Consider the following 140,807-nt stretch of genomic DNA (forward strand, 5'->3'; position numbering starts at 1 on the left):
GCACCTGAGTGCTTGGCAGAGTCAGTACCCTAAGAATGTTTGGGGCCTGCATTGGATACCACTGGTCTAATGTGTGGCCTTAGGAAATCAGTGAGTATCTGTCCCAAGATCTCATATTCTCGTGGTCAAAAAGAACTGGGCTTGTTAAACACCTAAAGTTAAACGGCTGGGATTCTGTGACTTTGCTTTGCAATTACTGTTATAATTCAGCCAATCTGGAAATAACTCAAAATTTCTAATTTCCTTGCCCAGGGTTGTCAGTTCAGCTAATAAAAGTCAGAAATCACCAACTCCTTGGAGTGCTTGGCGCCTGGAAGGCCGTCTGTACTGGAAAGCCATTGCTGGGTAGTAAGCACTCAAGTGTGTGTGCTTGTTAGGAAGAAATGGAACAGAGGGGTCGTCACTCATTGTCGGCAAAGACCTGACAACGTGGGGCCTGCGTGTCCCATTCAAATACCAACACATTCGTTACTGAGGCAGAGGCGTCCAGTAGGACCTCCAGGTTCACCAGAACCTGCCATTCTGAGTGGCCTCCGGCATCCCGTGGGAAGGCTGGAGCCTTTCTCCTTGGACTTTAAGATGCCCACATGCTGGGCAGTTGTTTCCATGCTGACACCCACGACATGGTGCTTGGTATTGAGGCAGCTCCTCACACCCCTTGCCACCCTTCTGCTCAGCATCCCTGTCTTCTGGTCTAGACCCTTCCCTAGCCACCCAGGACCCTCTGCTCCCTGTCACTCCAATCTCTGCCCTGTCCAGCTTTGCCTTTGTCTGGTCATGGTATCTTTGATTGACAGATTTTTAAAAAAAATTAATTAAATGTTTCTATTTTTTCTTTTATGGTTTATTTTTTGTTCCTACTCCCTGTAATAATCTGAGGAAGGGATCCAATTTACGTTCCATATGGAAGTCAAATTTCCCAGCACATTAATAATCAATTCTTTCCTTAGAGTTAGTCAACTTTCTTGGCTGAATAAAAAGGAAACTTAGACAACTTTGCTTCATTTGTGATTTTAAAAGAATGTTTTTTAATGCTTTAACATCAAATAGATGTTTATATAGACTTTAAAATTTATTTATTTTTTATCAAATTAAGCAAATTACTATCTAGTTCTGGAGAGCTATGCATTTTTATCATGAATGTTAATGTCTTTTTCTGACATTAATGAGATGCTTATATTTTTCTCTAAGCTCTTATAATAGTGAAACTATCAATAATTTACTGTTAATAAACCATCATCATATTTCTAGACAACCCAATTTGATGATGAGGTATTATTATTTATAGGTATCCATAGATGCATATTTTTGTTGTCCTGTTAGGATTTTTGGATGCATTCCTATAAGAGATGCTAGCCCCTGGCTTCTCTTTTCTGTACTGTCTTTACCTGGTTTTATTATCAAGATTATACTAGCTTCACAAAATGGTCTTGTCTTTTCTATTCTCTGGAAAAATTTATGTAAGATTGTCAGGGCTGCAAATCTTAATACAGTATTCAAAGAAGGTACTGTCTACATCCCTTAATTTAAGAAATATTTATTGGTACTTAACAGGTGCTAGATATGAGAATTACAAGGGAGAACTAAATAGACAATTGTTTCCTTTTATTGAGTTTATATTCTAGTGGGGAGACAAGGGACACATAAGTAAATGATCAAATAAATAAACAGTATAGCCAATGATAAAGGATATCAATAGGCACTTCGACAGAGATATCAGGGAAGCTGGTATTAAATAGGTTGTTTGGGGAAGACCCTTGGAAAGGGCAGCCTTGAAGATGGACCTGGAATCTGGGAGGAAGCCATTGGATCAGAGCACCATTTTGAAAGGAGGCATCCACTTCTTGGCTTTCCCATGAGGCTCTGAGCTCCCTGAGGAAAGACACCTTGAACATGCCAGTGTCCCCAGCAAGGCACCAGGCTGGCATGTCAGCGAGGTCCACCGACTGTGTGTTTCACTGGTAGGTAGAAAAAAATCAACAGGGTTGAAAAATGCTTGAAAATTAATTATATGGAAGAATCAAAGATTATAATGCAATCAGTGGATGTCTACTTAGCAAATACAAATGGTGCCTAGCATTGGGCTTGCAGGGAGACCCCACCCTTGAGGTGTTACAACCCAGCGTGGGAGTCAGTCGAGGCCCCAGGCAGCGCTGGCACACAGAGGTGATGTGTGGGAGGGCCCAGCCTGGAGTGCCGTGCCCTTGGTGCCCTCAGATGGAAAGGTGGGTGATGTGAGGGCGGCTGTGGATCCTTTCTGGCCCAGGTCTTTGGAGAGGGGTTCAAATAGTGACCAAAATCCACTGGAGGGTCAGCTCCCAGGGCTGCTTGCTGGGTTGAGGGCAGGCCAGGAGCCAACGCTGCCAAGACAGCCACAGCAAAGGTTGCCGGGCATCCCGACGCTCTCTCCAGCTCCTTCAGAGAGGATCGGAGCCAGGTGTCCCCGCCTCCGTCTGCAGCCGTTTAAGTTGCGTGAGCCCTTGCTCCCTTGCTTACAGCATCGGACAGCACTAACTGGCTGTCCCACACCCCGCGAGGGAGGGTGTCCTCTGAGATGTGTCATCAAAACGGTGACAGCGATTGAAACGGACTGGGCAGGTCCACGTTTCTTCATTGCCTAGCCGTGTCCCAGTGACGTTCCCTGCCTTTGCCTCACGCAGCCTTCCTCGGTCAGATGATCAGCGTGCATTTACGTACAGGGGCATCTGCACAGCAAGACTAATGCTTGGCGAGGGAGGCTGGCCCCGCGTGGGTTGGAAAAACAAACTTTCTAAGTACAGTAAGTAGTCACAACGCCTTGTTTTGATATTTATGTGTACTTTGTCAGTAGGAGTTTCCAAGACCTCAGAACTTGCTAATGGCCTCCAGATTCCACTCTCAGGAAGGACTGCATGTTCAGTCCTCTGTGCCTTCACGACAGGGGTACATTCTGACAACTGCATCGTTGGGTGATTGTGCATCTTTCGGGGAGCGTCACAGAGTGTGCTCACATGAACTAAGGTGGCTATGATGTCACCAGGCCATCTGATCTTACAAGGCCACTGTTGTCTACACGGCTTGTCATCGACTGAATTATCATTATGAGGCTCATGACTATATTCAAAATAAAGTTCTCCTCTACTAAAACAAAAAAATTAAAAAGGAACCTTCATCTGCTGCACACTGCTTGCTGTGGGGCTGAGGGATCCGTTGTTGCTGACTGTAGGTAACCCCCTCCTCCTGCGCAGGCTGCCTGTGTCTCGGCTTTTCTTACTGGGATGAAGCTTTTGTGTTTTCTCCTGAGATAATAAATTGTGGGATTAAATGGACCCGTGATTTGGGAAATGGTAAGATTATGTGGAAGCACTAGAGAAGGTTTAAACGATGCCAACACCTTCCAAACCAAGGAAGCACTAGCAGACGCTTGATAAACAACTGTGCAGCGCACAAATGAAAATGTCAAATCCTTAACTGTGGGGCAGGAAAAATGATCGCGCCGCAGCTGACGCTTTTCATTCTCTGTTTTAGCCTGTTCTTCCTTTAAGAAAAGCGCAGAAGACCGTGTTAATTTTTAATATCTAGGAACCTCCAAGTTTCAGCCCGAGGCTAACTAGAAAGGTTAGTGACTCTGGGGAGATTTGGCAAAAGGACAGGAAGAACACATGGGAATGGCTTCCGCCTAAGGGTCTGCAGGGAAATCCCAAGATGCTGAGATGCCATCCATGATGACTTCGAGACTTTTCTCCTTAGTTCATTCTCAGAGATAGTGTTTCCTTCTTTATCTTCTCATCCTGGGGCTCAGAGACTCATTATTTTCCTATTTTCTGGGTTCCATTCAGTCTCCTTGGAATTAAACTGCATAGGACACACTGTTCCTGGCTGTGAACTAAAACCTAGAGGACAAAAAGGAAGCCTGAGAGCCAGTGAGGGGAAGGGACAGGAGGGGGTGCCCTCTGCCTGCCCACCCTGTGCCCGGCCGGGCCACTTCCATCTCTCTAGCCTCAGCCCAACCCAATGTTGGAGCAGCAGTGGAAGCAGGCTCCTGGCCTGGTCTCTGTGCTGGCCATGAGCCCTGGTGACCGTGCATCACACAGACTTTCCAGCATGCCCCAACGCTGGGAGGATAGCTACTTCAGTTTCCTTGCTCAGTAGACCAGCTCCACCTGGGCCTGAGACCCGTCTGAGCTGCAATATTCTGGGCTAGAACTTGGCCCTGCAGGCCTCCCTCCTGCCCAGGCAAAGTGGCCTTGCTGGAAGAATGCATAACTGAATCATTTTCCAAAGTTCCTTGGGTTGCAGCAAGCTGGTCTGGGGTCCTGTGTTGCCTGTGCATCTCAAGTCCGAGCCTGCTGTCTGTGCCTAGTGCAGGCCTGTGCCCACAGGCTGTCGGTCCCCCCACCCATCCCTGACCTGCTCTCTGTCCTATTCTGGGCAAGCAGCACTGCCTTCCCCAGCCAGGGAAGAGATCTGCCACTCTTCTCTCCTCTGGAAGGGCCTCAGGGGAGGCAGGCGCTCAGCATGAGATGGGTTTCTCATAGTGATTCCATGGCTTTTGGGGTTCTGAGAAGAGAACGCATTGGAGCACTTGGCTTTGAGTTCTGGCCCTGCTGTTCCTGCATGCGTGTGAGATTCTAGCCTCTTGGGAGCTCAGGTGCACACTGTGCACCGTGGCTGCTGATCACCTGCCTCTCCAGGCTGCTGTGAGGGCAGGAAGCCCTGGGTGGGAGCAGCTGGGGCCCCCGATCCTTCTGCATCCAGGCTGAGCTCCCCAACAGCAGAGCTGCACCCCTACTGCTTAGTGGCTCTTAGGTTCCACTTTGGAGACCAGGAATAACTTGTTGTAGAAGAACAGGAACCAAGGAACTTGGCACATTTCTCAGGGGTCTTTTCCAGGGCAAGTCTGTCTCCTTCCCTTACTGTCCCTGAGGTACAGGCCTGGACCCCACCATGAGGGTCTGTTTCTGACTGATAAATGGAGCAGACGTAAGTGGAGGGGAAACAGTCCTAAAGGATGGGGTGCTTCTGGAAGCCTCTCAGGAGGATTTGTGGGGGAATCTAAGTTGCAGCGAGAATCGTAATGGGAAAGCCCTCTGCTACATTAATCACCCTCTCAGAGGCCAGAGAGCGGCTTCCCAGGAAGCTTTTAACATCCTGCATTATGGCCCAGCCGGCTCAGCTCTGCATGGAGAGGGATGAAGCTGGTCAATTATGCATGGCTCATGCAGGCGGCCGAGTCAGCGCTGCCAGAGGCTCCGCACTGGCAGGGGGCTCCGACCCGAGCCCCTGGGGGAGGGAGGGAGGGCATGTGGCTCATCTCCTAGGCTGCCACTTGGCAGCCACCTCCCTGCTGGCTGTGCCTCCCCCAGGAGTTACTTGGGAGTGACAGAAAGGTTAAAGGGAAAGCGCACTGTGGCTGGGAGACGGATGTGGCACAGGAAGAGCCCTGAGGCTTCCGGAGCCTGTGCTGGACCCTGGAGGGGCACGGAGGGCTCATGTGCAAGAGCCTCGCAGAGCTTCGAATTCTCACCCTGGACTTACAATGAGGATGTGCAGAGGGGAAGGTAACCCACCCAGGGTCATTCGCAGGGTGGCGTGGAGGCTGTTTCTGTCGCACGGAAGTGGGGGGCGGGTGGAGGACGGTGACCTGCGCAGGCTGGGGACCAGGCCTGCTCGTAGCACCCAGAGCTCTCACCCACTCAGGAGCTCACTCCATCATCTTCTTCCCCCAGAAGAGGAAGGCCAGGCCTGGAGACTGCAGTGAACTAACCAGTCAGAGGGTGCTTGGTGGCCGGCCAGGACTCAGGGCCAGTCCTCCATCCCAAGTCTTTCTCTGGGAACCCCAGGCTGAGCTGGGAGCCTGGGCTGAGGCCTGACACTCTACCGTCTCCTCGGTCTTCTGTCACCACAATGACCCTCGGTTCTGTCAACTACCCCTGGTATTATAAGGGTCAGAGACTCTGCAGCCCCACCAAATGCAAGGGATGAGGGGGTGGCTATCCTCTGCATGGCCACGGGGCCCACGAGGCCTGTGTGTGTGAGGGCTTTGGAGGGCCAGAGCTGGGCTTCTTGCTACTTTGGAGAGGAAGATGGTGGGGAGGAGGTGGGCACTGGGGTTGCTCTGGCCAGAGGACTCAGCCTTCCAGAAGGAATGTGTCACCTGGTCATTTGAACAAGCCACTCTCCTGCCTTCCTCAGCGTGACCTGGGCTGCCTGTAGAGCTGCCGGGCCTGGAGCCCCATCTTCACTCACACCCATGGCCCTGCCCAGCCTTCAGTGCCTGTCCTACTGCCACCTTCCAGTGCCTCTTGAGTTGTGTTGGATGTATCCTGCGTGCCCCCACCTGACATGCTGCAGCTTTCTGGGGTTGGGGACAGAGCTCAGCAAAGGAGCACCCCAACTCAGAGGAGGAGCCCATGGGCTCCAGACCCCTCCCCTTCACCATGGTGCTCTCAGCCCTCCATGAGGTCAGTGTCCAGCCTGCCTCCTGAGGGTCAGGGAGGCCATGGATTCTCCAAGCTCTCAGCTGGCCCAGATCGCAGCCGGGGCTCCAGTCCACAGAGCCCTGCAGGCGGGGGGCCAGGAACAGTGGCTGCAGTCCTGGCCTCCAGATTATCTTCTAGACCCTGAGCAAGGACGGGGACACAGTGGGGCCGGGGCTATAGGTTCTTAGAGGAGTGAGGGCTGAGCAGCTGTCTGTAGAATCTTTCAGTATGCCCAGGGCGGAGACACGAGGACAGATGCCATTCCAGGAGAGAGCAGCTGGTGCCACAGTGGTGGGGCGATGGTGGTGGTTTGGTGGGGTGGGGTGTGTCCAAACGCAGGGCCCTCTGGGCTGTTGGAACAGATCGCGGATCGGATAACTGATTGAAAGCCTGGCATTGATGTGTGCAGGCACCGCGCCACCCTCCTCCGGCTCCAGCTCTGCTGCCGAATGCGCCGCCTGGCCTGGTGGCAAGCAGGCTGGAGCGAGGCAAGCCCACTGCCCGCCGCCCCGCCACAGGGACTGCACTTACTTCAGAGGGAGCCCTCCTGGCCGCGGCTTATGCAAGGACACTTGTGTTCCCCAGGGCCAGGCTGCCTTGGCTTCTCAGCCAGGGCTGGTGATGAAACAGGAGGCCCAGTCAACCTTTGGCCAGCAGGAGGGACTTCTCAGAAGGGAGTGACCAGTAAGATAAAAGGACCCTGTGTGTGGAAGTCCAGGCTGTGAATTTCCTTCAAAGTTGGTCTCATGTTCCAGAGGACACATCACACAGGCCAGGACGGAGGACTCTCTGTGAAAGACCAGGGTTCAGGGTTCAGGAGAGGAGCCCCTATCAGCTACATAGATCCAGCAGGTGACTTCTACTGGCAGAGTTCAGAGGAGGGGCAGAGGTCTCCATAAAGCAACCCCAAACTCGCAGTGACAAAAATAAACATTTGGGGGGAAAAAAGCGACCTTAACTTCTCACTGCCACCAGGCAGGGATGGCGTCAGGAGATGTGCTGCCCCCACAGCTGCCCGGGTCTCCATCTGGCATGCAAGCTGTCTGTTTTAATGCTGTCTCCCTAGTTGATCACGACGTGTATGCCACCTGGCAGGCCTCCTGGGAGGGGGGTGGTGGCCAGCGTGCCTGTCGTTCTCCCACAGTGGGGTATAAGGTTCAAGGGCTCCAGGACCAGATGACCAGGTTTGGTACAGAAAGCCTCAGATCCTTTAGAATAGAAGGAAAATGGAAGTCTCTGGAAGCAGGACCTCCAGAGACAGCTGCAGAGTTTGCCTGTGCATGAGGTGAGGGTGAGGGAAGGCATCCTCTGGCAGGCTGGGTGGCCTTTGACCTTCTAGCAGGACCACCGAGCTATAGGAAGGGGAAGTTGGTCCCAGCTCTGCCCCCTGCCACCGGGTATGAACGGAATGCTCGTGTCCCCTCCATATTCACATACTGAAGCCCTGTCTCCTGTTGCGGTGATGTTTGGAGATGGGGCCACTGGAAGGTGATTAGGCTTAGAGGAGGTTGTGAGGGTGGGGCCCTGTGGTGGGATTAGTGCCCTTGTAACCTGAGACACCAGAGACTTACCAAGAAACGCCATCTGCAAGTCAGGATTAGTTCTAACCAGAATCCTGCAAGCTGCCACCCTGATCTTGGACTTCTATCCTCCAAAACTGTGACCAATGAATACCCGCTGTGTAAGCCACTCAGTCTTGATGTTTAGTTATTGCAGCCCAAGCCAAGAAACAGACCAGTTGTCTGACCTTTGTCGATCTCTGAACGTCCCTGAATCTTAGGTGACCTATTTTAGAAAGGAAAATACCTTGCACTTCTATATTTGGTTCTGCTGAGAACAGAGACTGTACCCCTTTCTCTTGGGGAATGCCTTCTCCAAGTACATGGTTGAGGGTACAGTTGATTCTCTATAGCACAATGTCACCATAGAGAAGTTCCTTGGAAAACAGAGAAAATACTAGCAGAGAATTGTTCTTCTCTGTCCATCACTCCCCCTCCCTCCACCACTGCAAGAGGCCCCAGGAGGCAGGGAGCTCAAGGTCACATTTTCCTACACTCAAGGAGGTTCTCAGTAGATCCTGGATGGATGGGAAGGTGGTGGTGGGGAGAGCTTCCACGTCCAGTCTTAGCTTTGCATTCAACCTTTCCTCACAGGCTGCCTTGGGCCTGCAGTTTCTTGTCCTGCACCAGAGGGTTCACCTAGAATATCTTATAGGCTCCTTTCACAGGCGCTAAGCCTCCTGGAGAGGTATCTGTTGCCCTCCCAGAAGGCGTGGCTGGGTGTATGCACAGGTGCTTGGCGAGTGTCCTTCGGAACCTTGGCTGGAAGTCCTGGCCCGTGGGCGTTGTGGGGTCCCAGTCAGGAGGGCCAGTTCACTCTGGGGAAAGACGACTGCTGGCTGCTTCTTCACCGACACGTCTCCAAGCTCTAGTCCTCTGGACATGCTCATTTCCGTGGTCAAAAGAAGACGAGGGCTCTGTAGCTTGGAGGTCACACAGCTCAACTCATAATGAGAATAGATTTGGTGTCTGGCAAGAATATCATGCTGAGGGGTAATTTTTTTCCTGTTATAAATCCATTAGGACATTAAAATCTCAGCTACAACTTTAAAATATGGAATGGAATTTTCTTCAGAGCCCCCTAGGTAAATTTTGTTCCATGGTAAATGCAGAAATCTAATGAATCTGAGCCCGCACACGAGGGCTTCTCCCAGCGGCGCCTACTGAGCTAGAGCAGCTCACCAACTTGCAGTCAGATTGTTCTTCCAGAAAAAGCTCCCATGAGCCCTGGCGGGGCTTGCCTCGGGCTGGAAGTGAGAGCTGCAGCTCACAGCCATTAAGAAATACCTACTGCGTGCTGCAGGCCACTGGGGGCTGATGTGCTAGACTGTACACACGAACAGTCTTCACCAGGGAGGGCTGTGGTCCCCAGGATCAGCCAGTGTGCAACATGAGCATGCTCCAGTGCTTCACCAATCCAGAAATCAGCCTTTGGCAAACCTGGACCTGGAGCTCACGGGAGAGCTGGGCCTGGGTGCTGGGAAGGAAGGCTCCGGGAAGCCCAGCACCCTCTTGGGGAGAAGAGCAGCCCTGGGTCCTTCCTCAACAGCTGTGCTTCTCTGTAGGCAGAAGCACAGTCGTCACCTCAGGCTGAACCACCAGACAGCAGCCAGAGGAGTCAGGGAGAGACCCACAGCCAGGCCTGCAGGCTGGGGCCAGGATAGTGGCCCTGCTCAGGGGAGCCTCAGCTCTGTGCTAGAGGAGGGGCTGACCTGTACGGTGGGCTTGTAAGTGGGGAAGACATAAGCTCGTGAGCATTCTGTTCTGACCCCAGAGTCAGATCACAAGTTTCCTCAAAATGCTTCTGTGTGACTTGCTGCGTCTAAGCCCCATCCACGGAAGGACGCTTCCACAGACATCCCACAGTGCCTCGGAGGCTTAAGATGTTGCCAGGAACATGTGGCTGTGGATCCTGACGGGACCTTTGTCTTATCATCCTGGGTGAGCTCAGGGCGCCCGGCTGCCCAGCAAGCTCTGTGTGTGATTTCAGCCATGAGCCAAAGCTGGGGAGTGGTCCGGTCAGATAACCTAGCTCCTTCAACAAACAAGGCCCCGATTTTCAGTGGTTCAGCGCAATCTGAGCTTATTCTCACGCTTGCAACCACCCACGCGAATGTTCCCCAGCAGCCAAACCCCAGGTGATGCCCGGGTCACCCTGGCTCCTCTGTCTTCTCTCCTCTTCGATGCCATCTTCGGTCATTTCCATGGTCTCATTGAGGTCATCTCCGTTCTCAGGAGCGACAGCTGGGAAGATGCTGGTGGAAGGTTCGGATGGACCAGGCAGGAAGTAGCGCACTTCACTGCCACTCACTTCCTCTGACAGGAACTTTGTATGCTGTAACTTTGATGCAAATACCTTCTAAGTCTCTTCAGCAGCAAAGACCCTCAATGTTCGTCCCTTTGGGTGCCCCAGCCAAAGTGGGAACAGCTGTGTGGAGCTGGTTTCTTCTACCTCACATTCGAGCTCTGCTCCAGCCCAGATGGTGTCTCCCGAGCAAGGGCTGGGTCCCGCTCACGCTCTTCCTGTTCCCAAAGCACCCAGTACACGAAGTGGCACAGATTATGGGCTCACGTGTCACTGGAGTGAATGGCTCGAACACATGACTTTCTAAAACTCCTTGACCCTAGGGAAGAAGGCAGAGGCCTGGTGTCTGCAGCAGCAGGTCCCATTCCGGCTCCAGCTCACGCCGTGAGCTTCTCCCCGGCCTGGTTTCAGAAAGCTCGGGCAGTAACAGGACCTTAAGGCTGCTGCAAGGATTAAGGAGATCGTGGTGATGACGTGCTGAGCGCCGCATCTGGGCCAGTGATTGGCTGTCTGCCTTTGCGTGGGCTCAGCCATGGGGACAAAGCCCCAGCAGGAGTCCTGTTCGCAGCCAGCAACCAGTGGGACCAACACAGATCCAATCATATTGTCTCCGCAAAAGGCCTGGAAATTTGGCACCATGGAAAACCATATCTAGAATGTTCAGTGCTTTATCTAGGGGTCCAGTGAATCTCCTGAAGTCCAGCAGGATGAGGACAATGCAACTGTCATTTGAATTTTTTACACTTGTATTGTACTTTGGGGCACCTCTGGAGTTCAGTGGCCCTCGTAGATAGTTTCAGCTTTGCAGGCTGTTTAGTCTCTGTCACTGCACAACACTGCTGGTTTCACGAAGAAGCGGCCACAGACAGCATGCCATGAGCGGCTGTGGCCTTGCTCCTCTCAGTCACTTACAAAGGCAGGTGGCAGGTCTGGCCTGGTCTGTTCACAAGTCCACTGAAGTGCAAACTTAGTCGCTGGGTATCATGTGATTCTTGCTGCAGCTGTTGGACCAGGGCTGACAGAACACTTTGGCCAGTAGCCAATCAAATTCTTTCCCTTGAGCATTGGAAATACAAAACCAGCACATGAGGGTCAAGCTGCGGCCTCTCCCTGTACCCTGCGTGCTCTCCCAGTGGCACCTGATAGATGCTCAGCAGACAGAGCCCTGGATGTGGCAATTGGGGGAACAGGTGTGGAGACTGCAGGACCAGACGGCTGCAGCAGATCAAAGGACCAGAGAGGGATGTGTGCTCTGGAGAGAAGCGAGATGGAGACGTAGAGACAAAGAGAGATACACAGAGACAGAGGGACAAAGAGAGAGAGAGACTGAGAGACAGAAATAGAAAGATAAACAGAAACAAGACAGGGACACAGAGAAACAGAGACACCCAGAGATAAAGACAGAGAGACAGAGGTTGAGTCCTAGTGATGTCCCACCTCCACCTGGGTTCTCTCCCCTCTTCGGAGCTCTTCCCACCAAGGCAATGTGTGGTGAGGATCAGTGCGCAGGCCTCCTGAGCCTGGCCCCAGGGCTGGTTCTGCCAGTCAGCAGTTCTTAGCCTTGCCTCCGGCTCCACCAGGGGCCATATCCAAACCCCGCCCGGGCTCCTCCATGCTGGAGACCAAAGTCGGCTTTTCTGCAGGGGGTTCTTCAGCCCCGGCTCCTGTGCCTTCTGCAGTGACCTAAACACCCGTGTCTCAGAGGACACCTCCCACCTGGGTGCTGTGTCCTCCACTGGGAGAACTGGGTATGGGGAAGCACCTGGCCACAATGGCTGGGTCCGTCCCCATGGATGGAAGGAACTCATTCCACACACACAACATATGTGCCACACACACACACACACACACACACACACACCCCTTAGATACCACATTCTCCCCATGCTTCCTTTGAACACAATTACACACCAACACATCTGCACATACACCATGCACAACCACACCACACAACACACGCACACCACACACATACCACCCCTGCCTTGCACAGTGCCCCCCACCATTTCCTGTTGTCCTCCACTGCGCAGCCACCGCCCCCGTCTCCGCCTCTCGATGCCACCAGCATCCTAAGTGCAGGCTTCGGAACAATTCAGCAATTTTCAGGCTGCGTTCCCAGCTCCCCTCATTTCCTCCTATTGTTCGAGGGGACATGTTTGCAGCCTCTGTGTCTAAGGAGGAAGTGCTGCAGGGTGGCCTGCGCTTGCCAGGTTTGTCAGGGACTGGGAAGGTGGCTTCCCATTCTGGTTCCTGGTTGGAAACAGGAGGGGGGATCCCAGGTCCTCTCTTCCGGGCCCTTTCTGCACACATTGCCTACACCCACTGTGCCTGTGAGAGAGAGCGAAGGAGAGTAAGAGGGATGCACCCCAAGTCCAGGAGGCCCTAAGAGTGGCCAGCGGGGTGCAGGGAGGACTCGCAAGTGTCTGGTGCTGACTGTGCGGGAGACCATGTAACTGGGCCCTACCTCCCTGTGCCCGGAGAGGGCTCCTTTTTATTCCCATCTTAGTGATGAGGAGGCGGAGCCCCTGACAGCAGGTGTACGACTATCAAGTGAAAGAGCCCGCGTGTGAGCCCACCACCAGATGTTAGCTGCTGCACAGAAGGCCTGGGGGACAGCCAGGAATGGAGACCAGGGTCCAGGGAGGTGGCCTCCCTCTGCAAGGGAGCCCAGGCACCCAACAGGTGCCTAATCCAACAGGTGGCTCCAGAAAAGGTCCCTGCCCAGGGTCAGTGGGCTGAGCAGAGCCACAAACCCAGCTCTGGCTGGAGGCTTTCCTTCCTGGCCTGGAGGGGCTGTGACCCCTGACCCAGCACAGGCTCCCCTCCCTTCTCCCCTCCCACCTCCCTGGAGCAAAGTTGGCAGGTGGGCGCGGTGCCCGCCTGGCAGTGTCTGGAAGGAGCTCACACTCCAGCCCATTTCCTTAGAAGATGGCTCACTTACAACCTGCCCAGGGGCGCTGCCTATCTCAACTTTACGAAGCTGGTCTTAGTGCCGTCCAATGAGAGGCGGGATGGCTCTGTGCCATCCGGCCACCTTGACAGGAAAGTAGAAGGACACATGCAGGTGGATCCCTAGCAGGAGACACTGCTGAGTTCCACAGAGGAGGCTGGAGGTGGCCCCTGCAGGGTACCTCAGAGTGCCCTGTCGGATCTCGCCAGTTCTGCATAACAGCCAGCCTGGCCCGGGCACTGTGGGAGCTGGGGCCCACAGTGAGCTTGCCTCCAGACCTGGACAAAGCCCTTTCTCCTCTTGGCCTCAGTTTCCCCTCAGTTCAGTGAGATAGTTGGATAAGATAGCGGCTGCACAGTAGACTCACTGGGGTGCTTGAAACAGACAGCTGAGGCTCAGCTCTAACCCCATTTCTGACTTCTCTTGTTTGGGGTGGAACCCAGCCCTTAAAAATGTCCCTGCTGCTTCTAACTGCAGCCAGGTGGGGAACCCCAGGGCTGGACAGCTGCTCCCATTCTCTTCTAGGGCTCACGATGCAGGGCAAGGCCTTGGTTTTGGAAGGAGAAAACAAGTGTTTGAAAGTCAGAATTGCTGTTATTCCTCGGCTGCTCAGAGTTTGCAGGTGAGTTCACCCAACTGTTGGCTAGTGCTTTTGTGGAATTCTGGGGCACCTGACCTGGAGGGCTCTGGCAGCTGGAGTTGTACCACCTAGGACCACGATCTCAAGCCACGTGTGACTATTCAGAGTCAGATATAAATAAAATAAAAAATCCAGTTCCTCAAGTGTTCCATGCCAACATGTGGCTAGGAACCACTGACTGCATCACAGGGACAGGGCACCCCTTCAGCACAGGGACAGGGCACCCCTTCAGCACAGGGACAGGGCACCCCTTCAGCACTGGATGGTGCTGACCTCAACTATAGTCTAGTCCACACTCTTCATCTTATAGATGGGGAAACTGAGACTCAAAGAGACTAAGTGGCTTCCTTGTGGCCTCAGAGCTTGGTGTTAGAATCCTGGAATCCTGACATTCCCTGTTGCAATCCTTGCTTTGGTAGTGGGGAGACTGGGGTCTCTTAAGTTTGGACTTTCCCTGGGCACGTGCATTACCTTTCTCCCCATCTGCACCCCAACTCCAGTGTAAACTCAATGTCTGGTCACCTCCGTCAGCGCCCAGCACACGACAGGAGCTTAAATACATGTTGACTTGGAGGAGCGGGAAGCTGGGTGGGATCTTGCAGGGGTGTGCGTGGAGGAACGGAGAGGCTGTGAGCGGATCGTCAGACAGCAGGGGAGGCAGGACAGGATGAGAAGCCATGACTGGAACAGTGGGCGCAGGCCAGGGTGGAGAGGGAGGTGGCCAGGTGGAGAGGAGCCACCGAGAGGCCCACACAAGGACCACGGGTGTGTGGGGCCTTGGGGGGCCTTGGTGGCCTCAGGACTGAGGGCCGGTGGGGCCACGGTCCTGCTTGTTCAGTCCCTGGGTCAGAGTGGGACTTCGTTTCTGTCCTTCTGGAGCCTGCATTCCAGCTGTACCCCGAAGGACTCTCACAACAATGCCCGGGCCCTGATTCAGTGGAGGACAGCAGTACCGTGCCAACTCTTAGAAGGGCTCTTTCCCCTCATCTCTGCCACTGTTGAGTTGGGGGTCCCAGGAGGGGAAAGAGTCACGGCCTCTGAGTCAGCCCTCTCGGGCCTGATGTTTTGAGAGCTGTTTCTGAAGGCCACCAGGGACATAGAGGAAAATGGACCTTCCCGCGTAGTCCCTCGGCGCTCAGCCACAGAGCGCTCTGGAGCATCTTTACAAAAGGGCTGATTCTATAAGGTGTGGATCAGAGCCCAGTCTGTCGTCTGCAGAGAGGAGTGGCTGTCACCCACTCCGGGTCACCTGGGCAACGTTCTCCTGAGCAGCTTCCTCCAGCTGCAGGTGTGACCCAGCCCTCTTTGTCTTCAGGTTGAAACGAAATCTCAAAATGCTTTTTGTAAAAAGGGAAAAAAGTATGATTTCATTTTCATTTTTCAAATTCTCAGTGGAATGTAAGACTACTAGGATTTCTTTTCCTTTAGTATTCAGGGGGCTGATCGAGGGGCAATCAAAGCAGTCTCTTTAAGATTCCACCTCAGCAGCTGGTGTGGTGGCGCACCAGAAAACGGGGAGACTGAGGCAGGAGAATTGCAAGTTCCAGGCCAGCTGTGGCAACTGAGGAAGACCCTGTCCCCAAAATGTAAAAATAAATAAAAGGGCTGGGGCCATAGCTTAGTGGTAGAGCACCCCTGCGTTCAATCCCCAGTACCTTCCCCCCAAAAATTCCCCTTCAGTACTTGGTCTGGAAGTGATGCGCTGGAGGCAGTGGAATTATCAATTCCAGCAGGATCCCCAAGACACTTTGCTGGGGTGTGCTCTGTCTGCCAGGTGGGACCAAAACATTGCAGAGGCAGGAAGTTGCCTCGCCCTGAAAGCACAGGAGCGGCTCCAGGGAACCGTGCGGGGATGCTGTTTGGCACTTCCCTGGCAGTGGGCGGGGAGGGGTCAGGACGTCCCTCAGAGAAGTGAGCCAGCTCTGTCGTGAACAGGAGCTCCGCTAGGCTTGGTGCATGGAGTGAGGGTTGCTGATGTCGAGTATTAGTCGGAGTGACTCAAGCAGGGTCGCTTGGCTAGGACAGGTGAGACGAGGACAGGAGCCTGGGCTCGTGCGTTGGCATCGCTGGGGCTTCTCTTCCCCACGCGTCCGGCTTAGTCTACTGGGATCCTTCCTCTTTGCCAAGCTCATCTTTCCTATCGGTAAGATGGGTCTGTTGGGTGGGCCACGTGAGAGGTTTGTAAACAGGATCACCTGGAAGCAGGTGGTGTCCTCACCGAGGAAGGGGTACTGGGTAGTAGTCAAGAGCCTGCACTGGGGTCAGGCTGCCTGGGCACACAGTTAGCTGGGAATCCTTTTTGTAACTGGGAGCAAATTCTAACCTCCCTGCCCAGGCCACAAGCACTATGCAGAATGTGGAATGGGTGATGGCTTCCTCTCTCTCTGAGACTTGGAATGAAGGAGGGTCACCAGGCACGGGGGTTCCCACTGTGCCCCTAGAACAGTGCGCAGCAGTTGTAAACAGTGTGTGATCCCTGCTGCCCTCCTTGTCTCCTGATAGGTGAGTGGATTTGATAAGTGCCCTGAAGTGTCTTCTCCTGAGGACCCGAGGAACCTGCAGGACAGGAACTGCCCACCTGAGCTCTCTGAGTTGTTGAGGTCACTTATGGTCCCCATGGCAGGCTCAGCAGGGCTTGAGTGAAGCTGGCATCTGAATGGCCACCCTCAATTGCTTGTATTTCAACCATCCATAGACCACGAGGAGACTCTGCACCTGGGTCCTGCGCCTCCCCACCAGGCCCTGCCCATTCCTCCCCGGGGAGAGGACTCCCTGGACTGTCATGACAGACACCGCCTCTCCCCATATCCAGCCTCCCTCCGTAGTTCATGCTTCCTTGGCAAATCGAGACCCTCCTAGCCTTCTCTGCATCCAGTGAGATCAACCCTCAGGCTCCAGACCCCATCTTCGCTCACTCCATTCTAGCAATTTCCACTTTTTTCTGCTGAATTGAGGTTTCCTTTCTCTACAGGTTCACACCCATCAACATCCAAGCATGCTGTGCTTTCTACTTGTCAAACTCCCCTGCGACTCCACTTCCCTTCCATCCACACCATCCACTCAGCTCCTTCCGGTCACAGCTGAACTTCTTGAGGACATTGTCTACACTCACTGTCTTTCATTTTTCTCCTTCCAACGGTTATTTCATCCTTCCCTGATTTATTGTTCTGTCAAACACTTGTTACTAGTATGCTACTCATTTTACAGTTGTTCCTCAGTATCCACGGGACATTGGTTCCAGGACCCCTCATATACCCAAATCCGTGGACACACAAGTGCCTTACACAAAGTAGTATCATACCTGCATAAACCTACACATACCCTCTCACACGCCTTAAGTCATCTCTAGATTACTCACCGTAACAAATGCAACGTAAACGCTGTGTGACTAGTAGGTCCGTGGTGATGTTTGGGAACAGTGACAAGAAAAATAAGTCTATATATGGCAGCACAGACGCAATTATTTTTTCCAAATATTTTGGATTTGTGGTTGGTTGAGTCCTTGGATGAAGAACTGTGAAGATGGAGGGCTGAGTGTACTTATTTATCTTACTAGCACCTGCCTTCCTACTAGAAGCTAATCTCTAAAGGCTGGGATTCCATCTGGTGTATTCACAGCCCTAACCTTAGGACTTAGACCAGTGCTGGTGTAGATGGGGGCTAAACAAATATCTTTTAAACAAATGTACATACATTCATAGCTTACAAAATGCCCTCATATGCATCTGCAGGTTATTTCACTGGATTTTCACAATGGAGGTGGGTCTTGGTTGATCTTATTTTGCAGACAACAGGATGGAGGCCCAGGAGGAAGGTTAATGTCCTCAGGGTCACTGGGTCAGGTCAGCGTGGCTCCCTTCTCTTAGTCTCTGGACACCTGTCCTTCCACCAACAGCTGCCTCAGCAAAGGACCCCCACTTCTGTTTCTCTAGGTCCCTGAAGGGAGGAGCTCAGTGTTCACCAACTTTGTTTATGGATCAAGAATGACTAAGAACAAAACCAAGATGTGTCTGCCAGCTTTTCATCACTGTGACCAAAACACCTTACAAGAACAATTTAGAGGAGGAAAAGTTTATTTTGAGGTCACAGTTTGAGGTTCAGTTCTTGGATGACTACTCCATTGCTCTGAGCCTGGGCAGAACATCATGGTGGAAAAGCTGCTCAGATCGTGGCAGACTGGTAACAGAGAGAGATGAGTCAGGACAAGATATATAATCCCCAAGATATATAATCCTCCCAGGGACATACTTCCTCCAGCCACACCCCATCTGCTACAGTTTTCACCCAGTAATCCATTCAAATTATTAATCCATCCAATGGATTAGTCCACTGACTAGCTTACAGTTCTCATATCTCATCATTTCACCTCTCAACATTCCCTCATTGTCTATCACTTGAGCTTATCAGGGACACTTCATATCCACAACGTAATACAAGACTCAGTGGGAGGCGACCTGCATTAACCTCATCACCCAGTGCTTTAGTGTTCCACCCAGGGCTGACCTTCTGTTGCCTTCTGAACCACCATCATTGGGCAAAGCATCGATTGCATGCATGATGGTTTGGTTAAGATATTACATTTGGGGGTGTAATTAATTCAAAGGCAATTAGGTATTCAATATTTCTCATCCTGAGTGCCAGTAGGAATTAATAGAAAACCTTTCAATCAGCAACAACTCCAAAACAATTTCTGGCCCCAAAGATAATCAATATCACCCAGCAGAGCATTCTTCTCTCTTCAGCAGGCTATTCATTTCTGGTACTTTCAAAACTGAGAAGATCATCCATTTCCATCTTCATCAGGAGCCCCTGCCTGCACCCTTTCATGCAGTCTTTAAAAAGGCACAGTAATCTGTGTGGCTTCTCTGTCCATCTGCAGGTGGTGTTCCAGGTGCCAGAAGCACTCATAGAAAACTTTACCCAGGAGGACAGAGGTGAGTGATGGTCACACTTAGGGATGTTAGTCACTGCCTTCCCGAGCTTCCCCGAGCCTGTGGAGGCACCCTAAGAATACGAGACCCTTCATCTTGCCACTGGGTTGATGTCCCGAAGTTCCCCAGAGCCAATGGACCTGGCATCCTCCGATGAACTCCTCCAAACCGTTGGTGGCCACTCCCTTCCCCTCTGCTAAGCAGGCCAAGCCCCAGGGTTAGCCTTTGCCTCAGTTTCCCTCCACTTCAGGACTGGAGTCCTGCCTGGCTGGCAAGGTCCCTGACGTCCTCTCCAGCTCTTTCCAGTCACCTCCTGGGTGGGAGTTATGAGGGGGCATGTAGAACGGGGTTTCTGTTGGATCCCAGCCTCTCCATCCCCTCTCCTCTCCTTCCGCCCCATCTTTCTGTGTTCACACTATCTTCAGTGGAGTTGTGGGGAGATGTGGAGAGCATTCAGGACAAAGATATCTTTTGCACAGACTTCTTGAATGCGAGGACCCCCTGGAACCAATGTCATTTCTGTACTTTCAGACTTTACCATCTGCTTGTGGAAACTCCACAGAGTGAGTGTGCACCCAATACCTTGGGCCACATCGGCTGCTGTGTAGGAAGGGTCTGTTCTGGGAGTCCTGAGAGCTGGTGGAAAAGCTGCTGCCCAGGCACCTCTCTGAGGGGCGTCTCTCTGGGGAGCACTCTCTGAGGGAGCACCTCCCAGCCTCACCCAGCCATGTGAAGGGGAGGAATGTGCGAGCCTCAGAGGTCTAGGTAGGATGTAGATGGTGAGGGCGTCTCGTTGGCCAGCTGACCAGGAGAAGCAGGTGACATTGGAGGAAGCCTGTGATGCCATTGAGCACTAACATTTGGGGCTAAAATAAAAGCAGATTCAGGAGGTGCCATGGAGCCTGGGCCAACCTGAGTGTCTCCTTGGACTTTTCCAATTGAGTGTCATCTGCAGATGCTGGAGAAATAACCTCTCTAAGAAGAACCGCAGGCACAGTAGCTTGCCTGTGAAGAGGGTTCATCTTAGGAAGCTACATGCCTTGTGGAAAAGCGTTCATTCCTTGTTAACATGGTTGGGGAAACTGAGGTGCAGAGAAGTAAAGGGACTGTCTGAAAGTTCTCTAGTCAGGAGGTGACACCCAAGTGACGACTCAGGTCTGAGTGGCTCTGTGCACCCTCCCAAATGGGCCTCCCAAGGGATTTTAGAAGTTCTGCAAGTGCTCTGAGCATCCGGTGGTTCCTTTACCAAACTTCTGAATGGGCATTCAAGACACATTAGGAGGCCACCTCAGTCAGCACGTGGGGGCTAAATGCCCTAACTCTGAGATCTGTTGTTTTCCTAAGTCCCCACATGGACAACCCCTGGGCTCCAGGTCTGACATCTCCTGCTTTGTCTACTGGTGAGGGGAACGAGGAGCTGATGACTGACTTCATTCACCATGCTTCCTGATGACTGTGTGTCAACCCAGGCAGATGTGTTGGTCTCTGGGGTTGGACAGGCAATGCGTGTCACGCCTCTGGGTAGTCATTACCTACATCAGCACAGCAACATGGGTGGGATCCCTGTTGCAGGGATGTCTGATGTCTTTCTAGGTCATAGCACAGTCTCTGTGGCTAGGTGGGTGGGTGCTTCATGGGTGGTTTCCCTATACCTGGGGAAGGTTCTTTGGTCCCAGCTCCTACCTGTTTCTAATTCTTCCTGCCTCTGTCTCTCAAAACCTCCTTCTGATGAGCCCATCTCCTCTACAGAAACCCTGTGCTTCTAACTGGGCAGTAGCCATTCATCCATTCATCTGTCCATCCGTCCATCTGTCCATTCATCCATCCACCTACCAGCATTCGCTATCTACTCTCCACTCCCTCCAGAGTAAGGTCCAGACTTCTGGTATTATCACTCAGGATGATCTGCTTTCAGCAGTAGGGGGCCTCAAATCATTTGGGTTTAGGCCATAAAGACATTTGTCATCTCAGGGTCCAGAAGTGCGGAGCAGGCAACCTACAGCCAGCGTGGTAGGGCTCGGACTCAGCCCCCGCCCATCCTATCACTCTGCCTGATCCTGTTCACAGGCTTCCTCCTTAAGTCGGAGACACCATGGCCAGAGACAGACACAGCACTGTCCCAAAGAAGCGGGACCTTCTCTTCCCTCGCCTCCTTCTTTCAGATGGTGGGGTGGCACACGGGCTTTGGTTGTGCATTTTTTAGTTCCCGGAGCAATAAGTAGTACCTAGCCCCCTGGGAGGGTTCCATGAGACAAAGTGTGTGTGAAGTGCTCAGCAGTAGTTAGGAAGTGACAGATCACAACAATGATGGCCAAGTTCCCCCTTTTGGGGATCACAGGGTGCTATAGAAGCACAAGTTGGCACCTGAGTTCATTGGGGGCCACTGGAGGGGTGCCCGGGTGGGCCAGTCTGGGGGTAGGATCTCTACTGCAGTCACTAACACCCTCACCTCACAGGGTGACACATACAATCTCCTTGTTTCTGCTGTTGACCCAACATCTTGGGGTCCTTCTTGCAGGTCTTGCTGATTGAGTCTTCTGGGGTCCTGGGGTCTGCCAGCTCATCTGTATTGGGAGAGGAGACAACCCTGCCAGCCAGTTCCTCCCACCCGCCCTCCCATGCTTCAGCCAGAAACACTCGCCATTCTACCTGACCCAGTCCCTTGCCTGGGACTCAGCACGCGACCCGTCTCACTGGAAGGGTGGCTGGGAGAGGCAGGAGGGCAGAGGTGTGGGTACTCTGAGCGATGGACATGGCTGCACAGGGTAGGGCAGGGGGTCTTATGGAGGGTGTCTGGGAAGCTGAGAGCAGCTGAAGGAGCCTGCAGTGCAGACAGCAGGAAGCACAGGCTGGATGGTGGTGAGGACAGGACAGTGGACCAGTGCACAGGGAGCCCTGACCACAGGGAAGGCCGCGGGTTGAAGGGGCAGGGCTGGGGCAAGGACCCCCCTCAGGAGGCTGCTCCAGAGACTAGAGCAAGGGGCCTGAATTGGGGCCAAAGCGATGAGACAGGACCTTGATCTGTCAACCATGTGATCAAGTCAGCGACAGGGGCAATTCCCAGCCTCTATACCTGATGATTGCCATCCCCGAGCTGGGGACCAGGGAGGCTGGAGCAGCTTGAGGGAAAGAGGGGGAGCTCAGTGTGGATCTTCCAGCAGGCCGCAGGCACAGCCTCCCAGGACTTGGGACAGAGACCTGGGCTGCAGGGCCGTCAGCCCGCTGCACACCGGCCTCCGGTGGGCCTCCCTGCGCACCAAGCCAGCGCCCGCTGCAGTCCACCTTCCCCTCAGATCCCTGCTGGGCACCTCTTAGAGGAGCCTGGAAATCAGTCAGTCCCAAAGAACAAAGGCAAGGCAGACGAATCAAAAAGCCCCGCGTGCTATCCTGACAACTGCAGTTCTGAAGCCAGCGACTGAGTCCCCTGTGGACATACCCAGCCCCAGGGCAGTGGCTGGGCTGGGCATGGGCACCTAGGTGCTCACTGTGGCAAGTGGGAGTGTGCCTTCAACCCGAGGGTCCTGGTGCGTCACATAAATATCATGCTGTGTGTATGTGGAGTGGCCGGTGCATGGTGACCCTGGTCCTCGACCCCAGTCTATTGTAAAGCGTGCTGTCCTGTGGTCTCACGCATCCTCCGATGCCCGGGCATCACTGAACGCAGAGGAAGGCTCTGTGTGTCCCAAAGACCTTCGCCCTTCCTCTGTTGAACTCTGGCGCTTTGGAGGTTCCTTTCCAGTCACCTCAGTTCTACCTGCTCAGCCCCCTGGAAGAAGCCCCTGCCACCTGAGCTAGAGCCCTTTCCCTTACGTCTGGGAAGAATCAGGTTGTTTGGAGATGAATCAGAACATTCTTTACAGATGAATCCATACCTACATCTCGCTCTAGCCATTTCACAGGTGGGTAAATGGAGGTGCAGGGCTAGGTCACTGGCCCATTTCACTGGAAAAGTGGAGCCACATGTCCTGTTCTGGCACAGGTAAATCCTGGTTGCACCAAGCCACACAAGCTCTGCAGTTCCTGTGGAGGAGGAGGCCATCCTGGCACAATCCCGCTGCAAAGTGGGAGGCTGGGGATGCAGCCTCTGGTGAGCCTCTTCCAGAGGAGACCCAAGCACCTTTTATTAAACAGAAGACGACTCAGCAATGGGTACTTCTCACGCAGGGCTGGGGAAGTCAGCACACTTGGCTGCTTCCCAGCCTGGCTGAGTCAGCAGGATGTTAGCCAAGGTGCAGAAAACCTTGTGTTCTGTGGTTCCAGTGTGTTGATATTTTTCAAACACAGGGCTGAAGAGCCCAAGGACTGATGGACATGCACAGACATGCCACCCTCATGGTCCCACATCTGGGTGCTGGCAGCCCCTGGCACTAAAGGGGCTGTGGACAGACAGGTAGGGGACTTGGGAAGGGGTAGAAGTGAAACCCCACTAGCTCATTTCCTCACTTGTGAAGTGGGTTGGAGAACGTGCACTCCTCGGCGCTGCCACGAACTCGAGGTTTTCCATACAGGGGATTCAGCAGGGGCCCGTGAGACTTGGACTGTTAGTTTGTTAGCCTTTGGTGCTGGGGATGGAACCTGGTGTGTACTGGGGACACATTCTACCACTGAGCCATGGCCCAGGCCTGACGCGGATTTCTGTCCTTTGTGCTGCTGTTGTGACTCGCTGTGAGTCCTGGGCAAGAGGCTTCCTCTTTGTCATCCCATGGCTTCACTTATATCCTATAAGAATCTGTAGAGATAAGTACCCAGCCCAAAGGACCGGACGAATATGAAGTGTTTGGAAACAGTAAAGCCCAAACACTCTCCAGGCGCTATTATTTTTGGTGTGTCGGTAACCGCGGCACTTTGCCCGGGGCAGGTTCCGAGCAGCTGGAGACCTTGTTTATTTCTGTGTTGCTCTCAGACAAGACTGGGGGCAGCTCCTTCACTGGGGCTTAACAGCAGAGGTCTGGATGGGTGGGTCCCTTCCCATAACTCATGTCCCCCAATGGCGCGACCATCTCTGCAGAGGTCTGATTCCTCGACTCAGCAATCTGCTAAGTTCTCTGACCAAATTCAAAGAAGAAATCATTGTTTTTACAACCGCCCCTGCTGGGAGGCAGCTGTGACCCCTAGTCCCAGGCTGAGAGGTGTTGACTCGGCTTGGCTGATGCAAGGACCGGAGGCTCATGTTGCCCCGGCAGGTCCAGAAGGGCGGGAAGCTCCACCAGGTCCTTCGCGGGCAAGCATCTGGGGACCCACCTGGGCAGCGTGAGCCCTGGGAGGCAGGAGGGCGTCCTGCTCAGAGGCTGGTCCCAGCACACTGCCGGGTGGGAACGGGGGACAGCCAGGGCCCGGGAAGTGCGGGCCAGATGGGCAGAGGGGCAGCCAGAGCTCTGTGCGGCATTCCACTGTGGGAGGCAGCCGAGAGCCACCTCAGAGGGTGACAGGCACTGCCCTCATCTTGGTGCAGAGATGGGGTCCTCCCGGCCCCAGGAGGAAAGCCCAGCCCGAGTTCTGCAGAGGGTGGGGCCTTTGGCACCCAGCACCTTCCTTCTCAACACCAGTCTAGACTCCCACCTCCAGAGCTGAAGAGAGGGGGGACAGTGAGGGGCCGCACTTGCCCAAGGCCCCGGCCTGTAGTAGGTTCTTGTCTTTCCTGATGCCTCCGCACCTGTTTTGCATACAGACCTGACTCCTCCTACCAGGAGCAGGGCTCCACCTGAGTGCACCTCAAGATGGTGCATCCAGAGATCTGCCCATGCAGAGGCCTCCTGGTTACCCCTTCCCTATGGGATGGCAGACCCCCCCCCCCCCGACTCACCCTGCTGGCCCTCACACCCACACCCTGCTGGGCAGAGGGGCTCAGGGACACCTGTCAGTCACAGCATGGCCCCCTGGACTGGCCCTGGACTGCTCTGAACCCACCTGTTGGAACTCCCAGGGAAGCCTGCTTACGGCCTCAGGCCCACAGGTCTGCCTTGCCCTCTTGCTCCATACTGGGCAGGCACCTGTGTCCCTAGCTTCTGTCTTCCCTTTGCCCCATGAGTGACTGTCCTCTTCTCTCTGAGATGTGAAAGTTATAGAAGCTCCTCCTGTTGTTTCACCGGGTTGGTTGCTTTGCCTGCTGAGGGTCTCACTCACCTGCACACCTGAACATAACCTGAACATAACTTCCTGTCAGGCTCTCCTGGAAAGTGGCTGTCTTGCTAGGAATGAAGTGGACAGAGGGAGGACCAGCGCCACAGGGATGTCTATCAGGGTAGAGAAGTTCCCAGTGAGAGGCACACAGTAAACACCCACGTCCACCTCCCCTGGAGCACTGGGCATGGAGAGGGTTTACAGGTAGGGGCTGGGAGTGCCACAAGACCAACTGAGAGAAAAATCCAACGCCAACCCTGGAACCTCTTCAAAAAGTGTGACAAAGCTGGAAGTCACTCTGATGGCAGCTGGTAGCCTAGAGGCGGCTGGGTGGAATTTGAAGGTGGTGTCCACTGGACGTCTTTATCCCCACTGGGCCTTCGCCACCTGGGTCCAGCCTCTGCTCCCTCACCACTCCAGCCTCTATCATGACTGGCTTGACCAGAGAATGAAAGGAGAAAACTAGAAATAACCAACTGCCCAAGGATTAGAATCAGAACGTTGTCATCTAAAACCATTTGCAGTCCTTGTCGGCATCTGGTACTGAGCAGGTGATACAAATCTGGAGTGTGGTGTCTGGGTCCTTGGGTTCCCACAGGAGACCCAAATACCTGGCGAGTTTGGCTCTAACCCATTGGGTGGGACTCTGCGGGCAGCTGCTCCATTCTGGGTTGGGTGGTACTCTGAACAGAGCACTAATGTAGTGACCAATCCAAGGATTTTTTTTTTTTTTTTTTTTTAAGATTCAGGCTATTTCATGATAAAACTCTGATTTGCTCCCTTGCTCCGTCAGAGGGAGCTGACACCCAGCTGCAACCTGGACAGGCACGTGTGCGTCACGAAGACCTTGCCATTCCCAATGGGCCATCTCTGGTCCTTCCATTCATCCCAAATTCCCTGGCCGGAAGCACTCTGGACTTTGAGAGCGTGGTTCACACTTCCTGAGAGTGGTCCTGAGAAGCGGGTGGGCAGTGGCAGAGTCTCAGCAGGAGGTAAGGGGCAAGGCCCCCGGCACAGTGCCTGGCACGGGCAGGCGTGGGATAAGCGCCCCTTCTCCTTCTCTGCAATGAGGCCAAGGGACATGGGGGACTGATGGCTCTTGCCCCCTGTCCTCTTCTTCTCTCCTCCCCAGTACAGCCAGCTAGTTTGGCATCTTGCCCAGTTTGCATCCTTGGGGGCTGGGAGTAGGTGGGAGGCCAGAGCTCTGAGAGGGGCAGGGAGGTCTGGAGGCTCATCCTCACCACCACCCAGAAGACACAGCCCAGTCCTGCCAGGATGGACCAGCTGAGAAGTTGGCCCCTCCTGGGTCCTGTGGGTGTGGCCCTGGGGGAGGCCCCTGCACACACCTACCTCAGCCTCTTCTGAGGCTCAGGACTCCTGAGACTTAGCAGACAGCAAAGCCACCTGTGGTGCCCTCTTAAACTTTGGGAAAGTGGCGGGGGGAGGGTCTAGGGAAGGACTTTTGGCCTAACAGTCTGCCAAGGTGTGACGGTGTCTTAGGATGGTTCCAGGGCAGGCTCCGGGTGGAGAGTGGGCGTGTGAATGTGCACCGGGGTCTTGGGTCTTGGGGCAGAGGTTGAAAGTGGGACTCAGAGAAGAGGGTCAGTGACAATGATGGGGAGGCCCTTGAGGCCCAGGCTGTCCTTGCCCAGGTGCAGCCTCCAGCCAGGAGACTAGTTTCCGGCTGTTGCTGTCCTGCTGACCCCTCTACCGCCAGCTGGTCCTCTCTGCCCTGTGCCCACATGTCCTCAGTCACCCGCTGAGGCTTCGAAGGGCTGGACAGGCCCCAGAGCCCACAGACCCTGGGGCTTCCAGGTGATGCTCCAGCCTGTTGTGGAAGACAAGGGAACCAGGCCTGGAAAGGGACATCTGCAACAGGTGTGCTAAACCAGCGGGATTTGAAGAAAACTAAGTCTTCTTAGAAACTCACCCCTGTTAAAAAAAAATACAAAACAAAGAAAGAAAGAAAGAAAGAAAGAAAGAAAGAAAGAAAGAAAGAAAGAAAGAAAAGGAAAGGACAGAACCTGGGCCTGACCTGAAGCCCTGACACCACTCAGCTCCCTGGCAGCAAGGAGGAAGCCCTCGTCCCTACCCGGCCAGGACAAAATCACTCTGCTTTCTTTTAATTCTGTGTACTTTGTGATCAATTTTCTATGGAAAATGTGGCTTTTCTATTTGTGATGAAAACATAAGTTGCCTTTTAAGTACATTTTTAAAGCCCTGATCATCATGGATATCTCCAAACAGGTGAAAATAGAGATGGATGGAAAGGGGCGGCCCCAGCAGCACCAGGTTGCCTGCGGCTGGTCTCGTCTCTCTGCACCCCACTCTCCCCACACCCCGTTACTGTAGCAGCCTGGCTGCCACACAGCCCCTGTCTGCTCAGGTGACATGTTTGAGAAGAGCTCAGTCATGGCACAGGAGTCCCTGGGTAAAGCAAGCTCCTGAGAGGAGCCTGGGGTCCGGGGGCTGGGACCTTCCTTCAGGCCAGTTCCTCTCTGAGTGCACGAGAAGCTGCACCAGAGGGTGGCATCCAGGCATCCACCTGTCCTGCCCTGGCATCTCTATCCTTTCAGGCTGACTGTGGGCCTGCTGAGGGCAGGGCAGGGCCTGGAGGCCCCTGTGTGGTGTCCCTGGAGGCTGCCCAGGAAACACTGAAGACGTGCTGGCTGGGTGGGTGCTAGCAGAGGAGGCGAGTAGGCAGGGTTCCAGCGACCCCTGGGCTGGTCTAGTTCACGTGTTGAGCTGGCTGGACCACAAGAAACGTAGGTGCTGAGCCAAACATCATTCTGGGTGTGTCTGAGGGTGTTTCTGTCATTTGAGTGGCAGACAGGGTAAAGCAGACTGCCCTCCCTAAGTGGGCGGGCCTCACAGGGGATGCCATTGCTGCTTTGCAGGGTGAGGGGGCCAGGTGAGAAGAAATGGAGGTGACCTCTAAGAATGGAGAGTGAACCCTAGCAAAGAAAGAGGGCCTCAGTACCTTAGAGAAAATTCTGCCTCACAGTCCACGGGGACCTAGCTAGACCAAAGGCTCAGGAGGAAAGCAGCCTCCCTGCCTGACAGTCTTCGACTTGGGACATCAGTCCTCTACCTTCTAAGTTGGATTCTGGCTGAGATGAATGCCATCCACCTTCCTGGGGTCTGGATCTCTCGGCTTCTCTGATCGTGACAGCCAGTTTTCATGATCATACAATTCATACTGACCTCCTGCTGGTTCTGTTTCTCTGGAGGATTCTGACCTTTGCCACTATCACCTGGACCATCTTTGCCGCCAGTGCCATGTCTATGATCATACTGGGTTACATATCACTAAGATTAGTATTCAGTTGCCCTTCAGAAAGAGGGGTTCCTCTGCCCAGATCATCGTGGTGGAATCCCAGGAAACTTTCCAGCAGGTGGAGAAAGAAGGTAGAGCGATTGGAAGCTGGGGGCTTGGAATGCCATTGCTGCTTTGCAGGGTGAGGGGGCCAGGTGACAAGAAATGGAGGTGGCCTCTAAGAACGGAGAGTGAACCCCAGCAAAGAAAGAGGACCTCAGTACCTTAGAGAAAATTCTGCCAACAACCCGAGCTTGGGTTCTTCCAGGACCTGCAGATTAGAGTTCAGCCTGACCCACACCTTGACTTTTTTCTTGTGAGGCTCAGAGCAGAGAACTCACCAGACTTCTGAGCTACAGGCTGTGAACTGGTGAAGGGTGTTATTTGACCTCTGCCCCTAGTGTCACATCTGGAAGGGTCTGGAGCTATTCGTTACTCAGCAATAGAAGGTTGATATAGGAGAGTGAGCGAATCCTCCCGTGTCCCCTTGTCCTGATGGGTGACAGTTTCTTTTAACACGTTGGAGAGAGGTCAGTCCTCAGGGAGGCTCCATTCTACCTTCCATGTCACAAGAAGGTATATGAGGCCCAGAGAGGGGTCCCAGTAAATAGAAGGGGAGCTGCACTCTGCACCTGGGGCCTTCAGACATGTCCCAAGTTCCCAACTGTCCCTAGCAAGGCCGTGGTGGGAGGGCGGAGGCAGTGCCCACTCGTGGTCACAGTCACACCCATGCCAGGTTTGAGTCTCTTCAAAGCCACTTTGAAGAAGCCAGCCTTTCTCTAGTCAACCCCCTTCCAAGAGCAAGTGGCCCCTGGAAATGGACTCTGGAGTTCGTGACCCCACCACAGGCTCCTCCTCCCAGAGCCACAGCATCAGCTGTCCCTCGGCACCTTGGGAAGCCAAGAAGATGGAGCCAATGGCAGCGTGAGATCTGGAGGCAGATGGGCCCAGAGCTGGGGGCTGACAGCAATGGATTGGTGTTGGTTGGGGGAAGATCTTGGCTATGTTTGCAGAAAGAAGCAAGTGTGGAGGTCCAGGAAAGGAGGCAGGGGAGTAGCAGGACCGTCCCAATGGGGAGAGGACCTGAGTCCAGACTAGCTGTCCCCAAACTTCAGTGGGCACCAGAGGAGCTTCTGAAATACACACATTTCTGGGTGCTAACCCAGACCAGCTGGTTCAGATTCCTGGTCCCAGCTCAGAGGACAGAAATGGAATCTCTGGTAAGGGGCCCAGGAACCTGCACTTCAAACTCCCCTGGTGCTTCCAAGATGAGCCAGGCTGCTAGGAACCATGCAGCTTGGGAGGCTGAGGCAGGAGGATTGCAAATTCAAAGACAGCCTCAGCAACTTAGCGAGGCCCTAAGCAACTTGACCCTGTCTCCAAAAAAAAAAAGGGTCTGGGGATGTGGCTCAGTGGTTAAGGCCCCCTGGAGGAGAAGAAGGACAACAAGCCAGGCTATCGTCAAACTGGAGTGGGGATAAAGGGGTACCCAGAGCTAAGATTGATGCTCTGCAGGCAGGGGGCAGGTGCACAGAGGCATCACTGGCCTGGGGATGGCGGGAAGCAGATCTGGCCTGGCAGCCGCAGAGCCAGGCAGGGAGGAGTGCACATCTCAGCCAGCCACTCGGAGCACCGGCCCGAGGCGTTCACTCCACTGTCCTCCTGAGCACCAGTTCATAACATCTGACTGCATTAAAGCCTCAACCAGGTGAATGACACTCATTTAGAAAGTGCAGGCACTTCACATCCAGGGCAGGCGATGCTGCTCTAAATTTATCAAGTCAACAGCTCATTTTTGTTGGTGGTGGGTTGTAGATCTTGTGACAGAAGCAGGCAAGTGAAACGCTGCAGGCTGTAAACTCGATCTTATTGGCAAAATGTCTATTACTCAGCTAAAAACATCAGTTAATAGGTGCTGCCCTTCAACAATTGGTAACAACAGAGTCCTGGGTGGTGATAACAGTGACAGCGTGTCTCTTTCATCTCCTGTGGGTTTTTTGTATTGCCAATTACTACTGTGTGTCACTGGAGACTCTAGGATGGACAGGGGCCCCACCAGAGAGCCTGCTGTCCTTGGAGGTCCTCACCTGCTTCTCCTTCAGACAGTTCTGCCTGGGCTGGAGGATCCCCATCTTCACTGGTGGGAGAATATTAAATTTTAGGAACTAGGAAAATCCTGGAAACCTAAGTCTGGTGGACAAGTTGCTAATCAAGCTAGCTGATTCCAACTGGGACATTTGCCAGCTACCCACTGGGCATGTCTATAGCACAGGCTCTGAGTTAGGGGCTGGGAATGCAGAGACACATACGACCCCCAGTCCCCCAAAGAGTTTTAAAATCTTAAAGCTGTGGCGGCATTTTGGGAATGAGCAAACTGCCCCCCACCCCGGCCCCGTCCCCCATCAGGGAAGACAGCTCTCACATGTACATGCGTGTGGACATTTGAAAAACCTGCTCTATCCTGTCCTCTCTGAATGTGAGATGCAGACTCAAGCCTGCTGCTTTAAGGAACTGTCACTTATCCTAAATCCTATAGAGGTTTTGGATCGGGTGTAGGAAATTTTCACGAGAACCTGAATTTCACGTCGATTTGTGATGGATTAGCATACCAAAATTGGCTTAAAGTGCACTTAATGGATGCATTACTGCAGGAGGGATCCGCCTAACCAGAGTATTTCTAAATTTATGAAATTGAAATGCACTTCAGGTTACCGAGCAGTCTAAATTTGTCAAAGTCACAGGGCTGGGAGGCAGGTCGTTGCTGGTGGCAGAGGTGGCAGAAATCCGAAGCCAGAGCTGCCAGAACGAATCTGAGAGCCTACGCAATGACCTCAAGGTCATCTGGCAGCAGAAGCAGGACCTGGGTCTTCCCAGCCCCAGTGTTTCCTGAGCCTCAGTACCTGGGAGGCACCGAGAGTGGCCTGCTGAGTCCATGCCCTCCTCTGCCCGCCACATGCTTCTGATGGTTTACCCACTGTTCACTTGAATTCACTGGCATCGGAGCACATGGATGGCACGGGATGGCCTTTGGTCTTGTCCTGAGTGTTTGGTTTCTGAGTATCAGTCTCATGGCCTGAAAAATGGCAACGAGCAATACTGACTCGAGAAGGCTGCTCTGCAGGTGGGGACGCGCAGCTGGGAGAGAGCAGCTGGCTTGTGGCATGTGAGGCTTTGTAGGGCTCTTTCCTTGAGGGGGACAGAGTCTTCGTCATCTGAATGGCTCCAACATGCAGCCTGTAGCAGGCGTTTGGGGACAATCTGCTGAGGGAATGAATGAGTCAGCATGATTTTTAAGGCTCATAGTCTTGATCTTCTAATTTTCTGATGTCTTTGCACTGTCTTCATTCAAGTTGTACTTGATCACTGACTCAACTGATTAACACGCATTTAATATGTGACTATTAAGTGCAAAACTACTTTCAGTCATGATAATTACTAATAATACTAATATTTTACTACTAAGAACAACTATCTTAAGTTCTTAATAGGGCTCAAGAATTACACTTAGTATTTTTCAAATATTTATCATTAATCTCCCCATCAGTCCAATGAGGTAATGTATCAGTCAGCTACTGCCACAATAAGGCTGTGTAACAAAACCCTGGCATTCAATGACTTATCAACAACAAACATTTTTTCCACCCTTGTTTATGTGTATGCAGGCCAGCTGAAGTGGCTCTGAGTCCAGGTGGGGTGACTTGGTTCTAAGCTACAAGTTTAGTTCGGGTCTGTTCCATGGGTGTCGATTCTAGAGGTTTGCTGGAAAGGACAGCTGCTATTCAGGATGCATTTTTCTCATGATGTACCACGTGAGAGAGCAAGCCCAGCCTTGCAAGCATATTTCGATTCAGTTACGTTCCCTAATATCTCATTATCAGGATGTGACTGCACAATATCACCGCTGTGCGTGGGTATGGTTTGTGAGTGTTCCCCAAGAGTTCCCCATGCGTTGTTGTCTAACCCCACTGTAAGGCATCAAGAGTGTGGAAATTTAATTCTAACTATGATGTTTAGAGGCAGGGCTCTTGGGAGGTGATTAGAATTAGATAAGGTCATCAGGGTGGAGCCCCATGATTGAATACTTGTGACTTTATAAAAAGAAGGAGAGAGACCAGAACTTTCTCTCTCTCACTCACTCTCTTTTTCTTTGTGATCCCCTGAGTCATACTGGGACTTGGCCAGCAAGAAGGCCATCACCAGATCAAACTCTCAAGTCTTTAGAATTGTGCGTTAAATGAGCCTCCTTTTTATACAGAGCTCTCAATTTCAGATATTTCGTTACTGTAACAAAATGGACTCATGCAACCACCATGGGAGAGTGAAGAACCAGGATCAATCTCAATGTGCCTCTGGTAGGTACTACTGGTAAGTCCCAAACTAAGGCACAAAAAGGAATGACGTGCCCGAGGTTACCCAGTAGGGGGCAGAAACAGGACCGAACCAGGCAACACAACTCCACAATAACGGAGGCTTCAGAGTGCATACCCCCAGAAAGGGATGTTTATTTTCTTAAATTGTCTGCATTTTTTTTCACTCACAATTTGCCAATGGTCTGTCGGCACCAGCCCCTCTCATGGTTACGTACCCATCTGTCCATCTATCCACCCCTTCACACATGCCGGGCATTTGGGTTTTCTCTCAGCTCTACAGAATAACAGGTCCAAGTGCAATCCTTGGATAAGCTTTTGAAATTAAGGTTGAGGGGGAAAAATCACCCTCCAGTTAATCTTAGCCACGTGTATAAATACCTTTGGAAAGTCCCTGGTGGAACTCATATCAAAGTGGCACCGTGATTTTACTTAAAAACAATTTGCTCCATGTCAGCCGTGATTTCTGACACCTGAATTTTGAAAGTCATCTGGGTGGGCCCAACGCCATCTCTATAACGGGGCATGTGTTTGCTTGGAGGAAGGAGAGGAAAGACCGCTGTATGTGTGGCCACAGAACAACGTTCCAAACACCCTTACAGGAGGGGATTTCCTCCTTGCTGTTTCCATAGAACCTTCCCTGTGTTTGCTTAAAGCCGCTGCGCACTCCGGTCTGACAGATGCATGGCCCAGGGCCTTCCTGGCAGACGCCTGCACAGCGCACCCTCTTTAACAGCAACCTGCACTGTGTCCCTGGTGCAATTACTTGCGTATATAAACCTCACTGAAAGGCAGGCTTTTCTTGGGAGCTAATAAATAAGCCCCAAAGCCACAACACGTGTAAGACCTAGAAAAATGGCCTCATCATCTGTTGGGAATTGTGAACCCTGCAAAAAGCAGCTCGTTGTATTTTCAGAAAAGGTTTTTGTTTTAAAAAAATAATAAAGAACAAAAATCACCAAGTGGCGTCTATATGGAAAAAGCAATCTAGTCTGAGATTCTAGGGCTGGTCTCATTGCTGCATTAATCCTTCTTCACGGATTTTATGTAAGAGGCATTATTTGCAGGAGAACAAGACAGGGTTTTAAAGAACCCCAGTCTCATCCAGGGTTCCCATCTGCAGTTATAATCCTCTGATTGTGACCTCTGAATTAGTTGCCATGGATGCCAAGCAGAAGTTTTTACCACCTCAGGGTCATACTAGCTTCCAAGGGATAAGATGCAGCCTGAAGCAATAAACAGAAGAGTGGGGGAAAGCACTGTCAGGACCCACCGTTCACACCTGGGCCAGCCCTCTACAGTTTAGGAAGCACTTTTCTGATTGCTTTAAGGAACAGGGTGCTGGCCTCTGGCCATGGGAACAGGGGCTGGCTGAAGACTGCAGAAACATCTCTGTTCCTTGGACCTCAGTTCCCTAGGTAGGCTTGGTGTTGGAAGAGACCAAAGCTGGTCTTCCAGTTTCAGTCGTCTCCATTTAGGATGTTGTCTGCAGCGGGGAATCCACCAGTGGAGCCATCCCTTGCCCCCAGGGCTGCCCAGGTGGCTCCCTAGAGCAGCCACCTTCAGGTCACTGCAGTAGGCAGTGCCGCTCCAGGACCCGCAGAGCCTTACCTCCAGCAAGAGGCAAATCAAATACGATGGGCCAAGGAGCCAGACCAGCCTTCACAGGATGCAAAAATACAACAGAGGGCGCCGAACCCACCAGCGCCATGGCCTTGAATATCAATGTATGGGCTGGCTCCAGACCGCCAAGTTCCTTAAAAATGTCTCTGGCAGGGGGTCACTGCCAGACTTTCGGGGTTTCGGTTTGCTATTTGCAACCACCACATCACACAAACAGTGTTTACTTGGAAGGGGAGGGGGCGGAGACCAAACCCACCGCTCGGCGCACACGCCTTGATCTCACATTCCAGACTCGAGCTGATGTGTGTCAGCGCGACATGGGGCGGGGGGAGGGTTCTGTTCGGATGTTTCATTCGCCATCTGCACGTCACTCCCAAACTTTTCCTCCCAGCACTCGGGGAGTCAGGTTGACGCGCCCTGGATGCGGGGCTCCAAGCGCGGGGCTGGGCGCGCTCCCGCGGAGCCGGAGCTGCAGAGGAGGCTTCCGGGCGGATCTCGGGCTTTTCAGGTACAAGTTGGGCGCTAGGTGCCGGGGTGGGGGCGGCAAGCAGCGGCGGGCGAAGGTCTGGCTTCGGGCTCGAGGCTCCGGCGCCCCTCTGCGGGTTCGGGCCGGGCAGCGCCGGCGGCGGCCTGGGCTGGGCATTCTGAGTCCGGGTGGCGGAGGCTGCGCGCAGTCTCACTCCCCGCGGCGCTCCCGGCGCGAGGCGGCGGCGGCGGCCCAGGCAGACAATGAACTTGCGAGCGCGCCGAGCCGAGGCAGATTTGGGCCCTGCGCCCCTTGGCCCGGCCTCCCCGAAGCTTCTGCGACCCCCAGCGGGAGGCATCCTCTCGCTGCTGATCTTGGCCGCGCTCCGGGAGCCCGGTGCGCTTGGGGACCCTGCAGGAAGGGCTGCCCGTTGGCTGCGCGGGGCTCACACGCCCCCTCCCTACCCCGAGAGGATGTGGCCCGAGCTAGCGGACTGGGGACCTGGCGGTGGCGTGGTGGCGCTGTCGAAAGCTGTAGGCTGGCGGAGGACGCAAGCTGCGGGGCACGCACTGGCCGGCTGTCCCGCAGAACCAACCGGCCCAGGAGTAGGAATCGGGGCGCCCCTGCGCTGCCACCATCGGGAACTTGCAGAGGACGGACGGACAGACAGAAGAGTGATTTCACCGTGCAAGTGCGCCTTGGATAGTGTCGGGGACTGAAATTTCCCCGGCCGTGCGCGCCTCACCCCCGATCCCGCCCCCAGTACACTTCAGGGAAGTTTCCAGGCGCGGCCCGAGGCAGGTAGGTAGGCATCTGCTTCTCTCTCTCTCTCTCCCTCTGACTTGGAGCTCCGGCTCCGAGCCACCTCCAGAATCTCAGCTTGTCCTGCAGCCACTCTGGGCGGGAAGGCGGACAGTCTCTGGCGCCGACGCTTCTGGGACCTGGGTCCGGGAGAGGGGACCGGGGGACTGGCCTGGGAGGAGACGAGGGCGCAGCTGAGCCCCGCGCGGCCTGAACTTTTGCTCCCCGCCTTTGCTCCCCGCCCCCTCCCTTCGTCCCCAGTTCCCTCCCCGCGCCCCGCCGCGTCCCCGGAGGCGGCGTGACTCGAGAGTTGCCGGCGCTTCTCCGCGGTGTCCCCGGCCAGTCTGGGCGCGGCGAACCGAGCGAGGCAGGTCTGAGCCGCGCGGTGGGGCGGCAGCTCCGAGCCCGGACTGCAGGCTGCGAGTCCGGAAGGCAGCGGCCCCGGGCGGGGGCGACGCTGGCGATCGAGATGGAGAGCGAGTCCGTTGGACTGTGTCTGCCAGTGGAGAGGAAGCGGTGACTGTGGGTGCCTGGTGGCAGGTCGTGGCGCAGCTGACCCCGGGGAGCCCTCTGGGATAGCGGATGGAGGCGCCGAGGTGAAGGGAGCCCGGCCTTTCCGGGAATGAATGGAGAGCTGTGGAAGCGCCTTCCGACTCCGGCTGCGGCTCCGGCTCCGGGAGAACCTACTGGGCGACTGCGCGCCAGTGTGTGCGTGTTTAGGATTCGGAGCCGCCTGGGTCGAGGCACCTCTGTTTGACTGCCGGGTCGCCGTCAGGGTGCCCACGTTGCTTACCCGGGAGAGGCTGGCGTAGCTGGAACAGCGGGTGTAGATGCCCAAGAATCAGGCTCGGTTACCGGCTGCCAGCCCTAGATGCCGGCTCCCCAGGAAGGCAGTGAGGCTGGGGGCTGGGACCAGCTCCTGCGGGAGGTAGGCTTCCCTGTCTCTCCAGGGGCTGGAATCCTCTGTGACAGCTGGGCCTCGTCGCCATGTTCTCCTCGGGTAAGTTAATGGCATGGAGTTTTCCAGAATGAAGTTGTGATTCCAGGAAGTCTCACTAAGGCATGTGGACAGCAGTTCAGTGAAGTGGAGCCGGAGGGCTGGAAGTGCCCCAGCCCCTCTTACCAGCTGTGGTTTCTGTGTGGTGCGGCCTCTGCTCTGGATCAGGGTAGCCACCTAAAAAAGGCCCCCCTGAGGTTGCCCAGGAGGAAACAGGCCTAGAGCTTTGCCCAAAGTTTCTTTTGGACCCTCCCTTACCGTCCTCCACGGACTCCACCACCACAGCAATGGAAAGCAAGGGACCCTTCCTCTCAGAATACAGCACTTTCTGATTTTTATGAGTGCACGTGCAGCCAGGATCTCTTGATCAATACATGCAGGCACACAGATCAGATATGATTTTATTCAAAATAGGATGAAATAAAAATGCCTTGTAATTAGGTAGTTTTACCAAACAAGTTTTTCTCCCTAATGAAGGACTGACTGGAAGGGATTCGTTTTGCTTTGGGTTGTTTCCTTCCCTCCTGGATAGGAAACGGAGCCTGGGCTCCGTACCAGGCCACAGGTGAGCTGAAGTGGAGCTGCCGGGCCAGTCTTCCCTCCAGTGTCCCCCTTCCTAGGGTGCCAGTTGCGGGGGTCTCTGAAGGAAGCTGGTGTCCTTCTTCCTGTGGGCTGCTGCCAGTGGGGCAGGGAAGAGGCATCCAGGATATCGCATGGTGGCAGGGAGGCTGTCCTTTGATGGTTAAAGCATGTGACCCAGGACCTCTGTCCTGACAGGACTCAGCACGGTTACCCTGACTGCAGTTCCCTTCCACTCATTTCTCCTCCCCTGTTGCTGCTTCCCCTGGCCCCAAAGGTGAGGTGTCAGAAGAGCCATGTGACTTTCCTCATGTTTAAAGAGAGAAACAAGTCCCTGCCTGGGGAAGAGGGTTGTTTTCATGGAAGTTTGGGGCAGGCGGGAAGTGGACTCTGCTTATTAGTGTCTTGAGAAGGAGCAGGAAAATAACACCAGGTGAGCTAGCTGAACCCCAGAGCCCCGCCATCATGTGAGCTAGCTGAACCCCAGAGCCCGGTCATCAGGTGAGCTGCTGAACCCCAGAGCCTGGCCGCTGGGCTGCGCGAGGGAGAGCTATAGATCAGTGGGCGGAGGCCGCTGCAGTTCAGGGGGCTGGAGGAGGCGAGTGGGGAGGTATCTTGAACAGGGAGCACTGTCCCCTCACAGGGGCACCCTCCTCTCACCTCCAGCCAGTTGGGAGAAAGCGGAGTTGACAGGTCTTGTCAATTTTTAAGGCAGTTCTTGGGCCTGATTTTGAGGTACGGCCTGAAATTCAAGAAGTATGGAAGAAGGGCGGGGGCGAGAGCCCTTCCCAGAGTCCAGGGCTTCACCTTGGGCCCTGTGTTTATATGTCAGGAGGGTCACATGGTATAGAGGCAGGATGCACAAGCGGACACAGGAATCACCCTCTGCAGGCCCGGGGACTTGAAGGCTGCCTTTCATGCTGGTGGCTGGTGGGGCGGGGTGAGCCCACTGGGGTTCACCGCAAGCCTGCATGCCAGGCCTTCAGGGGCTGATCCACGCACCCCACTGTGTGGGCAGAAAGACTCTGCAGGACGCTTCTCATACAATTTTATCCAATCAAATGTATCCCATAGTTGAATTTCTGGGGAGGATATTGTGAGGATAAGACAAGCTGGGACCCATCTGTCCTAGGAGGGGACTGATGAGTGACCTGAGCTGCAGTTAGACCTGGAGGGACAAAGTGAGAAGAAGGGTAAGGACAAAGCACAGCAAGTTCAGGGGAAGGTGGGTTGAGTGGAGGTCTCCCTTGCCACACGTCGGAATCAAGGTCAGAACAGCAGAGTGACTTGCGGGGTTCACACAGCTGGTGAGCAGAAGGTCAGCCCCCCCCTCAGCTCCGGCTCCTAGACAGGCTCCCTAGCACCGCTGTGCTGGTCTGGGGCCTCTTACAAACTCCCAGATGAACGGACGCTCCCTGTAGTTGGCGGCTGTCCATCTTCCTGACCCCCTGCCTGTCCCAGGGCCTCAGGAGGGCCAGGATTACAGAGATGCCACTTGAGGGCCATTCACGTAAGAGAGGAGTTGTCTTAAATTTCTAAAAGGAACTACTTTTAAAAGTCATAGCTGGCTTGGGAGTGTCATTCCTCTGAGCAATCAGCCAAGGGACATGTCTTTAACCCTGCTTTAGAAGTGACTCTTTCAGTTGCTGGTGAGAACTTTGCAACCTTCTCCCCTCTGCTCTGGAAATTGGGGAGCTCAGGTAGGATATTGTTACTTCAAAGGGTAACTTTGTTCCCATGTAGTGAATAAAGAGATCAAGTTCGTACCCATCTGGCTGAGTACCCAGCGCTGTTCAGATTTGCATGATGTATTTCTTTATTGTTCTCAAGTATTAGGGTCTGATTTCCCCACTGAGAAGGCTTTCCTTTTAAAACAAAGCACCAGGACAAAGTAATGGATGTGTAGACCTGTGTCCCCACAGACAGGATGAGGCAAAAACGTGATGGTTCCCTACGTAGCACGTCCAGTCTTAATATCCAGGAGGAAAGGTTAAGGATTGGTGTTGGTTTGGGCCAGCACAGAATTTTTTCTTTTTTTTAATATGAAAGTTGAGAAGGAAGGTGGTTGATCATAATAGCTGTCACTATGTCCCTACAAGTTCACAGCTGGCCCTGTGCCCTGTGTATCCCCTGCCTCCCTTGGAGGACTGGGAGGCTTCTGGAGGTCACAGGCGTCAAGCTTGTGGCCATCCAGCTGCGCAGGAGGAAGGAACAGGGCTGACAGTGGAGGAAGGCGGGACGGGGTGGGTGGGATGACGGATTAGGGCTCCAGAAGGAAAAGGCAGGCGTGAATCAGCAAGTGGGGAGGGCGCAGAGGTGTGAGTGGGAAGCCGTTTCTCGTCTTAGCAGAATTCTGAGGGATGGGGAGGAAAGGGGAGCTGCCGGCTGCTGCTAGCAACCGCTACCTGCAGGGTTTGTGCGTCCCCGCTAGGTGCAGCCCTGGGCAGGTGCACGGGAACCGGGAGTCGGCACTCAGCACGAGGTGGCACAGCACTGAGATCAGTGGGCGAGGCTGAACTTGTGCAAGTCAGAATTACATAATGCTGCTCCCGGTGGCCTTGGAGGGGCCTTGGGAAGGAGCAGTGTGAGCTGGTTAGCCACCTGGAGGTTGGAGTGCACTAGGATGGCTGCACCTCCCTCCGGCTCCCATGCCTGTGTCCCAAAAGAGGTAAGCCCCGCCAGGTACTTGACACAGTGGCTGGTATACAACAAGTGCTCGGTAAACATTCATTCTTGTGGCATTCCTCACCGGGACTCTCGCCCCATGCACCCGGCCCAGGGCTGCAGCTGGGGGAATGTGCAGACCCTGCAGATGGCTGCTGCAAAGAGCAGCCCACACCTCCCCGCTCCTCCACACTGCTTGGCACTCTGCAAAGACCAGAAACTGTCCAGCCCGGGGTCAGGCTGACTGTGCTCCTGTTTGATGCAGAGGAGAGCAGTCAGCTTTCCCCCTGGAAATGTGCTGGTGTGACTCAGTGGAGTGTCACATCTTGAGTCCCTCTCTAAGATTAAAAGCACCCTGAGCAGGGCTGTTGGGGGCCTTCTGGCCAGGGAAGGCACTTCCTGACACCTATTTTCCATTTCTAGATTTCATCCTGGTCTGGGCCTTTTAGGTTTGTGAAAAAACTAAGGCTGGCAGATCCTCAAAAGCAGAGGTGTTATTATAATGAAAACTTGGACTCTTTCCAGAATTGTGTTTGTGGAGAAAATATTGAAACAGGCAGCCCCGTCACCCCGGTGCCTGGAAAATACCCCAACATGGGTGAATAATTAGGTGCAGGTCGGTCCCAATTACACTTTTCTTACACTATGCTGGAACCTGGTGGTTCAACATTTTCTCTTGAAATGGAATGTGTGCCTGCTGGGCCCTTTTGCTCCCTGTGGTCAAAAAGATAGTGGCGTGGCTGCCAGGAAGAAAGATGGGCCAGAACGGAGCTCTGTCCTGCTTCTTTGTGTCCTTGTAGGTAACTGCACTGTGGGACTGGGCCCAGGGCACCTTTGCCCTGAGGTCCAAACATGCATTTCAGAGAAGGAAAGATGGTGAGGTATAAGGTGTACTATTAATCTCGCTCTTATTGAAAGGGGCATGACGGCCTGGCCGTCCTTTTGTCACACCTGCGAGCCCCTCACACCGAGGGAAGAAAGCTCAGCCAGCATTTCCCTCCAGCAAGGTTTGGGGCAGATGCTCTTGTAACCCAGGGTGGGAGCCTGCGGGCACTCAGAGAGGCTGCCTAGTCATCGGGCCGACCCTGGGCTCCTTGCCGATTTGAGCTTGCGTCTCACCCTAGGCAGGTGGCTTCATCGCGTGCTTTGGTTTCTTCCTCTATAAAATGGGATCGACTCTACTTTGTTGTGTGGTGTAAGTACTAGAAGTGATATGATTTAGGGTTCAGGGGAGCTCCCCAAATCCACCCACTTTTTTGACCCTTATGAACCTGCAGAGAGCTAGCTGAAGGAAGACGGGCAGAGATGGAGTGTGATGTTTGCAACCAGTGGGGGCAGGGCTCGCTTACTGTGGGGCCGGACGGGCTGGGATCTCCCTCAACATGCCTGGGAAGGTGTAGACACCTCCAGGTATAGACAGCTGGAGAGTCTGCAGGTGGAGTTCCCTCCTCTGCCAGGAAGTAGTGAAGTTCCGAGCCCAGTGCCTGGTCCACGCGAGGACTGATGAGTGACATCTCTGAGGGATGCCATGGGCAGGGCAGCCAGTGTGTACACGGTGCGTCAACCCCATGTTGTCATCTGCTATGGGAAATCATCTGACTTTAAAGAAGTTTGTGTCTCACTCCTTGGCAGACGGGACTGATTAGCCAAATCAGATAACGATCCGATTATGGTGGACCTCAAGACTGAATTCCAACTTGATCCCAATTTACCTGGAGGGGAGCTAATGGCTGACTGCTGCCCAGGAACATCTTCTGTCCCGTTGTCCTTGCCCGCTCCCTCTGCCCCCCATCACTGGCCCGCACTTCTGCTAGATTGGGCCGCATTTGCAATGAGTTGGCTGAGCAGCCAGACCTGGATTTGGCTGCATTCAGGTCCCCTGGCCCTTCACGGGGCACCCCCAGCATCACTGCCTTTATCCAAGTGTAACCCTCCTCCCTGAGCTTCGCGGTCCCACTCTGTTGTGTTTCTCAACCTTGAACCTGTCCCACATGGTGCCGTGCTCCAGTTTCCTGGGTGCAGCCTGCCATTTATGGGCTTGACGCATCCTTTAAAAATGACCCTTCCGAAGGCCGGTTTCTCCTGGAGAGTCTCCCCAGCACACCCAGAAGACAGAGAGGGGTCCTGGATGTGGGAGCAGCACGCAGGAGAGCTAACACTCCCATTAAACTTCCAGAGGAGGCCAGAGCCTAGTGTAATGACCTTGGACTTCCTGGCGTCGGGTTTTGGGGCTATTAAAAGGCAGTAACCACAGCTTTTTTGTGTCTTGAGAGTCTAAGGGGAAAATGCTGTGGAAATCTGGTCAGCATTTCAAGAATAGGAACAGGAGCCATCTACCAAGGCCAGAGGCTGGGGCTCTTCGCGTTTCTTATGGCTGGTATAAATAGCTTGTCTTTATGTTCCAGGCTTCTTTGTTTGGAATGTAAATATTTGCATTACAAATACAAAGTATGTCCTGGTGTGTATTTTTAGTGACCATAATTTCTAAACCCCAAATCAGACTATTGGTCTACAGAGGATTATTTTCTCCTGATTTGTGAACCTGTTTATATAAAGAGTCTTCCAAATGTACACACACCAAACCATGTTTGCTTTGTGCGCATGAGGGGTCTCCAGGCTGCCTGGGAGTCAGGGCAAGGGGTGGTGTTTCTCAGCCTCCATATGAATCCTTCTGTCTGTTGAGTCATGCCAGTTTGGGGGATTTGGGATCCTTGGGTAACTCCTGGGTCCTGTTTTTTAGATATCGAGGTGGGGCTCAGCCGCCGCTGGCTGACCTCTGTGTCTTGTGACGGACGCTTCATCTCAGAGCTGCTTTTGGAAGCAGCTGCTCTTTCTGTGGCCCGGTGGCCCGGAGGATGTGCTCACCAGGGCCAGTGTTGAGTTAGTTTTGAGTTGTCCTGTGAAGAATAACCCAGACCTGCCTGCTCTCTGGGTGGGAGGCTGGGGTCTGCCCTCTGCCCTGTACTGGGGTGGGATTCCTGAGACTCTCTGGGGTTGCCCTGGCTGGAAACCACGGCTGGGTGAAAAATGGTTTCCCTCCATCCTTCTGGGTTCCTTGACTGGTACACAAATTAAATTGACATTAGACTGATGAACAGGAGAAAAACCATATTCAATCACATACACACACAGGAGTCCCTCAGAATAGGAGAGTGGAAGAAGCATAGGGGTGGTAGAAGGGTCCTGAGGTGGACCCGGGAGGAGGGACTGGAGCTCCTGGGGGTGGCCACACAGGTCGTGGGAGGGCGAATAATGGTTGTCTTGTTATGCAGATAACATCTCTCAGGGCAGCCAAGTGGTCCTGGAGAGGCCCTTAGAAGAATAGGTTAGAGCGTCAGGGTGCTGTGTAACCTCTGGCCTCCGTTTCCCTGATCCCAGTTAATCTTCCCTGGCTGATGACAGCCTGGGAGGGACTCAAGGTATTGAGTTTCTGCTGGAGGATCCTCTTTAGGCAGATAAAGGGCTTAGAGAGAGCCTCTGCCTGCCACTTCTTCCCCAAGTGGCCTCAGGTCAAAGGAATCAGCCTACCAAGTGGAATATTTGGGTGATAGTTGCTGAATTCCTCAAAACCCTCCTGCCTACCCAGGCATGGTGATGTGCACCTGTATCCCCAGGCTCCTGGGAGGCTGAGGCAGGAGGATCACTTGAGCCCAGTAGTTTGAGACCAGCCTGGGTAAAAACGGAAACAAAAGCAAAACCCTGTGGCCCAGAGGCTCAGAAGGCTGGGGCATTACAGGTCAGGGCTGGAGCATTAGAGGCCAGCTGGCTGGCTCATTGGGGGCGGGCGACCTGACTCTCTACCTGCAGCTTCCCTCTCATCATAGCTTGAAGTACAAATGAGGGGAGAGCCAGGGTCCTGGTAAGGGACCCCCAGGACTCCTGCTCCCAACTCTGGCCCTGGCATTGACCCATTGTGAGACTGGAACCAAGGGCTGCCAGTGTTCTTACCTCCCAGTTACCCATGTCCCTTCCCCTGGGTGGGGACAGTTCCTCCATCCCACTGAAAGCTGGTGACTTAGGACCAGGAGTCCTCCCATCTCTCCTTCTCCATTGCTACCTTGTGACCATCAGAAATGTCCAGCATTTTTCTTCTTGTAAACCTTTTCCTCACTGGGGTCCCAGGATGCCAAAGCACAGCAGGATAGTGGTCCAAGGGGAGAGGAATGATGAGTTCTGAGTTTGAGACCCACCTTGGGCTATTCACTGTCAAACATGGAACTTCTCCTGTTCAGTCCAGTGAACACACCTCTGGAAGACATTCCATGGGCCTGGGAACAGGGCCTGAGGGTCCTGGGTGTTACTGCACTGTGGAAACAGGTCATTTCCTTTGCTGTGGTCACCCTTAGCCTGATCTACGACGGATAGTGTGACCCGCCTCATTGTCATGGATTTGGATAAAGATCATGTGTTCCAGAAAGGCCCCTTCCGATGCCATATGGAGCCAGTAATTCAAGTGCATTATATTGAGAGTCAGAGGACAGAGCTACTGCAGGTATTTATCAGTAAGAATAACTGAAGGGACAAAAGGTTGTGCCCATTAATGAGAGTGGCATCAGTCTGACATTTTGTGTCGTCCTAACTCTGAGAAGCTATTTATACCCACTCGATAGTTTCGGTGAGAAATTAGATAGGGGAGGACATGCAGAGGAGGGGCCGGGAGCAAGTGGCTGCCATCTCCCACCACAAACGTCTCCCTGGACAAGAAGATCATTGGCTGGTGTGTTGGCAGGGAGGCACCCATGGGTGCTTTACATCGGGCACAGTTTGGCTCAGAATCAGAATAATGTATAAAAAGCAGACGAACCTCCAGGTGCCATCTGAGTGGTAGAAAACAAATTTACTCTCGGCTGTTAAAACTGAAGCAAATCAATAGAAAATTGCAGGTCTGCCCAGTTTTGAGTCAGCAGCTTTTTGGTTTATAGGAGGAAGACTCACCCACTGAAAATCACCTTTGGATCCATTGGGAAGCTGTGAAACTGGCTAGCTTATACATAAAGCAAGGCTGTCATCTGATTTGCTTTATAAATCACACAAGAAACTTTCTGAGCTCATTCAACCTACTCTTTCTTAAGCAGCTTTATTGAGATAGAATTCACACGTGGTATAATTGGCCCGTTTAAATTGCGCATTCCAATGACCTTTGTAAGTTTACAGGTACGGTGGGGGGGGGGGGGCACTTACACCACAGCCCATTTTAGAGCATTTCATCCTCTCACAAAGAAACCCTGCACCGTTTAGCTCATACCCTCCCAAGTCCTCATTCCTCCACTCTTCTCCAGTCCTGGGCGATCACAGATCTCCTTGCAGCAGCCTCTGCCAGTTCCAGTTCCTCCATCCTGGACCTTCATGGGAACATAATCATGTAGATGTGGTCACTTTGCTTGGACAAGCGGTTTATCCACGTGTACTGCATTCCTTTTTATATCCAAATAATATTCCACAGTATGGCTAGACCACAGTTTCCTTTATCCGTCTGTCCATTATTGGCAGGTGTTTCTGTTTCCACATTTTTAGCTCTTACCCATGAGGCTGCTGTGAGTATTTGTATACAGGCTTTATTTGTGTGAACATGTTTCTGTTTCTAGGGTTATAATTTTTGAGATGTTTTTTCTTTCTTCTAATAATAAGATTCATTGATTTATTTCTGTTTCCCTGGTCCTAGAGAACTCTTGATTCCCAAGCAGGGTCCTAGAGTTGGAAGTGCCTCAGGTGAACATAGTTTAGAGACCTTTTATGGCTGGGGAAACCAAGGCCCAGAGAGACCACACACGGTCAATTTTTGAAGTCACAATTCAGTGACTCTCCATGTTCTCCCAATCTCTTAGTAAAACCCCAGGCTGCTTCTTGACTGGCCTGGGGCACAGGTCAAGGGTGGGTGGACAGATGGTGGCCCTCTGCCCCAGCCCACTGTCCAACCCTCCCTGACCTGACAAAGGCCGGGGAACGCCTCATCCTCCGCCAGCTGCCAACAAGAGCTGTAACTTGTGGCGCCAGCATCTTCTAGTCCTCCGTCCCCTGCAGCGATGGGAGGCCAACCACTTATCCAGGGAGTAATTAAATTAGGAACCAATTCAGAGAATGAAATTTTATCTGATCTGGCCAAGCCCATAAATAAGGGGCTATGAGGGTGACTCCAGGGTACATTATGAAGTTGTTTTTCCAAATTTTGTACTGGGCTAAAGGCACTGAAAGAATTCTGTGGGGCCCACATTGGAGGCCTCCTGGGGCTGGGGTACAGCCCTGGGGGCTTGGCTTTGTCCCCAGACCAGCCTTCTGAGCCTCACTTGAGCCCTCGTGAGTAGGTGACATGTTTTGTGGCTGGATGTGCTCGGCTCAGGAGGCGTGCTCAGGAGCAGCCCCCTTGGAAGCAGCTAGCGGGAGGTGGAGAGCGCTGGGCCACATGTGGTGCCCTGTGCCCAAGACTAGGGACAAGACAGCAAGTCAGAAGCTGGCCACAGGAGATTGGAAGGCAGGGTACGGTCTAACTCTAGGTGGGCAGATGTGCAGAGAAGAATACAGCGGAGAGGCCCAGAGGGCTGCCAGTGTCGCAGACTGTTCTAGACGTGCTCTGAGAGCTGGAGGGTCACGTCTGGGAAAGAGAAGTCCAAGTGTGATGAAATGGCCAAGGGGGATAAAGTACTCTGTGATTTGAGAAACGAAGGCTTAGGGACCAGCTCAGGGAGGGAAGACCCTACTGCCCCTGAAAGACCACCGTGTGGCTTCCTCCTGCTCTAGGCAGGATTCTGCCCTAAGATCAACCCACAGACCTTGGCGTCTCTATGGAGATGTGCTGGGCGAGATGGGGAGTCACGTGAGCGACCATGAGGACAGCCATGCACTCCCGAGGCTGAAGGGAAGCGCGGGAGGATGTCGCTGACTCTGTGTCAGAGGAATTTTGACAGTGTCGAGGGCCCAACCAGTGTCTCTGGGAAAAGGTGGAAGAGGAAGGTGGATAAAAACCTGTCAAAAAGAAGATCCTCATGGATTGCACCCTCGTGTAGCAAGTGGCTGCCAGTCAGGGGCTGCCCTGGAACCCCCATGGGGCTTTTGAAAACAAACGCATGTCCTCTGGTCGCCCCTGCTTCAGACCCACTGGGGTGGGTGCTGGGCATCCGTGTGTGCGTGTGCGTGTGTGTGTGTATGCACGCATACCCATGGACCCATGTGCTAAGAAAGCACTGCTAGAACTTAGCAGTGGTCATGGCCATTGTCTGGAGGACCTTTTCCAGTTCTTCCACAGTGAAGAGGAGGGGCAGACAATCAGCACAGTGACCTCAGTGACAGCCTCATTCATCTTAGGCAGTGCCGAGCTTCCGCTGCAGCCGTCTGTGGGTTTCAGGTCGATTCCCTGGAGGGAGCTGACATGCCTTCTCCCTCAGTCTGCAGCAGCATCGGGTGGTGGAGGTCTTCCCTGCAGATGGCCCCGAGGTGCACGGAAGAAGGTCAGCAGATGCAGGCAGAAGTGTTTGGGTCACTGAGACCCTCAGCCCACAGTGCAGTGGTTTGTCCCTTCATCCTGTAGCTTCCCTTTAGAGCTGGGGAAACCAAGTCCCGCGCAGTATGTGACTTGTCCTGTTCTTCTGACTCATGCACTGCATGTCCCCCTCCAGTACAAAGAGCCCCTTCCTGGGGACCTGCTGTGCCCTGTGCTGTCCCTGGAGAATGAGATAGATAGGCCCCCGGCAGCCACAGTGACTGTTCTCACGGGAAGAGATGGTGCACAAATCAGATGTCAGGGAACGGAGTCCTGTGTGCCTTGTGAGGGAAGGTGTGACTGACTGGGGGCTGGGGACAACCTTGCCAAGGAGGTGACATCTCAGCTGATGAAATGGGCCTGAATGATGGAAAGGTACCACTGTCTGAGGCTGGACCAGAGGAACAACCAGAGCCAAGACCCCAGGGGGGTCCCAGTCGATGGACTGGGGTTTGGGAGATACCTAGCTTGTGACACACGTGGATCGATTCTCTTAAATTGTCACCGGCAGTTCTGCTGTCTCACTGTTCCCCCTGATGAAGGCTCTTGTCTGAGCCTGGCTGGTCGCAGCTGCTGCAGTGTCAGAAGACAGGGACAGCAAGAAACAAAGAAAGCCCCCGTGCCCTTGTCCTGGGGCTTGACTTGAGAGCAGGAGCTATTTTTACAAAGGCACGTGGCCAAGGGGGATGTCTTGGGTGGGCAGCTGAAACCGCACTCCTCAGGACAAGACTGACTATCTGTGAGGTTCCAAAGGTGAGCCAGGCTGCTAACCTGAGTTTGGTGACAGTTCCAAGCAGCACAGTTCCAGAGAAAGGACCCTTTGGAGAGAGACTAGGCCTAGGAAACTCCTGGCTGGTCTGGCGCCATCCTTGAGTGTCACTTATCTGGCCTTGATCCTTCTCGGGTGGAAGTTCTTGCTCCCTCTTCTTGCCGCATCTGGATGTTTCTCTCCCATCAACGGCGAGAACCTCAGCCCCATAAGGGTCCCGCTGGTGGGGGTTCCCGTTGCAGTCAGCACTTCCTTCCTGGGAGCAGACTCCCAGGCTGCCTCCCCGCCCAGGTCCTACAGTCACCCGGGGAGCTGTGGTCTCCTTGGGATAGTAGGCTGGTCTCCTGGACCTCCAGGAAATGCTCTGGACCTTGTCCATGCCTGGACGCTGCAGACAAAGTGCGTGAGCCCACATGAATGCCAGACCCGTGCCAGCCTTCCCAGCATGGAGGCCACACCCAGGCACCAGGAGAGGGGACTTTTTGGATGGGCACTAGACACCAAGTCTGGCCCCTTCCTTGAGCATCCTGGAGTTGATGTACAGCAGGTCCTTAATAGATTATTAATTATATTAATAATTATTAATTATTATTTCCATACACTACCTCTCTCTCTAGTCCTCCCTGGACGTCCCGGGACATAGCGTTGCACAATTTTCCTGATGACTGTTTATCAGCAGTCATAGCAATAATACACAGCTCCATTTTATGTTGTTTATAATTAATTTTTAAGCCGTGAACAAAAGATAAATCTCCCTGGGTTTTAATGAATTGAGAGATAAAAGGAAATAATTCTTTCCTAATAATTTGATTTAGAATCATTCTAGATGTTCGCCTGGCATCTCCTTCCAAGTCTACAGGTTGCACCGGCTGCCTGAAACTGTATCGGCGTGTTGGAACCTCACCTGGAGTTCCCTTAATCTTTTAGCACTCCCAAACACCATCTCACAATTTTGTTTCAACTTTTTATTTTGAAATAATTTTAGATTCTCAAGAAGTCGCAAAAATAGTGCCGCGCTCCTGTGTGCCCTTTGCCTGGCCTCATCAGTGACCCCTGCCGTGATGCCATCTTCCTAGGACACCCCAGCCAGGAATTGATGCTGGCACAGTACCATGAACCAAGCTGCAGACGACACTCTGTTGTCTTCTAATTTATTAAATCTGGGGATCCATGGCACTTTGGAAGCATTTGAGAATTTCATAAATTTCTGCATTGTTAATCTTTTACATTATTTTTGGGTTCTTTCCAGTTGGCAGTCGGCTGCAGTCTGTTTCCATGAGGCCAGCAGACACTGGGGGAACTGTGTTTTGTGCATTTCACGGGCCTGCGTGTTCTTTGCTTGTGCACCATCCCTGGTGTGCATGTGAGAACCTTCTTCCCTAGATGAGAGGGATTCTTGGAGGTGAGGGGTGGAGGACAGCAGTTTGGTCTAATAGAACATAGGCCAGGACCTGGGAAACTTGATCACAGTACCCAGTACTTAGTGTGAGCTAGGCTTTATCTACTTAGTTTCCTTTAATGCTCTCTGCAACATTTGAGGTGGATACAATTAACATTCCTTTTTTTTTCTTTGTACTGTGCCTTGAATCCTAGACCGCCAGCCTGTTAGGCAAGCACTCCACCTCTGAGCTACATCCTCAGCACCCTGCCCCCTTTTTTTAAATTATTGTGAGACAGGGTCTTGCTAAGTTGCCCAGGCTGGCCTTGAACTTGTGATCCTCCTGCCTCAAGTAACTGGGATCACAGGTGTGCCTGGCTTAACATCCTGTTTCACAGAAGCAAAAACTGAGTCCAGAGGAGTTCAGAGTGCCCAAGTTCCTGCAGCTTGGTGGTGGAGTCAGGGCTTGAGCCAGGCAGCCTGAAGTCAGAGATCACCAGTTCTCTCCTTATGGGACTCCCTCCTTGGATGGGGCCTGCGCACTTCTGTCTCTAGTTCACGTGACTGCTCTGTGTCCTGGGCCTTCTCGCCTGACTTCTGAGCCTCTGTGTCTCACCTATGAGCAGGGGGCTTGTCTGAGAACATCTGCCATGACCTTTCCTTTCATCCTTCCTGATGAAATGCTTTTACACATGAACCTGGAGACCCTGAGAGACGCAAACAAAATTTCTACCCCACCCCTTGTAGGTGTTTTTAAGGATGGGGAGATTTTTGCAGCCTAATTAGATTTGATGGGATCCTCAATTCCAATTGAATTATGCTCTGGTGTATTTTAATTAAACCAGCTACAAACTGATTTCTTCAAGATGCAAAATCCTGGAGTAGCGGGCTGTGCCCAGCACCCCCACACTCAGCTCTGGAGCCCAGGGTGCTGGTCCCAAGTAGAGGACGTGTGTGTGCCCCTCCCTGCCAGCCTCACGGGCAGCGTTAATTGTGGGGAGCCCCCAGAACTGCAGATAAAGCCAGGGCTTCATCTGTGTGCACCCAATTGATTTTGCGTTCTCCACCAAGGAGGGTGAAGAGGAAGCTTGTTTGTAAACGGCGTTTAAACTGCGCAGGCTTGGGGACGAGTTGTGAAACTAGCCGGGCAGGGCACTGACTGAAGGGCTTAATTTTCTCCTCAGGTTGCAGACTCCGCCAAGGTAAAGATTTTCCCATTTGTAGGGGCTGAGCGCAAGCCTCGCTCATAAATTTCCCGACGGCCTGCTCGAGTGCTGCGAGGTGGCCGGGCCTGGGGATGGATGTGCGACCACATTAGCGTGACAAATTCAAGGGCTGGCATTTTTAAAATCATCAGGCCGAGCTGCCTTAGAGGGGTCGTGAGCTCACAGCTATGATAACCAGGCTCCTGAGGTGGCATTTGCTAACCTCCTCCGGGCTGGCTTCCTGGCAGTGGAAGATGCCTTTTCTCATTCTGAGATGCCCCTGGGGAGGGCCCTGCTCACCCCTGGGAGCTGAAACCTGAGGCTGATCCGAGGCTGGTAGGTTTTCCGAGTGCTGGGCGGGCTGCTCTCCTTTCGGTCCTGGCTATTTCACTCTTTCCCGGGCTCTCCAGGCCTGGCCATGCCATTCTCAGGACCCAGGGCAGCATGATAATGTGAACCCTTCATTTAAAAGTGAGTGAGACTTTGAGACTGGGACAGCAGGGCCTTGAGCCAAGTAAGGGAGTGTCTGAGTGTGAGGTCCACTGTGAGATTGTCACTGTGGGACCACCGGGTCCACGCCCATGCGGCTGGCTCTGGGACCTTGCCTGATGCTAACCTGGAGTGACTTAATGAAGAGCAAGGGGGAAAGGGACTGGAAGCCCCTGAAGGCAGGGGCTGCAGCAGCTGCCTCCTTCCTGTTCTGTGTCCCAAGGAGTCGGCAGAGCGCCTGGCCCAGTGCACACTCGGGAAATGTTTGTGGAGCTGAGTCCACACACACCGCTTCTGCGGGTCTGAGCTGGGGTTTCTCATGGCTCTCAGGTTCCATGCATCAGGAATCTGGAGTGACTGACCTCCTGGCTGTTCAGAGTGAACAGGGACAAGGACCAGAATTCTCTCTTGAAACTTACTGTCTTGACGGTTCAAACTCCTGCAGACTCTGTGTGTGTGTGTGTGTGTGTGTGTGTGTGTGTGTGTGTGTGTGTGTGTGTATGACTCTCAAGTCCTAGTGACTTTTCTTTGCAAAATAGAAGATTGCCAGTGACGATCCAGGGCACTGCTAAAGTGTGTTTCAGTCCCAAGATGGGGACGCCCGCCTCTCTTCTCTTTGATATCGTCTGCAGAGGCCTCTGCCCTCCTTTGCTGAGTGGAAAGCCCTTGGAGAGGGCCTGGGATTTCAGGAACCACCATAGGTCACCCCCCTTACTTCTTGATCATGGAAGCCAACTTGCAAAGTCAGGGGAGGCAGGGAGAGGGGCACAGTGAATCTCAGAGATGAAACAAAACCCAGCTCAGGGAGCATCTGTCCCCTGGAGCAAGTGGCTGCAGAGCTTGGAAGGAGCCCTGACTCCTTTGTGTTGAGTCTTTGTTCTCGCCCAGTGTGGGGAGCCCAGACTTGTCCAAGCCCAGTGGGTGCCCTTTTCCTCTTGGAAGCCAGGAGAAGGCGGGAGTAGCATCCAGGGCTGGCTGCCAGAGCGGGACGTTTCCAGCCAAGGACAGCCAGACTTCTCAGGTTTTGAATAGGAGTTATGGATCTTGAATGAGGGTTAGGTTACCTTTTTCCTGGGGGACCTGGGGACCCTGGGGCTGGGCGCTCACTCAGAATGCAGAGGGCAAGCTGCTCAGTCAGTTGCTTCGCGGCAGCGACACGGGGGAGTCATGTGCTGCCACCAGGGTTTCTTCCTTTTGTCCTCGGTTTGTACAGAGGCCAGTGGACATGTGAGCTCGGAGGCAGCCAGGACTCTGCTCTGCTCTCATTGTCACAAGTTGATGGGTCTGAATGGGGCTGTGACAGTGGAAGAAAGAAAGGAACCATCTTTTATACCTCCTGGCTGCAAGGAGAAAGCAGGGCAGGGAGCTGAGCCGGGCAGGGCAGGATGCAGCGGTTCTGGGGCAGCCTGGCCCTGGCCCCCGGGGGAGGCAAACCTGCGCTGCACCTGGTTGTTGGAGACAATCCTGGCCACCGTGAAGTGATCAGCCAGCACTCGACGTGTCCTGTGTGTAACAAATAGAGCACCTGTATCCTCAAGCAGAAGCTGGTTTTATTTATCTTTTAGCTTCCCTATTGAGACATGCTCAATCATCATTTTTATCTGGAAAAAGAAAAGAGAGGAAAACCCCACAATACTTTTATTATCTGATGTAGGAGTCCGAGATAACCTGAATAAGAAGTCTACTTTAAGGCTTTTGGGCAGACAGTATTAAGGGGGTGCTGTGTCCAAACCTTCGCAGTTGCAAAACTTCAGCAACACGACAGGGAAGGGACCCTTCTGCCTTGTTCGCCCACTGTGCCTGTGTCCAGCACAGCTGCACTCAGTGGGTCTGTTAATGAATGAATGAATCAGGCTGAGATTCCCACTAAGGCCTGTGAGTTGGCATTCTGGGACAGTGGCCTCAAATGAGAGGAAACTATAAAGATAGAAGAAAAGCCTACTGTCACGATGGAGACGTTGTGTCCTGAGCTTTACATAACTCAGTCTCCAAACCTGAGTGGTCGGCAGCATGGTACCTGTTTACTGAAGAGGCAGATAGAGGCACAGAGAGGTTGGTCGCAGGGTCAGCCAGCGAGCAGAGGCTACACTGATGTTTGGCTGGAGGATCTGCACCAATACTGTGCTGTGTTCCTTCTGTTATGGGAGGTGCTGGGGAGGGAGAGAAATGACATTTACAGACAGCCAGGTGTTTGGGACACCCCCACTCTGAGCCCTCACCCACGGAGGGGTGCAGACAGGGGCACAGACAGCAGTGGCTGAGGAAGGCAGGGTGAGCAGTCTTGCCTGGCTGTGCCCTCATGGAGCTCAGAGCCTGCGGGGAGCAGGTGGCAGCACTTAGTTCAATGATGGTCTCGTTGGGAGGAATGTCACCACGGAGAGGTGTGGGGTGGACCAGGTCTGTGAGCGAGCTTGTCCTGTCGATGTGGAGGGTGTGCTGTGGCGGGGAGCTGGGGAGGGCAGGGCACCTAGATGGCTGAGCCCAGAGGGCCCAGGGGTGGGGGACTGAAAGGCTCCTGGGCCAGAGCCTGCAGACATTGTGGGGTCTGAGCAGAGGGTCGTGGGGAACCCTGGGTGGAGGTTTCATGGACTCCGGGGGGCACAGGACCTACGGTTCTCTTCTTGAGGTTCAAAATGTGCCAGAATCCTTGTTCCTGGATATTGGATGGATTTCCACAGCTGGCAGGCCCCTGTCCTGCCCCTCATTGCCCTATAATTGTGTCCCCTGCATCGTTAGTGCAGGGCCCACTGCTGTGAGGGGAACTCAGCTTCCCGAGTCACATTTAGAAGCCAGGGATTGACTGATTTGCTTTCTCTTTTGGAGAGGTTTGAGAGATTAAGAAATTATCTGGAAGCCACTTGCAGAATGGAAACGTTCCATGACAACGGTGTGGGGAGGTTTTCCCGGCTCTGGGGTCACCGACTCTGCAAGTCCCCCTCTGTGGGTTGCAGCAGGACCTGCCTGGGCTGGACATGGCTGCACCTCTGTCCATCCTGAGGAAGCCTGCCTTGGTCAGAGGCGGGAAGGAACATGTTGGTGAGGGCCCTTTAAAGCCTCACCTGGGACTTCTGCCCTGCGTGCCCTGCCTGCAGGTGGCTGCCGTGAACGTGGTCTGGAGCCCTCTGGTGGAATCCACGGAGGAGCCATTTAAGACCCTGGAAACCCATCAAATCTGGCAACTGGAGGTCATTAGCTTTCTGACTGCAAGCTGGTTCGTAAAATAAGCCCTAAGTGGTTATGAGGTCTGCTAACCATTTTACAGTGTACGAACAGAGGGAGCTTTGGTCTGGCGCCTCTGAAAGGAAATGGGCCTTGTTCTGGGGGGGGGACACTCACCTCCTGGTCAAGGTGCAGGGCTGAGCTCGTTGCCTGCGTTGGTCTGGGGTGACCTTGCCATGGGCCATTGGCCTCTCAGTTTCTTACATAGCAGAATCTTCCCACCACCACCTGCCTTTCTTTGCTCTTGAACTGTTTTTCAGTGTATGAGCTACATAAAGAGTATCAGCTTGATGGGTTTCACCGACAGAGTCACCTGTGCCACCAGCCCCTAGATCAGGTATGTGAGCAGCACCCAGGAGCCCTGGTGCATTCAGGTTACTGAGCACCTCCCCACCCTGTCCCAGGGATCCCTCTCTCCAGGCTGCCCCAGCCCAGCGTGTTCCTCTGGTTTGGGGCCTTTATGTACATGGGTCCGTGTGGGCTGTTCCCCTTTACCTCTGGCTTCTTCACTCAACACGCGTGTAAGACTCTTTCCTGGGGTTGCTTGTTCATTTTTATGGCTGACGTAGCTACTGGTTCATGGTAGATTTTAGATTAGATTAATGGTAGATATTTGATTCCAGTTTGGGGCTTTATAATTAGTCTTTATAAGTAGCCCCGTTGGGTCTTTTGATAAGCACAGGAAGCATTTTGGTTGGGCGCCTGCCTGGGAGTAGGTGGATGGTCTGGGGATGGGAGTGCCCAGCTTTAGTGGATGCTGCCAGCCTTCCAAGGGGTCATGCCACTGTATAGTCCCCAGCAGCAGCACGGGACTCTCCCGAGAGATGCAATAGAGATGGGAACATGGATGGTGGGATGGATTCCCCTTCATCCTTTGCCCAAGTTCCCCAAAGCAAAGATCTGAGGGATGACCGCTGAGTGGACGACTGGGAAGTGTGTAAGAGAAGGTTCCCTGTGTGCCCCAGAAAGACACCCCTGTCCCCACGGTCACATTTTGCTGAAAACCAGTCTGTGCCCAACCCACGGATGGGGTTGGTGATCTCTGAGAAGAGCCCAGACCGGCACTTTGGTCCTTGTGCTCTTTTGCATGGAAGGCTCAGCCTAGGAGTGACAGTGGCTGGCCTGCTGCACAGATGCTTCCCAGCTCAGTCAAGAAAGCTTTCTGTTTGCAGATGGGTCCCGCGTCAGAACCAACCTATTCCGCACAGTCCCTTTTGAGCGGCTTGGCCCCCAGACCCTTTCCCTGTCCTAGCTGGGGAAAGTGCTTTCCCTGTCTTCAGGGCCGTCCAGTGTGTCCAGGGGTCCAGAGTGGGGGAAGAGGTGGTTGGCCTTCACTCAGTGTCTGGCAGTGCACAGCAACTTTGAGCACAGGCCTGTGGACATCTGGTCACAGACAGGAACTGTCCACCTGCGACTATTGCCACCTGCCCTTCCCCTGCCTGCGGAAGCAGGTCTGGGCAAGCGCCCCAGGGATGCTTACCTCAGCTTGGGGAAACTGACCTTCCAGTGCCTTCTGCTGGGAGGTTGGCAGGAGCTCTTGTCCCTGCAGCCCTGAGCAGTAGGACCTTCTGTGGTGCTGGAAATGCTATGTGCCCGTGCCGTCCTCCACTGGGACGCCAGCCACACATGGCCGGTGGCTCTTCAGATGTGATGAGCACAGCAAAGAAAATGGACTCTCACCCTTTGCTTAACTTTTTAAATTTAAAAAAATATCCTCAATTCAGTTACTGGAAGATATAAGACTCTTTGGAGCAACTTGGGCATACACTCCTTTTCTGACTGCGTTTTATGAAATCTAAATACAGATCAGGTAGTTCTGATGAGTTTAGCGTCCAAATTGAGATGTGTGTAAGCATAAGATACTGGACTTTGAAAACTTGTGAAAAGAGGGAAGACTTTCACTGACAACTTTTATATTGGCTACATGTTGGAATGATAATGCCTCAACCAGACAGGGCTGGATAAAGTGTGTGAGTGTTAACGTCTCCTGGACATTCCACTCGGGGGCCTGCTCAGCTTGTTTCTGAGGGACAGGTCTGCTGGGAGGGTCCCTTTCTGTGCCGGAATTCCACCAGGGAACTGGAGGAGGTGCAGTAGAGCCTCTGTCTCCCACCGAGTCCCTCACCTGGGAGTGGGGTTGGGAGCTGACTATCCACCTGGCTGTGCAGATGGCCGCCAGGCTGCCTGTGTGGGCCTTTGAGGCCCTGGCTGGCCCATGGCCATCCTACCTATTGCGTACTTTGTCAAGGAGGACAAGTCCTCCATCTCCAAGCTCTGCCACTTCCCAATGCTCCCAGCCAGGAAAAGAGAGAGGAGTGTGTCTCATGGGCTGTGTGCAGACACTGGGTGGGACTCTGGAGGGGGCCATGACTAGGCTGGGCCAGGGTGAGAGCTCTACCTTGAAATTCAAATGTAGCTTAATTCCTTACCCCAGAGGGGACAAAGCGGCTCCCAATACCAAGCAACAGAAACGTGGCCCCCAAAATGAATGGGGTTTCATTTCTGCCTACCACCTTTGTCCCCTGCGTCTGGAGGAGCAGGGCCGCCCTGCAGAGGCTGTGGTGGGAAGGGACATTCCCGTGAGCACGCAGCCTGTCAGCAGGCTCTGTCGCCCAACCGTCAGCCCACCCGATAGGCTCTGCTTCCTCACTGCATTCCCAAAGCTCCCCTGCAGCCTGGAATAGGTTAGTTCCGAGCGTGCTGTTTTAACCTAGGGGTCAAACGTGGCCCTGGGGGTGGGGTCAGTGACCTCCCTAGCATACACCCCCTGTGCACATTTCTCTTGGGAAAGATTCCAGAAGGCCAAGGCTTGGGATAGGCCAGGAACCTCGGGTCACAGTGCGCTTTATTCTGAAACTCCCAGAGCACTCTCTTTTTCTTCCAGAAATTTCTTTGGACAATACTGTGGTCACTACCCATCACAGAGAGAGAGCTTCTCATTTGTGTCAGACTTTTCTCTTTTCAAATCACTCCCCTGACTGTCCTGTGTCACTTGCTGCTAAAACCTGCTCAGCTACATCACCGTTTTCATGTGCCTTGGGCAGCAACAGGGGCTACTTGTCGGAAGTCCTATAGCTAGTGGGGGACAGAGCTGAACCTGAGATTCAGGAGGATGCCCTTCTCGGTGACTCCTTCATCCTTATTTCATTCCACATTTAATGCAACCTAATATACAAATCCTGGTTGGTCAGGCCTGGGGACAGGAAAAGCTGAAGTCAGACAGTGAGAAACAAATTCGAGTCCCTTCTCAGGAGGACTAGGGTGTGCTCTGGCAAGGACAAGCTGCCTCTTTGGGGAGCCGGGTCTCAGGCTGGCCTCTGTTCCCAGGCGTCCCTCACCAGGATGTGGTACAGATGTGCTGGTTCTGGCTTGTGAATCCTATGCTACACCTCCCCTGCCAAAAGTCAGTGACTCAAATTTCTATAACCCCAAACTTGAACTCTGCAGCTTGCTTTGGCCTTCCTCCGGCCACAGAGCTGCACACTGCTCTGCTCAGTCATGTTTCCCACTTGGGGTCACCTGGGATGCTCAGGAACCTCGATGTGACAGCACAGTGTAGGGGTGGGACACCCTGAGACTTGCCAGAGAGCCCAAACTTCCTCTCCTCTGGCCCCAGGCCCTGCCCTGATGAGTCCTGCAGTGGCACTTCGTCGCGTTCTTCTGCACATCATCATTCATGCCACGCTGCCATCGAGGGGAGGCAGCCCGCCAAAGGGTGGCTGACTGAACTCTGGAAGTCCCCTCGCTTCCTTGCCGTGTGGTATTGATTTGTACTAGAGTTGAACCTGCAGCATTCAGCTGAACCCCAACTCTCTGTATTTGGGAACGCTCCAGGGTGCAAAACGCAATGAGATGTTGGTTTGCTGGAGTTTGCAACTTGGCCTAGTGAATCCTGAAGCACAGACTCAGGGCCTCCTTGGGGAGGGACCTGGGGTGCTGCTCAGTCCATAGGTGCCTGGTTGGTGATAAGGAACCACCTTCTTCCTTGCAGAGAGGCCGAGGGCTCGCCCTGCCTGGTCCTGTCCCACTCTTGCCTACTGCTGTGAGCCCAAAGAACATGCTCAGGCGCCGGCCGACAAGCTCTTCGTAGCTGGATTACCTGCCTCTTCTCTACACTTTCTTTGTGTAAGAAAGAATGGCCCCAAGTGCATTAACACTGAACATTCTAATAAGAATGATCCTGTCTTTATCATTTGAATTTGTGTTTCTTATTAAAATTGAACATTTTGCAGTTATTCATCAGACAAGGTCTCCCTTTAAAAGAAATGGTTTCCTCTGTCTTTCTGATTTTTTTTTTCTTGTATTTGAGAGCAGGGATATTAAGACAGGTGATGAAAGAATTTTTTCTAAGAGCATCTCCATGCTTCTCACAACTGCCTTAGAAGACATTAAAATGCATGCGTTTTGATCTCCTCTTTCTGGATTCGAATACGAGGAATCAGTTATTGCCACAGACGGTAAAGTAATTCATTTCTGGTGCCCGTCTGCAATCCAGGTTTCTACAAGAGCAGCCAGAATGAAAGGGAACTGCATGGCACAACCCAGACCAGACCAGAGACTCACCCTGCGCCTCCCTTGCCACAGCCCCAAGCAGGTGGTAACAGGGATGAGGGCTACAGTGAAGGTCACCACAATAAAGACAGCTGCCAACTGTGCTGGCAGTGACAGGGCAGCCGCTCCTCGCTCAGGCCTCCCTGCAGGTTGGCTGGGCCAGGTGATATCATGTCACCCTGTTACAAGGTGAGGAGCCGAGGCACATAGTGAAGAGACCCCCAGGTGTCTAGAGGACCCATGTCCTTGTAACCTCCACTCTGCTCCCAAGTGCTCAGCACATGAACGGCTTGAGCGTGGAGATCGGCTCCATGTCCCCTGCCTCTGCCCTGAGAAGGCGAGGCCTTGGGCCAGCTATTCCTGGAATTAGCCATATGCTTACTTTTTGCTTCAGTTAGTTTGCTAATTGAGGCGAAGTTGGTGGCAGTTGTGACATTAAGGACCTGGGTAATTGCCTCCGTGCTTCACTTTCACTTGCATGCTTAGCCGCAGCCCCTAATGAAATTTGAAAACCCAGCTCTACTTGGGGAAATGATATTAACTGCTGTTTCTAACTCTCTGTCCCCACGTACTGGATGGGTTAGGCTTCGAGTTTAAACTTAATTGACCAACACACGCAACTGTCCAAAGGCGCCGTTTAGTGGAATTGAAAGTCAGCCTTGCTTTGGGGCAGATTGCCCAATTCTGGTCCTTATTTGGGAGAAGAGGGCTTCCAATAAGATGGTCTCTCAGGTGCCTCAGTCTGATCTGAGCCTCTGTTGTGGCAGCTTCCATGCTTACCTGGCTTGTACACGTCAGGAAGCAGGGCAGAAGCATGCCCGTCTCTGCTTCCCTCCTCAAGGACTAGCACGGATTACTGAACAAATTTGTCTGAATAAGTACAAAAGAGGCCAGCAATTTCAGTGACTGATGTGAATGCAGATTACTGGTCAGAAGACAGCCATAAGAGGTAAATATGTAAGAGCCTCATGCCACCTCTGGAAAAACATTCCTAATCTCCTCTTTATTATCCCCAAAGATAACTTGGAGGGGGCTCAGGGTGTGAGGTGTGAGGTCACCACTCCTCTGCATGTGCACAGGAAGTGGAGCAGGATTGCCACCTGGGCTGGGGCTGTGTGCCCAGTGATGCTCTGAAGGTCCAGCAGTTACTCTGGAATGTGCAGCTGCTCCCCTATTCCCACTGCAAAGCTCTTTTGGGACGGGTCAGATCCCAAATGGAGGGGGGTGGGCAGTGCTGAACCCGGGGTAGGTGTTAGCACAGTCTTGCTGTCATCAAACTGCCCTGCAGGATCTCAGAGAGCTGTGGCAGGGTTGGGGTTCGGCTGCTGGGGGGCAGGGGGACACAGGGAGACAGCGGCCCAGAGAACAAGCCACCCTCTGGGCTTGGACTTGGACCCCTTCCCCCAGCAGGTAGCTGCTTGGCAGCTAAGGTGGAGGTGCCCCTCCCCAAGACGTAATGTCTTCATTTCTTTCTTTCTTTTTTTTTTTGATTGTTTTAACTTGTTCTAATTAGTTATACATGACAGTAAAATGAATTTATGCATTTTGATAAATCACACATAAGTGAAGTATAATTTCTCATTTTTCTGATTGTACATATTGCAGGATCACATTAATCATGTGGTCATACATGTACACGAGGCAATAATGTCTGTTTCACTCTACTGTCCTTCCTTCCGCCAGGCTCCTTCCCCTCCCTTCACTCCCCTCTACCTAGAGTACCTATTCTTCCCTGGTGCCCCCTCCTTATTGTGAATTAGCATCAGCATATCAGAGAATCTGGCCTCTGGTTTTGGGGTTTGGCTTATTTCACTTAGCATGATATTCTCTTAACTCCATCCATTTATCTGCAAATGCCAGCATTTCATTCTTCTTTAAAGCTGAGTAATATTCCATCATACACACACACACACACACACATACATGTGATACACACACACACATACCTATACCCCATTTTCTTTATCCATTTGTCTGTTGAGGGACACCTAAGCTGGTTCCATAGCTTAGCTGTTGTGAGTTCAGCTGCTGTAAGCATTGATGTGACTTCCTTGCTGCATAATGCTGATTCATTTCTTTTAAGTTGTAAAGTGAATGCTTTGGGCCATTCCTCAGGGAGAGCATGTTTGGGATTTGTTCACGATCAGTCTTTTTTGATCAAGGTCTGGGTGCGGAAACTCAGAAAAAGAGTCCCACACATAGGGTCCAGTGATGGCATCAATTTTATCATCACCAGAAGGTGCAAATAATCCCAGTTTATGAACATGGGGGAAAAAAGAAATTGTCTAGTGACGGTGACAACTCCTTTCTCTCAACCAGCTTCCCAAGAGCAGAGCAGGCCCAGAAACAGAAGCGGAGCAAGGGACAGCGCACATCAGGGGATGGGGAGAGCGCTGGCCACAAAGGCCGAGATTCAAAAGAGCAAAAGAGGGATCCCCTCTGATCCCCTCTGCTCAGCTGGCGAGAGAGCAGCTATGGGACCCCAAATCCTTCTCCCAAGGAACCCAGTAAATCTCAGATTCGTTCACTGGAGGAGCTCATTCAATGATGTGGTATTTTATCTTTTCTGAGGTTTAGAAGGGGGAAAGCGGCTGAGGAGAGCAGAGCAGGAAACGGAGAAGGAAGGGACCTGGGCTGTGAGTTGACTTGAGTATGGATGCTTTGGAAACGCTTCCAAATTTCCTTTACAGCAAAGAATGTGCATGGTCCAGAGGGAGGAGGGTTTTTTCCCCTTCTTTTGTCCTGAGCTCAGTACCTGGGATTTTTGTAACACGTGGAGAAATTTGGTGTTGACTGAATACATTCGGAAATGTGCCTGAAAGGGTTGTAAGAACTGCATAGGGCAAAACAAGCCGAGCTGGAGACGACAAGGCTTCTGCCCACAGATGCGAGCCATATAATTTACGGAGGCAGGTCATTTGGGTGTTTTCTTGAGTGTGAAAGCTAATTTAGAAAAGGCAGGGGGTGTGCCCGAGGTTGGTGAGTGACTCGCACCTTGGGGCCTCAGAGCAGCACCAGGCGGGGGAGGGCGACTCTTCCTGGGTCTCAAGCTCCCAGGCAGAGAGGGCAGGGCACCCCCAACAGTCCCATGGTACAGGTGGCTAATAGCCTCTGGCCCCAGAGACACTGAGCAATGGTGCTCCGTGGTGAGCTGGGCATTTCAGATACTCACCAAGCCCGCTTGCAGGGCACCCTGTTGATGCCGCCTCCCTTTCTCATCTCCCTGCTGCACGGTTTTTTTCATGAGCCAAGCTCTGCCAGGCTTCACGGGACTCATGGCCAAATGGTTAAGGCGGATGCTGTCAGAGAAGCACCCCTAAAGGTGCCTTGGGGGGGGGGGTCTGAGGACAAGGGTGGCCTGACTTGGTCTGGGGCTTGGGGAGGGGCAAATTGGCTGAGGTCCAGAGGGTGGACAGCAGTGACCGGTCCAGCAGGGCCAGAGGTGCTGGGGAAATGGTGACAGCAGAGAGGCTGGGGAGGCAGAGGGATGGACACAGCCAGAGGGTCAGAGGCAGATGCCAGCAGTACTGCAAGGAGGGGCGGATGTCCGTGTTTACAAGCCCAGGGATGGAGGAGGGGGCTGAGCAGGTGATCTGTGGAAGTCACACAGTAGGTGACTGTCACCTTGTGAGTCTCCTGGGCTGTAGGGCCACACAGCCAGGAGTGTTCTTGCTCTGCTTGCTCTGAGTCACCCTGGCCTCCAAGCCCAGTGCTCCTGTGGGCCACACGGCCTCTGCTCTGCCTTTGGAAGATGGGTGTGGCATCCCATTGGCACTTGGGTGGTGTCAACAGGAATTCCTCCTGCGCCGGCTTGAGGTCTGAACAACTGTGTGCTTTGGCCAAATATTTATTTTTCTGAAACAGATGAAACAGACCAGAGTGACTCTTGATAGGAAATTGGCTCCGAGGACTTTTTTTTCTTTTAGTTTGAGACTTGCTTTTAGCCCAGGAGGGAATCTGCTCTCTGTGAAACCAGTCCCAACCTTTATAACGAAGCCCTGAACTTTCCGGATCTGTGTAATAGAGATTCCACTCTTCTGTGGTTAATTTGAAGAGGTTACAAACTTCTCCTATCATAGATCATTTGCTCTGTGGGAGTTGGTTTGCTGGAGCCAAGATTCGCTTACTAATTTTTGAACAAGTTTTCTTTTATTAACTTGTTTACACAGGACTGTGGGCACAGAGCAGCTCGCGACACTCAGTGTCTGACTGCACCCATTTCCTTCCTCGCCCTCTTGCCCTGGCTGCAGGCGGGAGCTTCCCTGCGGAGCCAGCACTGCCTTGACAAGACAGCACGCACAGCCCTGTGCCAGCAGTGTCTCAGCTGTGCTCGGGATGGACATCGATGGCATTCTTGGAGAACATTCTCTTGTTATAATGTTTATTGAATGTTCACCTCTCCAGCTTCAAATATTGAAACTTGGAGAGATCATTCTAAAACAATCCTAGTCACCAAACACTTTCAGGTTGTTTTCACTAATGAAGAAGAGAAGGAAAAAAAAAATCCCTTTTGATAGGCCAGGCATATCCACGCTCAGTGCCTTGGGTGAGGTGTCTTTAAATGAATGCTTGTTTGACCTGTTTTACAGAGGTCAGGAGTCGAGACTCCAGATCTGAGCAGGGTGCTTGGAAACTGAGTCTATATCCTAAACTCTTGAGGAGTCTAAACTTAGAGCTCCTTTCCTGGGCCTCTTGCCAGCCCAGGCAGCTCCTGCCTCTAAGTGTCCTGGGTTGTTCTGACCCTGCCTGGCCAGCTCAGTCAGGGAGAGAGGCGCTTCTGCACGGTCTTGTTCAGACCTTGCTGCCTTCATCCTGCCTCAAGTCTTCTGCTGCTGAATCAGGCCAAAGTTGCTGCTGCTGGCCGAGGTGCTATTTGCAGAGACTGGGTATGTGGGGAGAGCAGGGTGGTGATGGTGGCTGTGGTTGGGGTCATGAGCACTGGGAGTTGGTGGGTGCCCCAGAGGCGTCTGGCACGGCCCATCTGGTTTAATCCCCACAGGCCTGTCCAGTAGCACTACGGTTTCCTCCAGGCTTCAGGCGAGCACACAGGCTCAGCGTGTAAGGCAGTGGATGCAGCCAGAAGGTCGTGTGTGTGTGTGTGTGTGTGTGTGTTTACATACTTCTGGGTCTTGGTTCCTATCTCTCTCAAAGGTTCTCTGAACATCAACAAATACAAAATAGTGTCCTCCAGAGTCACATTGTCCCTTTTGTCCTTGGTCTTGGTACTTTTTGGCCTGTGCATGTTTATAAAGATGCACGCCTGTTGCAGGGAGTTCTGTGGTCTGCTCCGGACTCTCCACCATCCTGACAGAGAGGGCAAGGGACAGTGTCCTTTGTGGCTTGCTCCCAGATGCATCGTTTCGAGTTAAGTGGAACTGGGTTATGATGATTTTGACAACCACCACGGAGATGGTGACCCTCGTGCTTTAGAGTGTGGTGGGTGGGAAGATGTTATGAACTCAAAGGAGGCTTGAGAAGCAAGGGTTAAAGGGAGCCTGAGACGGAACTTCCCATTTGCACCTGAGCTTCCCAATTGTACTTCGCTCACAGGTCTTTCGACTGGTCATCCTGGAGCCCTGCAGCCTCACTGCCCCCTCCTGTTCTGCCTGGCTGGTGGGGTGCAGGGAGGGCATGCTTCTTCCACAGGTGGCAACCTGAGGCCCAGAGATGGATCCACCAGGTGCAAGCCACGCGCTGGGGTCCTGCGCCCAGTGCATTTGTATTTGCTGCACCTGTTGCTCAGTAGTTACTATTTCCTCTTCATTGTCTTTGCAGTTACACAGCGATACCTGCTCTGTGTGAGTAAGCCTGGAAGCCAGATGAACTGTGTAAGTGGAAGGCGCAGCCCCCAGCCCTGCCCCACAGTCAGCACCGGGACACGCAGGGGGGATATGAGCGTACACGTCCCACCTGGAGGGAGCAAGGGGAGCTGGGGCTTCGCGTGTGTTTGAGCCCAGCTCTGCCTCCTGCTGGCAGCCTGCCTAGAGCCGCAGTTCTGTCTGCATGGAGGAGTCATGGCACTACCTTTGGTGTCGATGGTCAGGAGTAGATGAGAAGCAGTAGGTCCCCAGCATAAGGGCAGAAGAGGTTCTCGGATGGTATTTGCTCCTCGCCTACCCTGTTCCTGGAGCCTCTCCAGCTCTTCTCTGAGTGCAAGAGACATATGTTCAGACATTCCTGCAGCCGGCAGGGTGAGCTGGCCTTCCGCAGATTTTCTGTCATTTAGTAATGAATCTGGGTATCAATTTTAAAATGACATTATTAATATTTAAGTCTTAAACACAGAAGCTCCTGTTGATCCTGCAGGCTCATGCGGCCCCCTGACGCACCTCTCACACCCTCCGGGAAGTTGCTGGCACATTCCGCATCCCCCAGGAGGGAGGCTGGCCACCTCTGCACACCCTCAGGGTCTCCAGCCAGTCAGGCTGCTCCGTCACAGAGAAAGAAAGTCCAACGGAGTGTTCTGTGGCGGTTCCGCTCCTTCAAGGGTTAACAGACTCTTATTTTGCTTATCTGTAGAAATGAAACAATGTTTCCAGCTATTCCGATCAGCAGGGCCATCTGGTGGGGAGCGCAGCTGCCCCCCTCAATTGTGCTGCCTCCAATGGACTCATTCTAGGGTGTCGCTGTACATCGGCAAACTCGTTATTCACAGTTGGTTTTGAACATGGGGGCCCTTGGTCTCCACCCATCTGAAGGATATCTGGGCATCTCTGCTGCTCTGCAGGCTTCTTGCTGTCCCTGAAGTCAGGTCACGGTGGGCAGGAGGGGTCTGCGGCTGCCAGGGTGGACGAGGGCCCTGCTCTTTTGGGTTTCGTACGTGGTCTCTGTGCATTTCTCATTCAGTTCCCATTTGTTAGGGAAGATTTGTTGGAAGCCAATAGAATGTGCCCTGCATCTTTGTGATCTAGCTGCATGAGAGCCCACGTGATCCCTGGTCTGAAAATGTGTCACTTTGTCCTGGTACTTAAGGTTTGATGTTTCAGAAATGTTGGAACTCCTGAAAGCATGCAAAACGGAGTTTCTCAAAGGCCCTGGGTTCCTGAAATCCTTCCACCCCGGGGCAATGTTGAATCTTCCGGGTCTGCTTTGGAAAGAAGAGGATGAGGGTCTCAGGGGTGGAGGGGGCATGCCTATAGTCATGTGGCGAGTCAATGCATGGCCAGTGCTCAGTCCAGACCCGTGACTCCCCAGCCCAGCCTAGGTCCCTCTTGAGTGTGTAAGGCATCTGGGAAAAAGGAACATGGCACTCGATTCCCTGAGCCATGGTTTCCTCATCCATACATTGGAGAGCATAACCATACTCTCTGCTTGAGCTACAGTGACCAGACAACCTACAGAGACCAGCCTGGTGTCTGGGTACATGGGGGCCCTTGTCAGTAGTAGCTGCTGTCACTCTGGTTACTGGGTGGCAGGCTCTTGTTTCCCTTATCTTTGGAAATGAAACAGTGTTTAAAACTGTGGATCAGCAGGGCTCTGGGTGGTTCCTGGGCACGTGCTATGCTTTCTGGTTATGTTACTTCACACATTAATTTAGAAACTATCTGTGGAGCGTGTGCACTGAGGGAGGCACTGTGTCCTTCAGGGCTGCCCGTCACCAGCCTGTGCCCTTGTTGAGTTTGCTCCAGGCTTGCTCCTCACCTGGGAGGCAGGTGGCAGTGAGCCTGGTGATGGCTACTCTTCCAGCCTGTGCTGGTGACAGCTTCATTTGCTGATGACAACTTCGCTTGCGTGAAACAGGAGAGAGATCACGGACTTTGTGGCCAGACAACCTGTGGTTGGCTTTGGCCCCATGTCCGGCTAGCTGTGTGACTTTGGGAGTATGTTTAACCCCGCTGGACCTTAGCTTCCCACACATAACTTGGGGGTCCCCATGCTGACCCCAGAGAGCTGCCATCAGGAAGGCTCCCAGCACGGAGCTCTGCTGGGCTCTGGCCCTGGGCTAGCACCCCTCCTCCATCTCTCACTGTCTCTGGAGTCCTCGAAAAGCCTAAGCTGAGTCCACTGACCTTGAAATGCTTTTTGGCTCTGTGGCTTTGGTTGCTTTGTGACCCAGGGCCACTCTTAGGCAGGCTTCCCAGCAAATTGTGACACTTGTCTTGAGGAGGTTCCTCCTTAGCCGAAAACCTTAGTTGGTGGACAGACAGGCTGGAGTGGAAAATCAGGTACCTGGGCCAATTTGAATGACCACTGGAAATAATAAAATGAGTGCTCTGAAATCATTTTCTCCTCATTGGTTTCAGAAAAAGAAAATTATTGGTTGTGTCACAAAGACCTTTAGAGTCTTTTGTGCACATTGAAATCAGCAGGTGGCAGCTGCTGCGGAACACGCCTGAAGCCTCTTGCCCACCCCGTCCCTTGCAGGGAAAACCTTAGCACGTAGTGCACTTCAGAGACCCTGTCTGGCTGTGTGGCCTGTCCCCTGGCACGGGGAGAGGAGCAGGCTGCTCTGCGGGCATGGGAAGACCCCACGCACCCTCCTGCCCAGCTGTGCAGCCGCTGTCCTCAGGACACCTCTAGCCCTCAGCAGGGACAGGTCTTCTGCACGTTTTCAGGACCAGGTGGGCCTTGAGGCTGTCCTTGAGGTGGGCTGTATACTCTGAGGGGCCCCTTTCTGGACACCCTGGAGCCTTCTCTACAGTTAGCTGGGATGCTCTTGAGACCTGGCTGTGTCCCTGGAGTTCACAACCCTGGCCAGTGCCGGCCCTGCACCAAGTGGGCGAGGGATCACCCATGATTGACAGGTGTGTGCCACAGGGCAAGGGCCACTCCTCAGGAGGAAACGTGTGCTGTGCCTCTCGGAAGGAATGTCCAGCTTCTTCGGCAGCCAATAGAGCAAGTACTGCACCTGATTGTCAACGTTCACTGAAAACCACGGTGGCTGGGCGGCGCTAGGAGCCAGAACTGAGGGTTTTCATTGAGGAGACGTTAACTTCACATCATAACCCCACGTGTCTCGGGGCTGAAAAGGTCACTCCTAACCCCATTGCTTGGGCCCGAGGGAGGAGGTGGCTGACCCAGGGTTACAGCCAGGATTGGTTTCCACCAGGATTGCAGCACTGGGGGCCACACCAGGGGCCCCCTGACCTGCCCGGAAGGTGCCCCGCTCGAGGCTCTCAAGCTTCAGCACACTGTCAAGGGTACCCCACATGATTCCTGACCCAGGTGCTTGCCCAAAGTGTGCTCAGTCACCCAGGGCTTGGGCTTGTCCCTTTGATGTGCAGGAATGAAAAAGGGGGTGGGGGTGCACCCCGGGGCCTGGCTTCTGGGGCTTCTAGTCCTCTCTTGGTCTCAGCAGCAGCTCTCCACCCCCCGTGGGGCCAGCCCTTCCTCCCCCTCTTCCCTGCCCCCAGCCCCTGCCCCTGGCCCCTCTTTCCTTCCTGTCACTCCTTCTCCCTTTCTTCATGCTTGGAGCAGGCCAGCCTCTGTCCTGGGGTCTCTATCCCATCCCCCTCCGCAGGCCGAAGAGACAAACCTAAGAGTGAGGCAGTGTGGCAATCCAGACAGGTGAAGACTCTGCCCCAGGCCCCCAGGCGCAGGGCTCTGAGGGACCGAAGGGGGCAGCCCCGTGTCCTCTCTTCCCTCCCCTTTCTGTATCTCTGTGAGACCACACAGCTGTTTTTTTAGAAAGGAATTCCTGAAGAGACCAGGGACCCAGAGGGAAAGGCCAGGACCAGCTGCTAGGCCTTGAGGCCAGATCAGAGCAATAGACAGAGGTCAGGTGGTCATTTCCGCTGCTGTGCAGTGCCCAGGCCCACTCTGTTCCTGCCTCGCCCCATGGGCTGCTTGCCCCTGGGAAGTGCAGAGCCAGGCAGGGCCTCAGTGTCCTGCTATAAGCAGGGCTGGGAGCACAGGTGCTGGCAGGCTTTACTTCAGCCAGGCTGACTCTCTGGAGCCCACCCAGGTTTGACCCGGGCTCTGGCTGCTCCCACCGTGAGCTTCACAATGTTCCAGAGCTTTGTATTGCCAATGGCTTTGCAGTTAAATCCCCGGGTCCCTCATGAGTTTCCCTCCGTGGCCTCTCTCCTCCCATCTTCAAAGTGGCTGGCTTTCCCCCAGATCTTTGGGGATGGGCGCATTTCTGGAAAATCCGTCCTGTTTAGCAATGAAACAAGTTCTGGAGGGGTTGGTCACTCTGCAGAGCTGAACTTTCCCAGTGCTGTCCCTGGGGCTGTTCAGAGCCCTTCAGAACTGCAGAATGACCTCAGTCAGCTCGGCTCCTCACTGGCCTCTCTCCACTGCAGAGCTCGGGGCCCTTCCTGCGTGTGTGTGCCTGCCTTGAGCCGCCACCTGCCTCTTCCCTGTCATTACTTCAGATTAGTAGCAGACGGGAAAGTGGGACAGCTCTGCCCAGGATTATGCAGCACTGAAAGCTCATAACCTTGGAGTGGGGGCCTGACGGACTCTCCAGTAATCGTGCAAAGCACACAGTGCACTATGCAGCCATGTGCAGCCTTGAATGGGTATTAATTCTTCATGTTCAGGCCGGGATGCCATGATGGTTTTATTCCCATTTTACAGATGAAAAAAATCAAGTCACAGGCAGTCTGTAGCCTGAGGTTATGAAGCTGGCCCAGGGTTGAGCTGGACTGAAAGGCAGGTGCGCCTGCCTCCAAAGCTTTGGGGACCTTTGACTGCTGGGAAAGAAGTTTTGCAACACCCTGCCTCCCTACCCAGCTGAGACTCCGTGGGCTCAGGCGGGCAGCCAGGGAGGAGATGGCTGCAGATCATGGCGCCTTGGCCTCTGTGAATGCCTGTTTCTTACAGACTCGGTGATGAATGGGATGTTCTCCTGGAGTGTGTTTTCTGTGCTGTAGGGCATGCAGGGAAGCTGTTATTAACAAAAATAAGGTTGGTGGCGAACTCACTCCAGAGTTAAGTGTGCTTTAAAAATAACTAAAAAATCTGCCTGTAGTTTTTCTGGCACACATTTTGGGCCAGCAGGGAAGATTTTGCCAACCATGCTTAGAGAAGCCTTGTAGATGAAGCACAGATAAGGTGACCCAGGCATCAGGAAGCATGATCTAGGGCCAGATGACTGAAGGAGAAGATTGTGGGAAAGGCTTGCTCAGGGACAGGAAGCAAGGAGGAAGTGACAGAAACTCTGAAGGGAGATGGGAGAGGCCTCTTCTGCAGGAGGTGGGGAGTGGGGTCAGTTGCCCCAACAATGAAAGCACAACAGCTGCAGTTGTCATAAACATGTACTTGTTAGAAGATAACCTGGTGTGACAGTGGGACAGTCGTATCCTGCTTTGGGACCGGTTCCCATCTGGGTTTCCAGCATCTGCTGTTACGAAGGGCTTCTTTAGGGAACAAGCGCTGAGTCAATGGATTCCCCGCATCTTTGGTGAATGACTTTGGCCTGAATTGCCCCTGTTCTGTTTTACCCATACGAACACACTTTGTGGAACTCAAACCCACAATTACCGCAGTTTCACTTTGTAGAGTCTCTCCCCGTAACCCGGAGGGAGCGTATCATTTAGCTTTGGTGGTGTCACAGGCCACCCCCGAGCTCAGTGACTCAGAACAGCAAACCTTCATTTTTCCTCCATGCCCCTAGGGGTGGTCTGAGGTGGCTGGGTTCCACTGGCTCATGGTCGGGCTCAACCAGGTGACCCTGCACCACTCACCTCTCACCCTCCTCTCAGCCCAATCAAGCACAGATGCCAGAGGGCACGTGGACACTCGGCCTGTGGCGAGGTCTTACAACTGGCAACCGCATTCTGTTGGCCAAAGCAAACCACCCAAGCCAAGTTAGAGGATGAAGGAATAGTTCACTCCTTTCTTTGAAGGAAATACGGAGTCATTCATGTGGCAAAGGACCTGATTACAGCAAGGAACAATAAATGGGGCCCAGGGATGCAAATAGCTATAAATTACTATTTATCAAACATGTGTGCCAGGACTAAGCATATGTAACATCAGCTAACATTTTTTGAAGACTTACTGTAGACACTTTTTAAAGCACTTTACATGAGTTAGTTCATTTAATGTACAATTCAGATCTGGTGATCATTTCCTATCACATGCAAGGAGACAGGGAGAGAGAGGTTTAATGTCCTACTCAAGTTCAAACCTGGGTACCTTGGTTCCAACCTTCAGGCTCTTACCTCTACCACTGTGGGGGATTTGTTGCTGACAGGGATGTCATTTGGGAGTACAAGGGTCCAGAGAGCTTAAGTGACTTGTCTGAGGCCACTAGGTTGACGCGGGTTTGAATCCAGACCCCTGTGATTGCTGTGTCCTTTACACCATACTATAGGCTGGCAAGTGTCAATCGGGGAGTGTGGCTTTGTTCTAATTACTGACCATGATATGATCAAAAGCGTCAAATTCCAGGTATAAGATTGAAACTGCCAAAGTTTTTGTGCAGAACTCTGTTTTTGTTAGTTTTCTTCTGGGTCTCAGCAACAACCTTTTGTTATCTTTGAGTTAAACGTGAAAAAATATTCCTTGCTCCACCTTTTTGATTAATATTCCTTGAAAGAAAATGTGTGTCCATATACATAGCCTAAAGAGAGACGCCAGCATCCAGACATCACAATTTGAAGGAGGCTTTGTGTTTTAGTAGAGGTTAATTAAGATCCATCGGATTTTCCCCCTTAAAATATAAAAGTAGAATAATATAATTAGCTATTTTTTCCCTCTTTCCCAGAGGGCGGATTTAAATGTTCTACCTAAATGAAGCTATTTATTTAAATCCATCCAGATTTCCTTTGAAGTTTCATATACCTTTCTTCTGCTTTATCAGCTTATAGCTACAATAATTTAATAAGTTTTTCCCGGGGTGAAATTGGATGCCCTTTATCGATCTTACACTGAGGGGGCATTCAATTACTTCATCTGGAGTGGTATTTCTGGGTCTCTCAATTACAGTTTTGTTATAAATGGCCTGCTAATGATGCCTGGGGTGCACAGGTTAGCAGGCACCCAGACAGAGGTGTGGTAATTGAATGCTTTCTATTTGGGGAGCAGCTATCTGATCTCATGGTGGCGCCAGGGTCCTGCCGTTGTGGTCTGCATCCATAGGGGACAGAATGGAGCCGGGCCGGGCACCCCCCTAGCTGAAATGCACACCTGAGAACAGGGGCTGCTGCGTGCGTGGAATGCCAAGTGTCCTGTCTACTCCGGGTCTGCTGGCACCCACCTGGCCATTCCAGACAGGTGGCGTGCAGGGGTGCGCGTTTTGAAGGAAGAACCCCTGGAGTGCTAGGTTTCTGAACTAGTGTTCGTGGGACAATCCGTGGCATGTGGAAAAGGCCAGTTAAGGAACGTGATAGCAATCGTTTTCCTTCCGGTACAGTCATGTTAATTTGATGATTTGGTCTTTCCTCCCTGAGTTATTTTATAGCTACACTCATCGTAAAGAGCCTTTTGCAGGAAGATGCGACCTGCCTCCTTCCCACGCTCTGGCTCTCAGGGCAGTGCAGCGTCTGGCCCTGCCTCCTCACCTGCCTGGTCCCTGCGCCCCACCAGTCCATTCCCCTGAGGGTCTGCCCTCCCAGGGGCTTGGCTCCTTGGCTTCCTTGCCTCCTCAGGTCCGGCTCCAACGTCCCTGAGGTCAGTTCTTCTCTGGTCACCTGGGCCTGGGACTCCTTCCTCTCAGGCAGCAGTTCTCACCCAGGAGTGACTATGGCCCCCAGAGGACACGTGACCACGTCTGAAGACGTTTTTGCTTGTCACATCTCAGGGGAGGGGTGCTTCTGGCATCTGGTAAGTGGAGGCCAGGGATGCTGCTCAATGTCCTGCAGTGCAGGGGACAGCACATGGTCGTGCAGCCCAGGCATGGTGCAGGGAGAACCTGGCCTGTCTGTCCTCCTCACAGCCTGTGTGGTGCCCGAGGTTACCTTGCGTGCACCTTCTTGTGTCTGTCCCAGGTGGGAGAGAAGCTGAGGCGGGGAGAGCACCCCCACCCCGCGCCACTGCTACCTCCGCACCAGCTCGTTCAGGGGAGGGCTTGTCTGGAAGCCCCGAAGCTCAGGCCTCCCGCTTGCTCACAGGGCACCGGCCACGTACGGGCCTGGCTAGGAGATTGGGATCTTTACCCACCTTCCTCGAGGCGTATTTTACATGCTACACAGTGACTATAAGTTTTGGTAAAACTTGTAAATCTAAGATATTCTTATTTTTTTTTCTCAAAGAGAACCCCCAGGGGTGCTTCCAATACCAACAGATTATCCAACTCCTGACCCCAGCTGGAGGGTCACTACTTGCTGAAGTTCAAGTGTGCCCACTTAAGGCAGCAGTAGGGAGTACTGGGTCCCCAGGGCACATGCGTGTATCCAAATGGCCAGGAAGGTGGGGGATTCCACAGCAGCCTGAGCAATGAGGGTCCTCACGAAAGGGCTCCTCCCACGGTCCACAGTTTATCACAGAGGTGGCAGCTCAGGAGCAGACGATGGGACACATGCCCAGGGTGGGAGCAGGAGCACTTCTGTGGGGGACACAGGAGGTGTGTCCGTGCTGTCCCTCTGCAGGCCCCCTCCTCCACACATCCAGCAACCCTGTGGCTCTCAGGCCCCCGTCCTTTATGGGCACTTGTGGAGGTCCGGTTACGTCGGCTTCATTGACAATCACTTCCCTGGACACCGTTATGAACTCAATCCCAGCAACTCCCTTCTCCTGCTGGGAGGCTGGGGTCCTGGGCTGAAAGTTCCAAGCTTCTAACAGAGGCTAGTCTTTCTGGTGACCAGTTCCCCTTCCTGAAGCCACCTAGATGTTCGCCATATTAGCATAATTAGCTGAAGTGTCCTTGGCAGAGGCTCATATAACAAACCATGCTCCTGCTTCCTGGACACTCGGCACTACAGGGATTTAGAAGCTGTGGCCAGGAGCAGAGGTGGAGACCCAGTGTATATCTTTATATATACACATCCCCACCTTGTGCTGGTCTCAGGCCCCACCCCTGAGCATGCCCAGCACAAGCCAGCCTTCAGAAGGAGCTTTTCCAGGAGTGAGTGGGTGGGCGAGTGAACGGATGACAGGAGCAGAGGGGACATCGTACCCCAGTGTTCTCCCAGGGCTCCGCCGGCATCTCCGGCTGTCGCCCAGTTCTCTATGTTCAGAAGCCAGCCTCGTGCAGCTGGGGTGGCTGCAGATGTAGCTGCCAGTAGGCAGCAGGCCTGCTCCCTCAGTCTGCCTGCCCGTCACTCCCTGACTTCCCAGGGTTATTTACGTTGCGCGGAATGAGACACTTTTGCTCTTGGTGAGAATGTTCTGCCCATTGTTTTGGGTTCAGATTATGTGCATTCCTGTCTTGTGGCTTCACAGCGCGTGTTTGTTTGTTTGTTTACAAAAGAACCTTCTGCAGAGAGAGAGGGAGCGTGCCAACTCCCTCCCGCCTGGCTCCTGGCTGGAGTCTCCGTTTTGACCCGGCGCGGCCCCGTCTTCGGCATGTGGGACGATGTTCTCTTGGCTCTGGGATGGACTTTCCGGGCAGGGGCTCTTGCCCTTCTGTTTCTTTGCTTTGGAGGAATTGTTTGTACCAAGTGATGGGTCAGGGGTGATTAAACAAGCTGGGAGCAGAGGTCTGGGCTTGAGGTCCCCACATGCCTCTCCAGCTGCCCCAAGGGATGCAAGAGCCAGGACCCCGAGATGTCTGGCCTGGACTCCAGGGGCAACTCCTCCCTTGTTCCCTCCCTGCCACTTCACACACCCACACCCCTGCTGACCCTCACTCATCGCTGGCTGACCAGCGATCTCACACCCATTCCTTGAGACCTGATGAAAATTCCCGGGTTAATTATGTTTTGCAAATTTTATGTCTTATATTCCTTCCTTGTGATGCAAAGGTATTATTAACACAGTAAAAGCCCTAAAAAGACCCACCATAAAGAATTCCATGTCATGTGTCCACCCCACCTTTTCTCTATGTAAGTGAAGCACAAATACTTGCTGATAGCATGCAGAACATTTTGTGGGTGGAAGATGTTTTGGGAAAAACTGCTTGGCTATTTCTTGGCCAACAGATTTCAAGAAAACATGGGCTTTTTGGTCCAATGGAAGTGAGGATTTCCTCTGGTAAGTTCTGATGGCTCAGGCCTCTAGCCAGGACAAGTACAAGGAGACTCTAATGAAGGGTGGATTAATGCCGCCCCTCTGGGGACAGGAGTGTTCGAGGGGTGTGTGAGTAGAGGTGGAAGTGAGTCTCTGCCTTTGAGAGATTGTCCATCACTAAGAAAAAATAATGTGGCAGAGGATCTTCCGTCCCGGACTGCATTTCAAATGTCCATGGTGTTCATTGCAATTTTAAATCATAATAGTTATCATCATTGTTGATGATGTTGTTACCAATGTTACATACCTTTTATGGGATGCTAAATATATGTTGGGCTTTAGCAAACTCTTTATGTATATTAACTAATCCAGTACTTTTTATAAACTTACAAGAGAGGTAGGTACCAAGACTCAGAGAGGTTGGACGGCTTGCCTAAGGCCACACAGCCAGGACAGGGATCTACCATGGTGAGAAACCAAGCAGGTCTCCTTGTTTTGCTCATTCAGTTCTCCTTTTAAGACATCTTCAAAGAAGTGTCATTTGGGCAACAATACACTTCACAACCATGGGACTGTGTTAATGGATTTTTAAGAATCATGTCTTCCCCAGGATGACGGAAGTGGAAAATTATTTCAGGACCTGAAGTGTTACGCTGCTCAGGGGAACACTGTATGTTGGACTTAATTGCTTAATAACTTAAAGCCAAATGGTTTTTTATATGATACACTCTGCTGAAGGAGAGAATCATTTCAGTGTTTTAAATTTTCATTAACTTTTGCTTCCTAAACCCAGAGCTCCGGCAAAAGACGACGGATGCTATTGGGAGGAAAAGCCTATGTTCTCTGTGTCTCTATCCTAAACGCTCTCCTTCTTATTCTTCAGATCGGTGCACTGACTTGAGGGCACTGATATTTCAATTTGTCCCTCAAGTTCATAGTCATTGGCTGTGTAGAGTCTCAGAACGATTGCAGAACCCTGGGGCGGAGACGCCGTAACTTAGACACAGGAAGGCAGAGACGCGGAGAGGGTGAGGGACTGCACAGAGCCAGGCGTCCGCTGTGCCGCTGCTGCTGCTGATGGTTGGGCCACATTTGATGGCAGAGGTCGAATCCCAAAGCCAAGTGCAGGGGCTCTCCCTTTATCCCGTGTGATTTTCTGCGACTCGCTTGTGACCAGGCAGGCTGGGCTGGAGTCGAGAAGTGGGAAAGAGAAGTGAACTATTTCTGTCTGGAAGGCGTCCCTGGGTTCTTGCTCTTGCCAAGTAACGTAGTAAGACCTGTTCTCTTTCTTTAGGTAATCGGACCTTTTTAAGAGCTTTCTCTCCACGAAGAGGAAACATTCCAAAGGAACGCAGGATGTAACAGTGGAAACCCTCACGGGCAACTCCGCGGATGGCGAGCCAGCCTGTCGCTCCAGGACGAGACGATGAGCGCTCCTGATTTGTGGTGTGTCCCCATGCTCCCCAGCGACACTGCTCCTGCTCGTGATGTGATGGGGAAAACCTGAGGGACAGGCAGAGCTCCCGTGCTCACCACAGCCTCCCTGGTGCGGTGGCTTCGGTGGAGCGTGACGACTGGGGCTCACGTCCCTTGGCTGTGTCTCAGAGCCGAGCCAGAGCATGCGCTTCCTCATTCCCCGGGGCGTGGGCTCCTGCTGTTTTCCTGTCTGTTTCTGCTGCCCGTGCCTTCCCGCCCCCGCCCTCTGCTGTAACCACAGACGCCCCCGAGATTTCCTGGCACTCCGGGGGCTCCCCATGGCTCGCTAAGCCAGAGTCCGAGGGCTCTACCATGAGGCACTGCATCAATTGCTGCATCCAGCTGTTACCCGACAACGCACACCAACAGCAGGCCAGCTGCCGAGGAGGCCCCCACCAGGGTCACCAGGCGTGTCCCGCGTGCAAAGGAGAAAACAAAATCCTGCTTCGTGTGGACAGTAAGCAGATGAACTTGCTCGCTGTTCTCGAAGTGAGGACTGAAGGGAACGAGACCTGGGGCGGGTTTCTGCGCTTTAAGAAGGGGAAGCGATGTAGCCTGGTGTTCGGACTGATCATAATGACCTTGGTGATGGCTTCATACATCCTTTCGGGGGCCCACCAGGAGCTTCTGATCTCGTCTCCTTTCCATTACGGAGGCTTCCCCAGTAACCCCAGCTTGCTTGATGGTGAAAACCCAAACGACATGAAAGAGCATCCTCACCAGCCCCCTGTAAATAACGTCTCCTACGCGAAGGATTATCCGAGCATCAAACTCATCATCAACAGCATCACTGCCAGGATCGAGTTCACCACCAGACAGCTCCCAGACTTGCAAGACCTCAAGAGGCAGGAGTTGCATGTGAGTAGCCTCACGCTAACCCCCATGGACAGGGGTTAGAAAAGGTCGCTTCCTTTTCTAGCCCCATCTTTGAGAACTTAGAAGGAAAATGCCCGAAACATTTCTCGGGTGTAGTGAGGATCCCTTGACAGGCCGACGGATCCAAGTGCACTGTCTGCTCCTGCGAAGGAACACCAGGAGCGGAATCTGAGTCCTGACCAGCTCAGTTGGGAATATCTAAGGACTGCCCCTCTCGTGATTGCATTATAGGACTTCTTGCTTGAAACGCAGCTACGGTGGCCACAGTGGCCTTTGTAGATGGCCATCATTTGGAATTTCAAAGTTAGGTTCCGTTTGACTTTTAAGAATTCTATGCTAATCGATATTTTGATGGCAATTTAAATACACAGCTAGCAAAACAAGATCCCAACTACTTAATGTAGATTGACGTGTGTGTTTGTGTGTGCGAGGGAAAGATAAATCATGATAGGATTGATTTTAACTAAGCCTTTATCTTCATTTTATCTTCTTTTCTCTCCAATTTTTGGGGATTTTATTTTGGGAAAAAGAAAACACAGCCATTGGCTGTCCACCAAGTTTAGCTGTTAATCACTGTCAAGCACAGTTCCGACTGGCACACTCATTGGGATTGGGGCGTGATGGCAGGGTGGTGGCAATGTTTCTGCTAACTCTTCCTCCCTGACTGCTCTCCCAATTCTCCGTCTCGCTGCAGATGTTCTCAGTCATCCCCACCAAGTTCCTGCCAAACAGCAAGAGCCCCTGCTGGTACGAGGAGTTCTCGGGCAGGAACACCACCGACCCCTACCTGACCAACTCCTACGTGCTCTACTCCAAGCGCTTCCGCTCCACCTTCGATGCGCTGCGCAAGGCCTTCTGGGGCCACCTGTCGCATGCGCACGGGAAGCACTTCCGCCTGCGCTGTCTGCCGCACTTCTACATCATCGGGCAGCCCAAGTGCGGGACCACCGACCTCTACGACCGCCTGCGGCTGCACCCGGAGGTGAAGTTCTCGGCCATCAAGGAGCCACACTGGTGGACCCGGAAGCGCTTTGGTGCGTTTGGTGGCTCATTCCGCTCATCCTCTGGTTCATCCCTTCCCTGTAGTGGGCAGGGGAAGGGCCCTTGAGGAGGCCGTCCATTTATTAGACAGTTGCCTCAGTCGGTTTTGTGTTACTGTAACAAAATACCAGAGGCTGGGTAGCTTACGGAGAGAGATTTATTTGGCCCACGATTCTAGGGGCTGAAGGGTCCACACAGCATGGTGCTGGTCTGCTGGCGAGAGCCCTCAGCTGCATGATAACATAGCCTAGAAATAGGAGGAAACTGGCCATGTGCAGCAGAGGCCAAGCAATGGGGTGGCCTGCTTCCTAAAGAACATTCTCTCATGAGAGACCAACGCTAATCCCTTCCAGGCAGTGCCTCCCTGACCTACTCACCTCTGAAAGGCCTTGTCACTCAACATCGTCACACCGAGGGCTGGAACCTGTTCCCTGCCACCTGCCAGCTGAGGGTGGGGCAAGGGAACAGGTGCAGAATGGGTAGCTCTTGTCAACCTGAAGAGTCTTGGCATGTGACCCTGGCAGTGGGCTGTGTGTGCCTGGGCTTGGGCCAGGGAGAAGCAACCCTCTGGGCAGTGGTAGCCAGCACCCCTCGTGCTGCTTCCAGGAGCCCCCACACCTGAGGAGCTCAGCTGCTCGGGGCTCGGCTTCTCTGGTCTGCCCTGTCTGCCACACCTTTTGGTATCAAACCCAAGGATCAAGTGCAACTGAGATGACTGGAGAGCCTGCCTTCTCTTCCCTTTGCCTCAGGGTTGATCATGGATGCCTGTCCTTTCCCACATCCAGTTTCTGCTCCACCCCAGCCCCAGGCACCCTGTGGCCCTCCGGTCACTGTTTCCTCTCCATGACCTTTCCCTTCTGCCAGGAGACATTCAGTCACTGGAGCTCAGGGTGATACATGGCCTGTTGTCTGCCAAAGTCTGGGCGGGCCACCAGGGCGTGTTCTGCATTAAGGACCCAGGTTGCCTAGGAGAGACTCTCATGAGTTTTCCTTAGACCGACGTTTAATGTGCTTCCTGACAAATGTTTGGTTTCTTCTTTTTGATGTTCAGCCTGGAGTGAGGGAAGGTGTGTTTCTTGTGGTCCAGCCGCATGGCAGCCAGGCTTCCTCGTCTGCACACGCCCTCTGTTGGGTGGGCTCCCTCTGGACTCCCTGTTTCCCTAACGCACACCAGCTTGCCACTGGCGGAGAGGCGTACAGGCGTGTGCCTTGGAAGCTGGGACATTCAGGCACCTCGAAGCTCTTGTTGTTTTGCCCATTCTCTTTCCGCGTACAGTGACCTTGGCAGCCGTGATGCCTGGCCGTGTGTTTTTAAATGTTCATAAGTGAGGTTTCCCATTTTCAAAGCAAGGGGCAAGATGGCTGATCCCAGAACCCGTGTCCATCCAGGGGAAGATCAGCTGCTCTTGCTGTTTGGACAGATGGCACACTGCTGGAACATGTAGGTGACCAAGAGGATGAGGATAGGGTGTCGCCCTCCTGACTGGCTGCCCTGTGTGTGTCCTGGGTGTCACTGCTGCCTGAACCCTTTAGGGTCTCAGCCGGTACACACATCAGCCAGTTCCGAAGTCTGGCGCACCTCATAGACACTTTTAGCTCTTCAGTAGGTACGCAGCCTTCGGTGCCTCCACCCTGTGAGGGACATGTGCATTGGAACGGGGCAGCCGGTTGGCTGAGGCTCTGCTCCCCCAGATCCTCCTCGGAAGGGTACCTGGGCTGAGCCTTCTGCTGCTGTAGTTGGGCCCCTTGGGCCTTTCCCCCTGCCTAGCAGTGGCAGTTTGTCCTCAGTAACGGGCTTCTCGGCTCCTGTAGGAATTGTCCGCCTTCGAGATGGGCTGCGGGACCGCTACCCCGTGGAAGATTACCTGGACCTCTTTGACTTGGCCGCACACCAGATCCACCAGGGACTGCAGGCCGGCTCAGCGAAGGAGCCGAGCGAGATGAACAAAATCATTATCGGTACGGCGTCCGCGTGGCCCCCCGGGGCTGGGTGGAGGGGAGCAGCTCTCTGGGGTCCTCTGGGCTCTCTCTGCCTCACCTGCAGAGCCCTTGCCAATGGCTGCAGGTGACCATTGAGCCTCCACTTCCCACCCGGCTGTCACTCGCACAGCCTGTGTAAACTGTCCCTCACTTGTAACATCACTGCAAGTAGAGAAGCTTAGTCAACTCTGCAGCTCCATGCAGACTCAAGGAGGGCTGCAGTGGCTTTGTTTAAGTTGCCCTGTCTTTCTTTGTTTTTATTTAAATTAAGTAGGTGTATGTGACGTGGATTCTTGTATAATCTACTGCTCTAAGTTTGGGGGATCATAAATGTGACCAATTAGTCGTTGATTAATACTCGAGCTTTTGTGACTAGGTCACTGGGGCTGCTTGAGGTGGGGGCAGCCTTCCCTGACATGGACAGAGCTCTGGACAGCATCTGGGACTAATTGCTGATTAAAAGACCCCCCAACTAGTTCACCCAATGCCTTTGCATTCAAAATGAGGTTAGTTGTTTGTTTTTTAAAAATGCTAGAATGTCTTATTAAAAACCAATATATTTATGCTTTTAAGAATTATTTTGTTGCATATATTTAGGCATATACAGGGTATTTTGAGGTGATCACTGTAGCCAGCAAATTAGCACGTTTGTCTCCTTGAACAGTTGGTTACCTGTGTGTGTTTTATGTAAGAGCACCTGAACTCTTCCTTGGCAATTTTCCAGTACCCAGTACAAGTCCTTGACTCTGGTCATCAGGTATGCATTCTGTCCCTGAACTTATTTGTCCAACATATTTTATTGGATTCAGCTTAGGACGAGGTGCTGGTCTACTGGTGTGTTTTGAGAGATGAACATTTAGTCCTACGTATTGTTTACACTGGTTACCTGAGGCAGTGGTCTATTTTTTTGTCTTATTTTGATTCTTCAGATCAAATGAGCCTCTGAGTGAACAGGCTGCATTCTAATCAGCCACTCAATGAGGACACTTCCCTGTATGCTCCTGTCCAAGGAGCAGGCGTGTGTGCCCCAAACCTGAAGGATCGATTCCTTTTAAACTCAGAAATAAACCACTGGGAGCCAGTGAGATTGTACCCACCCCCCCACCCCTGAAACCACCTGCAGTATGAATTGGCTGTTATTTATTTATTGCAGAATCAGGGTCAAATACCCCAAATAGTAAGTCTAGTTAATATTCTGCCATGTTGCACATGACATATGCTTTTGGGAAAAATCTCAGGTTCTGTGAAAGAGCTACACACATTCACACTAGGACCAGGGAACAGAGACTTAGATAATGAATGAAAAAGGAAAGTGTTTGTTTGGTTTCCTAACTTTAGATTAGGAGAAAAAAAAAAAAACAGGAAATAAAAATACCACACTGATAGTTACTTCGAGCAGAGTTGGGGGCGTTTTGTGGTAGTTTTGCGGTGTGATAAGCAGGTGGACAGGCAGAGGAAGAGTGGACATCTGGTCCTGCCTGTCACTATGGGATCTGTGCCACGTAAGGAGTCAGACCTCTGTCTGCCCTGGGCTCAGTAGACACATCTGTAAACTGGGCTTGTTTGACCCCACCAGTTCCAGAACTGATAGGGGATTTGGTTCTGCTTCAGCCCTTCTTCCCTGTTAGCAGAGAGGGGTGGGCCTCATCACCTTGGCCTACGGGTCAGAGGGGGTCCTTCCTCTGCAGTGAGAGACTCACAGGGCTTAGGACCCAGGCGGCCGGCTGGGTTCCAGGGGGCTGGGGCTTTGGCGTGTTGACAGGCTCCTGGCTGCTTGTGTGGCACTGACCCTTCTTAGCACCCTCAAGTGGCTGACGGCTTCTGCACCGTCTCCCCTCAACCCTAAGGGCCAAGAGGGCAGGTCCGTGTCTGTCTCATTGCCCTCATCCGTCCCCAGTGCAGGCACCAAGTGATGGCTTCCAGGTGGATGAGGGATGATGACGGACAGGTGGACACATGCCTCTGTGGTTCTGGAACCAGGTCCTCTGGAGGGCTGACATGACTGCTCCCAGTCTAGGTTAAGACACCTCGCCTGTCTTTAACCTCCCTTGTTCAGGGTGAGCAGGGGTTCGAAGGCTCCTGACTGACTTGTCTTTTTGGTCCCCTAGGGTATTATGTTTTTAAAAAACAGTAAGAGAGGGGGAAGGTCAGGACAGGAATGTCGCCCGGCGTGACCGCTAGTCCAGCAGAGGAAGCGGGCTGCCGACTTCCTGCGCTCATCACTGACCGAGGCGGCCGTGTGCCTGGACTAGAGTTTCGCAGAGTAGGTCACGTGAGCCTCTGCACTATCAGGACAGCAAGCACAGCGAGGTGACTGAGTCGCCTCCCTTTCTCAATCTCTGAAGAGAGTCCTCACAGACAGACAAACCAACCCGAAAACAGGGTTGCTTCAGCGTCAGAAGGAGTCTTGCTGAGATGCCTGCTTTGGCCTTACCTCTGTCCTCAGGGTGTATTGAGCTATGTCATCCTTTGGTCACGTAGATGGTTATAAATGGGCTGGGACCTGTCCCCAGCCAGCCCTGAGTGCCAGCTGTGTGTGGAGCAGGGGAGGGGCCAGCAGTGGACAGATGGTCCTGCGGGAGACAGGCCCCTGCGGTCCTGCAGGGTCTTCCTCTCACTAGGTCCTGGAGCGTGCCTGTGACCAACCACTGTGGATTCAGGAAGGACAGATGCGAACTCTGTCCAACCCTCTATAGAGGGTTGGTGTCCCCAAACTATTCCTTGCTCCCCCATCGAGAACTTTCTCGGGGGGGGCCTCCAAATGCCGCAGAGCTGTGCCCTGCCAGCGATTAAACACTGTGACATGAAGGGTCTGGATGCTCGTGATGGTTGTATTTCCATCCACCCTGGAAGACGGGCTGGCGGCAGAGGACCCTCAGTGTTCTGAGGATGGCCGGAATTTCCAGACGGGGTTCCTTGGGGTGGGGGTGGGAGCCATGTGGTGGGCGTGGGTGCCAGTCCTCCTCTGCTCGGAGTCCATCTGCTGGCCGTGGCTGACCAGCTCATCTGTCATGGCTATTGAGGAGGGAGGCAGGGGCGCGGCAGGCCTGGCTCACTCGCAGTGGGCGCAGTACCCCAGCTAGCAGCTGCTCAGTTGCGGGCTCTGTTTCCAGGGGAGGCCAGCGCCTCCACCATGTGGGATAACAATGCCTGGACCTTCTTCTACGACAACAGCACCGACGGGGAGCCCCCGTTCCTGACCCAGGACTTCATTCACGCCTTCCAGCCAGACGCCAAGCTGATTGTCATGCTCAGGGACCCCGTGGAGAGGTGAGCTGCCTTCCCATGTTTTGCATTTGGGGTGCAGTGAAAGGCCCTTGGGAAAGCAGGGTTTCCCTCTCAGGCAAATAAGACTTTGCTGCTTTTAAAAAAAATAAATAAACAAGCTTGATTTGCAATGGCACTGCTATTTCTTATGTAAATGTTATTCCCAGGGTGATCCTCCCGCCTTTAAACAAACCATAGACTGTTTTCTTAGCAGTTCTGACCCTGGCCATGGCCCCTGACATTGACCTGGGGACATGGGGCAGTTCCTGGTGCTGTCAGACTTGGGCACAGCCTTGGAATCAGCGACGTTGGGGTCCTCTCTGTGGTCTTACCTCTGGAACTCTCTCCCAGCTCGGTTGATGCCCCGAATGTGAGCTCTCCAGCTGTCCTTGACACCAAGAAGAAGAAGGATGGTGAGCAGAGCAGCTCTGCCCTGCAGTCAGGGGTGGGCCCCGACGAGGCAGAGCCGCTCACCAGTGAAGGCACAGTGGCCAGCTTAGATCCTCGGTGATGCCGTGTTGCAGACTCTCGGAGGCCAGGACCTTAACTCTGGTACAATGTTCCCTCTAAGTACTGCCACATCAGGCATGAGAGGGGCCACGGCCTGCCCACCCTGAGTGGCCCGTCCTGATCAGCACAGCTCAGTCTTTCTTGTTCTGAGAGCAGGTCTGATTTGGGAACATCTACACTTTGTTCCATTTCTACTGCTGACAGCCACATACTCCAAGCCTCGTCTTTCCAAACGGGGAGGACCTGCCAGATATTTAAAGATGGGGTCTCAGCCCTTCATGTCATGTTTTACACTGGGCTAACGGCATTTTGTTATGGGTGGGTTGAGCCCCCCCCAAACGATATTCTGAAGTCCCGAACCCTGGTATTTACAACCGTGGCCTTATTTTGAAATAAGGTCTTTGCAGATGTACTTAAGACAAGGTCAGACTGAACTTCATGGGTGGGATGCTGTCCCTCTCTAAGACACAGGGCGCGTGCCACATTAGAGGTTGGAGTGATGTAGCCTCAAGCCCGGGAATGACAAGTTTGGTTGGCAAGCCAGAGGTGGGGAGACAGGTGGGGAGACAGGCGTGGAGTTGCTTCTCCCTCAGAACCTCCAGGAGGAGCCAGCTGTGCCAACACCTGGCTTCCAGACTTCATCTTCCTGAATAATGGAGGAGATCCCTGTGTTGGGTGCCACCAGCGTGTGGTGATTTGGCACAGTGGCCCCAAGAAGCACACACTTGAGATCTCACATCCTGGTCCCAATTCTAACAAGAGTCATGTTTGTTGTGGACATGCTAGAAAATGCGTTAGAGAACGTGAAGAAAAACTGTTACCAAAAACGGCTGTATCTCCCACGAGGAGGACTACCATTCATCTCCTGGTGTGTTCTCTCCCAGACTTGGTTTCTATGCAGGGCACGAGGGGGCCACCACAGGGCTTGCTCCAAAGTCCACCCTTGCTGAGCGGACCTCCACACCCCTCTGACCCCCACACCCCTCTGACCTCCACACCCCTCTGACCTCCACACCCCTCTGACCTCCACACCCCTCTCGGAGCGTCTCAGAACACGTATGAGAGAGCGGGGCTGTCCCTCCCTTGGCGGGCTGGCGGTGGGAGCCTGCTGGGCCATGCCGCGGGGCAGCCGCTCTCGGCACCTCTCCAGCCTCAGGAGCAGACCTGCCCTGGATCTGGGTCGGCCGTGGCTCAACCTGCTGGTTCCCACGTTGCTGAGGCAGGAACTGGGCTCCCCTCCTCAGGGAGCGGCTGGTCTCCCCGGCCGACTGAGAATAGTTGACAAGTGGTGGTGCTGCCTGGCCATGGGCCTCCTGGGGACAGGCCCCGAGTTGCTTCCACAGCGGCTCCTCCTCCGGCCCCCGCAGCCCCAGCCCCCGCTGCAGTCCACAGGGTGGGACGTTCCCTCAGGCCTGTGCCTTCTGCTCACCACGTGTCTTCCGGCCACTTCTCCTGGTTCCTTCTAAGGACAGTCAGGCTGTGCCCAGCCTCAGGGGCCCGAGAGTAAGAGCGGCAGGTGTGGGCAGCACTCTGGGCAGTCGGGCTGGCCTGGCCTGTGTGCCAGCCCTGCTCTGGCCTGGAGGGACAGGAGCTCCTGGGCAGGGTTTGTCGTGGTTCTGCAGACTCAGCAGGAGCTGGAGGGCAGAGGAAGCCAGCTCCTGAGTGGTGATGGCTATGGAGGTGGCAGAGTCGAGGCCGGGCTAGGCTTTAAAGGATGGGATGCCATGTGGACAGGAAGGAAGGTGGGCCACGGGGAGCCCGGGGATGGCAGGCACAAGGTGAGCCTTGGGCCGGGAGGTCAGCTGTGCTGTCCGGGCTCAGCAGGAGCAGGGCCTGCCCCACTCGCTCCCAGCTCTGGCCCCAAGTCTGCCTCTGAAGGAGGCTCAGGCCCACACTGTCCCCAGAGACGCCAGGTTTTCTTCTGCCTTAAAAAAACAAACAAAAGCAAACAAGCAGCCAATAAAATCAACAAAGCCCTGTAGTAGGAACTGAAGGTGCAGGTCTCTCACCTCCCTCATCCTCAACCTGGCAGAAATACTTCATTAGCTGGAACACTTACTGAGCCCCTGCCTCACGGTGGTCGCTGTGCTGGGTGCAGAGTATGGAACGGTGGTCCTGGGCCTGCCCTCTGGGAGCAGAGGAGGGGATGGACTCTGGTGTGGCCACTGGGACAGGGCGGGGCCAGGAGGGCAGGTGGTCTGCAGCAGTGATGCCCAGCGGTCCTCCCTGGCCCCTGCGTTAGGATTCCCTGCTGCCCAACAAGTCTCTCCAGATGAAGCAGCTCCAACCTCACCACTGACCGTGTCACAGTTTCTGGGCATCAGGGACCTGGGCCTCTCCTGGTTTCTCTACCCCCGGGCTGTTCCCGAAGCGACAGTCGAGATGTCAGCTGGGCTGAGGTCTCACCCGGAGGCTTGATGGGGGAAGCTGGGCTCCCATGCTCACAGGGCCCTGGGCAGAACTCAGCTCCTCAGGCACTGCTGGGGGGGCTTCTGTTCTTTGTTGGCTGTTGACTGGAGGCTGCTTCCAGGTCCTTGCCACCAGGCTCTCCGAACATGGCTATTGGCTCCATCAGAGGAGCAAAGAACGAGTTGGCCAGTCAGAAGTTGGGGTCATTTGCAGCCTGATCACAGGAGTGACATCCCATCACAGTTGCTGTATTTCATTGGCCAGAAGCAAGTCACAGTCCTGTCACCCTTATGTGCAGATGATAGGCTGCCTTAGCAGTCACTCAGCTCCCATTGGCTCTGGCCATTCCCCACCTGAGCTCAGGAAGCTGGGCAGGGCTTTGCAGCCAGGGCTTGATGCCCACCCAGCCGCAGCTCAGTCCGCTCATGTGCATATTTTACCTTGAGTCACTGACAGCAGCAGCTGTCTCTTAGCTTCTTAAACATTTATAAAATGTGTAGCAATAGGGATCTCTCCTTCTGAACCCATGACTCCTGGGCTCTGAAGTGGCTGGCCCTTTCTCTGTCCCAGCCAGAAAGGATGATAAATATGAGTGTTTAGGTCACTCTTGAAGAAACAAACACTCAGAACCCGAGTTCCCATTAGTCTAACTGGCTCCTGGGCTGTTAGCCCACTTCAGTCTTCCCGTGACCTTGTACTTCTGCAAATAGGAGATTCCTTGGGCTGCTGGATGCAGTTGGATTGGTCCAGATTGTTCTTTTCCTTCTACAAATCAGCCTGGTGGGGGAGGGGATGATGTCTAGTTTCTAGTTTTAGATTCACATTTAGCCTTTATTTCTATAATTGATCTAAGATAAAAGGATTTGAAAATGTTGGAATTGGAAGCCAGGCTGAATCACTTTTTTAAGTTTCTGGGGAAGGATATAAAAGGTACGTCTTTTTTTTTTTTTTTTTCCTGGAGGAGAACAGAGGAACAATGGAAGGAAGCGGGTAGGATGGTTCATGTGGCAGAGGCCGGCCAAGAATTCTTGTTCCAAGCTTCTCTCCATAAGTGATTGCTGCAATTTAGAACTAAAGAAATGCATCCCTATGCTAAACTGGCTCACTTAATTAAAAAGAAGCCACCAGTTACAAGCTGATTTTTCTTCATTTAATTCTGAAGTGGTAAAGATGGCTCTTTTCAAACGCACTCACAGTAGCCTCCTGCTTCTTCATTTGTGAGCTGGTTGATAGACTTTGCTCAGTGGGGTGGGGGGCAGAGGTCACAGCCCATGCACGGTGAAGGAGTGACTAGAAGGTGCTGCCTGCCCCCCAACTCCATGCATCCCTCTTCCGTTCCAGGGATGCTGGAGCGGGGTCCTGCTCCACCTGCTGAGGGTCTAGCAGTGTCTACATTCTGCTTTTACTTCTGCGTGTAGTCTCCACCCGGTGTCCAGCATGGACCACCACAGGAGCTGTTGGTTTTCACATTCCATGGTGATGGGTCCCCAGGGAAGGAGAGCTCCGCTCAGTTAGGAGGCAGAACTGCATCTCCACCGCGTCCCTCGAGCTTCAGAACCTGGATCTCTGTTTTCTTGGTCTGCTCATATACACTGACTTCTCAACAGCTCCCTGGACTGGTTCAATGATTAATCTACTTATGATGATACTCTAGGAAGGAAAGGAGGCGTTTAATGAAGTGCCTCCACTTATGGACTTTTATTCTTGGGGACATGGTAATGACGGGGCTAGGTATTTGGACAGGAATCCCAGTTTCATTGACGTCCCCAGGTCTGTAGCGGAGTGGCGGTGGGTGGGGGGGACACGGCTGAGTGCGGGCATGCGTGGGAAGGGTGCCAGGGTCCAGAGATGAGACAGGCGTGGCTGCCCAGACTGGCTGCACAGGAACCCGGCTCTCCTACTTACTGGCCTTGTGGCCTGAGCAAGTCACTTGACCTCCCTGAGCTTCATGTCCTCCTCAGTAAAATGGGGACGATGTAGTCGTACCTTTAGGATTGTGAGAATTAAATGACTTAATATACATAGTAATGTGTTTAAACAGTGCTGGAGGAATGGAAAAGATTATATAATTATTAGCTCCTATTATGCATCAGTAGTAGTGATGATAATAACCAACAGGATTGCTCACTAAGTCTCTGTGGAGCGCCCTTGATGTGCCAGAGGCGTTAGGTACCTGGGAAGCGCCACCCACCCCAACCGCCTTATGGAGCCTGTGGCAGTCAAGGGGGCAGGACAGGCCTCTGGAATCAATGGCCCAGCAGTCATGAGCATGGACTCTGGCCCGGCTCTGTGCCTTGCCCTTTGGACATTGCCTCATTTGAGCTGTGCCAGCAGGTGAGGGGTGGTCACAGTGTGCCCACAGGTGAGGCGCATGGGCTGGGTGGGGCACCCTTAGAGAGCAGCTGGGTGGGATTGCCTCCCACGCAGTCTGATGCAGCCAGGCCTTTCGCCCCGGGCTGCACTGGTTGCCAGGATGCATACTCTGAGCCCACCGTGCATGTGCAGGAGGCTTCTGGGAGTGCTTTTGGGACAGTCCCTATTTGCAGTATTGGGGACAGGACAAGTGGGGTGGGTGGGGCTCCGATGCAGTCCCAACAGAGGCCACAGCAACCCCAGTGGAATTCTGGGGCTAGGATGGCACTTCAGAGATGCCTGCCTTCTGGGGTCTCTCCCATTCACCAGACACTGGACGGACTACCTGGGAGGCTTCCCCCGGGAGGCCCGGGTCTTCTCAGTGGAGGGCAGTTCTGGGAGGGGAACTGAACTGTGAGCTCTCTGGTTTTGCGACGACGTTTCGTGAGCAGTAAAGACCCGGTCTTTGTGCTGCCTGGGCCAGGACCAGCCTTATCTGCTGCCTCTGCACGGCAGGGAGCAAGATGCCAGCCCCGGGCAAGAACCAGCACAGGTGGAAGGGAGCCAGGCTGATGGAGCCTCTCAGTTGCCACTGACCTCTGACTTGAGATGACCCCCTGCTGTGCAGCCTGGGTGGAAGCCCTCCTGCCAGCAGCAGGGTCTCTCTGGGCCTGGAAGCACCGGGTGAGTGTGCAGATATGTCCCAGCACAGAGGGAGCCGGCCTCCCAAGTGCCTGTTGCCCTCCCTCCGGGACAGAGCTGCCCAAGGACTCAACAGCAGGCTCTTCCCCAGGCCTGCAGATTAACTCCTGACCTCTCAGAAGGAGGAGGAGAGCCACCTGCGTGAGGGACCCGGGGGAGAGAAGGAGGTGACGGGAGCCCCGTGGACTTGGGGCCTCCTTCCCTCCAGTCCTCCCTCGCTCCAGTCCTCCCTCCTTGGAGGCTGGGGCTGGGCTCAGGGTGGTCTGGATGGCACTGTCTTTAGCTGCTGCCCAGTCAGTTCCTGGGAGCTTGGGTTTTGCTGCTTAGAACCTCCTGCTTGGGCATCATGGACACGCCTTTCTAGGGGCCCTAGAAGTGGCCTGAGGTCACTTTAATAGGGCTGAACTGTCCAGCTGCCGAGAGCCAGGGGGTGGCCTCAGCCCACAGAGTAGGGGGGAGGGTGGCAGCAGCCAGGCCACAGAGACAGCCGGGGCCCTTGTGAGGAGGCTGCTCTCTGAAGGCCTCTCGTGGTGACACCTGGAGAGTGGCCCTGTCTGGTTACTGGTGGGAGAAAGGCCATCAGGCTGGAAATCCCCCAGGGCTCAACACTGCTCTTTTGGGGATGTGTTTGCAAAGCCCTCGGCCACCTATGTCTTCCCACAGGAGCTGTTTGGAAAGGGCGAGTCCGTGTGGGAAGGTGTGAGGCCGCCACACGGGGGTAGCCACACTGTTCCTCTATTGAGAAGACGCAGGACTGGGAGACAGGCAGCTGGGGAGGGGACTCTGGGCGACCTGGGTATGTGGAGCGCGGTGACAGTGGCTCAGCTGTGAGGTCCCAGGCCAGACTTGATGTCCAGAGGAGATGCTCATCCTTGGTGCAGATTGGTTTTCTCACCTGTAGGGACATCTCACGGGCTCACAGGTGATGTGTGAGGGCTGCGTTGCTCAGAAACACAGGGATGCTTGGCACGGGGAGAGGTCCCACCTCCACTGGATGTGCTGGATGGAACAGGTGCAGGAGGAGCCCAGCTGCACCCAGGAGCCTCTGTCTGTGGGGAGAGGACGCTGCCCGTGGCCCCAGCGGCCAGGGTTCTCTGCACCTGCCTATGTGTGCTTTAGGCCCAAACATGGATGAGCCTCAGTGTCACCTGCAGGTTTGCCCAAGGTGGCCCTGGACATTTCCTCCCAGCAGATCCACTGATCAGTTCTATCTCACTGTGCCTTGTGATGGGACAGTTAAGGTTTGTGATTTAGGAGGACAAAAGGGCCCCTTCCCAGTCACACGGAATGGCCTTTTTCCCATGTAGAAAAGGAATATATAATCATCACTGATGGCCCTGTGTCACAGGTCGGGAAGTTATTGATCAGTGGTTTAAATGTGGTGTCAGCCAATGGAGAATGATGTGGCCAGATGCCCTGGCTTTCGTTTCTGTGACCACATTTATTTTGACCCTCGTGTGGCTGCAGGACAGTGGGGTGGGAGGAGATTAGGTTGTAGGACATGAGCGTGTCCACCTGTCAGAGCTTTCGTCCCCATGAATGTCACTGAGAAGCCACAGGGCGAGTACTTGAGGAATAGCGGGTGGCCAGCCCAGGAGGAGAGCACCAGCTGCAGATTCCTCCTCCAAGCGTGGCTCTCCAAGAAGCACAGAGCAGCACCTGGAGGCAGCGTCCCAGCTCAAGGCCGCCCAGAGTCTGCACTTGTCTGAGTTGAAGCAGGACAGCTTGCGCGTTCAGGAGCTGTCTGAGCAGGGCCTTGGTGACTGTCACGGGCCCTCTGGGAAGACCCACTGCCGCCTGGCTGGGGTGGAACTGAACAGCAATCGTGCCCAGCTTGGCAGATGCCCTCAGGGTTGTGAGTTCTCGCCCGGGGAGAGAGGTGTGGTGTGTGCGATCCAGCTCAACAGGATGTGCCCAGCAGCACTGCAGAAGGAGACGCCCAGGGCAGAGGGAGGGCTCACCCATCCCGTGACCTTGAACTGGCACCTGCGGCCAGCACAGAGGGAAGGCCGACAAAGCAGCCCATCGTCCTTGGGGGTGAGAGCCCCTAAGTCTGCTGAGCTGCGCAGTCGCCTGTACCCGGCGGCCTGGCAGAGGAACGCAGGCTGGGAAGGGGCCCCTGTGAGGCCCCAGCACACCCACTTACTGTCGCTGTCATTCTTCCAGGTGCCCAGCACAACACTCCACCAACACATTTGCTTTTCCTGACCGCAGCAACGGAGGTCCTCAGGTTCAGCCCGAATGCATGTTTGCTGCTCTCTTTCCCTTGTGATTGGTTTTCAGTCTCCTGTGACTTTTTAAGTCGTTCTGTGACAAATTGACTTTTGCTTCCGAGTCATTGCTTCAGCCAAGGATTTGTCTTCTTCCCTAACCGTGAGGGCAGAGGTCACATCCTGTGGAGTCAGGGTCAGGGTCAGGCAGACCTGGGTTGTTCCTGGGCTGCGTGAGCACCCGCCCTCTCACCTCAGTCTCCTGCAGGAGATGGGGCATGGATCTCGGGGAGGTTGAGAGAACACATGAGGAGCCAGCACCAGGCCTAGGGCGTCACCTCAGGCTGCTAGAGCATGCGGACGCAGGACCAGGGCCTCCTACACGCCGGGAAAGTGCTGTCCCACTGAGATGTGCCCAGCCTCTGGCTTTGCTTTCATGGTCAGTAGCTGACCTTGGCTCAGGTCGGCTCACAGCAGTGGCCCTTAAATGTCACTGTGTGAGTTCAGCTGTGGCCTTTGGGCACCCGCCTGGATTTTACATGGAGGGGCCTTGAGGGGGCCTTTGGGGAGGGAGGTGGTTACTTTTAAAGGGAGCCCCTCCTCTCCCAGACCCACACCCAGTCCACTGCCCCTTCTAGGCCCCAGGACCCCTGCTCTGCACAGTCTCCAAAATAACCGTAGCGCAGAAGGCCGGGATGTGTTTGGGCTTATATTTGGAATTGCTGTTGGAAACAGTCCTGGCCAAATGGAACACCCATCTGTTCAGGATGGTTTGGGAGCAAGAAAATGGGGTGGCTTGGCAGGAGGGGGCTGGGCAACGCCCAGACTCGGGGCTGCCTGGATGTCAAGTCCCCTGGGCCCCACACCACCCCAGAGCTCTCCCCCCAGCCTCAGCTGCTGCTGCCACTGCCAAGGACCACTGCCCCGCCTAGAAAAAATTCCCCTTTTATGAAACTGGGCTTTCTTCCTGAATCTTCTACCCATTGATCAGTCCTTCAGGAGGATAAAGGGGTCTCCTTCCTGCTGAGTCTCTGCTTCCCCAGTGGTATCCATGCCTTCCCCCTCACCATCTGGCACCCAGCACCAAAGGCAAGTGTCCTTCTGGGCCCTGACATGCCTGTCACTTTTCTCCACCGCCCCCGCCCCCAATTCTCCTGGCCTGTGTCTCTATTAATGCACCCTGAGGCTGCCCCAGAGCTCCTCCTGCATGGCCGTGGCGATTCATTGTGAGCTTGTGACAACTGCACCCTATGGATTTTCCACGCTGGTCTCTTTCACCACTTCATCATTGTGCCGCTGATTTTAAAGACTGAGCTGTGGATGTGACGTCTGTCTCTTTTTGTTTTACCTTGCTGTGTGTGTGCCTGCTGCAGCTTTTTGAGGTCTTGATGCATAAAATCGCCGTCCTTCCCAATGTTTTCTGATGCCTTTACTCCTTCTATGTGGCCCTCACTCGTCCACTAGGTCACCAGCTGGTGCCTTTTCCCAGAGCAGTTGTAGGGACATCAGAGTGTTGTGTATTGAAGGCATTTTGGTGACTCTTTGGCCTAATTCTCCAGGAGGACCCAGCAGTGCAGCCTGAAGAAAGGGCCCCTTTGCTTTGCTTGCCTCCATCTGGATTTCTGGTGGGAAGACTGGCCACTTGGCCACAGCCCTCTGCACACCTGCGGCCACTGTCCCCAGGTCTGGGTGGGAGACGCTATTGACGACAGTAGCTCCTTTGTTTTCCCTGAGATTTGGGGTTAGAGTCTGTTCGTTTCCTAGGGCTGTTTAATCAATTCCCTCAACCATGGTGGCTTCAAACAACAGAAATGCATTCCCTCACAGATCTGGAGACTGGCAGTCTGAAATTAAGAATGCTGCTGGGTTGGTTCGCTCTGGTGGCTCTGAGGAACAGTCTCCCCCCAGGCTGCCAGCTGCTGGTGGCTTCCAGCAGTCTCGGTGTCCTGGCTGCTGGCTGCTCTGTGCAGTCCGCCTGTGTCTCACATGGTGTCCGCTTTTTTCCTTTCACCCTAAATCCAGATGATCTCATCTCAAGACCCTCAACTTAATTACTCAAGCAAGGACCTTGTTCCCAAATAAGCCCACAATCCCAGGTACCTGGGTTAGGACGTGGACATGTCTGTACGTGTTACATTTAACCTGCTGTAGAATCCGGGTCACGGGTGGTGGCCATCTGTTACTGGGACTCGAGTCTCCTCAGGTGTCTGCCGACGGGCGGGGTGGGTGCCAAGGACCCCAGCCTGGGCCCTCGCGCTGGTGCCCAGGGAACCTTGAAGCCCAGCCTATCTGGAAGGGACTACGGGCCCTAGAATTCTCTTCTCACCCTGTCGAGGAGGACGTGGCCTGGCCTGGTTAGGGATGTGAGTTCATCTCAGCAGCCCAGGCAGAGAAAACCTGCAGCCCCGCCTGGGGTACGCTTGCCTGGAATGCGGGACACATCCCAAGTTCCTCTGGAGAATTGTATGCAATCAGGGGCTTTTTCATGGATTTATTTTGTATCTAAAATTGAGGCTGGTTTACATACTCTTGTTTTATGTATGAGCCAAATGTCCACAAGAAATGTTATTACTACAAGGAGAAAAAAATCTCAGTATGGAAACCTTGAGCCAGTGATTGGGTTTTTGTGATGGAATTTATGTAATAGAAATCTGGTTCCACCAAGCCATCTGGGTAGCTCTGTGGCATCCTTGGTGAGAGCTCGGGGCTCAGGACGATACGTGGAGTTTCACGAACGGTTCCAGCAGCGTCTGTTAAGTCTCGCTGATGTAGTGGCTGGGCTGCACCTTACTCATAATGACAGGACTGCCTGAGGCCCTTGCAATCCTGATTTTGGCCTTGGTCGGTCAGCCATTAGGTCCACCTGTGCCCACCCTGCAGTGTCCTGAGCCGGGTTTCAGGGGCGTGGCGTGTCATGATTTTGAAGGACAGTAGTGCAGGTGATGCTGGGGCCTCGGTGGACTGACCACGGGACAGTGCTCTTGGGAGTCTCGTTCTGGGGCCAGTCTTTTCACTGGTCCCTGAGACTCTTTAATAACTCATCTCAAGACAAATCCTTTTGGGGTTTTGGCTGACCAGGCAGAGAAGGACAAGACGCCACTAGGGTATGCAACTGTGGGCACCTGCCAAGCATCTCCAGGCCTCAAAGAGGCATCCTCTGTGGACACTGGAGGGGGAGGAGCTCTCGGGGGGTTCAGAGGTGAAAAAGACCTGCTCTTGCCCCCAAGAAGCCACATGGGGGGAGAAGTGGGGTAGTGAGAAGGAGCCAAGCCTTCTGCTTCTGCAGGGAGTGTGAGCTCAGGCGGGAGCACGGGAGAGGGAGATTGGCAGTGCAGATGGTCACCCCCAGGCATGTGGCACCTGGCAAGCCTGGCTGAATTACCTGCCCTGGGAAGAGGAAAGCCAGCCTGGTGGCTGGGATAGGAAGCAGGGAGCCAGAGGAGAGGGCAGCCCCGCGTGCAGCCGTGGGGCCACTCTGAGGTCAGCCGGCCACTTGCCCCAGGTGGGAGGTGCAGCGGGGGCACAGGGAGGTGTGTGCCAGAGGAGAGAGGGTAAACACCTGGGGAAATAAACAACTGGTGTCGCCAAGGCCAGAACGAGGACATCTGACCCTCTCTGCAGCAGAGACAGAAAATGGTCAGGAAGCTCACTACCTGCAGGTCCCACTGAGAAGCAGCCCCTCTGCCATCTGCAGTGAGGGAGAGAGGTTCTCCAGGGCTTCGGCTAGGGTGGAAGTCTGTAGGGGAGCAGAGAGGGGTCCAACTTGGAATGCAGCCAGAGAGTGGAGCAGGGTGCTGGTGGATGGAAAGTCACTGGGGACACTTAAAGGAAAGGGGGATTCTGCTTGACACAGCCTGCTGGATTCTTGCTGAAGACAGGCTAGGTGACCAGGCGTCTGGGCAGCCAGCAACCTGATCAGATGCAGAGGGTGACTCAGTTTGGGATTTGGGAGATTCTGGCTAAAACAGCTCAGCCGTGCTTTACAAACAAATTTCAGTAGCTCCAGTTCAAGGGTCCAATCAGCTTTTGTGAGAGGGATTCGTGGATGGAGCAGCATCTTGTTCTAGTAATAGCCAGGTTCCCTGAGAGGCTGAGCCGAGAGCGTGGGCTTGACAGGCAGAGAAGAGGGTTAAAGAGGCAGAACGGGAAGCCACTGGTCACCTCACTTTCCTGTGACTCAGTCGGTGTGGTTCCCAGCAGCTAGCTTGTGTGACTGCATTCCACTTTGGTCTTCCCGCTGAGCCTAAACAACGTCGTCCAAAACAACGGCCTCCCACGTCTGTTCCGCAACAGAAGGATTTTTACTAAGACGGGGTGACCAGACAGACATGGATGGCCAGAAGTTGAGTTTGCTCAAGGAAGACCACCAGCTCTGTGGAGAACGTGAGAAGGTGCGGGTGGATCACTGAGGAGAGCAGGGCCTGGGCGCACACCCCCTGCAGCTGTTCACCTACCTGTGTGCAGGTGCTTGGAGGTTGGGTTAAAACCAGGTTCCCGGGAACCCAGGAACACACATTGAACGCTTTTAAAAAATTGTTTGGAATGTCTTTGGGAAAAGCCAGGAGTTTCACATGGGCCTGTGATACTGCGAATGCTGTGTTGTTCCCTCCAAGAGGGGCGAGGACAGGAAGGAGCATAAGGTCTTCATGGTGTCACTTTGCTATTATGTGATTTTTGTGATCTGGTGTTGTAAAAACACAGCCTTGGCCTGAGGGAGCTAGGGGAAAGCCTTGCAAATCCTGCTGGTAGTGGTTTGGGGCCAGCGGAGACATGTCTGGTTGGGAAGGAGGAGAGGCACTTGAGGGGCGGGGCGAGAAGAAAGGCCAGGAGGGGCGGGGCTAGGAGGGAGGCTGGGAGGGGCGGGGCTAGAAGGGAGGCTGGGAGGGGCGGGGCTAGAAGGGAGGGCCGGAGGGGCTCCTCTGCCAGGGAAGGTGGAGAAATGGTTGGGTTTTAATGAACAAAACCAGATCATGCGACTGCTCATTGATTTTCTTTGTCGCCGCATGGCGTGACTTCGCCCGGCGGCTGGTGCATTATCCACTTGTTTCCTTCACAGGTTGTACTCCGACTACCTCTACTTTGCAAGTTCGAATAAATCTGCGGACGACTTCCATGAGAAAGTGACAGAAGCGCTGCAGCTGTTTGAGAACTGCATGCTGGATTACTCGCTGCGCGCCTGCGTCTACAACAACACTCTCAACAACGCCATGCCTGTGCGTGCAGAGCCCGCTTGGCTGTCATGAAGCAGGGCACACTGGGGAGGGGGGTTAGCCCAGAAACAGAGGAGCATTTCACTGTGCAAGTGCACTCAGCGCCCTTGAGCAGTGGGGAATGCCCAAGCCCGTATCCCGGATGTAGAAGCGTAAATCGTGATGGGCCCTTGCAGTGGCTCCTGCTTTCTCCCTGCCCACCACCCGGTCACCCACTGTCCCCTCTCTCTGTGAGAGAACGGGGTTGTCATTTAGGGAGGTTCTGAAAACACAGGCAGCAATTAGTCAGCAGGGAGGAGGTGCCCCCGCCCTCAGACTGACTTAAGAGCTTCTCTGCAGCGTGGGCTGTTCCCCGGGTTTTAGAACTGCATACCAGTGACTTGGAATATGTCTCTGACAGGGTCTCTGTTGAAAAGAATCCCCTCTCGATCCTCTATCTGTTCCTGGCTTCCCCTCCAGGGACCAACCTGGAGGTCTCAGCCTTTCTCCTGCACTGACATTTGCTGGTGACGAACTGGGCACTTTCCAGCTGAGGGATGGTTCTCCTTGCTGGGTCCCAGGATGCCAAGTGCTTCCCAGCGGGGCTTTTGCAGCAAGTGGCTTTCCCCAGTGAGGTCCATTCACTATCTGCCAGCCTGTGCCCAGCACAACCATGTAAGGCATCGACTGCTGCAGAGGCTTGGGCAGTGGGCGCTCACAGGAGGGGCTTCCTGCCCTCGGCCTTGTCACCCAGGCTGCCTTATCTACAGGCGGGGCACAGAGATAGTGTCCTGATCCCGGGCTGCCTTTCCAGGGGCTCTGTCATGTGGCAGGAGATGTGACTTGGATCAGATAACCCCAGACCTGGAGAGCAGAGGTGGGCATGGGTTCATGTCCTCTCCCAGAGAACCCAGGGCCCCCCATTTCCAGTCCCGTCTGCATTCTAACCATGACCCTCAGGGCACTGCCGGCTGTTGAGGCGGGGCCGGGAGCTCCTGGCAGGGGCTGCGTTCTCTCCACTTCTGTGCGTGCTGGAAGTGTCTTGATACAAGTCATAAAAGTCCACTGGTGAAGGGAGGGGGTCTGACTCTTGTTCATCACTGAGGGAAACTGCCCTGAGCTCTTTTGGCCTCACGGACTCCCTGAAATCCACCTCATTTTACAGACGGGCACACTGAGGCTCACTGATGGGTTCGCTCCTGCCCAGAGTACTACTTTGGTACTCAGCCCCAGGTCTGGTGGCCTCAGAAACTCGGGGCAGTCCCACCTTACTTGTGCTTTTAACTTCCATTTCATGTCTTGCTGGGGTGACACCTTAGCAGGTACCTGTGGTCAAAGGGATGTCCCCAGGTGCAGGACAGTGGACAGGATGGATGTGGCCATAGCAGGTCCTGGGTTCATCTTCCGTCCTCTCTGTCTCTACACACAGGAGAAGGAGCTGGGAACTTAGGAAGGGGTCTGGCTCCTCTGGGAGGGGAAGCCTCACTTCTGGGATGGGAAGAGAATTCCTCTCCAGCTGCAAACCCCAGCCGAGCCTGCAGGGCAGGGGTAGCTCTTTCGGACCCGCAAGGACCTTCTTATCTCTTAGGGTGTTCATTGCCTCCTGTGGTGCCTCCCTCTCCGTCACGGCCACAGCCTAGTCTCTCCCTCTAGACCTTCAGCCTGGCCAAGGCTTTTGCCTTGGAGCAGGGGTCACAGGTGTGGCCCCTGGAAACTTGACAGACATGCAGACTCTGCCCCTCAGCCTCCTGAATCAGAAACTTTGCAAGCGGCCTTCTGCCTGTCCGTGGAGCAGGCCTGCCTGCGGTGTGCTATGCGCTTGGACTCTGGAACCACCAGAGTCCACCTCTCCTCCCTGGGGTGCACTTCCCCTGCTTGCCGAGGGGCTTCTTGTCCTTGAGGTCTTTCACTAGCCAGGCTTCCTGTTCTTTCTCCACCGATTGCTTTTCTCTGCAGCCTGTAGCACAGTTGAGATTTCAGGTGTTCCTGATCAGGTTAGCTGTGTCCCCTGGCCATGAGCCCCACAAGGCCAGCCAGGGCCGTCTGTGAAGCAGCAGCCCATCTCCACTGCCTGCGGCCAGGCGCCTGGCACCTGGTGTGAACTCCGTTATTAGCTGAGGAATGAATGAATGTGCAGGGAGAGTTGTGGGGAGGATGCATGGGGTCCCAATGGAGTCATAGTGGGGAACAGATCGCTTAGCATGTCTGGGGAGAAGCTGGGCCTGGCCAGGCTCAGCTTGACCTTGGCCTGCTGCCATGCTACACTCCTGGGCTCCCTGTGGTGGAACAAGTCCCACGCATGAGGTACTGGCTCTTTGACTGGCTCTGGCGGGTGCTGGCCACTGACCTGGGGCCTCCCTCTGGACCTCTGTTTTTCTGTCACTGGGTCAGTCAGCAGCCATAACTTCAAGGCTTCTCTCAGCTCTGGCGTTTTCTAATTTTAAACGCACTGTGCTCCTGCCCTATGTCTCCCGTCTGTGTGGTTCTCTTTAGACTCTTGTCCTGCCCTGGGCAAAGGTGAGGGGACTGGAACTCCGAGCGGGCGGTCTCGGGTGCCCTTGTAGTTCCCAGTTGTAGTGGTGATGCTGTGTGCACAGCAACGTCCCCAGAGTGCCCAGACTGACTGTAAGTGGGTGGGACTAGAGTGGAGGAGAGGGCTGCTGGGGTGGGCAGATGGGGACTTGCTCCTTTGGCGCAGCTGAGTGCCCAGGAAGCCCGCGCGCTCCCTGCCTGGACCAGCCCCACTGCAGGACGTGGCCACGGGACTCTGGGCCCAGGACTCTAGCCCCTGAGAACACTGGTGGGACTCTGACCAGATGGGCACAAGCTTTCAGAGACTATTCTGTCATCATGGCCAGGTGCAGGGGACTACAGTCACTCTCCAACAGCAGCATCCTGCCACAAACACTTGGCTGCTCTCCTTCCAGAAGGTTCTCTAGTTGTAAAGCCAGGTTCTCTGGAAGTGATAAACCTCATCTGACCGGTCTCCCCTCAAGGAGTGGCCTACGAGCTGCCAGAGAGAGGCTTGAACAGCCCTGAGAAGCCCACTCCTGTGTGTTGGAGGCCAGGGTCTCGTTTCCGAGGCTGGCGCATGCTTGTTGCCTGTTCCTCGCTCCTCGCAGCTTTGGCCCAGCTTGAGGCCTTTGTTATGAGCTGGTATATAGATAGCAAGGAAGTGTGGGCCAGAGGCAGCTAATGAATTTTGGAGACAACATATCCATTCCCTCTAATTGCTTTCCTTCCTTCCCATCTTCCTACATCGTTAGAAAAATAATGAAATGGAAAACGAATAGCAAGAGATGAAACTTGATAGCATCTGCACGTATTTTTTTCCAATGGTTCTTCATTTTATTGTTGACTGTGCTTAGCGGTGCTGCCGAGGACCATATTGGGCACTGACAGGTCTTGCTGAGAAAGGCTTGATGGGAAAGCACCGACCCTGCCTTCTGGGAACTCAAGGTCAAGGGCAGGAAGTGTGACAGAAGAGGGTCTGCCTTAAGCTCCAGGAGAAGCCAGCCCTGGGAGGCACTCCAGGTGGAAGGGAGAGCTGGAAGGTCAAGCTGGACCAAGGACCTTCTGTGTGGAGGGCCCTGGAGCTCTGAGCAGGGCTGGCCATGACCAGCTCACTGCTCTGCCAGCATGTGCTGGTAGCCGGGCACAGGGTGGTGTGTAGGACGAGTGGAGTCAGGAGCTGTGTGGGTCCAGGTTGGCGCTGACGGGCAGGGGGAGAGGGAGAGGGTGTGGACAGGAGGTGGGGGAGGCTGCCCCACTGCCCTGCTTGGATGCCCTGCAGGTTCTGGAGGAGGCCCCACACCTCCAAGTTCACCAGTGTTCTAGAAAAGCTCACGAGGCCCACTAAAGGTGGCCGTGTCTGTGCTCACAGTTTATTACAGGGAAAAGGTGCAGATGGAAGTCAGCCAGGGGAAGCAGGGCGTGGGCAGGGCCAGGGGCTCCAGGGCAGAGCCGGTCCTCGGCTCCCACAGGGCTCCTGCATCCCAGCCATGACAGACATGTGACCACACTCCTGGACTGTTGCCACACCAGCCTTGGTGCCCAGAGTCCTTACCGGGACCCTCTTACCTAATGCCCTGTGACTGTTGGGCTCCAGTCCCTCCAGAGGTCAGGAGTGACACCTACCTGTAGTCCAGGCCCCATCCTAAGTCACGGTGTTAGCCTGTCCATGGCCAAAGCCCCAGGCAAACCAAGACACTCCTGGTGGGCAGCACATTCCAGGGCCTAGAGGTCACCTCCCAGCGGTCAAGGGCGGGGCCAGACCTTTCTCTGGGTTAACTCTTCATTGCACAGCTCGCATTTTAGCACAAGAAAAAGGAACAGAAGGATGGGGACCAGGAAACCAATAGGTGGAAAGGAGCCAGGCCTGGGGCCTGCTGCTTCATGCCGGGTCATGTCCTCCTGTGTGCACATTCACGGCCTGGTGTCCCTGCAGCACCCGGGTTGCCTCAGAGCGTCCACAGTGGATTTTCACAGTCTGTCGTGTGCTGGACTCCAGGGTCGCATGGGGAGCAGGGAGAGAGCTGGGATGTCATGCAAAGAGCACGTGCTCCCTCAGTTGTGCTCCCTGGGGGCTGCGGCCTCTGTCTCTTCCCCATAGCCAGTGCTCACCAGCCATGTGGAGACCTGGCGCTGCCCGTGGGGCCATGGTGAGGACTGAACGCACCCGAGTGTCTCAGTCAGCTTTCTCGCTGCTGTGGCTAAACGACCCGACCAGCACAATGGTAGAGGAGGAAGAGTTTATTTGAGGGCTCACGGTTTCAGAGGTCTCAGTCCTTAGAAGGTGGCTCCATTCCTTGGTGCTCGAGGTGAAGCTGCACATCATGGCGGGAGAGGGTGGTGGAGGGAAGCAGCTCACATCATGGTGATCAGGAAGCAGAGTCCACTCTCCAGATATAAATATACACCCAAAGCCACACCCCAGCGCCCACCTCCTCCAGCCACACCCACCACTTCAGTTACCACTCAGTCAATCTCTATCGGGGATGGATCACTGATTGGGTTAAGACTCTTAGAACCCAGTCATCTCTCCTCCGAACCTTCTTGCACTGCCTCACACGTGAGCTTCTGGTGGACACCTCGCATCCCAACTGTAATACCAAGTGTAGAAATTCTTTGTCCACAAGGCACAAAACTACTTGTGGAGATGCCAGGGTACCCGTGTTCAAGGACTGCTCTTGGAGGTGACTCTTTGCCAGGACAGCTCTCCTGCGTTGCTTTATAGTGAAGGCCATGATGCTTTAGGGAAAGTGCCTTTGAGTGCCGGGAACATTTCTCCTGAATGATGCCCGCCCCCCTTTGTCCTAGGTGAGGCTCCAGGTCGGGCTGTATGCTGTGTACCTTCTGGACTGGCTCACGGTGTTTAGTAAGGAACAGTTTCTTATTCTGCGTCTGGAAGACCACGCATCCAACGTCAAGTACACCATGCACAGGGTCTTCCAGTTCCTGAACCTGGGTATGTGACATGCATTGGATGATGGGGCCCAGCATGGGCCCAGCGTGAGCCCCGTGGATGCTGGTTGGGTCAAGCACAGTCACAGCAAGCTGGGCAGGGATGGGCTAGCTGGAAGGCCCAGGGAATTCCAAAGAGGCCGTGCCTGGCATGGTGACGGAGTCTCTGGGGAAGAAGAGGCAGCCTCCCTCTAGGAACTTGCAGCCCAGCAGGAGAGGACGAAGTTGCCGCTGTACTCACTGCGTACCGTGTGGCATGACATGGGGGGAAGTCACTATCGTCATGGGGTCTGTGTTGACAACTGGGGAGGATTGCTGCAGGAAGTGGAGGCTTCATAGGAGGAAAGGTCTATGGTTTGAGCTTGGAAGGAGCAGCAGGGTGAGGTTGGTGGCTGGAACAGTCCTGCAGAAGACACAGGGTGTGGAGGAGGGAACTGGCCACTGCACCTGAGCGTTGCTGGGCACCCCTGGAGTCAGAGTTGTGTGACTGTTGGTTACTCGCTGCAGCTCTGGGAGGGTAAGCCTACCCTAAGCTTGAGGACACCAGCTCCAAGTCGCCAGGGCACTTTGTGCCCCAGGCCACGCTGCTGGCCGTGGCAAAGGCTGGTGGAGACACCCACAGGTGGAGTATGCTGCCCATGTGGAGGGGTCACCTGAGGATAGTGGGCAAAGCTGAGGCAGGGTCAGAACGGGCCAACTCCTCTCCTGAGTGCCTCCTGTGGCCCTGCTTAGGACCTTGCCTGGGAATTTTGTTAATTGAATATTTCTTAAAATCTATCTGCCTCCACAGGGTCATTTGCCCTTCTCCTTTTTTGGGGAGCTGGTAATGTGTTGACATGTGGTCACTTTTATTCTTTCTAAGGCCTAGACCATTTTTTTTTAAATTTGGTCATCTGTAGACTCCTCACATTAATGAGCTTGTGTTTGGCCTTAAGAGGGACAGTAAGGCCCACTTTCTGTTTTGCATGACCTTAGGACACTGGGATTTGCTAAGGACTTTGTCCAGATCCTAAGAGCCCAGACTCCAGCTGCCTGAACAGTGACCCTGTGGGTTTAAGCCAGTGAGCAGCTATGTCCCCAGGCCTGGGCTCAAGTGGCAGCCTCAGCTGGCAAGCCTGCCAGATTGTCACAGGTGTCTCCTCACTGATGTACTTGCCTTAGGTGGAGGCACAGCCAGCAGGGTCTCTAGGCATGGGTGGCCTATACACCTCATGACCCCCTCACAGCCAGACACACAGGAGAAATGAGACGCTTTGCACCAGGAGCCCAAGGTGGAAATGATTGCGGCAGGTTCCGGCGGCTAGTTAGCTGGGAAACTAAGCCCCTGGACCGTGCCTGGCAGATGACACGATGTCCAGAACAGGCTGCCGTGGAAAGCAGCCCTTCAAGGATAGCTGGAAACAAATCCCCGAGGTGAGCCAGGAGTGAAAGTGGCTTGTCCTGAAGTACCAGTGGGACCTCCGCGGGGGTGGGCCTTACAGGCTGCCTCAGAATTTCTTTGCTATTTCATAATGGTATTTCCCCCTCCCTCCCTCATCTCCTCCAAATGGGTCCAGCCAAAGAATTTGAAGCCCCAAACACATTCTTCTAGAAGGAAATCCCTTTCTCAGCACAAAGGAGAGCTGGGATTTTTGCACAGAACCCTTTACCTCCTGCCATGCCTCTGGCCTCACAGTATTCTTTACCTTTCATTCCAGGGCCTTTAAGTGAGAAGCAAGAGGCCTTGATGACCAAGAGCCCTGCGTCCAATGCACGGCGTCCAGAGGACCGGAACCTGGGGCCCATGTGGCCAGTCACGCAGAAGATTCTGCAGGACTTCTATGGGCCTTTCAATGCTAGGCTGGCACAGATCCTCGCTGATGAAGCATTTGCATGGAAGACACAGTGAGACCTTAGTCCTGGCAGCAGGCACGGGACTCAGCGACTCTGTCATTGCCATGACTTGACTGTCTCTCTTGGGGGACCTGTTTTACTCACACTGTGGAGAAAACCTGGAGACTCCATCTTCTTTTCCCCCCGAGACACCTGTCAATTATAACCATTCTCGAATTTCCTTTGTGATCCTCAGTAGTTCAGCCCTTGACCCCACAGAGATCCTCCTGAGCCACTGGAAGCTGCACATGGGCAGGAATCCAGTTCTGCTCCATGAGCACCCAGAGCCCTGGGACCCGCAGGCTTGCAACATGCCAGGTGCCGTGCAGAGAGGAGGCCTGGGGAGGCCCCAGCCCAGTCCTGCTCAGCCACCCCCAGGAGAGCCCGAGCGCAGGGTCCGACAGTCCTGGGATCCGATGGAGCACACCAGAGCTCCTGCCCCGGCTGACCAGCACTTACACGTCACGTGCTCCCCAGCAGTTTTGCAATACTCTTCTTTGGATCGCTCACCCTGTCTGGGTGGAGAACCCAGCTTCTTTTGAGAATGGAAGCTCTTTCATTTTTGTTCTTTTTACTCCCAAGTCAGCTTTTCAGTGACATCAGAAATAAACCCATCACTGTTTCCAAGAGAAAAAAAAAAAAGTTTTTGGCAGCTGTTCATCTCCCCAACCTCCCATTCCACCCTCTAGACTTTATGTTTAACTAGAAGATGAATGAGTTAACAAACCACTTCCTGCATTTGACTAGCCCTCTCCCCTGCCTCTTTAGATGTTTTCTCAAGAAATTCAGTTTATATTTGGAAGGGGAATTTTTGCTGAATGCCAGAATCATGCATCCTCAAGGAGCTGGACACGTGGTTGGGTCTCAGTGACTGCAGACCTGAGGCATGCAGGGTCCTCGGAGGACTCAAGGAAGCTCAAGTGCTTTGTCTTTGCTGGCTTTCGAGGGGCAGAGCCTCTCTGGAATGAGTTCTATATCCACGATCTCCAGCTCCTCTCTCATTAGGAGCTGCAAGATTCTGGTATCCTGATTCGGAAACTCAATGCACAAGCTGAACATGTAGAATGCTGGAATTTGGAATGAGATTGCTAGGAGCTATGTTCCTAACGGAATTTTCCAGTGCTCTTGGCAGCTTGGTTTACAGTGGATGGGCTGAAGGTCTTGTCATTTCTTGGAAGTCATGGGGAACGCGGGAGAGAATGCTTGGGCCCGCTTGGCATTCAGCCCCAGGTGGGGCAAGGAAGCTTTGCCCCCGTGTTGTCAAGGGATGCTTCCTGTGAACCCATGTTTCAGGCTGAGGTCCCTTGACCTGAGTCAGAAAGTGCAAACACTATATACCCAACTCACTCATGTGTGAGGCAGCTGGGCTTCCGTGGCACCCGGATCTGTACTTGCTCAGCTATCTGATCCTCTTGCCGGCGTCTTTCTGCTGCTGCAGAAGGGGTGCTGAGCCCACTGCCCAGTGTGCGGCTTGCTCTCAGCACTGATGCGGCCAGGGCTGGTTCCGCCAAGGAGGGCGCCGTGTGTCCTGATCGCCACTTGCCTGGACAATCTCCCCCTTTCTCTTGCAGCCAGCCCTCGGAGCAGCCGCCAGCGGGGAAGTCTGGCCCGAGCACAGGGATGCTTTAGGGAGATATCACTTCCGAGTGTGTGTGTGTATTTATTTGGAATACAGAGCGTGTGCGCGTGTGGGCGCGTCTGCTGAGTGGGTTCCCTGCAGTCCTGCTGCCGACCAGGCTCCTCCGCTCTGGACATAATGCCTTTACAGATTAATTTCTCTGCCAATTAACTTGTCATTTCCAATACATATTTTGCTATTCAATGTCAGCCATGATTTCAATGAGGGGTTTTTCTTATGCACTCCTATGCATGTGAATAACATGTGGTATAACTCTGCTTCTTACAGAAGTATTACCAAGGTCTTATTTCCAATATTATTTGGTTCATTACCGATCTCTTTTATATATGCAGGCCCCCTTTCTGTGCCACCCAGTGCCATCCAGACACGGTTTCTCCTCCAGGCCTCTCTCAGGAGGCCACACTGTTGCCTTTGCTTTCTCTCCGTCGAGGCCTGGCTCCTGTTGACAGCACCGACGCCATTTTTGGGCAGTGGCTCTCTAGCCCGTCACCCCAGACCAAAGCGAAACGGAAGGTTCCTCATGACCTGGTATTGAAGACGCTGCGCACACGTGTGTCCACCGTAGCCCTTGGTTGTGTGAGGCATCGCATGAATCACAGCGATGTTGTACTTATTAATATGTAACACGATTAAAGATGGACCCACGTGACTGGTTCCTGCCCGCAGGGCGCGTGTCCTCCTGTCTCCAGCACGCTGTCTCTTCTTTCCATGGCGTCTTAGTGCGTGAGCAGGTGGTGGAGGAAGGTTGGTGTCTCCCTCACCAGAGTGCCCGCTCGCTGTGTGAAGGGGTTGAGGGGGCGGCTGACGAGAGAGGGCCACGGCCACACCCAGAATGCAGAAGAAAGCTCCAGGGCAGAGACAAGGACTCAGTGTTCCCGGGGCCTCCTGCCAGGGTCCAGCTGTGGGTGAGTCGGGGTGGAAGTCGGCCCTGTGCAGGCTGGTCCTGCGTCGTCTTCAGACCTTGAATCTGTGTTAGGTGGCCTCACTCCTTGGCCTGCCTGGCCCCCAGGGACTGTGTGTTTGAGACCTCTGGTGTCTCTGTGTGCATGTCATTATTGCTAGACACTTGGCGTCCTGCTGTGACATGGGGCAGGACAGGTGAACTGGGGCTGGGTGACAAGTACCACCGACTGGGCAGCTTAAATGGCAACCTGAGGCTGAAGTTCAAGATGGCGACACCAGCAGGTGGTTTTTCCTGGGGCTTCTCTCTGTGGCTTGCCGAGGCTGCTGTCCTGCTGGTCCGGGCATGGTCTTCCCTCCTGTGCCCTCCTCCTCTCAGCAGCACACAGATCAGCGGAGGAGCCGCCTCAGTGTCCTCATTTTAACAAGTCACTTTTTCAGAGGTGTTACCTCTAAGCGGCCGTACTCTGAGGTGCTATCAGTTGGGACTTCATCACATGAATTTGGGGAGGGGGTTATAAGTCTGTCCCCAGCTTGGGGCTCTGGAAGCCTGGGCCATCCTGGGCACAGCATGGACCCTGGCTTGGTTCTCCAGTTCTGGGAAGAGAGGTTGTCACCTCTCTCCATCACTGACTCCCATGGAGGTACATTGAGGGTGGGGAGCCAGGGGCATCCAGGTGTGGAAGGCGGGGAGCCCGGCCCCTTTGGCCTGGGCTTTGCTTGCTGTGCTGCTGCATGAGAAGGTGGTGGTGGGAATTGGGAGCAGGACAGGCCTGGTGTGTGGTGAGGGTAGGTGCCCTGACCCCTTGAAAACCTCTGCTGCAACCCTTTGCTGAAACTCTGCTGTGAGGTCACCCGCCCGTCCCCAGGAGCCAGCTCAGGAGAGGGTCCCGTGAGGACCGTGCACCTCCTGCAGGCTGCAGGCCTCGCTGAGAGATGCTGTGTGGGCCGGCACTTCTGTGGGCAGGCAGGAAAACGTGGCTCTGAGGAGCCAGATGTTCCCCCAACTTCTCAGCCAGCTCCCCTGCTAGGCTCCAGAGAGCCAGTGTGTGGGGCGCTGTGCCAACAGAGAGCTTACCCTGGGAGCTGGGGGAGCTTCCAGCAGCTGCTGTAACCAATCACCCCCATCTTGTGGCTTAAAAACACGCGATTTCTTCTTGAACAGTCTGGAGGTCAGAAGTCTCAAGTCAGGCTCACTGGGCTGAAGTCCCCTGTGAGCAGGGCAGTGTTCCCTTCTACAGAGACTGTTTCCTGGCCTCTCCAAGCCTCTGGAGGCCTTGAGCCCTGGCTCATGGTCCCCTCTTGTCTTCCTGGTGTGCTCTGCTCAGTCGCTGCCTCTTCCTCCCTCTGCTTTTGTGACCACACGGTCTTCTCTGCTTTCTGAGGGGTCGTTCCTGACTACATCGAGCCCCTGGATAACCCCTGGCCATCTCCCCTTCTCAGGATTTAACCTGCGCACTACCTTTGGCCACGCGAGGGAAGGTGGTGCAGGCCGTGGGGATTGTGCCTTGGAGGTCCGTGGGGCCGTCCTGCAGCCCGCCACAGGAGGCTGGCCCAGGGAGTCACAGGGCAGGCGGTGTGGGTGCCCAGCGCTGCGTGGGCCATGGCTGACAGCGGAGGGCTGAGCTACTGGATGTGCGCCGAGGTGTGTGTCCTTCTGCCCGTGATTGGCGTCAGGGGGCTCCAGTCAAATCCTAAGCCTTGGGCACGTGCTGCTCCCCGGAAGGGCACCTGGATTCCGCGGTGTGCAGGGTGCCGGCCGCTCCCCGCCCTCTTCCCAGGCCTGGAAGGAGGATCTCTGAGCACTCGCAGCTCCGCTTCCTTCCCTCGTTTCTATGAGCCTCTGACGGTTCCCAGGAGGCCTCCAGTTTCTCAAGTCCAGCTGCTGTTGAGTCGTGAAAGTCACAAGAACAGTTAGCGTGTTTTCCTGTCCCCAAGGGAGTTTGGGGGCCCGCGACCACCTGGCCCCAGCCGCATGTGCTTTGCAAGGCCGACCTCCAACCTCACTGGCATCTGTCCTGCCTGATGGGCCCAGGCTGGCCTAGGCTGGCCGGGACCCTGGCTCCTCTCTGCTCTCTCCCTTAGCAAACTTGCTGCTGGGCAGGTCCCTGGCAGAGACCAGGATGGGGATCTACGTGCACTCCTGGGGCCCTTGGGCTGTGAGTTGCCGTTCTGGGGGAACCTGCGTGGTGTAGGCTGGACGGGAGAGCAGAGCTGGTGACCCTCAGGCACCCGTGCACGCCAGGGAGTTGAGCGTGGCGGAACAATGGTGTCCTGCCACCCTGGACTGGCCTGTCCTCCTGTCCTAAGCTGTGGGAGGTGGGAACCAGCTCAGCCTGTCCCCAGTCTTCACTCTGCGCCTACGAAGCAGAGGAGAAGTCCATTTCATGCGGGTGGCACAGTAAGGGGCCAGGGCCCCTTACTGGGGCGGCAGCCAGGAGAGGCAGGGCTCCCACATGGGCCCTTGGGGAATGCAGAGGCCTCTGGGGCTCTGGGGGCCTTCGGGGGGGCGCACCCCCAGCTGTTTGTGCTGTCAAACACATGTCAAAGGCCCCTTGAGAGGCAGGCCCTGGTCAGCTTTAGAAGTGGGCAGATCTCATCAAGGCTGAACCTGGGCCTCCCCGAGTCGTGGAGAGGTGGCAACGGGAGGAAGGAGACCACCCCCCCCCCCCACTGCAGCTCAGAGTCGAAGAAGGCTGGGTCCACCGCCTCCCCTGTCCTCAGCCATCCTTCCCTCTAAAAGGACAGTCTGATTTGTATCCGCTGAATTCTGTGCCTTGAGAAGGACGCCGTCAAGTTAGGTGAGACCAGAGTCTGGCACCAGATGAGCTGGATTTGAGGTCTGGTCCCCCAGTGCAGAGCCTGCTATGGCCATCCCATTACCTAGGGCACACTGCTGGCCCTTTCTGCACCCATGGGTCCACGGTGCCCATGAGTGGGTGTCAGAGGTAACAGGTGTAACTGAGGGTCAGAGAGGCTGCATACCTCCTTGAGGCCACACAGCTCGGGTGTCCAGGATAAAAGAGCAGAATGTCAGCTCCGACTTTTTAATGTCAGAGTCAGTGCTTAAAACCGTGTGCTGCATACACTCCCTGGCCTGTCCCACCGGCTCAGCAGCCTGTCAGCATCTTGAAGCTCTCTCCCCACCCTCCAATGCCCAGTGATCTACTGGGCTAAGGCTTCCTGCCCATTCCGGGGTCTAGGTGAGACCAGGGCTCCCAGAGGCACTCAGGGCAGAAACGAACACGTCTCTGCTCTTCCAAGGCTCACTGCCCCTCCCTGCCCTGGGCTGCCCGCAAGCGGTCTCAGCCTCCTGTGTGGGCAGGCTTCGGAGTCCCTCCCCTGAGACCTGAGTCACAGCAGACAGGGGCTGCCCCGCCCTCTGGGCTTGGCCCTGCCCAGCAGCCTCAAAGGCACTGGGGCACACGCCTCACTGGGAGTGGCACACACTGACATTTTGTTTTCTCATCTCACTTTCCCTGAACACCTCCTTAGCGCCAGGCGCTGCCGTCTGCCTCCCTGTCTGCCTCGGGACCAAGGGTGGGGCAAGGGCCACCCCAGCTTCAGGCCCTGCAGAGCCCCTGCGCTCTGCTCAGGAAAGTCACCGCACTGTGGCATTGGGTCCTTGGGCCTCGTGGCCCCTCCGCCCACCCTTGGGCCCCCGTCACCCTCTTGTTCTGGCTTGAGATGGTGGAGGGTTTTCCATAGAGGGCCAGACGGGGTGCCAGACTTTGGTACCTGCGAAGCAAACCAGAAGCTCTCAGGTGCTAATTTAAGAGCAGAGAAAATGAATGTCCTCCGATATTTACTGAGGACTTTCGAAGGCCGACGATCCAGCACCATCGCTGGGCTGCAGGTCCGCTTCCGAGAGGAAAGGCATTCCCTTGAGGGCAGCTTCCCTGGGGCCTGGGCCTCTGCAGGCGCCGCTCATGGCATGGCCTCTTGGCCCCAGGGCTCCGCTGACCCTGCCTCCTTCTGGGCCTCTTGGGACATGACAGCTGCTGTCCTCCAGCCTCCGTGGTGGCGCCTCCTCTTCTCTGGGATCTGCAAGGTCAAGGTGCCCGTGGCCCCAGCCTCAGCCCTCCTGCCTCTCCACAGCCGGTCTGAGGCAGTCCGCAGCCTCTGCTGCCTCCGGCTGGGGACTCCCAGAGGCAGCCCTGGGCCCCACGCTGTCCCACCCTCTGCAGTGAGGGGCCGCTTCTCCAGCCCAAGTGACAGAAGCAAGTGCCCCTCCCGGGCCCCCACGTCCCACCCTAGCCCCAGCCGGCGAATCCTGAGCTGCACCCAGCACTGCTCCCCACCTGGAGCCGCATCCCGCCCGCCGCCCTCCCGCCTCAGGTCTCACCCAGCCTGACCACGCTGTGCCCCCGCCTCCCTGGCTCCTCTCCTCCCACCTGAGAGCCCCCCGTTCTGCAGGCTCTGACCCTGAGCCCGTCCAGCGCCCCACGTCAACCATGGCTCTTCTTGCTCCTATTTTCTGAACTGTGATGTCACAGGGGTCTGGGCCCCTGAGGGACTCTCCCAGAGCTGGCTGGGACCCCTGTGGGCAGCTGGTGTGAAGCCAGGTCCCACCACCTCCGTGGAGCTCGGGGCCTCTTCTCCTCCCTCGCCCCTCAGGGCGTGGTGCCCTGCACCCTGGAGCCCCATAAAGCAGAGCACCCCCAGCTTCAGCGGCTCCCCGCCTGACCCGCTTCTTCCTGGGGCAGGAGCCTGGAGAAGCCTGTTCAGGGCCCTGCTGCCTCTGCCTCTGGCCCTCCAGAGCTTCCTGTGTGGCCCCGCACGGCCCCAATTCTGTGGTGGATTGAGTAACAGACCCCCTCTAAAGCCGTGAGACCCCCAGCTGCTGGCCCCACTTGCCTTCAGAATAACCACCATTATTCCGGCACCCCTTCCAGAGGCCAGGGCCAGAGCCCCGCCAGCCTCCCTTGTGCCCCCGTGCCCTTCTCCCCCTGGGATCCCTCCAACCACGTCACCCTCTCCTCTGAAACCCTGACCAACCTCCCACTCACTTAGGATAAAATGGAAAGACCCGCAGGCCCGGACCCCTATCCTCAGGCTCCTCTCCGAGACCCCATCCTGCCAGACCCCTGCTGCCAAAGCTTCAGCTCTGGCCATGCCACCCTCCCTGCTGTCTCTCAGCCCGCCAGGCCTGCCCCTGGCTGCCCCCTGCCTGGCACACCTTCCCCGACCTTGTGGGACTGTTCTTCAGTCACTGTGGCCCTCCCTGGCCACCGACTCAGATCACCACCTCCCCTGCATTCCCAGCTGCGCCCCCATCACACAATTGCCATCAGAGAAAGTGTCAGTCCTGTCTTCACCGCTGCCTGGGTCCCCTCGGCCCATCTGGGCCGTCGACTCCACGAGGTGGGGCTCTGTCCATCCGCTCGGCGTCCTCGGATCCTGGGTGGGTGCCAGCTCACAGTGGTCACTGGACAAACACTTGACAACGAGGGTGTGGACAGGAGACCCATGGCACTCTGGGGCTCCGGCTGGTTTCCTGAGGGAGTGTCAGGGAGACCCCTGCAGAACTCAGAACACTGACCCAGGCCACAGGGTGGACAGGCTGCGAACCAGGTGGCTACAGGAATCAGGTGGCCTCCAAGTGGAGCCCTAACCCCTGGCAGAAGGGCAGAGGGCATCCTGGGGGGAGAGAGGGAAGGAGGCAGGTGTGGGAGATGGGAGGGCCTCAGCGTCTCCAGGAAGGGGACAATTCTGCGACCAGAGTCAGGTAGATCTGGGCCACCCTCCTGGCTCTGTCCCTGTCCTCTGTGTGGCCCAGGGTGGGGACTTGATGCTGCTGGGCCTCTGCTTTCTTACCTGCACTCGGCCACCAGGGCCCGAATGAAGCTCTGCAGGGCTCATGCACCTGGACCCCAGGCTGGGCAGCAGGGCCCTCAGCTCATCTTCAGGACATGATTGTCATATGGAAGGAGCGAAGCCACCCAAGCAAGTGGACGCTGGGCCAAAGAGAGTTTGGTAGGGTGGTGGTGAGCAGGGGACTCGTGTGGCCAGGGCAGGGTTTTGAGTCACTACTCTGGAGCCATATGGAAGAGTCCAGAGGTAGGGAGACCAAAGGCGGGGGCTCTGGTAGTCTAGGAGAAAGGTCACACGGGCTGGAAGTGCTTCAGAGGCACTGCTTCAGTGGGATGTGGGGTCAATAATGAATGACACCACCAGCCACGACTGCACAGATGGCTGGCCTTCACCTAGAGCCCGTGGGCACGAGTGCTTCTCTGTAGTTCCCCATCTTACAGAGATAGAAACTGGGGCTCAGAGAGGCTGGGTGACTTCTTCAAGGTTACACAGCTAGGAACCAGTGTGGGAATCCAGCAAGTCTGACTTTCAGTCCCAAGCTTGAGAGTAAGCGCAGAACATGGCAAGCGATGGGAGAGGTCAAAGGCAAGGTCAAAGTCAAAATGATCGGCAGGGATTAGGCTGGAGCTGGTGCCCAGCTAAGGGTGGAAAAGGTATCTCCCTTGTGGCGTCTTTGGATGTCCTCAGTTGGGCCCGCTGGGTGGGCTTAACCACTTGGACATCTCCTGTTTCATTTTTACCTAAAATCTTTGACGTGCCTTTGTTTGGTCTGCCTTTTGGTATGGGGCCAAACCTCTTCTCTGGTGTGGGTCTACAGACAGGAGTTTTGGGTGAACTTTGTCAGAAACCACATCGTAATGAATCTGGTTTCGGTTTCTCTAAAGGAACATCTGAACCGGAAGAGCTTGCCCAGCAGTCTGGAGGCAGAGCCTTCCATTATCTTGTGGTTATTTCCCATCTGTGGGGGGACTTTTCAGTGTGCCTTCCGGGAAGCAGCTCTCTTCCACACTGACATTTCTCAGTGGTTCTCAAAGTTCCTGGGGACCCTGGGGACCCTCAAGGAGAATCTGCAAGTTCGAACTATGTTCACACTCATACTAAGATATCATTGTCCTGACCTTGCTCATGAATGTACAAGTGAAGTTTCCCGAGGCCCCAGCCTGCTCCGATGACCACTGGGAAGGGTCCAACTGTGCTTGAAATTCTCTCCGCTTTACCCCAATATGGTAACTATCCATAGATATGAAGTCCGTATACAAAAGCTCCTTGGCATCTTCAGTATGGTTACGAGCGTAAAGGAGTCTTGGGACTGAACAGTTAAAAAACTGCTGATTTATATGGTGTTTAATTAAACAGTGCATTTATGATATCAAGAACAACCGGCGTTAAAAAACCTTCAGGACAGACATAATCGACTTCCGGAAAAGGGAAATTGACTGGAGGGCATTTTATAGAATGGCCCAACACAGGAGAGCTGAGGATGCCCCAAGCATCAGCCAGGAGTTTTAGGGGATATGGAGGTGTCTGTGACCCAGGGAGGCCAGATCTGGGGCCATCTACCATAAAAGGGAGGAAGATGGTCACCATGGTGCCAGCTATTGTTGACCCAGTGGCCATCAAAGGGCACTGGCACATCTCTCATTTGACCTTCACTCTGCCCAGGATGAGGTTAAAAGGTGGGAGAACTGAGACTTGGTGGCCCGGGCCCCAGCTAGCGCGAGGCCGAGCTGGGCCTTGAGCGTAGGTCTGTAGTTCTCCAGGGCTCAAGTCCTGACCGACCTTGGCTTCTCAAATCTGAGTCTATGGAAAGTTCCCCTGGAGGCAGGAGGAGGCTTCCAGACAGAGTTGGCCCATGCAGGCAGTGGGCACTGGGTGGCATCTTTCGGGGCAGTGGGGCCTCATTCGTCCCTGGCCCCGCTGCCTCTTCCTGGCCTCTACTGCCTCTTCCAAGTCCCTTCTATGTCTCCCTCCCACCCAGACAGCAGGAAGCTGAGCTGGGTGCTGCAGACCCTGGGTAGGAGCCCCGAGTGGGTGGGACTGACTGCTCCGTGGCCCCTGTACCTCTGGATGAGGCCATCTAGGAGCCAGGAATCCCAGGCGGCCAGGAGACAGCCAGTCCTGAGGTCAGTGCTAGCCCCTGAGGTCAGTGGCTCTGGCTCCGCAGGAATGGGGTGAGGCTGCTTTCCTCCCCAGGACTGGCCTCCAGCCTGCAGAGGGGCAGGGGACTGCACCGTGGCCATGGCGACCGTTTGCTTACTCCCACCTCCACATGAGATAATCTGGAGGCTCCTGCCATGTTCTGCACTTTCAACAAAATGGAATTCAGGAAAATTCACAAGTGAGCCAGCGCTGTTCTGAAGGCAGCGACCAGGCAGCCTGCAAGTACTCGGCTCACCCAGACTCCCAGCCACCCTCACCTTCTCTGCCTTGCCTGTGCCCAAGCTGTTACTCCACCAGCAGTGCCCACCCTACCCTGTTCAAGGGAATTGGCTTCCTATTGCACCCCAAGACCAAGGCCAAGGCCACCACCACCTTCTGTGTGGTCTGTCTGGGTTTTCCCCTCTGCACCCTGACACCCAGCAGTTCGCACTGTTCCTAAGAGGGAGCAGTGGGTGCTCGGACAGAGAACTAAGCTGGGGGCCAGGGAAAGGGCTGAACGACCTTAGGCAAGGGATTTAACCTCCCCGAGCCTCAGTTTCCCCAATTTCTGATGGGCTGAGAATCTGGAGGTGTTCAAGAGGCTCCTTCAGATCTGTCTCTTTACTGCCTTTTGAAAACTAGTCACTTCCCCAGACTGCTTAAATTCCTAGCATGCTCTTTCAGAGGGAGTATGTGGAGAAGCGCGTGGGGGTCTAGAGCGGCAACCTCCTGACCTCGGGATCTGCAAACCAGCTCCCAGTGACCAGGAGGCACAGAAAGGCAGCCCTGTGCTGTCCTCTTGTGGCTGATTCTGGAACTACACCCAAGGAGCCTTTGGAGCTTGGTGTTGGGACAGGGATGGGCGCCAAGGATAGTCACCCATCTGGACTGCCCACAGGAGCCACCACTGACCCTGGGTCACCTCTGACCTAGGCTAAGGAAACCTCATCAAGAAGGTGTCTGAGGGTGCCAGGACAAAGGTCTCCACTCATCAGGGGTGTGGTTCTGGGCTGCCCAGGCGTGGGAAGGGGAAGGGGCAGTTGAGGCCAGCCCACAGCAGTGGTCCCATGTGTGTCTTGATCTTGAGCCTCTCCCACCTGACATCTCAGCAGAAGTGCCCAGTGGCCTTATGGGCTGGCAAACCACCCACAGTGCCCATGGCAAAGGGAGGTTGGGAGAGGGTCTTCAGGAGGCTGGCCTGTCCCTGAGGTCCAGCACTGTCAATCTTAGGCCCTAAAGGACAGCCACAATGGACTGAGCTGAGGCCCTTCAGCATCTCCAGAACAGCGACTTTGGCAGTGGTCCTGACTCCTCCAGCTTCCGCTGCCTCCCTCTGGACCACCTCCTCTTCCCAGACTCTTGCAACACTGTCTGGGTCAGTCAACTTGCGACTTCGTGCACCTCCCAGGACTGCGAACGGCTGAGGAGGGTTGCTGAGGGAACTGTCACTCACCCGGGGGGCCGGGTCCAGGTTCCACCAGCAAGACGCCTGCCCCTCCAAACTTGTCCAGGCCCCGTCCTCTAGCTCCTTCCCAGCATTCTCTCTGCCCTGGCCTCTCCTTTTTCCTCCTGCAGAGTGGCTCTGGGTCTCCAGGCCCACGTCCTTAACCCTTGCTTCCGTGGCCTCTTCGTCCTGTGCAGGCAGGCTCTGTCTACCCCCTCCCCAGACGCCTCTGTTCCGGTGGGAGGGAGGACTCAGCAGGCACCAGGCTGCGGGACTCCAGCCCCACCCTTCGCCATGCTGTGTCACTCGAGCGCCTGTCCAGCCTATCTCAGGCCAGCTGCAGAAATGCCACCTGGGCACCTGGAAGTCTAACCCGGCCGGTCGGAGGTCCCTGTCCCCTTGGGCTTTGAGTTCTTTTGCTCACCTGTCTCTCCTTCCTCTCCCTCCTGTCCCCCTGCTCTCCCCTGCAGCAGTGAGGAGCACAGGATTTGGAGAAGCTGCTACAGTGAGGCCTAGGAATGTCTGCAGGCGCCTGAGCCTGCCCCTGCTAAACCCCTGTGCCAGGCACTGAAAATGTTATCAAAGAAACACTGTCCCACAATCAGAGAAAATGGCCCCAATCTACCCGCAGCTCCGGAAAGACGTTTTTGGAAGGTGCAGTGAGTGACCCTTGGCTCTGCTTCTTGGCAACCTGTGCCGGCTCCCCGGGCTGTCGGGGCAGCCCCAGCCCCTCTGCCTGCTGCTCCCCCTCTGGAACAATGGCCTCTGAGCCCTTTCATCAGAAGAGAACCACAGAGGCCCCAGCCAGGGAGAGAAGCAGCAAGTATTCTGATTTTAGTGGCCATTGACACGTGGCCCTGCCCAGGGAGCCTGCATGGGAGACCCCCTGGGGAGTGCTCCTCGCCCTGCCCAGGGCTCCTGGGCTCCAGGTGTGTCTTCCCTGTCCTTCTTCCCGGTCCCTTCCACCCGCCCATCACCCACACTTGCACAGGCTCCCTTGGCACCTGCTCAGCTTGGTCCCTGCCAGCTCACCGACATCACTCCCGCTGCTAAAACAAGTAGTAAGTTTTCAAGTGACACTTTGGAGTCCTTCTCAGTCCTAAAACTCTAATGTGGTTTACTTTTAAGTCTGATTTTGGTTTTTTTTTGGTAGAATCTTGTTCTTTCAATATGACTTTAATTCTGTGCGTGCTCAGTCATTTTAAGTATACTAGGTTTATGATCCGATTTGGGTTATCCTGATAGCAGAGTGCTTGGGAACGGTCCCCTGTTGACTGTTTATTACTTCCTTTCCCTGGTTGTGAAGCATGTCCTCGTGGAATCTGTGATGCTGAAGTCCCCAGAGACGCTTCTCCGTGGTCTTGCCATGGATGTCCCACTGGTCCTGGACAGACGCATCCCTAGAAGAGGATTTGTCTTTGCCGCAGCCATGTAGTCAAGGATTCTGCCCAAATGAAATTTTACTGTCATTTTTTTGGGGGTGGTGAGCTTGGAATTTCCTTACTTTGCAGTTGGTAAAAATTAAAACTACCTCTTATAGGGTGGGGTGATTTGGGGTTCTGTTTCTATTTGGAGACTTTCCCTGTACCTTCTGGGTCAGGTTTTTTTCCGGGTACTTCTCTTGGGTTTTTCTGGTTTTTCTTCTAAGAAGGGGTGCTCTTCCAGGCTGCCGACTCTATCTCGCCTTCAGCTCACTTCTGCCTCCTGCAAGCCAGAGCCCTTTCCTTTTGTCCTTCTGGGCCCTAAAGCCGGTCTCCGGTTCTCCGCTGGGCTGTGGTGGCGTGGGCTGGTGAAGTCCCTGGGACTGGTACTTCTACTTTCCCACCTCGATCTGCTTCCTGCTCCCATTCCTTCCTGCAAGCTCTCCTATAAGTCACAAGAGATTGACAGGTGTTTGGGGGCACTGCTGGCTGGCAGCGCAGACAAGGAGATTTTCTAATTAACTTCTTGTTATTAATTCCTAGATTAATTTCATGGTGGCCCAAGGACTTACCTCTGAATGATTTAAATCCCTTGGAATTTCAGGCTTGCGTTTATGGCCCAGCATCTGGCTCCTTTGCCTGGACGTTATGTGTGTGGTTAAGAATGTGTGTTCCCTTGTAGGGGCTTGCCTGGCGGGCGCAAGGCCCCTGGGTTCCACCCACAGCACTGAGAAAGAAATTCAAATAATGAAAAAGAGAAGAATGTATGTTCCTCATCACTGGATTTGGTGGCCAGCAGGTCAGGTGGATTTCCTTGTCCCCTCAGTTCTGTCCATTTGGTAGCCGGGGAGGACTGACCCTATTCTCATGATGAAGCATTTCCTTCATCTCTTAAACGCTTCTTGCCCAAAGTCTACTTTGGTATCAGCATAGTGAGATCAGCTTTCTTTTATCCTGGAGAATTCTTTTCCCCAACTTTTACTGTCATCTGTTTTACTCATTTTAAAGGCAGATCCCTTGTAACCTGCATACAATTCAGGTTTTATAAAAGCCTGTCTGGGCTGGGGATGTAGCTCAGTGGTACACTTGCCCTGTGTGCACGAGGCCCTGGGTTTGGTCTCTGGCAACAACAACAACAACAAAGAAAAACAAAAACAAACAAAAAAAGAGTCCATCTGACAATTTCAGCCTTGGAATATTCAATCCAACTTGATAGAGTGTGATTATTACTATATTTGGATTCATCACTGACATTTTACCAAGTGCTACACCTACTTTATGTTGCTTTCCTGTGTCTTTGGTTCTTTGCCTTCTTATAGCTTTATTCTTCCATTTCCCCTGTACAAAGTTGGCACTAACATATTTCTTTATTTGTATTTGTGGAATTACCTTGAATATTACTGCATGCATCGAGATTGCTACTGTCTAATATAACTTAGGGCTGTTTTTATTTCTTCCGTGCAAACTTGAGACTTTAAAACAATTCATTGCCTCTACTCTTCCCTTTTTGTGGCCCATTTTAATTCTACACATATTTTAAAATCTTATGACATGATTTTTTTATAACTTTATTTCATTTCATTTTTTTATTCTTTTACGTGGTGCTGAGGCTTGAACCCAGTGCCTCACGTGTGCTTGGCAGGTGCTTCATTACTGAGCCACAACCCCAGCCCACAGATGTAATTTTTGATGTGTGGTATCATCATATATTTATTTATAATTACATATTCACTCTTTCTGTGGCTTTTAATTTCTTCATGCAGTGGATTTTTCCTCTGGGTTCCTTTCCTCTGTCTTGTTTTAGACATGATCTACTAGTGACAAAGTCTGTTTTGCTTTCTTTAAATATCTGCATTTCTTCTTAGTTTTTGAAGGCTCTTTTCACTGGATGTAGAATTCCAAGGTAGCACCCCTTCCTTCCAGCCGTTTACACATCTCATTTCTGTTAGAAATTTAGTTTGTTTGCTCTGTGGAAGGAGATGCCTCTTTTCTCTCTGGCTGTTTTCAAGATTTTCTTTTTGTCCTTGGTTTTTCAGCAGTTCAACCACAGTGTGGTAAAATTTTTTCATGTTTATCTTGCTGAAAGGATGTCATGATTGGAATCTGTGGATTAATGTCTTTCCTCAGTTCTGGGAAATTGTCATCTATTAGTCTTTGAGTGTAATTTTACCTGCTATCTCCTTCTCTGATCTGGGCTGCAGTCACACACGGCGGAATCTTTGCATCTTGTTCTGCACATCCTTGAAGTTCTTTCTGATTTTCTCTTTGTCTCTGTCTCAGTCTCAATTTTTTGGTATTGATTTACTTTCTCTTCACTAACCCTCTTTGGTGCTAGTTTTAATAGATTATTAATAAGAACGTATTAGTGTTCAATCTGCCTACTGAATTCTTAATTGTTTTTCACTTCTTAGTTCTCGGATGTTCCACTTAGTTCCTTTCAGAGCTCTTCAGTCTCTATTGAAGCTCTTTTTTCCCTCCGTCCTCTCCTCTATCTTTATTATTTTACCCTGCTTCTCTCAAGCCCTTGTCAACTGTGGGAAGTGCCCATGGGCGTCTTTCTCCTGTCTGACTGCCTTGCGTTCTGTTGTTTGGTCCTGTCTCCTGGAAGCCCGTGGAGGACCACTGGACAGCATTCGTCCTTTGCTCTGGTAGCTGGACATTCTGCGGGGTCACTCGGGACTGAGAGACCTCAGGCAGGGTGGCGGCTCTGGTGACTCTCTGCTCCCCACTCATGCTGCTCCGGGAGCCCAGCTTTGGGGTTCTCTGTGGAGGGGCTGGGTGTTCACCAGGGCCCTCGCCCCATGGCGAGTTCCGACTTCTAGTTCTTGTGTCCTCAGCGCAACTCGAGAGAACCTCACTCGGGTCAGCGTGTGCCTTCCTACCTTCCATTTGTGCGGCTCCAGGTATCATCAGATATCTTGAAAACTGGCTGAGAGTCGGGCTCAGCTCTGTTCCAAATGATGGGATTCGGGCTCCCCAACTTCCAAGAAGCTGTTTTGTTCTTTCCAGGCCTAGGAGCCCCCTGAGGCCTTGACTGGGTTCCTGCTCCCTCTGGCAGCTCAGAGGCTCCCGTCTGGCACTCCCTGGGCAGAAGGAGCATCTTCTCCTGCCTCAGCCCTCTCTGGAACTGTGTCCTCCAGGCCAGGGGGCCTCAGCTGCTCTCCAGGACTGTCAAGCACACGCTCTTGGGCAGTTCACCAGCTTTCTGGCTGTTCTGCGTCAGGGGACTGGTCCTCAGCAAGCCCCGAGAAACCGAGTCCCTTTCTGTGGGTTTGAACCACAATCGTTTCAGTCTGTTCGTTGCCCCAACCTAGCTGGCCCTCAGCGAAGTGTGTGCCATCAGCACCTCTATGTCCCTCTAGGACTCCAGGAGCGGTCCACAGAGACCAGCCCTCCAGGCTGTGGAGGCCTTGCCCAGACCACAGTTATAAAGATGGAGACAGGAACTCCAAAGCCAGGCACTGTCATCTCCACAGGACGCAGGAGTTCAGTCAGATACTGTGTGAAGAGGAATTCCCAAAAACATTTTTTTTTTTTTTTTTTTTTTTTTTTTTGCTATGCTGGAGATTGAACCCAGGGCATTGGCACATTAGGCAAGAACTCTACCACTGAGCTGCATCTTATTGCAAAGATAATACACTCTTATAAAAATTTTAAGTTAATATAAAAATAAAGAAAAAAATTCAAATCCAGTACATAGAGGAAAGTGCTCTTCATACATCCTCATTTTTCCCAGTTTAATTTCTACTTATTTGGTTTAGTTGAGATCATATCATATGGATAGTTCCATATGCTATTCAAAGTAAAACGCACAAAAATAAAATGATCTAGCATGTACCATGTGCTGCATTAACCTCACTTTACCTCAGTTTCTTCTGTAAAAGAGATGTGTATTTTGCAGGATTGTGGTGGGAAATTGAATGATGGATGTATATCTTCTTAACACTGATCTACACACATAACTGCTCAGCGAACAGCGGCTGTTAGACTTATTTTTATAGTACCACCTGTATGCTCATGTCAGAGAAGAGGGGATTTGGCCAGCTCACCCAAGCTCACACTGCTATGGGCAGAGACCTGGCCCACTCGGTCCACTGACACCAGTGCTTTCTACTGGCATCTTTTGCTTCCAGCTGCACCCAGCACTGGGCTGGGTCCTGGGACAGCAGAGAACCTGAAGCTCCCTCTGACAGCTGGGTGGTGGTCAAGAGAACCTCTCATCAATTGCCACAGTAAGACCATCAAACAGCCACAAAACCTCAGCGCTGCAACGTGACCCTGAACCACGAGCGGGTGGGTCACAGACACAGGCAGGTAGTTGTCCTGGTCTTGTCTGGGACAGCGCTCTTGTCTGCTGGTTAGCCACAGGCTGGGTGATCTGAATTAGACAGTTATCGACAGCAGATGGGTAGCCTGGTGCTGCACATGGCTTGTCCCTGCGTCACAGTTTGGATATGCAGTGTCCCCTCAAAACTCCTGTTAGTGCAGGGACGTTCAGAGGTGACATGGTTGGCTTTGACAGCTGTGACCTCATTGGTCCATCCTAATTTGAATGGGCTGGGTGTCACTTTCGGCAGGTGGCATGGCTGGAGCCGGTAGGTCGCTAGGGGTGTGCCTTAAAAGGGCTCATCTTCCCCGTGGCCCCTTCTGCTCTTCAGCTGCTCTCTGCTTCCCGGCTGCCAAGAGAGAAGCAGTGTTCCTCCACGCCTCCCTCCACCATGATGTTCTGACTCCTCTTGGGCCCAGAACAATGAAGTTAGCCTACTGTGGACTGAACTGCGAGCCAAAATAAGCTTTTCTTCCTCTAAGTTGTTCTTGCGGGGTGTTTTGGTCACAGTGACAAGCTGACACATGCAGCTCTGTGGCAGCGGGCTAGGAGCGGGGGATGAGGGAAGGCGCAAGTGCTTTCTCTGGCTCCAGCTCTCGGTCTGCCAACATCCCGTTGCAGAGCAAGTCGCCTGGGGGTCAAGGGATGGGGCAGAGTGTCGCACCCTCCAGAGGAGGGCACTGGGTCTCATGGATGGGTGTGGGCATGGGAAAGTGAGGAGCAGGTGCCAGCATTCAGTCTGTCACCAGGCAGAGAAGATTCACCAGCCAGCTGGGGGCCGGCAAGGCAGCCTGGCAGAACCCAGCCCAGCAGTGGGGGAGGGCAAATGAGCAATGGCTCCTGACTCTGCAGGGCCCTTTGAGTTGTGAGTTAGGAGATCACTCTGCCCCTGGCGAAATCCACATGTAAAATGCAGAGGTGGCAAATGCCTAGCTTTGAACTCCAAGAACCTTGGTCCAGGAATAAGCAAAGATTCTGAAACAGATGCAGTTTTCCCCCCATCGACAGTCACTTCCCTCCCCGACTCGGGAGAACCCAAAGGGCAAGGAGCAGGCCTGGGAGGGGTGGAGGGAGGGCTCAGAGGGGGCTATGAGCTCCACAGGAGCACAGCAAAGAGGCCGAGAGCACAGGGAGATGAGGAGGTCCTGAGAGGCACGGTGCACTGGGGAGGGGCGCCAGGCCTCCTGTCCCCAGTCTCCGCAGAACCTTGCACTTCCAGGAGTCGATGGGCTGGTGCCAGCAGACAAATTGGACAGAGCACTGCTGCTCCCAAATTAGGAATTCATAAGCAACTCTGGGCTTACAAGGATCCAAAGCAAATTCCCGCCCAACAGAATATGCCAAATCCAAACACGGACACACAAGCGTGAACGAGATACACAGTCTGAGTCTGCAGGAAAGGAGAGTGAAGGGGATCATCCTGAGAGGCCGCGCCCCCTGGAGGGTTACTTCAGTTGGCGACACTCCCACCCTGGAGGATGGGTTGGCGTTGGGGTGACGAACAACCCTCAGTCAGGGTCACCCTAGTTGCAGGTCAAGCAGGAAAGTGGGAGCCATGGCCACCCTCCTGTCCTGCCTCTGCTGAGGGCCATGTGCCTAAGCTATGGATTCTGGAGGCAGGGACCAGGGGCCTCCATGGAGGTCTGGCCGGTGCCCATGGCTAGGTGGCCTGCAGTGTCTACAAGCTGCAGAAGGAGAGAGAGAGCATGCTGCCTGTCCTCTTGCCTGACACCTCTCGTGCTCACACCAGACTTAAATCTGTTGGCCCTGCGTGTATTCAGAAGAAGGAGAACCTGATGGAAGCTTCTAGTAACTAAGAACGGCAGGAAGGGGCATGGCCACAGCAGGCACCCCTGAGGTGCTGCTCATGGTGGAGAACTGCAGAACATCAGGCTTGGATGTGGCTGGCGAGTCCTTGAGGCCTGGTCCTCACAGTGTGGCTCCAGGGTGTTCAGGGTGGGGCGGGTAGAGGATGGGGCACAGAGGACCCCATCTCCAGACTACTGCTTCCTGGGCTGTGAATCGGAGGGCACTTATTAAATTTTTTTTAAAAATTGGCCTACAAACAACTCCCTCTAGCAGAGAAGACGAGGAGGCCTCCACTGGCCCGCATTCAGCCTGAGAGGCAGCAGGCACAGAACAGGCTGTGTAGACAGGGGTCCTGGGCAGGCCCAGAGCACAGAGCCCCCTCTAGGGGTGGGCTCCTCCTGCTCCCTCTGCCTCCGGCGTCTTCCCCAAGGGCTCCAGGGAGGCCAGGCTGCTGAGCCGAGGTGACCAGGGAAAGTGGTCGGCAGACCCAGAAGCTCACACCCGTGTCCAGTCTTGCTGTGGAGCACATCTGCCTTCTCCAGAGCCCTGCTGTGGAGGAGAGCTGCCCCGGGCTGGCTCCAGGGGTGGGAGAAGTGCTCACAGGGAAGCTCCAAAGCTGCTCCTCATCATAAATCAAACTGCATCAGTACCTCACCCCTGCACTCAGTCACAGCACCTGGAGTGCTGGGCTCCGGCCTCCCTGCAGGAGTGGGCGGGGTCGAGGGAGGGAGGAGGGTCCAGCCCGTGAGTGTGGAGTGCGGCGTGTCCTGGGCGAGCCAGTGTGTGCTGCGTTGACGTGTGGAGCTGTTCCTGATGGTACATGTTCGCATGTGGATGTGCCGGGATGTGTACTCGTGCACGCGTGTGGCAGTCTGTGTGGGCTGGGTCCTGTGGGTGAGGGAGGGGGCTCCTCTTCCCCAGGGACACGTGGGTCCCTGGGCCTCCTGTCAGTCACCGGGTGGTCACATCTATGGAATGCCTAGGGGGCCGCAGGGAGGCCGGGGCAGATCCCAAGTGCCTGCGGGGCCAGGCCCTGTCCAGCACTGGGGATACCCTTCTTGTGGAGGCTGGAGGACAGCATGCAAGAGGCCAAGGTCTTCTCCGGGCTGCTGAGTGCATTGGGCATGACAGCGGAGCTGGGGCAGGGCTGCTTGGGCGCTCCTGGGTGGAAAGAGGCCTAAGCTTCAGACTGAGGGGCAGGGCAGGGGCAGGGGGACTGGCAGGCCTACCTACGTAACACCCACGGCTGGCACCAGGGCAGCCTCTGGGCAGCACTGTGGGCTCTAGCGTCCCCAGTTTGTCTTGGCCTTGTCTTGAGGGAGCGCTGGACTCTGGCTTTCACCCACGGACATCCACCTGCAGGCCCACCCTCCCCTGCCTGGGGGCTGCCCCTTCACACTCAGGCTCAGGCCCAGCTCAGAGCCTGCCTGGACCCTGCTCCCCTCCCACTCCACCCCTCCCTCTGGGATCCACTGACCAGCTCTCACCTTCCCTGCTGTGATGAAAGTCCACAGGGTCACTGTCCTCTGCAGGTGCCCAGGCCATAGCCCTCTGCAGCAGTCCCTGCTCTACCCAGCAGCCCGAGGGAGCCTTACCAATGTGAATGGCGCTGTGCTCTGCTGGAGCCCTGCTGTGACTCCCACTGGCTCAGAGTAAAGTCCAAGTCCTTCAGGTGGCCCTCCAGAGCCTGCCTGGCCCACCCTCCCTCCTAACCTTCTTCCTGGCCCCATGAGGCCTCAAATACCCAGGCTGCCACCCTGGGCCTCCGTGGAGGGCTCGCCTGTCACCTGGTAGTGAAGCCACCCTGTTCCCCTCCCCAGGCATTCCCAACCCCCTTGCCCTCCTCTGCTGCTCTCTCTGGAACCGTTTCATTACTAGGGTCCCCCCGCCACCAGCACTACACGCAGTCCCTCGGAGGCAGGAGCCTGGCTGGCGGCTCCCTGGTTGTGATTCTGATCACATTTGCCTGGTGACTGTTTTGCATTCAACAGAACTCGGCTGCGTGTTGGCTGGGGTCCTGAGGAAGGTGAGCTTTCTGGTCACCAGAACAGGCCAAGGGGGAGTTAAGACATGTGTGATCTGCGCTGAGTTACACTTCAGAGAGAATTCCCTGCCTGCCAAGAAGGTACCGGGTTGGGGTAGGGACAGGGAGATGGACCAGCACCTCCTGTTCCCTGAGCCAGCATAGAGCAGGGCTGTCCAGCTGGACTTCTTGTGATGATGGGTGTGTCCCCACCTGTGCTGGCCAGCACAGTAGCCATGGCTGCCTGTGGCCTGAGGCACTCAGTTTGAACGTCACATTATTTTAATTAACTGAAATTTGAGTCTTGGCTTGGAAAGCGGCTCACACTGGTGAGGCTCCAGGATCAGCAGATGAGAGTGACATTTCTGTTTTAGCAGCATGCATGGGAGTCTGGCCTGTGGGGGGACACGGGAGGCCTCTGCAGCAGGTCAGCATCCTTAATCCTAGGGAGTGGACAGACCATGGGAGGAGACAACGTCCGTGGAGCTGAGAAGAGACTTGGAATCCCCCAGGTGTGCCTAGGAGTGACAAGAGGATGCTTGTGGCCATTAGGTGAATTGGAGCTGGACTCCAAAGACCAGTTAGAGAAAAATAATTTCCTCCAGGCTTGCGGCTTGGAGGTTCAATCTTGCTTTAGATTTCAGCCCATGGCTGGGGGGTGAGTCCAGGGTCCTGGACAAGGGAAAGCAACATTGTTTTTCTGCCATAATTGCTCACATCCTAGCAGCTGTTTGGAAGTCAGTCTGGGATCTTATTGATGATTGAATTGGGGGTCAGTAAAAGATGCAAATTGGCTGGACATAGATCCTCTGACTATCCAATGAGACCAGAGTGTTTCACAGTAACTGTGAAAGAGCTTTTAAAAATATCTAGTCTGACTTAATGGAGTTAACAGAGGGAAACATCTCCCAGTTAAACCAGCAGGAGACTGTGCTCTTAATAGGATTGAAACTCCCTGTTCCTAACTGTTGGGCCGGAGTCAAGTATTTCAGGCACTTGAGTCTTGAGTGTCAGGTCCAGCTTTTGCCTCTGGAACCTTTTGCCATTCCACACGAAGGTCCTGGATGAAGGCTCTTCTGGCCCCTGGTCAAGGGGATCTAACTCCCAAGTAGAACGAGTTGTGTCCACATAAACTTGAATGGATCCCAATATACTGGGTGGGGTGCGGTGACCTGAAGCCCAGCCCTCTGCCTTCTGCCCCAGACACTCCTGTCCCCAGCAGAGACAAAAATATTCAGCTCACATATTTTATTAAATTCACAAACACTGAAAGTTTTCAGTTCAAACAAGTTTAGAAGGGAAGATAAAATTCTGCACAGCACTAGGTTACTGATTTCTCAAACTACCACCCCCAGTTTGTGAGCATGGGACTCAGGGGAATCTGAGAACCCCATGAAGACCACGAGAGGCTGAGTGTCTTCAGATCCCCCTCAGGCCAGCAGAGGGCAGGCTGGACCCGGGAATGCGCCGGGGATGCTTCCCTTCCAGGGAGACCAGCACTTCCAGAAGATCCAAGGATGCGAGGCCTGGCTTCCTCCTAAGGCCCACGCCCTGCTGGCCCAGCCAGGACTCAGTTTCCTCCCCACCAAAGAGAGATCTTGGGCTCTCAGCCAGGGCTCGGTTCCCCTTCCCTTCCTGCAGGACCATGATCCTCTAGGAACTGGCCCTGCTGACCTGTCTTTTGGGGATTTGGGCAGGGGGTCTTGTGGCAGGACTGGAACCCTTCCTCTCTGTACTGCCTGTTGGGACCCCTCTCATGGATCCCCTGTGGCCCTCAACCAACCCCAGGCCTGGAAGCCATAAACCAGTCCTGCTGACCCCATATTGCCTGGACCTTGTCCCTGTGAGACAGTCTACCTAAGCTCCCAGCTCTGTTGTGTAGTAGCAATGTGACCTTAGTGCCTTAGTTTCTCATCTGTGCCTCAGTTTTTCATCTGTAAAATTGGACAATGAGCTAATATTTGGGAAGTAACTTTAAGGTCTGGTACATAATCTGCAAGAGAGAGACATAGATATATACAACAGTTCTCTTAAACAAGGGAAACTTTCTTTACCCTTGAGATTTCCAGTGGACCTCAAGATGCTGGGTAGTTGGGGCCAGTGCTGGCACATAGTGGTGACGCAGCCCCTCCTGGGCCTGTGGGCCTCTCCACCCAGCATGCTGCTGTGTTTTCTTTAAAGAGATTCGACTATGAAGCTCTTGTTTCCAATGTGCTGTGGAAGGAAGGAGGGCTGAGTTTTCCTGCTGTTTCTTGCAAATGCTTAGAGGTTGAGTTCCCTCCCAGACTCTGGAAAAGTTAGGCAGGTCTGAAATTATACCCAGGTCTGGATCATTCCAGAATCCCCCAGAGGCATGAAAGTTTGCTGAGAGCTCCCAGGAGCCAGAAAGCTTCTCTCACTGCCCTCCGTGGTGACCCTGGATGGGAACAGGCAGTGGACACTTAGCCCGGGCCTGAGTGCATGCTAGGAGATGGCTGGGCATGGATAGGGTAGAAGGAAGGGCTGGCCAGAGGCAGACACAGGGCCTCCGTTTGGGTCACAGCTCACAGAACAGGGCCCCAGCTCCCGACTGCACAAGGCTCCTTTGTTGGGCTCAGTCCCCCACGGCCAGGGTTGGCTCCTGAGGGTCCCTGCAGGCCTTGGCCAGCCCAGCAGGCCGTCCTCTCCTACAAAGGCTCAGGGAGCCGCTCAGGTGCCCCTCTCCCTTCGCACAGAGCTAGGCCCCTGCTTTGGCTGCTCGTATTTCAAGAGGCTTTCTCCTGGACCCATCCTAGGGCGTGTGTGCGGTGTGAATTCCAACCCAAACCCTGTGGTTTTCATCCTCCTCTTTCTGTTTGGTTTCCTCTGACGCATGTAATCAGATGAAATATTAATTACAAAAAGATGGCTGGGCGCATAGAGCAGGAGGTGATTTGGTTTGTCTCCTTAGCAGAGCAGGGAGCCGGCCTGGGGAGGGAGACACTTGCTCCAGGTCGCCCCCGAGCCCAGTCATGGTCCTCCTCGCTTTCTTTGGTCTCTTGCTGACTCAACTCACATTTCTGGAAATTCTGGGCAGACAACTGATTTCCCTGTGTGTGGCAGCGCGTGAGGAGAAACACTCAGGAGGCAGCTGCCCGCGGGTGGGTCCTAGAGGCTTGGCCCTGAGAAGGGAAGCAGGAATGGAGGAAAGCCCCCCTGTTGACTGGGTGTGGCACAAGGGGAGGGCACACGGACTCCTCCTTCCCCTGTTCAAGTCACTCAGGACGGGCAACCCAGAGCCCCTACTCTGCTGGGGTAACGGCGGCCCTGGATTTGTCACCCACAGGGGCTGCCTTCAGATTTGAGAAGGAAAGGGCTCTGGTGGCTGATGGTCTGAGTGTCAGGCAGCCGAGCAAGAGTGACACACCGGTGTCACTGAGGCACTGGTGACCTGAGGTTGTCGAGCAGACGGGAAGCTGTCTTCCCATCACAAGCACAGGTGGGGTTAGTGATAAAATGCAGCCCCTGAGAGGGACATAAGCTCACAGCAGCCAAAGGCTGGGCCTTTCAGGGACAGTGGGGTGGAGGGCCTGGTCATAGAGGCCCAGGTCAGGGGACTGAGGAGGAATGTGACCCTCTTTGAGCAGTGGCGGTGGTGCAGGACGGGGTGCCTGCCTCCCGGGAGGGGGGAGACCAGAGCAGGTGATGCAGCGCCCTCTGACCTGAGGGAGTCACGTACTAGAGTTGGACCTGTACTCCTTCCCCACCCTGTGAACCAGCTGGGGGACCTCGGGCAACCGCTTGATTTGGGACTCTGATCCATCTTCCTCTGATGGACTTCCTGCCCATTTGATTGGTTAGAGCGAGGGGCAAAAAGATCATGTCACCAAATCCTCATGTAGTGAGCCACCGTCAGCCTTGCCTGGCCAGGTGGGGAGAACTGGCCTCCAGGTGGAATGGGCAGGTGACTTGGAGCAGACTGAGAAGGTCCTTCCAGCTCCAGATGCACGTTTCCATGGAAACCTGCTCTTGCTGATGAGCCCTCCCATCCCAGGCCACCTTTGGGGCAGTGGGTTCTGTGGCCGAGTGTTTCCTTCCAGAGCTTTGCAGGGATGGCCGGGAGCAAAGTACAAGTTTGTGAACATGGAAGTTTCCAGATTCAGGGTATACTGGGAGCCTGGCATCTTTTGATGGGCGAAAACAGACCCACCACCACGCTGAGGCTGTATTTCGTGAGATGATGAAATTTAAGTGCCAGGTGTGAACAGAATCTTACAAATTCCCAGCCCTTTCCAGAAGGTTGAGATTAATCTCAGTGATGCAGGGTGCATGGCCAAGTATAGCCTCAGGGACCACACCTACTTCCCTGCATTTTCTCCCATCTGTTCAAACCTAGCCATGAAGATCAGAATCTCTAATTAGTGGGCCACCAGCCTCCCTTAAATAGCCATGTCCCAGGTGGGTGTGATTCTCCATGGGCTGCAGATGGAGCGCTGAGGTGGGCAGCCCGGGACGCATCCGGCTCTAAAGAGGAGCGACCCGACTGTGACCCCAGCTGCAGACCCTGTCCTGGAGGGAACCCTGCTGGACTCCAGGCACTGGTGCCCCGCTGCCTCCTGCTCCCCGACTCCCATCCCCTTCCCCTTTTCTCCCTCCTCTCTCCGTCGCCATCCTCACTGCCACCAAGTGGGGCTGGTGACCCTAGGGTAGCAAGTCCTCCAGGGAGGGGGCCGGTGCTCTGAGATGGGGTTTGGGGTCATGAGATCTTTCCCTACTCAGGAAGCAAGTGTGTGAGAGGGTGAAGGGGGTGCTGCCAGCGGCCATGGCTGCACATCTCAGTGTCCTTTCTAGAAACGAAGGAAGAGGAATTCTAGTTTGAGCCCTCAAGTCACCAATTTGAGGAAGGGGGCTGCAGCTTCTCCTCTGCTTTCATCATTAATCAAAGTCACCGAAAAGTCCTTTTGGGGGGCTTTGGTCTGGGGTGAATTGGAGCCACCTTCTGCTGGGGGTTGGGTGGAGGTCAGGTGGTGTCAAATAGTCGAGTGAGGCAGGCGCCCATTCCTCCCGCAGGCCTCACCCTCCGCCCGGCAGCTCCAGTCCTATCTGTCTATTTAATGCTTTTCATAGAAATTTCCATTTGATTAAAGGGCGGTGCTGCTCTAAATCACTCAGAAATCCTCGGATCCAGGGCTCAGGAATCTCCTGGCTCTAATAGTTGATGATTCAGCAGTAACCTCTCCTTCTAGGCCCCTAACCATCCAGGTTTGCCCAGGACCGAGGGTTCCCAGACGTGGACATTCAGGGCTGTCTCGCACTCTCATTGGGGGAACTGAGATTTGGAGCAGGCTTGTTTTGGGACGGGAAAGGCACACCATTTAGAAACTCCCTCAATGCCCAGAAAAGTGAACCCAATCCGGTAGTCGGGGAAGGCAGGGAGGGCAGCTCATTGCATCTGTCCTGAAGAGCGGCAAATCCCAGGGGGACAGTCTCCAGGGCAGGCCAGAGCCATGGCGGCCAGGGCAGGTGTGACTGTTGGGTGGCAGGGAAGAGGGCAGTTTTCAGAAGAAGCAGAATTTTGTGCTGAATCTAAATCTATTTCACAAAGAGACATACAAAATCCCAATATCACCCTGGGACTGCCATGCTATAGATGGACCACCAGCCAGTGCAGTAGAGGCAGCGGCTCAGGGTGAGACCACAGAGTGTGTGGGACACAAGCACCATGGGGAACTTGGAGCAGCTGCTGAGGCAGGACGGCAGTGACTGCCCACAGCCCACACCCCACCTCACCAGCAGGCTGAGCGGCTGTTCAATCTGAAGCTACACTTGGTCATGTCTAAGAGCAATTCCACGGCCAGCCCTGGCCCTAGGCCTCCTTAGGGAGGAGAAGGGAGCTGGGGCCTGGACAAGATACCTCCACCACACCTGAGGGCAGCAGGCTTCTCTGGGGGACAGAGGCTGACATGCTGTGACTTCATGTGACATCAAGCATTAGCTCTCCTCCAGTGGACACACCTGGAATGGCCGGAAGTGACTGAGAAGTAGGGGACAGAGAGGTTCCTGCCGGTGTCTGGGGAGGCTCCCAGGCTGAGCTCCAAACACCCAGGTGGTGGAAGTGAGGGTCTTGCAGGTGGCAGATGGCATGGGGCAGGACAAGCCCCGGGCAGTCAGAGACGGGGAGAAGCACCCCCCAGTCCTGGCCTGGGAGGAGGGAAGAAGCATCCAAACCCAAACCCAACCCTGTCACTGCAGAGAAGGCGCAGTCTAGATGCCACCTAGGAAAGAGAGGAGGGCAGGGGGCAGAAGAGCCCGACGCTGGGCCAATCCCAGGCGCCAGCCTGGACAGCACTGGAGCAAACTCTGCCGAAGCGAAGGTGCAGGGGCGCTCGAATCTACTTCCCTTCCCTGGGGACTCCACCACCACTCTGCGACCCGCGGATTGGCACGCCTTTGTGGGAACATAATGACTTTTTAATCTTTCTCCCATTACATGCTTTAAAGTTGTTATTTCCAAATATTGGTCTATTTGGAAAAAGTGGGAAAAGAGTCAAATTTTCCCTAGTGAGGCAAAATGCGAAACAGACGGGTATGCAGTGAGCTGTTCACAAAGCTGAGTTTACTAAACTTAGTCGTTGCTTTGGCCCCGATATGAGGCCATTCCTGTATTGTTGCTGTTCAGCTGGCATCCTTTAATGGAATCATGGTCCCTGAATTAACTTAAAGCTAACATTGCTGATTCCAAACTCCTAAAGGCTGGGAACTGTCACTTAGACCACAGATAGTCTCCCTATATGTCAGGATGATGTGGAACATTGACCTGTGGCCATTAGCCATCAGGAAGACAGAACAGACTGGACTGCAGGAGACCAAGAGTCCACAGGGTCTGCGGTGGGCGTGGCAGGTCCACACAGAAGTCAAGACCAGGCCCTGGGGAGGCAAAGCCCACATCCTTCCCTCGCACCTCTTGGGCTCTGTTCCATGAAGAAGTGCGTTACCACAGTGACGGGAGGTGGCAGAGTTAGAGGAAGGTTGGATGGGACGGTAAAGTCGGAAGCTACAAAATCTTCGTGAAAGTTTGAGTCAGACTGGAAGTGGAAGATTTTTCTCTCCTTTGTCCCAGACATGACTGAGATGAGAAAGTCACCTAAGACACTGACTGACAGTCACCCTGACACTTCTGCGTCAGTCCCCCCTGAACTTTCTCCAGCCATGTCCTTTCCTTAGGGTCAACGTGTCCAAAAGCCAAGTCGACATGCCTGCTCAGAGCCCATGCTCCTGTAGGGAATGAAAATAATAATCTCTCTGCCTTTCTCCGTTGGAATGGACTCCTGGAGAGAAAGAAGCTTAGCAGCACAGGAACCTCATGCACACATAGAAGATGCCTGGAGAGATGAGTAAGTCTCACAGAGGTGTCTGGGAACCCAGGCTTAAATACCATTTGTCCCCTGAACGAAGGCAAGGTATGAGCAGAAGGCTGGGTATCTGGAGGTGCCAGGAAGAGCTTCACAGAGGGCGAAGTTTGCAGATTGGTAAGCCGTCCTTCTCTCCCTGGCACAGAAGAGACACCCTGACCAATGGAGATGTCCCTCACTGGTGGAAATTTCCCTTACCAAAGGGTAACTTCTACCCTGTTTTCAGAGTGTCTCTTGAGTCTGGAGCTTCTCAAAATAATCAGCTCAAAATAGTCCCTATGCCAAAAAGGCATATTTTGGGGTGGCATGTTCTCATCTTCTATATGCTTTCCTTCTAGACAATGCTCCAATTTCTAGAACCTTGGAAGCTTCCAACCAAATGGCCCCCAAATAGACTGGGTTCTCCAGAGAAACAGAACCAAAGGCAGACAGGTATTAATTCCTTATAATAAATTCCACATCCATGCACAATTACTTAGGATGAATTCCATATATATGCATATATATGGAGAGAGATTGATGCATATTATATAAAAGAGATTTCTATACATAGGGATTTATTATAAGGAATTGGCTCCTGTGGTCATGGAGGCTGCAAAGTGCCAGGATCTGCAGCTGGTGAGAGGGAGGCCAGGACAGCCCACGCTAGGGTTCCAATTTCAGCCCAAAGGGGAACCAGGAGAACCAGGAGTGCACAAGCCATGGGTTCCAGTCTGAGCCCAAGTTGGAAGGCAGAAGAAGACCAATGTCTGAGTCAAAGATGGGGGGCATGGGGAGAGTTTCCTCACCAAGTCTTGGTTTCTTCTACGCCCTCCATGGCTTGGAAGAGGCCACCCTCACAGACAGGGCGATTTGCTTTACTTAGTACACTGATTCGAATGTTAATAGCACCCAGAGACACCCTCGTAGATAACCCCGAATGGCAAATATGTGGGCACACATGAAAACTAACCAGCCCAGGTCAAGGTGCTTCCAGGGCCTGTGCCCGTTCCCTCTCTGGGCCCAGGTGTCCCAGCCGGGTCACACTACTGCATGAGTACCTCTAGGCCACAAAACGAGTTCCTGAGGGCTGTTTTCAGGACTGGGTAGAAGAGCCTGGATATGAGAGGCTGGAGGGTGGACTCAGGTGTGCATGTGAGGTGGTACAGGTGAGCCAGGTAGGGAAGACAAGGGGAACAGACGGGGGCCGCTGGGGCCCTGCCTGCCCCACTACAAAGCTCCAAGGAGGCCAAAGATCCTTCATGCGAACTTGGCCTTGCAGGCAGCTGAGCAGGCACGCTTGTCGGTGTCGGGGGGTGGTCTCTATCTGGCAGCCCGTTCCCTTCATCTGTAATTCTGCTGTCTGGACATATAGCTGTGCCATCGAGACTTGTGCACTGGCCCAGGCCCTAAAGGTCCTGTTTGGCTGGGGGGGGGGGGGGGGGGTCTTGATAAGGTGAAACTGCCAATCAGAGCCGTTCAGAGAGGGCTGGCTTTCCACTTGGGGTGGGATTCTGAGGAGCAGTGAGGGCAGGACAGGAGTGGCAGATGCTGCTCGTGGTGCGCACCTGGAAAACTCCATGGAACGATGGCCAGTTCAGGCCGCAGACTGAACTGGTGAATGCACCTGACTCCCACCCAAATCACAAAAAGGCAACGAGGGGTCAGAGGGAGCGCAGACTCTGAGGACAGGACAGTGTGCAGGGGAAAGGGTGTTTGAGGAGCTGGGCGGAGGATGCCAAGTGTCTCCATTTGCTCAGCTTCTAGAACAAAATGCCATAAACTGAGTTATTCACAGACAGTAGAAACTTACAGCTCACAGTTCTGGAATCTAGAAGACCAAGGTCAGGGCACCAATAGACCCAGGGTCTGGTGAGGGTCCAGGCCTCAATTGTATATTCCCGCTGCATCCTCATGGGGTGAAAAGGCAAGTGGGTTCTGGCAGACGTCTTCTCTGAGTGCCCCAGTCCCCATGAGGCTCCCACCCTGTGACTTAATCACCCCCTATGGACCTCCCCTCTTCATTCTATGGCTCCGGGTATTGTGTTCCAGCCTATGAACTGGGGGACACATGCATTCAGACCATGACAATGACAGACTGGCCCTCTAGAGAAATTTGCCAGGAGCCCAGTGCAGGGCCCGTGGGCAGAAACAGGGGGACCGTGGGAGCCTATGAAGGAAGCGGCTGGACCGCCAGATGCTCTGCTCCCCTGGAAGAGAGGCACCTGCCCTGCAACTCTGCAGGAGACTGAAGTTCTGCTCCCTGGAAAGACTGGGCAGAGTGACCTTGGGCCCAGGGACATGGGCACAGCCAAGAAGGAGGGCTCCCTGAAACTAGGGATGGGGCCTCGCTCCTCCAGGGGACTGCTCCTTCCTGTCAGTCTCCAGAGTGTGACTCTCCCTGGAGGGGTGTGCAGGTCGCCTCTGTGAGGAGAGTGATTGGCTCCAGGAAAAGACCTCCCAGTTGCCAGCTGTTCTAGGTCCCCCAAGGAAAGGGTAGGAACAGGTGACCTCATAGTCCCAAAGCCCTTGGGCATGGCAGTGCCCCACTCCTGACCCAGTGGCAGCCCGGCAGTCCGTCCAACAAGTAAAGAGGAAGACAGAGACAAACACATTCTGGAGAGAGAAGAGGCGGCAGAGAAAACTTAAAAAGAGAACTGTAGCAATATGAGAGAATTGTAGTGTTTTTGAAAGAAAGCAGGATGCTTAAAGAAAGGGAACGTGTAACAAAAAGAACGCCAAGAGATAGAAAATAGACTAGCACACTTAAAAAAAAATCAATGAAGAAGTGAGAAGAAACTAGAAAAATAGGAAAGGGACAAAGGAAGGAAAAAGAGGTGAGAATCAGAAGACAAGGTCTGATATCTGCAGGATTCTGGAAAGAGAGAGAGAAGAAAATGGAGAGATGGTCAGATTCTTAGGTCCAGCTCTTCATGACCTGCCTCCCACCCGGAGCCTCTCACCCTTCCCATGTCCCCACCCCTGGCAACCCTGACCTGGCTCAGCAGACCAGCGAGATGAACAGGCAGGGGACACCTTGCTGCTTCCTAAGAAAGTGCCACCCAGGGCTTGCTGCGATGGGAAGGCCTTTTGGGGGAGGGGAGGGCCCTTTGGGGGAACACTGAGGAATCAAATGCAGACATCAGAAGCAAGGTGCCGTGCCTAGGAGGACGGTGGGGGCAGAGAATCCACTCTGCTCTGGAATCGAGACTCGGGATCCTGGAATTACTGTACAGAACACAGCACAGGTGTTGTAGGCCTGGCCAGGTAAATGAAGGCCCCAGCAGCTGCATCGGAAAGGGAGGGAGAGGAAGGGGGCCTTTCAGGGGTGTTTCTTAGCAGGAAGTCACCCTGAAACATGCAGCCGCAGCCCATGGAGTAACTCAAGTTCTTGTCGTTCTGTACTGCTCTCTCCCTTAACTTTGAAGAGATCTTTTGGTTCTTTTTATACTGCTTGAATTTGCTTCTAATGAGCATGTTTTCTTAAAACAACAACAAAAAAGTCATTATTCTTAAAACACTTCTTTTGAGCTTTCTCCATCTGGTTTGCTTCATTAAAGAGAGACACGGAGAGAGGAGGAGGAAGAATCTCTGAGAGGCCCCTCTCCCTTAGCATCCCCAGGGCAAGAAAGCAGCAGAGGGTGTCGGTCTGGAGCCTGGAAGTGGGAGGGGGCTCCCGTTTTCTGCCGAGGGGCTCTGCAGGCACCCAAATCTCAGAGAAAGGTTGGGCAGGGGGCCCTTCGCCTGGAGCCCTGACTGCCATTGTGGGGGTGCCTTTGACTGTCTTGTGCTCTGCAGAGGTGGAACCTCAGGTGGTACTCAGCCAGCGCTGAGCTCCTGTGCTAGCCTAGGTGGCCAGGTGGCTCACCTGGGGGACAACCAAAGGAAAGGGTCAACCAAACCCTTTCAGGGGGACATTGCTAGGGCCACTGTTCCTCCTGCTTACCAAGTTCCTCTTCAGTGGGCTCTCTCCCTCTCTAGGAACAGGGGTGTGGTTTGGGGGTCAAACTCTCCCAGATCAGTAACCTGCCAGCTGCCCTTCCTTTCTCCAGGCTACCTGTGTCCTCTCAAGCCAGCGTTTAGGCAGAGAGAAAGCAAGGTGAGCAGCGGAGGAGGAGGGTGGGAAGGCTCCCCTCCTGATGGATGGCTCGTGTAAGCTTGGACAAACCAGCACCTGCCCTGGGCCTCAGTCTCCCATCCGAGACATGGAGCCGAGCCCTACCTTTCTGGGTTGTGGGAGAATCAGCTGAGATGATTCATGTGGAGTTTCTCTGGTAGATAGTGGCAGAGATGTCCTGAGGAGACTGGGGGTTCCCTGGGTGTGTAGTACATACCTGGTTCTGGTTCTATACCTTCCAGAAGCCCAAATTTTCACTTGCCTTTGACGTTCATGATCTAGCCTGTGATTTTATGCTAAATGCCCCTTTTGCTAGTTTGGTGGTACCTGTGTGTGTGTGTGTGTGGGGGGGGTCCGTTACTTGCAACTGCAACTCCCAGATTGGTGACATGGGTGTGCAGAGGTGGGGCAGGAGAATACCTTCTGGGGCCTGGTGGAAGGAGCAAGCTGAGCATGCTGAGGTTATTGCAATTTACTTGGAGCACGAACACTAGAAGGGGTAGTGTCAGCCCGGCAGAGGGCCAGCTGGGGCCAGGCTTGGAGCCCTACGTGCTGGCAAGATGCCAGCTGTGGGGCCTGGCACACAGTAGGTGATCACGGTAGGCGCTACCACCTCCCTGCAGCCTGGGCCCCGTGAACCCCTCCCCTGGCTCCCTGAGAGCAGTCTCCTCTGTAAGTGGCCATGTTGAACTAGATGACCTCCAGGTCCTTTTCAACCCAAGAAACTGTGTCTCCTGGGACTCAGTGACAGGCTTAGCATATGCAATATATACAGCGCCCATGTCCAGGCATTCAGACGCCCTCCAGTCCCTGGGGAGGCTCCATCTCGTCTCTCATTCTTGTTCCCATTTTATGGATGAGAAAAGTCACCTGCCCAGCAACGAATGGCAGAGACACTGCAACCTGGAATTTCTAGCCCCCCATTTCTTGCATTTAATCATTATATTCATGCTTGTTTGTCACATGCTTAGGTAGCAATTCTTTTTTTCCTCCAACTGATGTGGGTAATCAAATACCGAAGGGAAGAACCGTGGACCCGTAGGGGAATGACAGGCAGAAAGGACAGGTCCAGTAATAAGGGCTGTGTCAGGGAGATATGCCAGAGTCCTGGCCTCTTAATTGAGAAAGTGTTTGGAAAACGCCCGCTTTGTGCCTAATGGGCTGCTGGGCAGCTGGCTTATTGAAGGGCCGGCTAGGAAACATTCCCCAGCGCAGCCCCCTGCCCTGCCCATCCCTTTGATTTCTCTGTGTGAGTCTGCATTTAATCTGCATAACAAAATGCCTCCGTTGTGGTCTGTTCCTCATTTAAAGTAAGAAAAGCCCAGGATTTAGAAACCCAGTATAGAACAAAAGGCCTTGTAATTTAGCAATTTCACAAAAAAGGAGGAGGAGGAGGAGGAGGAGGAAAAAGAAAGAAAGAGAAAGAGCCCTGTCTTCTTTGCTGTTCTGGGTGCGGCCCACCAGCTGCCCCACGTGTCATCACCCCCGCCCCAGCCTTGCTGGCCGGCACTCTCGGGTGGGTGTGTGCTGCGGGGACACAGGTGTCTGACCTCCCGTACTGAAGACCTTTCTGGGGAATCTTAATCATCTGCAGAGTGAAAGAACGGCGCTCTGTCCTGAATCTCCCTGATTATGTGGTGCATCGCCTCTCCAGGAAGCTCTCTCTGACGGTGCATCGCCTCTGCTGAGGGTCAAGCATTCTGCTGTCTCCAGAGAGGGTGCTGTCTGCAGCAAGATAGGCTCTGCGCTCATCAGGCGATTGACGGCACCCTCGCTTGGCTCTTTCGGCCCCAGGAATGTTGCTTTGTATCATGATGATCTCGCTGGCCAGTCCAAGGCCTGCTTGTTGTTCACACAGGACAGTGCTTATTGACCCTGCCACACCAGGCCCTTCCCAGGAGGGTCACACAGGTTGAATCGGCATGACTTGTCAGCTTGGGGTGCAAAGGAGAGGGTGGTTTTGGCCTGGGAAGGACTGGGCTGGGGATGAGAGGTGTGGGGTGTGGCGGGAGGGAGGGGACAGTGAACATTCTTGGACAGTCTGCCATCTTTCCTCCTTTGCCTCTTGTTTCCCAGGTCACCCTAGTTTTTTTTTTTTTTTTTTTTTTTTTTTTGCGGTGCTGGGGATTGAACACAGGGCCTTGTGCTTCTACCCACTGAGCTATCTCCCCAGCCCCACCCTGGCTTTTTGTTCTGCCCACCTGCCAAAGGGCCCTGGCCTATTGCCTCTGGTTTCCTTCTGCACTTCCGACCTGCTGAGAAGAACACAATTTACTCTGCTGGGGTAGGGAGGCTTTTGTGACCCTTACACAGACCAGATCCCAGAACTCAGGGAGATAAGAATAATTCTTCTTAATCCTACAATCTCTAAGAACAGGTTCAGATTAGAACCAGTCAGCTGGGTCAAGCCTAGAGTTGTCATGCCAGTGGGGACTTGAAAGTCTGATGTCATCTGGCTGTCAAAAGTCAACAGGTAGCTGTGGTGCATGCCCGTAACCCCAGTGACTTGGGAGGCTGAAGCAGGAGGATCACAGGTTGGAGGCCAGCTTCGGCAACTCAGTGAGGCTCTCAATAACTTAGTAAGCAAGACTGTCTCAAAAAAAAATTTTTTTTTTAAAGGGCTGGGCATGTAGCTCAGTGGTAAGCACCCCTAGTTTCAATCCCCAGTACAAAAAAAAAAAAAAAAATCAAGAGGTGGATCTGTGCCAGACTCTCAGAAACTTCCCTGGGACTCCTAATCTCAAACTGGAGGGCATGCGAGGTGTGCTGAACCTCTTAGAGAGTCTTAGGGAGGACTCGCTCTCTCCCTTGAGAGTGTTCTTTCCCCTTTTCCTATCTTTCTAATACCCTCATCCTGATACTCAGAAGGCCCTCGGTGATGGGGTTGTGCCCTGCATCGTCCTGGGAACACCTCTAAAGCTGTGCAGGGCACAACCGGAAGCACCGAGCAGGATGACCCTGTCCCATGAACCAAAGAGCCTCATTCCTAGGATAATGGGAAGCCTTCCACAGGTTTTCAGCAGGAGAGTGACGTGGTTATAAACGTGGGTTAAGAACGGTCGCACTGGCCGTGGGTAGAGGTGGGCGGAGGAAAGAAAGGAGGCAGGAAAAGCAGCCAGGAGGAAGCCATGGACGTGGAGGCGAGAGTGGCCGGGTCACCTGGGCTGTGCAGGGAGTGGGCAGGAGGGCTGGGGAAGGGGCGGGGAGTCTGCAGACTTCAGGGCCACTCAGTGCCAGTGCCCAGAAGGCAGAAAATGCCTGAGCTGCACACACACCTTCATGAACAGCACGGAGCGCGGAAAGCTGGCTTCCATTGGCCATTGTCTATGTCTCAGAGGCTTCCCAGGAGCTTCCTCCCTCTCCGTTTCAATGATGCTTGAGAACTTGCTTTGCTCACTGGAGATAATGTGCACACACTTCTGAATCTCTTCCGTGCTAATATTCAATACCTTTCTCTTCTATGACTCAAAGAAATATTCTTGACTCCTACCACCCACTCACCAGCTTGGCCCTGGAGAAGCAGGCAAGCTCAGTGCTTGAGATGGAAAAACCTTGGGCTGCCCGTCTACAGGACCCTGTGTGCCTGCAGCCCCTCCCCATTGTGTGCCCAGGCTGGGG

The 140,807-nt window shown here is 54.0% G+C and overlaps 1 protein-coding gene across 5 annotated transcripts; it reads left to right on the top strand.

The window, feature by feature from the left end:
* The first annotated feature begins 32,807 nt into the window (after positions 1-32,807).
* Positions 32,808-105,774, top strand: CHST15 (carbohydrate sulfotransferase 15). Of its 5 annotated transcripts, none has more exons than XM_079138072.1 (9): positions 32,808-34,780; positions 76,155-76,529; positions 76,560-77,194; positions 77,907-78,246; positions 80,066-80,212; positions 83,347-83,503; positions 96,740-96,896; positions 102,192-102,339; positions 104,033-105,774. In XM_079138072.1, exons 3-9 carry the CDS (start codon positions 76,649-76,651, stop codon positions 104,221-104,223), a joined length of 1,686 nt encoding a protein of 561 aa, XP_078994198.1. In that variant the 5' UTR covers positions 32,808-34,780; positions 76,155-76,529; positions 76,560-76,648; the 3' UTR covers positions 104,224-105,774. The 5 variants fall into 5 exon arrangements, with proteins under 5 accessions (XP_078994198.1, XP_078994201.1, XP_078994200.1 ...); XM_079138075.1 differs by lacking the exon at positions 32,808-34,780 and adding an exon at positions 34,841-35,543; XM_079138074.1 differs by lacking the exon at positions 32,808-34,780 and adding an exon at positions 34,841-35,539.
* Positions 105,775-140,807: the final 35,033 nt, after the last annotated feature.

Source organism: Sciurus vulgaris (genome assembly GCF_902686455.1).
Source record: "Sciurus vulgaris genome assembly, chromosome: 4".
NCBI lineage: Eukaryota > Metazoa > Chordata > Mammalia > Rodentia > Sciuridae > Sciurus > Sciurus vulgaris.

Coding starts and splice junctions, on each gene's coding strand:
- CHST15 (XM_079138072.1), top strand. CDS start 76,649: ATGAGGCACTGCATCAATTGCTGCATCCAGCTGTTACCCGACAACGCA. Junction 77,195..77,906: donor TCAAGAGGCAGGAGTTGCAT/GTGAGTAGCCTC, acceptor GTCTCGCTGCAG/ATGTTCTCAGTCATCCCCAC. Junction 96,897..102,191: donor CTCTCAACAACGCCATGCCT/GTGCGTGCAGAG, acceptor CCTTTGTCCTAG/GTGAGGCTCCAGGTCGGGCT.